Here is a 144,179-nt window from a genome sequence, read left to right as displayed (position 1 = left end):
TGCTCTGTGGGAAGCTGATGTCGCTTATGTTTACTCACTATTGAGTCCATTGTCCTGGGACATTTATGGGTTTCGGGCTGAAGGGACTCTGTTTTGCTCTGTCCGAGCTGTTTTTTGCCCGTTTGTTACCTAGTTGTGGACTTGATCAAGGTCTTAGCCCACTGCCCCGTTTACATGAGCTTTGGGTTTTGCCCTTTATATTGCTACCTTGCCTGCACAAGATACAAGATACAGGTTGTGATCTGACGCAATGTTAGCACCGATAGTTTTGCTGGGGTTATATGTTTGCCTTTATGTCGGTTATGTTACTGATTAATTCCTTTCCCCCACACCCCTCCTTAAACCCCCCAGTGGCCCCACAGGAGCCCCCCTCTGATAGATCCCGGCTGTCCGCCGCCTTGAAAAAGGATCTCCATCATGTCAGATGCTGGGTGGGACCACGTACTCCCTGTTCATGGGGAGACATTCGCTGTTACATGAATAGTGTCTATATCTTATCTGTTATGTCTTTTCTTTTTCCTTTGACCTTCCCTGTAATTTCCTTTCCCTCCTCCTTCTCCTTACTCCGTCCGTTGCTTCTCAGACTAGATGTCCTTAAGCTATGGGCCGACAGGCCGCCTCTGTTTTTACTATGGCCTCTATTGTAGTTGCCTCACTGAATGCCAAGGGTCTGAACGAGCCATGTAAGCGGTCTCAGGTGCTCTCATTGTTACAGAAAGATGAGGTTTCGATTGCATTTCTTCAAGAAACTCATTTCAAGATGGGAAAACTCCCGAAACTGTCCCCAAATGTATTTCCACAATGGTTTCACAGCCCATTTGCCTCGGCTTGCAGGGGTGTCAGCGTGGCCATCCACAAGCGCCTACCCTTTAGACACTCCGCTGTCCTTGCGTGTTGAGCTCGAATATTCGAATATCAAATTTTTTGGGCGAATATCGGCACTTCGCTAATTCGCGAATATTTAGAATATAGTGCTATAAATTTTATATTTTGAATATATTTTTTTTTTATTGTTATATTTTTTCTTTCCCACTTCCCTAAAGTTGTTCTTACCTGTCCTTTGGATTCCTGGCTTCCTGGCTGCTCCAGTCAGTGCCCGTTGCCGCTTCTGCCGACTTCCGTGCTCATGGAGCGTCTCCATCACCATGGGAACGTCTCCATATACTAGAATGTACTGTCGGATTTGAGAATTACGTTGAAATCGCAATTCGATTATTTCAAGTTAAAATAATCGAATTGCGATTTCAACTTAGCACTGCTATAGACCATATTTGTTAATTCCAGCCTAATATGGAATATAGCAGTGCTAAGCTGAAATCACAATTCGATTAATTCAAGTTATAATAATCGAATTGCGATTTCAACTTGGACCTGGTTTACTATGGTTGGCTTGGTAGAATTAGCGAATATGACGAATGTATTCGGCATATTCCACAAAACGACTATAACGAAGTATTCTACATCTTCGTTTTAGCTACCTATTCATCAACTTCGCTAATTCTAGCAATCATATAGGAAAGTTGACTATAGAGACAGCTAAGTTTAATTCGCTATGCGATTATATTACATTTTTTTTTTTTTTATAAATAGAATAATTATAATACCTGATAATTATTATAATTATTCTATTTATAAAAAAAAAGCAAAGTAATATAATCGCATAGCGAATTAAACTTAGCTGTCTCTATAGTCAACTTTCCTATATGATTGCTAGAATTTGCAAAGTTGATGAATAGGTAGCTAAAACGAAGATGTAGAATACTTCGTTATAGTCGTTTTGTGGAATTGTTACGCTGAGCGCTCCGGGTCCCCTGCTGGCCTCGGAGCGCTCACAGCGTATGCCCCCAGGCAGCACTCCAGTGTCTCGGCGTGTGCGTCCTCGCTCTCTAGGGCGCGCGTGCGCCGGGACTCTTAGATTCAAAGGGCCAGTGCACCAGTGATTGGTGCCTGGTCCAAAAGGGTTATTAAGGGTTAAGGTTTGTGAGAGGCAGTGCTGACTTAATTAGGCTGCACCTGTGCACTGCCCATTTATACCTTCTCCTCCCACAGCTTCCTGCCGGATCTTTGTGCCTTGTGCCTCAGAGAAAGCGTTCCACTGTGTTTGTTTGCCTTACCTGTTGCCGAACCCGTTGCTACCGTCTACTCGCCTTTGAACCTTTGCCGCCTGTCCTGACCTCTGCTACGTCCAACTACGCTCTTGCCTTCTCCCTGTGTACCACGCCTTATCAGCTGCCAGAGAGGTTGAGTTGTTACTAGGGGACACGACCTGGTAGTTACCGCCGCAGCAAATCCATCCCGCCTTGCGGCGGGCTCTGGTGAAGACCAGTAACTGCTTAGAACCGGTCCTTTAGTACAACCCGCGCCATCGCCTCTCTGGTCCAGAGGATCCACTACCTGTCCTGCCGGTACGTGACAGTAAGATCCGGCCATGGATCCCGCTGATGTTCCCCTGCCAAGCCTAGCGGACCTCACCACTATTGTGGCCCAGCAGGGTCAACAGCTGGCCCATCTGACCGCTATGTTGCAGCAGCTCCTGCCTTCTCAGCAACAGCCAGCTCCTCCATCTGCTCCTGCTGCGTCACCTCCGCCTGCAGTTGCCACCGGTTCCAGAATCCGTTTGTCCCTACCAGACAAATATGACGGAGATCCTAAGCAGTGCCGTGGGTTCTTGTCGCAGTGCTCTCTCCACCTCGAGCTTCTGTCCGACCAGTTTCCTTCTGAGCGAGCCAAGGTAGCCTTTATTCTCAGTTTGCTGTCCGGGAAGGCCCTGGCCTGGGCTACACCACTATGGGACCGCGCAGATCCTGCCACCGCTTCCGTCCAGAGCTTCTGCCTAGAGTTCCGGAATGTTTTTGAGGAGCCTGCCCGGGTTACCTCCGCAGAGACTGCCTTACTAAATTTGACCCAAGGAGGTTCTTCCGTGGGTGACTATGCCATTCAGTTCCGCACCCTGGCCTCTGAGCTGAACTGGAACAATGAAGCCCTTTGCGCCACCTTCAAGAAGGGACTTAATAGTGAAGTAAAGGACGTTCTGGCTGCACGTGAGCTTCCTTCCACTCTTAGTGACCTCATCTTGCTGGCCACTAGGATAGACAAACGTTTCGCCGAAAGACAAGAGGAACTCCTCCTTGAAAAGGAAAAAGCTCGTCCTAGACGCTTTACTCGTCTGGCTCCCGTTTTTCTGCGTCCACCTCAACCCGCTACTGGGCTTTCCGCCGTGGAAGCCATGCAGGTGGATCGGTCACGCCTGACTCCGCAAGAACGAAGCCGCCGCAGAAATGAGAACCTGTGTCTATACTGTGCCAGTACCGAGCACTTCCTTAGAGATTGTCCTCTCCGTCCACTGCGTTCGGGAAACGCTCGCACCTAGTAAACGTGGGAGAGGCGTTGCTAGGTGTGGATTCTTCCTCTCCACGTCTCATCATACCCGTGCAGTTGATCATCTCTTCCAAGTCCTCTTTCTCCGCAGCCGCCTTCTTGGATTCCGGTTCAGCTGGCAACTTCATTCACGCCTCCTTGGTTGACAAGAACCGTATTCCAGTAATCCGTTTACCCAAGCCGTTTTTCATCTCTACTGTGAACGGTGAGAGACTCTCTGCCACCGTGCAGTTCCGTACCCAGCCTCTGCAGATGGACATCGGAATATTTCATACCGAGACTATAGAGTTCTTTGTCCTTCCCTTCTGTTCCTCCGAACTCCTCCTGGGTCTGCCGTGGCTTCAACGTCATAGTCCTATCCTGAATTGGTCCACCGGTGAGATCCTGCATTGGGGTTCCTCCTGTTCGGACCGCTGTCTCAAGCCTGCTCTGGTCAAACAGAACCCGCAAGTTTCTCCGCCTTCTGGGCTGCCCAAGCCATACCATTCCTTCGCGGATGTCTTCTGCAAGAAACAAGCTGAGGTCCTTCCTCCTCACCGATCCTATGATTGCCCGATCGACCTGATACCCGGTTCTACTCCACCTCGGGGCAGAATTTATCCTCTCTCACCTCCTGAGACTCTTGCCATGTCCGACTATATAGGTGAGAACCTACAGAGAGGATTCATAAGAAAATCTTCTTCTCCTGCTGGGGCCGGTTTTTTCTTCGTGACAAAAAAAGACGGCTCCCTCCGCCCCTGCATTGACTACAGAGGTCTTAATAAAATTACCATCAAGAACCGTTACCCTCTGCCTCTAATCTCTGAGCTATTTGATCGTCTCCGAGGGGCTAAGATCTTCACTAAATTGGACCTTCGAGGGGCCTATAATCTGATCCGTATCCGTGAGGGAGACGAATGGAAGACCGCCTTTAACACAAGGGACGGCGATTTTGAGTATTTGGTGATGCCCTTCGGCCTCTGCAACGCACCTGCTGTCTTTCAGGAATTCGTTAATGATATTTTCAGGGACTTACTTTACACCTGCGTGGTCGTATACCTGGATGACATCCTGATCTTTTCCTCCAATTTGGATCAACACAGGGTCCATGTGCAACAAGTTCTTACTCGTCTTAGGAGAAATCGCCTGTACGCTAAACTTGAAAAATGTATTTTTGAACGGACCTCCCTGCCTTTCCTGGGATACATTATCTCAGCCCAAGGACTTCAAATGGACCCAGCCAAGCTCTCGGCGGTTCTGGATTGGCCACGCCCCTCTGGTCTCCGAGCCATACAAAGATTTCTGGGCTTTGCGAATTACTACAGGCAATTCATCCCTCACTATTCCACTCTGGTAGCTCCTATCGTGGCCCTCACAAGAAAAGGAGCTAACCCCAAATCCTGGCCTTCCCAAGCCGAGGAAGCCTTCCAGTCCCTGAAATGCGCCTTTGCCTCTGCACCCGTTCTCTCTAGACCAGATTCCACCAAGCCTTTCTCTCTTGAAGTGGATGCCTCCTCGGTGGGAGCCGGAGCTGTCCTCACCCAGAAGTCTTCCCGGGGCAAGACTTCTACTTGTGACTTCTTTTCTAAAACATTCTCTTCCGCAGAGAGAAATTACTCCATTGGGGACAGGGAACTGCTGGCTATTTAAATTGGCACTGGAGGAATGGAGACATTTACTCGAGGGCGCCACACATCCTGTGTACATCTTCACGGACCACAAGAACCTGGCTTATCTCCAGTCTGCTCAGAGATTAAATCCCCGTCAGGCTCGTTGGTCTCTGTTCTTCGCCCGCTTTAATTTTGAGATCCATTTCCGTCCGGCTTGTAAGAACATTAGGGCAGATGCTCTGTCTCGCTCCTCTGATGTGGTGGGCGACGAGTTAACACCTCGATATATTATCCCTCCAGAACGCCTTATAACAGTCGCTCCCATGGACCTGCGCCTTCTTCCTCCTGGCAAATCCTACGTACCTCCACGTCAGCGGCTGCGAATTCTCAAGTGGGGCCACGCCTCCCCTTTTGCCGGTCATCCAGGGGTGCAAAAGTCTCTCCAACTAATCTCCCAAAGGTACTGGTGGTCTTCTCTAGAGAAAGATGTCTCGGACTTCGTCCAGGCCTGTATGATTTGCGCCCGGGATAAATCGCCTCGCCAGAAACCAGCGGGTCTCCTCTTGCCTCTACCCGTTCCTGAAGTTCCCTGGTCTCACATCGCCATGGACTTTATTACAGATCTTCCCTCCTCCCATGGCAAGTCCGTTATTTGGGTCGTGGTGGATCGCTTCTCCAAGATGGCTCACTTTGTACCCCTGCCCGGTCTACCCTCTGCACCCATGTTGGCCAAACAATTTTTCTAACACATCTTCCGTCTCCATGGCCTTCCCAAACATATTGTCTCGGATCGTGGGGTACAATTCGTCTCCAAATTCTGGAGGGCTCTATGTGCTCAGCTCGGGATCAAATTGGACTTTTCTTCTTCGTACCATCCTCAGTCTAACGGCCAAGTAGAACGGGTGAACCAAAATTTGGGTGACTATCTGCGTCACTTTGTATCCTCACGCCATGACGACTGGGCTGATCTACTTCCCTGGGCGGAGTTCTCCTACAACTACAAACAATCCTCTGCCTCTAACAAGTCTCCTTTCTTTGTAGTTTTTGGCCATCATCCTCTTCCACCTCTGCCGCAGTCTCCCACTCCTTCTTCTGTACCTGCCGTTGACAGTCTTGTACAGGATTTTTCCTCCATCTGGCGAGAAACCCACGCTGCTCTCCTCAAGGCTTCCGCCCGTATGAAGGTTCAAGCTGACAAGAGACGCAGATCTCCTCCGGAATTTCGCCCGGGTGACAAGGTGTGGCTCTCCTCTAGGTACATCCGATTTAGGGTCCCAAGTTACAAGTTGGGCCCTCGTTTCTTGGGACCCTATAAAATCAAGAGTCGTATCAATCAAGTTTCTTATCAGCTCCATCTTCCTCCCTCCCTCCGAATCCATAACTCCTTCCATGTCTCCCTTCTTAAACCTGCTGTATTTAACCGTTTTTCTCCCAAGCTTGTTTCTCCCACCCCTGTCGCCGGTACCTCCGATATATTCTCTGTGAAGGAGATCTTGGCGACCAAGATCTCCCGGGGAAAAATACTTTTTTTGGTCGACTGGGAGGGCTGCGGTCCTGAGGAGAGGTCATGGGAGCCGGAGGAGAACATCCTGGACCGCAGTCTCATCCGCAAGTTCTTCGGTACCAAAAAGAGAGGGAGACCAAAGGGGGGGGGGGGGTACTGTTACGCTGAGCGCTCCGGGTCCCCTGCTGGCCTTGGAGCGCTCACAGCGTATGCCCCCAGGCAGCACTCCAGTGTCTCGGCGTGTGCGTCCTCGCTCTCTAGGGCGCGCGTGCGCCGGGACTCTTAGATTCAAAGGGCCAGTGCACCAGTGATTGGTGCCTGGTCCAAAAGGGTTATTAAGGGTTAAGGTTTGTGAGAGGCAGTGCTGACTTAATTAGGCTGCACCTGTGCACTGCCCATTTATACCTTCTCCTCCCACAGCTTCCTGCCGGATCTTTGTGCCTTGTGCCTCAGAGAAAGCGTTCCACTGTGTTTGTTTGCCTTGCCTGTTGCCGAACCCGTTGCTACCGTCTACTCGCCTTTGAACCTTTGCCGCCTGCCCTGACCTCTGCTACGTCCGACTACGCTCTTGCCTTCTCCCTGTGTACCACGCCTTATCAGCTGCCAGAGAGGTCGAGTTGTTACTAGGGGACACAACCTGGTAGTTACCGCCGCAGCAAATCCATCCCGCCTTGCAGCGGGCTCTGGTGAAGACCAGTAACTGCTTAGAACCGGTCCTTTAGTACAACCCGCGCTATCGCCTCTCTGGTCCAGAGGATCTACTACCTGTCCTGCCGGTACGTGACAGGAATATGACGAATACATTCGTCATATTCGCTAATTCTACCAAGCCAACCATAGTAAACCAGGTCCAAGTTGAAATCGCAATTCGATTATTATAACTTGAAGTAATCGAATTGCGATTTCAGCTTAGCACTGCTATATTCCATATTAGGCTGGAATTAACGAATATGGAATATAGCAGTGCTAAGTTGAAATCGAAAGTCGATTATTATAACTTGAATTAATCGCATTGCTATTTCAATAGGAGAGTAGCCTTTAAGTAAAAATCGCAATATGCGATTATTTAAATCGCATATTAATTGCGATAACTAGAATAATGACAAATATTCGATTTCGACGAATATATAACGAATATTCTATCGAATATTCGCGAATTTCGTCGAAATCGAATATGGCACCTGCTGCTCATCACCATTTGTAAAGGGGCACATCGCTGACACACCTGTTACCTTGGCTAACATATATGCCCCTAATAGGGGTCAGATCCCCTGGCTCGTTCGGACTCTTGAGCAACTAACAGCTTTTAGTGAGGGCATGCTTATATTAGAAGGTGACTTTAATGTGACCCTGGAGCCAGGCCTTGACTCGTCCTCCCAGAGATCCGAGTTATCCCAGAAACTTCTGCGCCGTCTGAAGACTGCGCTGAAGAAATTGCGGGTTATAGATGTATGGCGCACTATGCACCCTCTAGTCGGGATTATACGTTTTATTCCAATGCAAAAAAGTCCTTCCATAGGCTGGACTATATATTTCTATCCTCCCCCCATATTTCTCAGGTGGGAACATCACGCTCCAGTATTTCTCCGGGTGTCTATGACCGCTCTTCCTAAAAGGGAAAGAATATGGCGTCTTAATGACACCTTGATCTCTGATCCTGCTAATGTTACTAAAATCTCCCAGATTATGTCTGAATTCTTCTCTCTTAATGCGGCGGGGTGACCCCCCTCCCTCTCCTTCCATTCTGTGGGAAACTCATAAGGCTGTGGTTAGAGGAGAACTAATAGCCCTGGGATCGCATGTTAAAAGACTGCGCTCCAAGGCGGTAGATGACCTGTTGTCCCGCATAGCAAGTCTTGAGCTGACTCATAAGCAAACCCAGGCTCAGGCTGTGGCTGCTGAATTGGTGGAGGCCAGGACGGAACTGAAAAACCTGCTTAATGCCAAATCTCCAAGTTTAAAGCTTATGCCCATGGGAACAAAGGGAATAAACTGATGTCTGCCATGGCTAAGCAACGTCACATGGATTCATTTTTCCCTGCTATTTTGGATGCAAAAGGCAACAAGCACAAATCGACCCATGACATAGCAAAAGCTTTCAGCGCGTTTTATGCAGATCTTTATAATCTCCCCACCCCAGACCATCCTGGTTCGACCTCTATTGAGCAGGCCACAGATGAGTTCCTATCCACTCTGCAGCTCCCCTCCATTAGTCCCCTACAAGCTACTAAATAAACCCTCAAGAATTGCATATTCTGTGTTGACCAGAGAGAAGAGGTTTGGCGGCTTTAGTCTGCCCGACATGCGTTCCTACTATATGGCCTTTCAACTATTTTGAGGTCTATCCCTTCTCAATAGTGCTTATAGTGCTCCATATGTGCGTCTAGAGCGCTCTCTCCTTTCCACCAAAATGAAGAGGATTCTTTGGGGGCTGTCCCCCTGTTCTCCAGGTAGTTCCTCTTTATCACCCCTATGGAAGAGTCTGTTGGTTGAATGGGCCAAGCAATTTAAAGACAAAGTGCTTGCATTCCCCATACCAGGTACTCCACTCTCCTCCTTGCAGTTTTACATTCACCCGGAAGCTGAGAATCCTTTAGGCATCTGGCCTCTTTGGCTGAGATTCCTTTAAGTGAGATCTGGACCCCAGATGGGAACCTGGATTAGACCCCAGTCTTGAATGACCCCAAAATCAAAAAAGCCTCTTTCCTCCAGTGATTTGCCCTACAGAAGGAGATTAAATTGATCAAACTGCCACCCCCAACCACCTCTAGCCCTCCCTTTTGGTTGGATAAGAGGCTATCAGACACCCGTAAGATCCCCAAACCGCTGTCTAGCATATACAAAGAATTACTCTCAGCCTCCCCTCCTAAGCTACACTTCCTCAATTCGTGGGAAAGGGAACTGCCCATCCGCCTTTCAGACCTGGAAAGGGCTTTCGTCCAAACTCTCACGGCTTTAGCCGCTGTATTAGGATACAAGAGAACTCGTATAATCTGCTTACAAGATGGTACAAATTCTCTGAGTTTTTGCATGGGCTTAATGCAGACTTTCCAAGTGAGTGCTGGAGGTGTAAAAAGGATACAGGCTCCCTGTCACACATTTGGTGGCACTGTGAAAAGATCAAAGCCTTCTGGTCGAGCATAGAAGCACTGATAAATGAGGTGTGTGCTACGCAGGTTAAGCTAGATCCCAAACTGATCCTGCTTTAGTGCCCTAATGACTCTCTGTCTCCCTGTAGATCTGATCTTCCCACTATGCTTATCACGGCGGCAAGACTGCTGATTCCACTGCTTTGGAAGGATTCTGAACCTCCTACTGTTTCGATGTGGAGAGACAAGGTGGATCAGATCTATAGATTTGAAGAGCTGGCCCATTGGGAATCTTATACACGTTCCCGCTTTCTGAAAATCTGGTCGCCTTGGAAGAAATATAGAAGGTTTCCTTGACGGAGTTGTAAAACTCTTCACACCTCCCCCCCTGTCCCCTCCCTACCCCTCTTTTCCTCTCCTTTGTTTTATACTGTTATTGTTTGTCAAATTTGGGGCTCCATCTTATATTCCATGTGTTGCACTGACATGCAATAGTTGTCACGTTGTCACGGAAGGTGTACAGGAAACAAGAAAACACAAAAAGAATATACGACTGACTGGATCCAAAACTAAGGAACAAATAGGGAGAGCCCTGCATCAGACCTGGCTCTCTCCCTTACTGCTCAGCCTATGCGAAAATCCCAATGGTAGATGATCGCATATCCTCGTACCTCGACTGTATAACACCTGAACACCCTATAATAGTGAGGGGACACGACCACCGGCTCCCTACACTAGATACGGAGGGAGTCAGGGTCACCTGGAATCCAGCAAACAGAAAAACACAAATGAATCAACAAAACTTATCTTGTACTAGACTCAGAAGTAGGATCAGCATGCACACACTCCAGGAAGTAATATAAACTGCAAACTGATGCACTATGGGGAGGGATTTAAAGGGATGCAATCAGTGCAACTACATGACAGCTGAGAGAGGCTAACGAGATGAGAAAATGAAAGCAAAACAAAGGAACCTCAAGGAGGAGGTTCTGAAACGCATCTGTCAGAGCTTCTCAGATGTCTGGTGATGACACACGTAAATAGAAGGTTTGCAATAATGCCTTTCCATCAAAGCTACGATGGTATGTGAATGTAAGATGTACTTTATTCTTAAAATAAAAAGAAATTTGGTTAAGAATATAACTACTATAATACTGCCTCCTATGTGCATGAATATAACTACAATAACACTGCCTCCTATGTACAAGAATATAACTACTATAATACTGCTCCTATGTACAATAATATAACTACTATAATACTGCTCCTATGTACAAGAATATAACTACTATAATACTGCCTCCTATGTACATGAATATAACTACAATAATACTGCTCCTATGTACAAGAATATAACTACTATAATACTGCTCCTATGTACAATAATATAACTACTATAATACTGCTTCCTATGTACAAGAATATAACTACTATAATACTGCTCCTATGTACAAGAATATACAGTCATGTGAAAAAATTAGGACACCCTTTGAAAGCATGTGGTTTTTTGTAACATTTTTAATAAAAGGTTATTTCATCTCCGTTTCAACAATACAGAGAGATTAAAGTAATCCGACTAAACAAAGAAAACTGAAGAAAAGTCTTTTCAAGAACTTCTGTAAATGTCATTCTACAAAAATGCCTATTCTAACTGAGGAAAAAGATAGGACACCCTTGCCCCTAATAGCGAGTGTTACCTCCTTTGGCTGAAATAACTGCAGTGAGACGGTTCTTGTAGCCATCTACCAGTCTTCGACATCGGTCTGAGGAAATTTTACCCCACTCCTCAATGCAGAACTTTTTCAGCTGTGAGATGTTTGAGGGGTTTCTTGCACGTACAGCCCTTTTCAAGTCACCCCACAGCATCTCAATGGGATTCAAATCTGGACTTTGACTTGGCCATTCCAGGACTCTCCATTTCTTCTTTTTCAGCCAATCTTTGGTTGATTTACTAGTATGTTTTGGGTCATTGTCATGTTGCATGGTCCAGTTCCGCTTCAGCTTTAATTTTCTAACTGATGGTCTCACATGTTCTTCAAGCACCTTCTGATACACAGTAGAATTCATCGTGGATTCTATGATGGTGAGCTGACCAGGTCCTGCTGCAGCAAAGCAGCCCCAAACCATGACACTTCCACCTCCATGCTTCACAGTTGGTATGAGGTTCTTTTCTTGGAATGCTGTGTTTGGTTTACGCCAAACATGTCCTCTGCTGTTGTGTCCAAATAATTCAATTTTGGACTCATCTGTCCAAAGAACATTATTCCAGAAGTCCTGGTCTTTGTCAACTTTATCTCTGGCAAATGTCAGTCTGGCCTCGATGTTTCTCTTGGAAAGCAAAGGTTTCCTCCTTGCACACCTCCCATGCAAGTTAAACTTGTACAGTCTCTTTCTGATTGTAGAGGCATGTACTTCTACATCAACAGTAGCCAGAGCCTGCTGTAGTTCTCGAGATGACACTTTAGGGTTTTTGGAGACCTCTTTTAGCATCTTGCGGTCTGCTCTTGGGGTGAACTTGCTGGGGCGACCAGTCCTGGGCATGTTGGCAGTTGTTTTGAAAGCCCTCCACTTGTAGACTATCTTCCGGACAGTGGAATGGCTGATTTCAAAATCTTTTGAGATCTTTTTAAATCCCTTCCCAGACTCATAGGCTGCTACAATCTTTTTTCTGAAGTCCTCTGACAGCTCTTTTGCTCTCACCATGGTGCTCACTCTCACTTCAACAGTCAGGAGCACACCAAACTAAATGTCTGAGGTTTAAATAGGGCAAGCCTCATTCAACATGCAGAGTAACGATCTACTAATTATGTGCACCTGGTGTGATATACCTGTGTGAGATCTGAGCCAATTTAAGAGGGAATACATGTGAGGGTGTCCTATCTTTTTCCTCAGTTAGAATAGGCATTTTTGTAGAATGACATTTACAGAAGATCTTGAAAAGACTTTTCTTCAGTTTTCTTTGTTTAGTTGGATTACTTTAATCTCTCTGTATTGTTGAAACGGAGATGAAATAACCTTTTATTAAAAATGTTACAAAAAACCACATGCTTTCAAAGGGTGTCCTAATTTTTTCACATGACTGTAACTACTATAATACTGCTCCTATGTACAAGAATATCACTACTATAATACTGCCTCCTATGTACAAGAATATAACTAATATAACACTGCTCCTATGTACAAGAATATAACTACTATAATACTGCTCCTATGTACAAGAATATAACTACTATAATACTGCTCCTATGTACAAGAATATAGCTACTATAATACTGCTCCTATGTACAATAATATAACTACTATAATACTCCTCCTATGTACAAGAATATAACTACTATAATACTGCCTCCTATGTACAAGAATATAACTACTATAATACTGCCTCCTATGTACAAGAATATAACTACTATAATACTGCCTCCTATGTACAAGAATATAACTACTATAATACTGCTCCTATGTACAAGAATATAACTACTATAATACTGCTCTTATTTACATGAATATAACTACTATAACACTTCTCCTATGTACAAGAATATAACTACTATAATACTGCTCCTATGTACAGGAATATAACTACTATAATACTGCTCCTATGTACAAGAATATAACTACTATAATACTGCTCCTATGTACAAGAATATAGCTACTATAATACTGCTCCTATGTACAATAATATAACTACTATAATACTGCTCCTATGTACATGAATATAACTACTATAATACTGCTCTTATTTACATGAATATAACTACTATAATACTGCTCCTATGTACAGGAATATAACTACTATAATACTGCTCCTATGTACAAGAATATAACTACTATAATACTGCCTCCTATGTACAATAATATAACTACTATAATACTGCTCCTAGGTACAAGAATATAACTACTATAATACTGCTCTTATGTACAAGAATATAACTACTATAATACTGCTCCTATGTACAAGAATATAACTACTATAATACTGCCTTCTATGTACAAGAATATAACTACTATAATACTGCTCCTATGTACAAGAATATAACTACTGTAATACTGCTCCTAGGTACAAGAATATAACTACTATAATACTGCCTCCTAGCTGTGAGGACGTGTGTAGGTGGTTCTCCTCATGTCTGGAGCTAGCCCAGGGAAGGGCCTCCCTGGGCGGGGAACTTCCCCAAGCAAGGCCCAGGCTTCCAGGCCTCCACTGGGAGGAAACTCCCAGGCTTTCTCTAGTATGGATACAAGTCCAAAAGTGAATCCTGTGACAAGGAATGGCCAGAATGGAGGAAACACCAGTGCATTAAGTGCAAGTAAGGAAGATGGAGTAACAGTTGTGGTTCCAGAAGGAAAGAAGGATTCAGCAGCAGTGAGTACAGCTAAGAATGGTGCAAAGAAGCAGACCTCCAGCCCAGGCATGCAGCGTCCAGTGCAGTATAGTGATCCCCAAAAGGTATCTTCTGTGAGAAGTGGCAATCCAAACCTGCAGGCTGCACAGGAGGTGAGACAGGGCGCAGCACATGCGTCAGGTGTGCAGCTCACCCCTCCAGCACACAGGCAGCGGAGGACATCTCTGGAGAGGCTGACATTACAGCAGAACCTGCAGCAGTGTGAGGTGGTGACCATGGCACGCTTAGGCCGCACCAGATCTCAGTCTGGAGGTGGCAGCAGCAAAAATGCTGAAAGATCTGTGGCTGTGGCACAAGAGAGGTCTGCAGAGAAATCTGATGGAGGCTCCAGGTCTGCTGAGTTCAAACAGCCTGAGAAGCTGCCCAAGACTGGACACCAAACGAGAGAGACCCGTGCACCTGAGCTGCAGCTAGCAGAGGAGATCCCTGCCCTGGTGAGGAACATGGAGGAGCTGAAGGGACACAAACAAATGCTGCAAATGGAGATTGACTGCGTGTACAAGCTCAAGACTGCAAATCCAAATTGTGCAGCTGTGTATGACCGTAAGCTACACTCACTCAGCTTGGAACTTGGTGACCTGGTAAAGCATATGGACATTGTACTGGACAGGATGGGACCACTTGCTGAGTCCTATAGGAACCAGGAGCATTTTGCCAGCCAAGGCCTGAACCTTGAATCTGGATTTTCTGATGTGGAACTGGATTCCAGTGTTACCCCTGAGGAGGCCCAGCAAGCGACAAGACCTGTGCTGCAAGCCGCAAAGTTTTCTTTTCAAAAAGGAGAGATTTATAAACAGGACAGTTTGCAACAGCGGCCACAAGGATCTGCAGCTATTCCTGAGGAGACACATGGACCTCAGACACCAGCACTACAAGTCCCAGGAGGCACAGTGCAGCAGGACAATGGACATCTACCCGTACATCCAGGTGATGGGGTGGCAGAGCAGATCTCTACTGCTGGGGCAGAGGCTGGGGGTGATAGTGGACATGTACCTGAGGGGTCAGTGTCTGGGGGGAATGTACAGTCTGTATGGGAGATATCTGATGATGGCATAGAGGTGGACGAGCTGGAGGAATCTCCACAGAGTAATGAGGGCGATTTTCCACCTTTACCCTCGAGCACAGAAGGTGTGAGTAACCCCCCTAGTGCAGACACCCCCCCCCCCCCAATAAGTCAGGGCCCTGAACCCCGCCAGGTCCCCCCCAGTAATGCCTGGAGCCGTGGTGCTCCATCTTTGTCCTCCAGCGCTCACTATACAGGTCAGTCCTTTAAAAGGAGAAATGTAGTGAGGTTTAAACATCGAGGCGCCAAAGAAGACCTCCCAGATCGGAGGCTTGTGGTCCGAGAACTCCTGTGTCGCCAGATGGGGTTTGTGCCAGCGGACATCTTGGCAGTCATTAATCTACCAGATAGACAAGGCTATGACGTCAGCTTTAAGGTCATGTCTAATCTGGATAGATTTTGGGCTAATTTCCCTAGGTTCAGAGACACTGACGATTGGAGTAAATTTATTTTTATTCCAATATCCAAGCCAGATACCGTCACGGTTAATATCCTGTTCTGGAATGAAGGCGTCCCTCCACAGGACATTGTTGTGTGGCTCAGGAGACACTGTGACATGGTCTCTGATCTCACCAAGAACCGAGATGATGATGGTATCTGGACTGGAGGGTGGAAGGTTTTGGTGAAGCTGCGCCAGCATAATAATGTCACGTGGCATCTACCAAACTCCTTCTTCATTGGGAGAGAGAAAGGCGTCTGCTTCTACCCAGGTCAGCCTAGGAAGTGTTTTAAATGTGGCAGAGCCGGTCATGTCACGAGTGTGTGCACTGTGGTCAAGTGCAATCTGTGCAGTGAGGTCGGCCACATCAGTGCAAATTGTCAGAACATCAGATGTAATCTATGTGGTGCGATGGGTCACCCTCACAGAGATTGTCCGGACGCATGGCACAATATCTGTAAGGAGCTTCCTGATGAGGAATTATTATAGGTAGATGCTGTAGAGGAGGAGGCCTTAATGTCAGGGTCAATTCTGACCAGACAAGAAGTCCAGCAGGGATCAGGTACTGCAGCTCCAGAACATGAGGTCCCAGATACTGCACAGGGGAGTATGGAGGTTGTCCCTGAGGGCCAGCAGCAGTCAGAGGTAGCCTCTTCTTCATCGCCAGCAGTATTTGAGGAAAGTAAGAGCAACAAGAGGAGGAAAAAAGACAAGTCCTCCCGTAAGCCTGAGGGTGAGTACAGCATGGCCGAGAGTGTCAGGAAGAAAGTCCATAAGGGGTCAGAGGTTATGGCCATATCCAACAGGTATGAAGTACTGTCAGAATCTGAGGGAGATTATGAGAGAGAACTGAAGAAAATAGATGATGAATGTGAAGGGGACACTGAGGATCCTCCGACCAAAAGGAAACCCTATGCTGTAGAGTCCCAGGTAGAATCAGACATGGAGACAGGTGGTAAGCAGGGTGACTCTGACCTAAGATGATGGGTATTACCTCGCTGCTCTTCCTTTTATGTTGTGTAATAATGGCCGGGTTCTCTTTAAAAGTGCTTTCCAGCAATGTAAACAGCATTAAAGTAAGAAAGACAAGGCACATAGTGTATGACCACCTGGGATCTATCGATGCAGATGTCATCTTCCTACAGGAGACGCGTCTGACCACATCAGGACTTCTGCGTGAGGCTGATAGGGAATGGAGGTCTGGTCCTTCTTTCTGGTCGCTGGCTGTGGAGCCTTATGCCGGGGTTGCTATATTGTTTTCCACCAATGATGTGACTGTACATAGACTGACAGAAGTTATTATGGGTCGGTGTCTGGTCCTGGAGGTCACAATCCATGGTAGACGACTCCGGCTCATTAATATCTATGGCCCACAGTCAGTGGCGGAAAGGGTCCAGTTATTTAATGAGGTTAAGCCGTATCTTTTTACCTCTGTCCCAGTGGTGTTGGCTGGAGATTTCAATGTCACTAGGACATCGGGTGACAGATCCTCTGGCCGAGCAGTGACCAGGGACTCCAAGGTCCTAAATAGCATGATCCAGCAGGCAGGCCTCAGCGATGTGTTCACACAGGGTGGTAGGAAGCCAAAATTTACATACTCCTGTGCTGACAGAAGTAGTCGCATCGATATGGCTTTTGTAAACCCTACAGAAGTGGTTAGTGGGATGTGTGAGAAAATTGTCCCTTTCTCTGATCACTTGGCCTTGTCATTCTGTTTGGGATCCATGAAGCGTCCAGATGTTGGTAGAGGGCTATGGAGACTTAACTCCAGTCTCCTGGAGGATCCTTATGCCCAGGATTGTGTCCACTTTCTTTTTCAGACACAACTAGAGAGAGTGGACTTTTATGATAGCATGGCTGACTGGTGGGAGGACGTCAAGGAGGAGATCAGATCCCTCTTGAGGAGACTGTCATTTAAGAAAGGGAAGAGTAAGTACAGCCAGTATCTCAAGCTGCGGAAAGAATTGGAGTCACTGTATTCGGCAGATGGGGGGGACCAGCAAAAGATAAACCGACTGAAATCTGAGATAAGGCAGTATCAGTACAGCAGGTACACCTCCCTGGTTCTGGAACGAGATTATGGTTCCTTAGGGTCACCTGATCCCTTTGAGAACTGCCGGGAGCGTGTAGTAAACAAGGTGGTCACAGGTCTCACTGACTCCCAGGGTGTTTTGCAGGAATCTCGGGAGGGTATCCTGGGGGTGGTGAGATCTTACTATACTGACTTATTTCAGAAGAAGGTTTTGGATAAAGAGAAGATGACACAATTCTTGGAGGCAACTCCAGGCCCTGATACTAATGATTTGGACTTTTCTCCTTTAACAGCAGAATTAACGAATTAACGGTGGAGGAGGTTAAAGTGGCCATTGATAAATTACATCTAAAGAAGGCACCAGGTCCCGACGGTATTACCGCAGAATTCTATAAGAAATTCAGAGACCACTTGGCTCCAATCCTCGTGGACGTGTATAAAAATTGTCTAGAAAATCACCTGATGCCTCCGTCCATGAGGGTGTCATCGCTGATTCTGCTTTCTAAAGGAAAGGAGCTTAGCGACATCAAGAACTGGAGGCCGATTGCCCTCTTGAATGTCGACAGGAAAATTCTGGCAAAAATCCTTTTCTCTAGATTAGTCTGTTTGTCCCGGGCACTGTTGGCAGGCTGTCAGTTCGTCACAGTAAAAGGGCGGAACATCTCTGGAGCAGTCATCTCGATAAGGGAGATGTTTGAGAGATGTAAAGCTCTGAGGTGTGGGAGATATGTTGTTGGTCTTGACCAGGCTAAAGCCATTCGACAGAGTAGACCACGAGTATCTATGGGCCACTTTGTCAAAGTACGGTATTCCAGGACAATTTATTGATTGGCTGAAAACCTTATATAGAGAGGCAGAGAGCTTTCCTCTGGTCAATGGTTGGCAGGGTGGCACGTTCAGGGTTGAGGCAGGGGTGAGACAGGGTTGCCTGTTGAGTCCACTGCTGTATGTGTTTGCCTTAGACCCGTTCCTGAGGTCGCTGCAGGAGTGTGATTTTCGGGGGGTACCGGTCCCCCACTGCTTGCCTCTGACTGTTGTTGCCTACGCGGATGATGTGACTGTGGTGGTATCTGAGCCTCGTGAGGTGCAGCTGTTGTCGGCAGCCATCAGAAGCTACTCGGAGGCCTCAGGGTCTCTGGTCAACCTTGAGAAGAGTCAAGCTTTCTGGACACTGGATTCTGATCCAGACTTTGATCTGCCACAATTTGCGAAGGCCTCCACCTATATTAAGATCTTAGGGGTTAAATTTGGGAGGGACGATAACGCCAGGATAAATTGGGAGGAGAAATTGGAAGCCGGAAATGCAAAGGTTCAGCGATGGAAGAACTGGAGGCTGACCTATAGAGAAAGGGTTAAAATGCTGAAGACTTACCTGGTCCCTGTCTTCTTGTATATCTCTGTCGTTTTTCCTTTGCCAGAATCTTTCTCGGCTAGGCTCTTTAGCCTGTTCTTCCAGCTTCTTTGGGGGAACAGGTTAAACCCAGTAAAAAGAGGGATCACCTACCTGCAGAGGAGAGAGGGTGGGCTGGATATGTTAAATCCAAGGGTGTTCTTTGACTCCTTGTTCCTAAAAGTCAATTTTGGTGACCTGGACTCAGAGAACAGCTCCCTGTGGGTGAACAGTGTCAGGGACTGGATATTGCCTTTTGCAGAGTCTTGGGTGCGAGGCGGCAGTCTCAAGAGGGGTCGGTTGACTCGTGGCTTCCTCCCCCAGTACCTGAACTATGGTCTCCGATGCTTGAGAAACTGGCGGATTGATAAAGGGTGCATTGAGAGTAAGACCAGGAAAGAGCTGTACCTGACCATATGTAGGACTTTCTTTTATATACAGCCCGCATTAAAAGACTGTACAACAGTAACCTTAAAAGAAAGTCTGAGGTTTCTTAATGGAGTCAGGCTCCCTGCAAATTTTTTTGACATAGCCTGGCTGTCCTTGCAGGGAAAGCTTTATGTTAAGGGCAATCTAAAACATCTGAGTGTCTCAGAGCGTAAGTGTCCCTTAGGATGTCAACAGGAGGAGACAATGGCACATTTTATATCTGAGTGCGAGGAGGGGCAGAAAATATGGCAGGAGGTATCCTCTAGGTTAAAGATCCCTAGACTGCGGCGTCTTACATACCCAGACATCATCTATGGGGTACCAGCCAGTATACCTGACATTGACCGGGGGACCATGTACCTGATTATTACAGTCATTAAATACTACCACTGGCATACTAGAACGAAAGTGTCCGTACATAGCGAGCAGTTCCATCACAGGCAAGCGGTGACCCTGATCCTGTCAGAGCTGAGGTGGATGAAGAGCTTAGAATGTAGGAAAAAGGAGAGAAACAGGATGTTATGGAGGAATGTACATATGGTGGATGTGGACTGATCTTCATAATGGAATTGTGTTTATTACTGATTTATTTACTTTATTTTCCTTTAACAGCAATGGACTATTGTTAAGTTAAAGGTATCATCATTATTATTATTTATACTGTTGGATATGTATGATTTCTGGTAAATGACCATTGTTTCTGTTCATTTAGATTGAATGTATTGTTATGTTTGTTTATACTAATAAAAATTGCCTCCTATGTACAAGAATATAACTACTATAATACTGCCTCCTATGTACAAGAATATAACTACTATAATACTGCCTCCTATGTACAAGAATATAACTACTATAATACTGCCTCCTATGTACAAGAATATAACTACTATTATACTGCTCCTATGTACAAGAATATAACTACTATAATACTGCCTCCTATGTACAAGAATATAACTACTATAATACTGCTCCTGTGTACAAGAATATAACTACTATAATACTGCTCCTATGTACAGGAATAGAACTACTATAATACTGCTTCTATGTACAAGAATATAACTACTATAATACTGCTCTTATGTACAAGAATATAACTACTATAATAGTGCTCCTGTGTACAAGAATATAACTACTATAATACTGCTCCTATGTACAAGAATATAACTACTATAATACTGCCTCCTATGTACAAGAATATAACTACTATAATACTGCTCTTATGTACATGAATGAAGGGTCCATTTACACGTCCGTATGAATGGGTCCACCTCCGTTCCGCAATTTTGTGGAATGGGTGTGGACCCATTCATCTCCATTCTGCAGCCGGAAAAAAGATAGAGCATGTCCTAGTCTTGTCCACAGGCACGGACAAGAATAGGCATTTCTATCACAGGGCCGGCCATGTGTGGTGCGCAAAATGCAGAACGCACATTGTTTTGCGGACGTGTGAATGGATCCTAATGCCGTGCGCTCGTGCAAGATGAACATTGTCGAGAACAGAGGATTATGATCACACACGGAACGTGATTTCAGGACTGCACTCGCTTATGTGAAACAGCCCTTAACTGAGAGCTGGCTCAGCTATTTTCGGAAGTCCCATAGCAGTGAATGGAGAGGATGTCATGTACAGGTCACTGTGTAGGTTTATAGAGAGCCCTCGATGCTGCACTTCCACCCTGACTTTCTGCACTCCATAATTTGTTACTCATCTTCCACCCCAAAAAACTGTATGTAGAAGCAGGGCTGCCTGCCTGACAGGGAGTTGTTACTATTTGTATTCAGCACTTAAGCATTTCTCTATACTACTACACCCAGCAAAGCACTGGATAGTTACGGTGTTGCAATGGTGCCGTGCCACTCAGTTGCAACCCTTGCAGGCTGAATTTGATATTGCACCTGTCCTTAGAGTTACTGTATTTGTCACTTTCCCCAAAAATTGGGAGAAAAATGTCAGTGCATCTTATAAAACAAATACTAATGAGCACAGTATGCTGCTAGCAGGGACTTTAATCACCACTCCCTGGTCTTCTCCAGGCCTGTCATGACTGTGTACATTGTAGGACATTGTGCGCACAATAACAAGATGCTGCACGCAGTCAGGTCACAGTGCAGCACAGGCTCGGAGAAGACCCGGGAGCGTGACTGCAGGAGAGATCACCAGACCTGAAGAGTAGCAGCAAAGTAAGAGAGGTAACTTATTTTATCTCTGATGGGGTCTAATCTGTTGTTTGATATAGAGGTCTGATCTGAGGTCTGACATGGGAGTCTAAACTAAGGTTTGATATGGGGGTCTGATCTGAGGATCTGATAAGGGGGTCTGAGGGTCTGACATGGGGATCTGTCTGAGGTCTGATATGGGTGTCCCATCTGAGGTCTGATACGGGGGTCCCATCTGAGGATCTGATATGGTGGTCTGATCTGATGATCTGATATGTGGGTCTGATCTGTCTGATATGGGGGTCTGATCTGAGGTCTGATATGGGGGTCTGATCAGATGTCTGATATGGGGGTCTAAACTGCTGTATGATATGTTTTTTAAAAACTAAGTGCATATTATCATCAGGAGTGTCATAAAGTGAAAAATATGGTATACACTGTATGGAGGCGGACACATATACAGTGTGTTCGGAAAGTCTTCAGACCTTTTCACTTTTTTAATATTTTGTTATATTGCAGGCTTGTATTAAAATAATAAATATGTCATTTTCCCTATAATTCTGCGCTCAATACCTCAAAATGAGAAAACAGAATGTTAGAAATCCTGATAAGGGGGGCACTGTACGGATTGCAAAAAAATAAAAAAGACAGACAGGATGACGTGATAATGTACTGAGGTGCTGCGTCACCCCGCTACACTGTGTTCTGTCCTGCCCACATGACGGAGCTGCTACTGAGCGACGGGAGTGCAACATACCAGCTGAACATATTGATGGTCGGTGGAAGTGCTGTGCCTTGAGAGCTTGATGTCAGGTCGGTGTATCATGGGTATGCGGTGTTCAGGGCTTCCGTTGGTTCCCCCTGGCTTCTCCTGATTTCTGTTCTCCGCTCCCTGGTGACTCCACTCCCTGGTGACTCCTGATTTTGTCGCCTTCTGTTCTCCGCTCTCCGCTCCCTGGTGGTTCCTGAATGAAGGTTTGAAGTGGTTTCTACGTGTGTCTCCTCGGCTCCCTATTGCTTTCACAGTTGACCCACCCCTTCTTCAATTTCTCCATTTACTTCCCGATCTCCACATGTTCTTGTCTTGCAGTTCCTGATTTTTGTGCTCTCCTTGATCCTGTCACTGGACTTATGTTTCCTTAGCTGTGGATGAACTGTGGTGGTCTCTCTGTGCAGTACGCAGCCCTGCAGGGTATTGTGAGGGTGAGGTCACGGTTACTTAGGCAAACGAGGGTTGCTCTGGGTTACTCACAGTTTCTTGAAAGACCCTGGGCAGGCGTACAGCTGTGATGGAGAGGCTGGCACAGGAGACTTCTTGGGCACTCTCAGTGTATAGGGACCAGGCCTGATGGTAGATGAGGTGCCCTCAGTGTTGCAGGTGTTTAATGTGCCAGGGGCAAGAACCCTTTAAGATTTGTGACGCCAGTGCCAGTAACAGTGGCACACCGATTTATTATAGGAATAATTGAGGAACACGATGTTGTGGTGAATCAAAACTTCCTTTTACTGGAAACTGTCAACTTTTTACAGTCTTTTGTTAAAGTTCCATAAGGCAATATCAATTATAAGCAGGCTTTATAAATGGCAGGCACAATGTTCTTGCAAGATACTCAGAGGGTTAAAACACTTACAGATCAGGTTGCACTTTTCCTCAGAATCCTGTCTGTCTTTATCCCAAGGCCCGTATGCCCTAATGCTGGCTTTATCCTTGGTTGGGGAAACTTCCTCAGGTATATATATCCTTGCTTTCAGTAAAATCCTTCTGCCCTTCAGCCCTCAGGTTGGCTGGAAACACTTCTGCTCTGCTCTGGTTATGGGAACTTCAGGTTTTCTCAGGAGGCAACTTCTTCTCCTGGTGGAAACTAGAAACCTGGGCTGTCTAGCTGCATGTCAGGAGGTGGCCCTCAGCTCCTCTCTGGCTAAAGTGCACACTCTCTTCTGTCTCTACACAGACTCCTGACTACACAGCTCCTTCCCTGCACAGGACCTGACTATATATATTAGGGGTTCCCTATCTCCCTCTACTGTTTAGGAGGAGGAACTACACCCTAACAGGCCTGATACACAGATACACAGGGAAAGTACACATAAATAACATAGCAATATACATTAAAATGGACTGTAAAATACAATGCCACTGTTCCACAGGAGGTGGAGAACAACATGGCCCGATTGACCCTTGTGTAGTGCCCACATTTACCTAGTGGGACACTACATCTGCATAGCATAAGAAGATGAGGTGAGATTTGACCATATCGGGTCGATCTTTTTTTTTTTTTCTATCTGTCTTTTAATATCAGATGGAAGAGTAAAATATAATTAAAGACAAGGGGAGAAACCCCCTATGAAATAAAATAAGATAAAGAAGGAGAGAGGAGAGAAGAGGGAAAGGAGGGGGGGGGGAAATGAATAAATAGGAAGAGAGACAAGAAAAGGAAAAAAAAATGGGGCCAAAGCAAAATAGGCGATCAGGGGACCACTCGTCCTTAAAAATGGGGCAGAAGCCACTGGATTCGGCAATAATTGATCAGTTTCTAAAATACCCAAATGGATCTACAAGAACAGGGCAAAAAGGGATACAGGATTCCAATGTTAAAAAAAATGTGTAGTATTGGATGACTTCTCCCAGGATGAGGGGGCGGAGAGGGAAGAAGTAAATGCTTTGTTTAGTGCTGAACCTTCTCCACTAAAAGAAATATTGGCTGCGGTTAAACCGAATGGAGAACTGATACAAGATATCTCAATGCAGCTTGGTGCAATCCAGTCGGATGTGGGCCTGATAAGGGACGATGTCACAAAAATACAGGACAGAGTTACAACTATAGAGAAGTTGGTTGGGATTTTGGAGAGCGAAGCTAAAATATTTACCATATTTTTCACCTTATAAGACGCACCTGCCCATAAGTTGCACCTAGGTTTTTGAGTAGGAAAATAAGAAAAAATATATTTTTAACCAAAAGGTGTGCTTTTGGTGGGTTTTGAACTAATGGTGGAGATATACTTTCACTTTTGGAGTTAGCATGAGGAGAGAATATACACAATGTATCTTGGTTTAGATATTTTCAGTTACGTTCAGCACTTTCTAGTGTAAAGGAAAAGTGGTTGTTTGAAATAGACACATCTACACCTCTGAATGATTTGATGGGAAATTGTGGGCAGAAGGTTAAGATTGCTCAACTTTATAAGTGATTAGTTAAAGCACTATTTAATAATACATGCTCCCCTGGGCAAAGGGCTTGGGGTGCGGAGTGGTTAATGACTCAAATGGATGATTGGGAAAATATATTAGCAAATTTAAGATTAATGTCACATAACTTTAATCACGTTATGGTGCAATTTAATATTTTACATAGAATATATGTTATGCCAGTATGGCTTAAGATATGTGGTTTAAGAAATACTTCTAATTGTCCACGATGTGATTCACAGGGGGCTGAACACTTACAGATCTTTTGGTCCTGTAAAGAATTTAAAAAATATTGGGGGGCAATTGATTGCTATTTTCAATTCTTGAGTAATAAAGCTAACACATGTATGGTAGAATGTTGGATGTTTGGTGATCTCTCTAAAGTAAAGTGTGACAAGTATAAAAGGACTTTCTTGATTACAATAATGTTTGTGGCAGGACTTTTGATTGCACAAGCATGGTTTTTCCGAGATACTCCAAGTATAAATTCATGGTTAAATTGGCTAAATTTGGTTACACAGATCAAAGGATATGAAAAGATTCTCTATAAGCAAAGAAATGTTGAGGAGAAATGCAATAGGATATAGGGGAATTGGAATATATACGTTTTCTTGCTCTCACCCCCTTTATTTATCCCCTTGTTCCGGATTTTGGGATAGGAAACGCATCGCAAGGACTTAGTTGAAGCCCATTTGGCAGTGATTCCAGCCTCCAGTCTTCATGGGGATAATGCCAAAACGTTTGCACACCTGGATTTGAGGACATTCTGCCATTCTTCTCTGCAGATCCTCTCAAGCTCTTTCAGGTTGGATGGGGTCAGTGGACATGTGGTAATTTTCAGGTCTCTGCAGAGATGTTCTATTGGGTTCAATTGAAGGCTCTGTCTGGGCCACTCTAGGACATTCACAGAGTTACCCCTAAGCCACTCCTGTGTTGTCTTGGCTGTGTGCTTAGGGTCATTGTGTAACACCCCAAAGTGGTGTTACCACTCCTGAACCCTGCTACTGTCTCTATTGGGCTAACACCAATGCCATCTATGTATTTTGTCCAGGTCCTCCACACTGTGCATTCCTAATCTGTTTGCAACTGTTATGTTCATGAAATGTGCCTGGTTCAACAGCAGGTGACAGCAAATATGGCAGAGAAGGGAACTTACCATTTCATTGTAACCCCCCTCTGTAGGGGAGTGGGATTGTCCTACTTCCTGCAGGAAGGGTGGGGCAGAAGTTCTAGTCAGTCTAGCTTACCCCCTGCTAAGAGAAAGGTGTGCAGGGGCACGTCTCTGCTGGAGGTGCCCACGCCAGCCAGAGCACCTTAAGCTCTGCTAGCCATAGAGGCCAGAGCTTGAAGCCTCAGGAGCCTTGAGGAAAATTACCTGGCATAACCTAGAGTCAGACTACAAAGTGAAGTGCAGCATACAGAAAAAGCTGAGTTATACAGCCAGCCTGTCAGTACAGCAGAGTCAGATAGAAACAGATATAGCAGAGTGGAGTTTGCCTGCCAGTTTCATACTAAAGCCTTCTGGAACCAAGACAAAGCCTGTGAACCGTTTCGGAGAAAGTTTATGCAAAGTAAAGCTGCCATTGAATTTAATCTCAAGGTCGGAACTCCAGTTATGCTTTCATCCCTCAATTACTCCCCCTAATTATTGCTTTGGAACCTAAGCCTGTGGTCCAGCCACATCCAGGTAGGAGCACCGTGACACACATAAAGAGACAGTTTAGGCCGCACTATACCACTCGGCAATTCCTACACCTGGGATGTAATATAGAGGGCCCTAGGGGGAGGCTCCCGTAACAATTGTCTTGTTGGACAGTAAACCTTTGGTCCAGAGCACACTAGATCAGGTTTTCATTAAGTATATCTCTGTACTGTGCTCCATTCAGCTTTCCAAAACCCTGACCAGTGTCCTTGCAGCTAAAAAAACATCCCCACACCATGATGGAATTTTGGAGCTAAGCCATAGTGACTATTGGGTTCTTGGTTACAGCTCTTGGGGCAGTTCTAGGAAGACTCCTGGTTGTTCCAAACTTCTTCTGTTTAAGAATTTCAGTGCAGCAGAATTTTTTTGTCCCCTTCTCCAGATCTGTGCCTCCACACAATCCTGTTTCTGAGCTCTATGGGCAGTTCTTTTCTCCTCATGGCTTGGTTTTTGCTCTGATACGCATTGTCAACTGTGAGAGCTTATATAGACAGGGCTGCATCTTTCCAAATCATGTCCAAGACTCCAACTAGAGTGTAGAAACATTTCAAAGTTGATCAAGAGAAATGGAAGTGTTATTGAAAAATGTCCGAATACTTATATTCATGTGAAATTTTAGTTTTACCTCTTTTTTGCAAACCGTTCTAAAACTCTGGTTTCACTTTTAGTGCAGATTGATAGTGGGTAATTTTTATTTTATTTTAGCACAAGGCTACAACATAACAAAATGTGGAAAAAGTGAAAGTTATGAAGACTTTCCAAATGAATTGTAGAACAGGGTCCCCGTGTAAGAAAGGTATATAGGCTCCATGCTCGTACCCTGCTATGTCCGTCTATAGAGATAAGACAATTGCTCAAAATTAGATTTCGTTTCAATTCGGCCGAATCAGTTGTCTGTTTCGACATAGGGCTTAATCAATTCAACAAAAATCAACCATTGGCCAGAAAATGTATGTATGACGTCCTGAATTCTCCTAGGAGATAGTCTTTCTCCTTTTTATTTCTCTTTTTTTTAATTAATTTTTTATTCATTTTTTTTCTCTCTCTTTCTCTCTAAAACCCCAAATCACAAAAACTTTGGATTTGGTTGGAACTTTTACTAAATTCAGGTTGAATTTGATTTGTTTTAAATTGATTTGCTCATCTCTATTCAACTACCAATCCAAAAATAACTGTTAGCTATGGAATTTAATTAGCTCTGGACAAGAAAGAAAGGAACAGGCTCACCTTTTCAAGACCGCTCTGTTCCAGTTCCGAGGTTCCCATGTCTGAGTCTTCCACTCCACATTGGCCAGAGTGGTGTTCTCAGACACCACACGATTGCAGAGGTTCAGCAGTCACGTGCCCTTCGCGGAAATTTCAAAGCTGAGGCCAGCACGTGACTACTTCTGGTTGACCAGAGGACAGAAGGAATAGGATTATAGCGCTGGAACAGAGTGGCTTTGAAAAGTTGAGGCTGTTTCTTTCTTGTCCACAATTTCCTGGCATCAGCTTGTTTTTTGGGGGATCTGACAACCCTTTAAACAAAGAGAATTTTCATGAGTTGAGTTCAATGATAAATTCAGCTTTGCTACATCTGTGCAGAGGTTTTATATTATACTTTATAATTCAGATAACGTGCTGTTGATGTAATTATCTGATCAAAACCAAGCGTCTGACATCATACATACCTCGAATAGAAATAAAGAATTTTGCATCCAAAACCTTACTTAGAATCTAGGAAGGTTACACACAGTGTTACCCGCTGCATGGGAACCAGGAAGAATTATTTAGCTCCAGTCCCCACCCTTCATACATTATGCAGCATTATGCAAAGGAAAGCTTTCTCTGTCACCTGCCTGAACGTGTAGAAAGAAATTACACGGTGTTAGTTGGAGTACAAAACTTATCTGTTTGTTGTATGTAATTTATTGCATACAGTCTGGCAAATTACTGGAGAACTCAATTAACCCCTTGCTTTCTCACTTTTAAAGTTTAATGCATCCTAAAACAGAAGTCTGGATGTGTATTATGGAGCACCCCCTATAACAGCAAGCTGGATGTGTAGTCTGGAGCGCCCCCTATAACAGCAGTCTGGATGTGTAGTCTGGAGCGCCCCCTATAACAGCAGTCTGGATGTGTAATCTGGAGCGCCCCCTATAACAGCATTCTGGTTGTGTAGTCTGGAGCACCCCCTATAACAGCAGTTTGGATGTGTAGTCTGGAGCGCCCCCTATAATAGCAGTCTGGATGTGTATTCTGGAGCACCCCCTATAACAGAAGTCTGGTTGTGTAGACTGGAGCACCCCCTATAACAGAAGTCTGGTTGTGTAGACTGGAGCGTCCCCTATAACAGCAGTCTGGATGTGTAGTCTGGAGCGCCCCCTATAACAGCATTCTGGTTGTGTAGTCTGGAGTGCCCCCTATAACAGCAGTCTGGATGTGTAGTCTGGAGCGCCCCCTATAACAGCAGTCTGGATGTGTAGTCTGGAGTGCCCCCTATAACAGCAGTCTGGATGTGTAGTCTGGAGCGTCCCCTATAACAGCAGTCTGGATGTGTAGTCTGGAGCGTCCCATATAACAGCAGTCTGGATGTGTAGACTGGAGCTCCCCCTATAACAGAAGTCTGGATGTGTAGTCTGGAGCACCCCCTATAACAGCAGTCTGGATGTGTGGTCTGGAGCGCCCCCTATAACAGCAGTCTAGATGTGTAGTCGGGAGCGCCCCCTATAACAGTAGTCTGGATGTGTAGTCTGGAGCGCCCCCTATAACAGCAGTCTGGATGTGTAGTCTGGAGCGCCCCCTATAACAGCAGTCTGGATTTGTAGTCTGGAGCGCCCTCTATAACAGCAGTCTGGATGTGTAGTCTGGAGCGCCCCCTATAACAGCAGTCTGGATGTGTTGTCTGGAGCGCCCCCTATAACAGCTGTCTGGATGTGTAGTCTGGAGCGCCCCCTATAACAGCAGTCTGGCTGTGTAGTCTGGAGCACCCCCTATAACAGCAGTCTGAATGTGTAGTCTGGAGCGCTCACTATAACAGCAGTCTGGATGTGTAGTCTGGAGCGCCCCCTATAACAGCAGTCTGGCTGTGTAGTCTGGAGCGCCCCCTATAACAGTAGTATGGGTGTGTAGTCTGGAGCGCCCCCTATAACAGCAGTCTGGATGTGTAGTCTGGAGCGCCCCCTATAACAGTAGTCTGGATGTGTAGTCTGGAGCGCCCTCTATAACAGCAGTCTGGATGTGTAGTCTGGAGCGCCCCCTATAACAGCAGTCTGGATGTGTTGTCTGGAGCGCCCCCCTATAACAGCAGTCTGGGGGTGTAATCTGGAGCGCTCCCTATAACAGCAGTCTGGATGTGTAGTCTGGAGCGCCCCCTATAGCAATAGTCTGAATGTGTAGTCTGGAGCGCCCCCTATAACAGCAGTCTGGATGTGTAGTCTGGAGCGCCCCCTATAGCAACAGTCTGGATGTGTAGTCTGGAGCACCCCCTATAGCAGCAGTCTGGCTGTGTAGCCTGGAGCACCCCCTATAGCAGCAGTCTGGCTGTGTAGTCTGGAGCGACATCTATGACAGCAGTCTGGATGTGTAGTCTGGAGCGCCCCCTATGACAGCAGTCTGGCTGTGTAGTCTGGAGCGCCCCCTATGACAGCAGTCTGGCTGTGTAGTCTGGAGCGCCCCCTATGACAGCAGTCTGGATGTGTAGTCTGGAGCGCCCCCTATAACAGCAGTCTGGCTGTGTAGTCTGGAGCGCCCCCTATGACAGCAGTCTGGATGTGTAGTCTACTACCCGTAGCTCCATATTTTAGATTTAAAGTGACCCAGCACTTTAATAAGATGCTTCGATATTTACATAATTGCGTAATGGAAGAAGTAGTTTGACAGACATCTGTATGCCGACATCCGCCCTCTCAGTTGAGTACAGGCTTGTTCACTGGAACTGGTGCACACTATGTTCCAATAGTCATAAGAACTAGAGAAACTAGTTACAGTGATTTATTTTCTGCTCAAGACTCGTATTTCTTGCCCCGGGCATAGAGAATCCATGACTGGAGTCTACAAAACATTGCTTCACTTACGTAATGACGATGATTTTATAGTGATGAAGCAAAATATCAGGACACACGCAAAGTGCGGTATCTATAGATTTATTGGTCAGTGTTGTACTGGAGACTCTTGGGCTATATTGAAATATTTTAGGACAATGCCTGTCCATAGAGCACATGGACATCATAAAAGAACGACCCTTGTTCAACCATTCTTATTAGCTAGGGTGTAGCGATGAGACCTCCGACGAGGCACTGTTACAGCAGCAACTGTGAGCCGCTGCTGTCTTGCTTACCCTGCCCATTGGCCAGGACCTGCCTCCAGATTCCTTCTTTCTGGCTGGTCCAGCCCCAGGGTCTGCTCTGCTCCTCCACCCTGGCTGCGACCTGCCTGCCAACAAGTCCTCAGCTCCTCTGACCATAGGGAGCGAGTGCGGCCTCCTGCTCTTAAAGGACAAGCCCGTGCACCTGTATCTTCACCAGCCAAAAACTGGCAACCCAGGGGAAGTTGCCTGAGCAATAGGTTCCTTAGCTTACTAGTTCCTGCAAGGGTATGCTGTACTCATTTGTCTGTCATGCACTGATCTCTGCTTGTTTACTGGACTGTGACCATCCGCTGCCTGGCCTGACTTGTGCTTGACCTTCATGCTGACCCTTCACTTAGTTCGTACTCCGACTGCCCAGCTCTTAGCCTGTCTTAGCCAGTGCCCCGCACCAGTGTCTCTGACCCGGAGGAAAATCTGTCTCTAAGGCCTCATGCACACGACCGTTGTTCTGGTCCGCAAAACTGCGGCTCGGGTGCGGACTAATTCACTTTAATGGGGCCACAAAAGATGCGGACAGCAAAAAAAAAAAAATCACAACTGAGCTTCTAATTCTGGAATGTTCTCACATCCCTCACTATATAAAAGAGCAAAACATCAGAAATTAATTACCGGTATATCAAAACAAAATAATAATAATAATAATAATAATAAGAAAAAATAAATAAATCAGGGTCTTTGTATCAAACTGCCTACGTCACCTAGTATAATACTTAATATGGCCTGTCCCATCAAGATAAGGAGATATCGTCTGGGTCAGTGTTTCCCAACCTGTGTGCCTCCAGCTGTTGCAAAACTACAACTCAAGTTGTAGTTTTGCAACAGCTGGAGGCACACTGGTTGGGAAACACTGATCTAGGTAGTGCCTTCCTGAAGACTTCTGTCATGTGGCTCTGGAGGACTAGGCCATCTACTGTACTGTATCGTTGCCCACTGACTTCAGTACACTTCTCAACTTTGCGAATAATCTCAATTGTCTCTTAAAATATCTTATTGTTTTGTGTACACAGCTCCTATATAGAACTATGTATCTCCATGACTGCAGACTACAAACAAACCCTGTGCGTAGTCTGATGCTGCAGTCCTATATTAAGCTCCATTCACACGTCCGTAGAATGGGTCCGCATCCGTTCCGCGACCCATTCATTCTCTATGGGGCAGGAATGGATGCGGACAGCACACAGTGTGCTTTCCGCATCCGCATTTCCGAAACGCGCCCGGAAAAAATAGAACATGTCCTATTCTTGTCCACAATTGCGGACAAGAATAGGCAGTTCTATGGGGGTGCTGGCCAGGTGTATTGAGGATTTACAATTTGCGGATCCGCAATACACTACGGACGTGTGAATGGACCCTTACTCTCATACACCTGTTCCTTTTTCTACCATCTGAAGGCTACCCAGAAGAGGGGTTCCAGGGGACACATGAATCTGTAGCATGTCCCACCCTCCCCCTGGATGTTTTGCTCTAATATTATAATAGAGGTGAAGTGACCCGAACTTTGCCTTGTGTGTAGGTGGCTAAAATAAACAGTAGATGAGTATATTGCAAAATGTACAAGTTACGATTGAATACCACAGGCTGTTCTGTTCACAAAAATGTCCAAACTTTTTACTACGCAATATCGCTTACAAAAGAAGATCTGTATAGTTTATCAATGCAAGTTTGTATATCAGTATGAATTAATGCAATATAAGAGGCCTAAGGCCGAAACAGGAATTTCCTGCTACAGTGTATTTCACTGTAATACTTGGAGCTACATTGCCAAAAGTGCAAATTCATGATGGGTTATTGGTTACTCCCTCAGGGCCTACCATAACCTCCCCTTTTTTCCCCCCAACCAAGTACCATCCCAATAAGACACCACACACTTCTGCTTGGATTAAATCGGCCACAGCAGCCGTTTATTAATAAAATAAATACATCCATAAATAATAATAATAATAACATTACAATTAACAATAACCCCTGACGAGGGAGATCGTAGAAGCCCCAAAATGCTACCATCCACCATAAGGCCTCGTTCACACTTCAGTGTTTAGTCAGTGATTTCCATCAGTGATTTGTGAGCCAAAACCAGATGCGGCTCTAAACACAGAACAGGAGCAGATCTTTCCCTTCTACCTCATGTCTGTGGAGGCTCCACTTCTGGTTTTGGCTCACAAATCACTGATGGAAATCACTGACCAAACACTGAAGTGTGAATGAGGCCTAAGCCAACCTGGCAACTCCATCTTGCCTCCAGCCGTAAGCACCAGCTCGAAGACACCAGATGATGGATGCCTTCTCCAATTAACCAAGTACCTAAACTATGAGAGTCCAGCCCCACCATTGAGGCCCTCCCATTTCCACTACCGTTATAAACCACCAGCTTCTATGATCTCCCACAGCCAACAATGCACAGCTTGAACCCAACACACTCCCTCAAGCCTGCGCGTTCCTCCACTAACGCAAAGCACGTTCGATTCCATCCTGCAAGCCCAAAGCCCACAGATCAATGCCCACTGCATTCAGGTGAACACCATCCGCCCTCCAAAAACCACCACTCCCCGCTTCCAAGTCCGTATGCCGAACCGCCACCACACCATTACGTGCCACAAACCTCTCAATAGCTCTATTCACCTTCACCCTAGCTTTGTTGACCCTCTCAACTGAACGCGCCTCCCTCCACTTCTTCCTGGCCACAATGTCGGACCAGACCGTCACCATACCTGGAAACAAAGACCACAGCCTCAACAGATCAAACTTAATATCCTTAATAAGTTCCCTACACGGCCTAACCCCCAAATCATTACCCCCGACATGCAACACCAACACATCGGGGGCACGATCCAGCCTCACAAAATGATGCACCTCCCTCAATACACTGCCCCACAACATGCCCCTACACCCTAACCAACGCAGCACCGCCTCGTCCCTGCTAAAACCAAGCTGACGCCCCTCCGGCCGCACATCCGCACGCAGCGCTCCCCAGAAAACAAAGGAGTGCCCCAGAATCCACTCCAACACCGCACCTGCAACACAAACAAAAGAAAATTAATGCCAACAACTCAACTCACCAACCTCCCAACCGCACGTAAGACTTAAAACGAGAAGACTCCCATCTCCCAATCTTCTTAATCACCTCCTCGCTCAAACCCAATCTCGCCGCCTCCGTAGCCGCCCCAATCCTAAAGGAATGACCCGTAAAAAGCTTAGAGTCCATTCCCAACGCCTCCAAACACCTCTTAAACACTGCCACGAACTGAAAACGCGACAGAAACGAACCATCCTCATGCCTCAACAGGAGCCCCCTGGCCCCAAAACTCTCCCCCTCCCGGTACTGTCGCAAGCAACGCACCGGGCACAACCCGCACCCCAGAATCTCAAACAACGACACACTGCACCCCCTACCTTCCCTATCCGTTTTCGACACCCGAATCCGCACCACCACCCGGTCACCATACAAATCCACATCCCCCCAACACAAACTCCCCTCCCTAGAAACACTAGGACACACCAACTCACCTAGCCTAAAAGCCCCGAAAAATGCCAACGAGAAAGCCAATCCAAACAATCGCACCTCACTCTCGGACCGACAAACCAGACCAAGCCGCTCCCCCAACCGTAACAACAAAGCAAAGGAAACCGGGCTTCTCCGATCTGCAACACGCTTCCCCCTCTTACACCCCTTCAACACCTGCCGAACCAAAAAGGTCTTGGTACAATCGGGTAAGCCCCTAAGCTTGAAACCAAACGCCAACCCCGCCATGACCCGATTCACCTGCGCCACCGACCTCCCCCTCTCCGCCAAATTCCCCACAAACAACACCAACGGAACCTCACCCTCGTCAACCCCCACCCCCAACTCAGCACACCACCGCTCCCACTCACTCTACGCCTTACCGTACGCCACCCAGGTGCCAGCACTCCGGACACACCAACCCGACTGCCTCCGCGGCGAGCTGCCGAAAACGCTCCCACTGCAAACGAGAAAGAGAGTCAGCAACACCGTTCTCAACCCCTGGCACATGCACCGCCACAATCCAAGCATTAATCTCCAAGCAACACAACACCAAATGCTGCAACAATTTTACCACCGGGGGGGAAGAGGCCGTCAAACCATTAATCGCCTGTACCACCCCGAGGTTGTCGCAGTGAAACCGAACCTTCCTATCGCGGAACCTATCCCTCCAGAGCACCACTGCCAAGACAATCGGAAACAATTCAAGCAATCGGAAACAATCCTTTTGAGCAGGACCAGCGGCCTGCTGTCCGTCACCTTGCAAAGGCCTGTGCACCACACCACCATCCTGGTGCACAGCCTCGTGTCCCCTGCCGCCACTGCCGCCTCTCCCACACCGAGCAGCTCTCCCCCCCCCCCCGCCTGGAGAGGTGAGCCTGCAGTACCAGTTCCAGCCACCGCGCTGCAAGCTGCTGGAGACGGAGCACTTGCCGCCCAACCTCCCACTGGGCCCCGCCGACCGCATGGATTCCTCCAACGCCGGGAGGACCTGGAGGGAGTCTGTACAACAGCCCCCCGGCGCGGAGGGTCCCCGGAGGGGCTCCTGACCCGGCGCCGGACCCGGGGGGTATCCTCAGGGCTCAGTCGCGCCGGCGGCCGGACCCGCCGCGACCGTGTGGCGCCCGGCGGCGAGCTCACAGCACCCGCCGCCCCCCCTCTCAGCAGACCGGCTACCTGACCCTGTAGCCATTCCGGACCTCGGACGACCGCCTCCGCCCGCAGCTGCTGCAACTTATCTTCTATGGCCGACATGGTAAGCCGCAGCACCCCGACCTCCAGATTTTTCCTTCCAAAAAATGGCGCCGGCTAACTGCCGGTCACCCCTATTTAACCCCCTAAACTCCACCCCACTATTCACCCTAACTCCTCCTCCCCCCCACGGTTAACTAATTCCCACCCGGCCCTTCCTACCAAAACCCATCATGGCGCCCTCCCCTTACCTTCGTCCAGGTCCGGCCTCTCTGTCTCTTTACCTGGTGGTTATCCTATGCGCTTCCATATGTAATTTGTGGTGCATTTCATGATATGCGTTGTGAAAGTCTGGACAAAGTTAGTTTAAAGGTGCCTCTTTGCCCTCCATTGTAGTGTCAGCCACAGTTCACCGAAAACCAGCCTGTGGGGTTTAGGGGAACAGCCCAGAGACAGAGGCAGTGTAACAGAATCAGCCTGTAACAGTGCACCTATATCAGAACCTCTCACCAAAGCACTTAGTAACACTCAACTGAGCACCTATAACACAACCAGCCTGCAATAGTGCAACTAAAATAGAGCCAGCCTGCAACAGCGGAACTATACCAGAGAGATCCTGCAACAGTGCACCTATACCAGAGCCAGCCTGCAACAGTGCACCTATACCAGAGAGATCCTGCAACAGTGCACCTATACCTGAGCCAGCCTACAAGAGTGCACCTATGACACAACCAGCCTGCAACAGTGCAACTAAAATCGAACCAGCCGGCAACAGTGCACCTATACCAGAGCCAGCCTACAACAGTGCACCTATACCAGAGTGATCCTGCAACAGTGCACCTATACCAGAGCCAACCTACAACAGTGCACCTATAACACAACCAGCCTGCAACAGTGCAACTAAAATAGAGCCAGCCAGCAACAGTGCCCCTATACCAGAGCAGCCTAAAACAGTGCACCTATACCAGAGCCAACCTGCAACAGCGCACCTATGACACAACCAGCCTGCAACAGTGCAACTAAAATCGAACCAGCCGGCAACAGTGCACCTATACCAGAGCCAGCCTACAAGAGTGCACCTATGACACAACCAGCCTGCAACAGTGCAACTAAAATCGAACCAGCCGGCAACAGTGCACCTATACCAGAGCCAGCCTACAACAGTGCACCTATACCAGAGTGATCCTGCAACAGTGCACCTATACCAGAGCCAACCTACAACAGTGCACCTATAACACAACCAGCCTGCAACAGTGCAACTAAAATAGAGCCAGCCAGCAAGAGTGCCCCTATACCAGAGCAGCCTAAAACAGTGCACCTATACCAGAGCCAGCCTACAACAGTGCACCTATACCAGAGCCAGCCTACAACAGTGCACCTATACCAGTGACAGCCTACAACAGTGCCCCTATAACAGAGCCAACCTGCAACAGTGCACCTATACCAGAGACAGCCTACAACAGTGCACATATAACAGAGCCAGCCTGCAACAGTACACCTATAACAGAGCCTCTAACCAATGCATTTAGAAACAATCAACAGAGCACCTATAACAAACCCAATAAACAGTTCACCTATAGCAAACCCATTAAGCCTCATTCACACATCAGTGTCTTGGTCAGTGATTTCCATCAGTGATTGTGAGCCAAAACCAGGATTGGAGCATCAACAGACATTAGGTAATGGAAAGATCTGCACCTGTTCTGCTTTTAGAGCCACACCTGGTTTTGGCTCACAATCATTTACCAAAACACCGAAGTGTGAATGAGAGCTTAAACAGTGCACCTATAACAAATTCAGCATGTATCAGTGCACCAGTAACACAGCCGGACTTCAACAGTGCACCTACTACCCAACCAGCCTGCTACAGTGCTCCTCTAACAGAGCCAGCCTAGGACGGTGCACCTACAACAGAGCCAGCCTGTGACAATGCACTGTGGGGATTTGCTCTGGTAGACAGGTTAGCGGACGCAGTATAGAGGCAATCACAAAGTCTTTAACTTAAACAGTTCAGTGTTTATTCACACATAAGTCTTGGTGTTTGTTCACACCATGCAATGTCCATGGAACAAAATCTTCACCTGGTTAGCAGTTTTCTACCCACAGTCCTCAGCAGGCTTTAGGGGCCTGTTTCCCAGCATGCAGCTCTCAGCCCTTTAGCACGGCACAAATTCACAGGTCCCAAAACACAGAGACTACCCAGCTTCTCTGTCAGATGGAGGATAAACCACACACAGATGAGACTGCTGGCTGGATTTTATATAGGCCAAAAAAGACCCGGCCTGGAGCGTGGGGAGAAGCCACCCACCCAGCACTTTGGCTACTCCCAGTAAGAGCCGGCCCGGATCGGCTTTACAGCCATACTAACAAAAAACAGTATCAGTCAGCACTAGCTGCCGTTGACACTTAAAGCTACCGGCTCTTACCTCACCGAGGCCAGGAATCTCAGTAACACATGCCTTCCTACAGCACCTATAACAGAGCCAGCCTATGACAATGCAAGTATAACAGAGCCAACATACAACAGTGAAAGTATAAAAGAGCCAGCCTGCAACAGTGCACCTATAACAGAATCAACCTGCAACAGTGCACCTATACCAGACCCAGACTGTAACAGTGCCCCTACAACAGAGCCAGACTTCAACAGTGCACCTATAATAACAGCCCTCACACCTGGGGCTATCTACCAATGTTTTATTATTTATTGTTATGTCATTTTATGTATTTTCATGTATGGGCTATATGTTCCCGCGGAGACAGTATGGTCGGCAGTGGTTGGCAGGAACAGCGCTGGCCACCTTGTTCCTCTCCTCTTGGTAGGAGCGGGATTGTCCTGCTTCCTACAAGGAGGAGGAGTTACATTTCAGAGAGCAAAGGGTGAGGAAGCACATGCCAGGGCTCCTACTCCTAGGATCCGTATCCAATTCTCCTAGGAGAAACTTATTCCAGATAGATCTTCAGAATCAAGAACACAGCTTCCAGAAAGCACCAGAGTGCCATGACAGCAGAGTCATCAGTGAAAATGCAGCTTTACAGACACTGCCATAGGTGAGGGACTACAACTCAGACACCCATCACCTAGCTAACATCAAGCCTGTCTCACAGTGGATGCCTATATCTACAAGAGCCATTACATTTCCATCCAACCAGCTACCATACCTCTGAATCTGGTGCCAGAAACTGCACTTTGTTTTTAAATACTGCCATGCCCCAGGGAGCATTGGTCTGAGGGAGTACACCGTGCTAAAACATCTCATCAGTGCCACTGCCACTCCCATCTGCACTGGCTCCTCAGGGGCTTGCTGCACCTGCAACAGTGCCCCTATAACAGAGTCAGCCTGGAACAGAGCAGCTGTAACAGAGACATCTAGCAAAGGTGCAGTTATACCAGAAACAGTCTGACCTCTGGGTCCCCCACTGATCCCAAGAATAGGGATCTTTGGTTCCAATCCTGATCGAGCAGCAGGCCGAGCATACTCCCTGCCGATCCATTCATTCTCTATGTATCAGCTAGAAAAAAAACTGTGGATAGAGGATACCTTTCATAATTGCCACAACACCTTTAATATAAAAAAAAAGTCCTATTTAGTTCCAAAGGTCATTTTCTTAAGCAAAAATGATAATATTTTGCAACTCAAAAAGGAAATAAACTGGCTGTGTGTGAATGTGCAATGACTAAACAGGGAGGGAAATAACACTGTGACTTGTGTGTTTTGAGACTGAATCAAAATAGCTCATGTCATTTCTGCAGGACAGAGTCACAATGTTTTTGGAAAATGTTCATGAGGCATAGCTTGTCAGACCAATGGAGCATTGGAAACCGAAACACTAATTAAATGCATCACAGACATCATCTGTCAGAAAACAAACAAACAAACAAAAAAAACGGATCCTGTATTTAAAGCATCCATTATGCACATTTGGCATCTGTTTTAGCCATTACCATCTAAGATCCATTATTGTAGACAGAAAAAAAGGTACTGCGCTCAGGATCCGTTTTTCCCCCCTTTATTTTTCCGTTTCTCTGACGGATCAGAAGAATGGAAAAATAAATAGTGATGTGAACTCGGGCTTATATGTCAATTCTAAGTCTGAAATGCCCCCCCTCCCTATTTTTAGGACCTGTTTGAGTTGCGCACACCCCTCTGATGTGGCTTCATTGGGTGATCACGCATGCACAATATTTCTCACACATGCTCCTTGCTGTTCCTTGTTGCTTCTACGGGTACTTTCACACTAGCGTTAAAGTTTTCCGGTATTGAGTTTCATCATAGGGGCTCAATAACAGGGAAAAAAACGCTTCACAAGTGACCAGGAGTAGCTTTCCGAGTGCCTGGACACAAATGGACAGTTGATGTACAGAATTGTCTTTATCACTAACTAAACCTTCCGGGTAGTAGTGAAAACCAAAAACCTTTCTAGAAGAGTTTCCTGCCAAATAATGAAGCAGATGTGTTTGCCTGCCGTGAGGGGAACGCCCTTAAAGGATAACTCCTAAATAAATAGTTAATAGCATCTTTAGTGCCAGAAAGGGTGAACTTAGGATTACCACCAGAATCCTTGCCTGTAAAGTATCAGCATTAGAAGAATGCCTCCATTGACAACTGCCATTGCCCGATAATAGGATTACCAGTGAACGTATTATTATTTGTGCTATACAAAAAGCTTTCCATTGATGAACTGTACCAACTGTCCAGAGACTATTGATTCTTCAGTAAATGTTCAACTGGTTTATAACAAACGACTCCTCATTTTTACTACTACTACTGTCAACATTTGCACCTAACGGTTTTGACTAGGATTGAGCGAACACAAACTTTAAAGTTCGGGTTCATAACCAACTGTAAAGTTAGGGTTCGTACCGAACTTGTCACGAACCAGGGGCCCAGTCCCAAAAGCAACTTACACCCATTACCATCAAGGTAACCTCAACTTCCATCTGGGCTGGTGTTCCCTGTAACCGAGAGTGCCCCGGAGGATTTCGTGCTGTCTTCCCATCCACTGTTCACCAGCCCAAGGAGGCACCTGCTAACCATGAGTACATGAACTATTGCACCCATCGGACCACCGTGAGCCTCAGGTGTTTTCCCCTGTGGTTTGGTAGCGTTACTCAATAACTTCCAGTTGCAAGGGTAATCGGTGCCAGGAGATGCCATCAGGTCTGGTACCCTGTTGACTTCTACCTGTTCATGATCTCAGCCTTGTCCTTGACTACTCTTCTCTCTTTCTGTTCTTTGGATTGTCTAGTAGCTACTGTGTGACTGCTGGTTCTGACCCTTGGCTCCATTCTTGACTGTGCTCATGTCTCATACCCTGGACTATCACACCCTGACTGCTCTTCTGGTGACCACTCTTTGCTCCAATACAGACTGCATCAGCATTACCTCCTTCAGTCCTAGGCTATTATGGGGACCGTGACAGGGAGATCTTCCTGCAGCAAAGTCCACACTTCCTTGTGGAGGTTAAAGAAGACAATCAGGGGGTCCCTTAGACTCTACACCCCAGTCTACCATTGCCAAATGGATCGCAGCTTAGAGAATCCACTTCTCTAGTACACAACCGTTATATCGTCCACCACCATTGTCCACTCCTTCCTAACGTTTTTATAAATTATACATACTCCAAATTTCGCTGCAACCCTGTGCTATGATTGGTTGTGCTATGTGAAGTAAAGGCAAAACATTCAGTTTTGTAATCTATATGTTGCTCCCTACTTAATGGCACCCTAGCCAGGCACCTTCTCTGCCTACCTCTTATTGGCATTCCATGTGGTAGTCTACCATGCCTGCATGACATCATACCATGGAAGTATTTTTTCTGCCATATGTCAGTGAAATATAGAATTTTTGTTGTGTTGGATTCCCTTTGGATCAGTATGAATTCAGAGGCATATGGAGGTCCAATTTTGGCCCACAGACTTCTGGCATCCACCTCAGAGCTTGTAGGAGCCATGAATGGAGTGAGTGTAACACCTGTGTATTTTATACAATACATATCAAAAACCTAAAAACTGAATCCAGAATACATGTAATGATGTCTTGTAGACTAGGGAGTTACTACTGGCAAGACTATTGGTTGTAATGTCTCCAAGGGCCCCTGGAGATTTGGTGTAGACCTGACATGAAGGGGAAAGTTTCAAAACAGACATTTCCACCAGAAGAGAAAAGATAAAACTGTCACAAGACAAAAAAATAAATAAAAAATTACAACCAAGACTTAGGATGGTCATATGCATTGGCCACAAGTTGACCTAGTGGTAAGATCACCCAACTATCTAATGTGGCTAATAATCTATGGGCAGGGACATAACTATATGTAGGGTAGAAGATGCACCTTGGAGGACACATAGACCATATACTGTAAATATATACTTTACCAGTATTATAAATAACATGTGGTAGGTGGTGGGCTCAATGGTGCAACTGGACTCAAGAGCCTCAAGATCTAACTTTGCATTCTCGAGACTTGCATAACAACAGATGTTGAGGGAAAGAAGGATTGAGCATGTTGGAGTCCCCTTTAGCAGCAGCTTGTACTCCTCTCCCAATAACCAACCAGGCAGTAGTTGGGAGAGATAGCATTCGGCAGAACAATAGTTTGGACAAAAGCTGTATCATGGACCGTATATACAGCCAGCTTTAGCTTGACCTAGTTATGCCAGTTACAAATAGGTACGATTCATCTCAATGACATTTTCAATCACTGTGTTGCAATGTAGTAAACTGCAGCTTCCTAGATACTTTTTCTTGGTGGGTGTTAATTGCCCCATTGTCTTAACATAATGAATAAACCTGTGTTGTAATTCTGATGATGACATATATCATCCGCTTACTACTCATCAAGACGTAATTACGTAATTAGGATGCTTTAACGGGGTGGTGTGAGATAAGAAAAAACATTCATCTTTTTTTCACTAACATTTGTTACTCCTGCCCATTGGCCATGTCTGGTATTGCAGCTCAGATCTATTTGCTTGAATGGAGGTAAACCACAATATCAGAAAAATCCACATGGACATGATGGGAAAAAGTAGACCACTTTTTACATCCTGAAAATCTCCTTTAATTAAAGAGAACAGCTGTGAATACTTAAATGTTTTTTTCCCCCGGGTATAAAGATTTATAAGCAAGTGCCCACAGCCTGACTACTGAAACAGAAGATTCATACTTACCTGCTCCATGCAACTCCTGTCCTCTGCACTGCCCCCACTGTCTCCATCTCCTGGTCCCTGCCAGTCATATGTGACCATGCCCATGCACCATCGGGTATAAACAGTGCAGGGACTGAAAGATGGAGACGGTGGAGGCAATATGGAGAACCTAGTGGCATGGAGCAGCTAAGTATTAATCTTTTGTTTCAGCAGGCAGGCTGTGGGCACTTACTTAAAGAGGACCTGTCCCCTCTCCTGACACGCCTGTTTTAATAGCTCCATGCATTCCCCATGTAATAACAGTTCTGGAACATCTATTCTTATGGCTCTATGTTGGGCCATTAGTTTATTATATCCACTAGAAATTATGAATGAATTGCTAGCAGTCTGCAGTAAGGGTACAGAGGGGAGGTAACCAGTTGGGGGGGGGGTACCTGCACAGACTGAAAATGGCAGCACTGATTGGATAGAGTGAGACTGTGCAGATACACCCCCCTAACTGGTTACCTCCCCTCTGTACCCTTACTGCAGACTGCTATCAATTCCTTCATAACTTCTAATAGAAATAATAAAGGAATGGCACAACATAGAGCCATGAGAATAGATGTTCCAGAATTGTTATTACATGGGGAATGCATGAAGCTATTAAAACAGGCGTCAGGAGAGGGGACAGGGCCTCTTTAAAAAGTATTATAGCCAGAAAATCCCTTTAAAGGTGTTTTCTCAATCGGATCAGCCAATCGCCTCTGGTCTACGTCTTCTGAAACGCTCAGCAAAGAGCAGTGGTCATTGGTGGATAGATGAAGTATTACATGTCAGTTATTTAAATGTATGGCCTGCCCTGTAATACATGACGAGATAGGTCTAACCAAGCGGGAGCCAGTCTTTGTTTTGCTCTAGTCAAGCCACTCTTGCATTGGGACCATTTGGGGAAGTGAACATGTCTGTAGACTTTAATGGGTCCACCTTTTAGTGTCATTTTTTCAAATATTCTGGCAGAATGTGTTAGCATAACTTTTTTTTGTAATTGTATTGAAAAGCATAGTTGACTATACAAAGGAACCAGCAAAAATGCCTATGTGATGTACATTTTTAAAGACTCAGTCAGGCATGACATATACAACTGTACTGCATACAAGGTAGAATGCAAATCACTTTGTTTTCTCCTCTCTGGATATAGAAGGAGGTGCATATGGACATAGAAAACAATTCAAAAGCTTGAGCTAGCATAGCTCAAGGCTCAGATGCAAACATGGTCCCCAAGGGTCCAGCATAACCTAACCACATTTAGAGTCCATCACTTGGGATGACCAGCATTTAACCAAATAGACTTTATTTATGGTATGTCTTGTGTGTACAATAATAAAAACAAAGATTACGATGGGCAATTAAAAGTGGATGTGCGCATGGTTTGAATAGGTGGACTGTGGACCTCAGAATCGTCTCCTCTGATGGCCCTTAGAAACCCGAGGTGTTGTTGACTATGACTTGGACAGGACCTACTAGGAAGTTCACATGATTAGTGATGGGTTTGATGTGTACTACATAGCAAGCCAACTAACCATAATTAAATAGGTTCTGAAGCTATCATTACTATTTTTAGGTAATGAACCCTTAAGATGCATTTACAGTAAAGCAGAAAGTCATGAGAGGACACTGATTTTATCAGCAACTCTTCACCTTGAATGATGTTCCTCTGTGAGTCATTCAGATTATCTTAACCAAATAATTTCCAGATGAATGAAGATGTTCATGTAAAAAGATCTAAAAGTTTTATGACTTATGACTTATTGTAAAGTTATATAAGTTTGAAAATGTCAAAGGGCAATCAAGTCCAATGTAAGACACTCTCCTGTTCTGCGATCCACTGGGGCCCCCAGGGGTCCTCGTGGGGCTCGGCCTGCGGGGGACCCCGTTGGAGTAGCGGGATAGGTCACACTTGTGCCTGGGGAGTCTTCAGTTCCGACTCCTTTGCGGGCAGACGCGGCAGTGCGTCCGCATGGTTGCCGGAGGGGAAGACCGCCGGGGTCTCGGAGGCAGATTGACTGGACTGGTGGCGGCACGCAGCAGCCAGTCCTGTCTCCGGTATCACCTACGGGTTCCGTTCCGGCGTCCGTGTCGACACGATTGTGTATTCATGCTGGGCTGCTCAAGCGTCTGTGTGCACGCTCGAGGGGAGGTTCGCAAAAGGGTACGCGGCCGAACGTATGTGCATCTTATTAGCTACGGGGAAAATACCTGTACGTAAATTCTAGTAGATTAGAGGGCAGGCATGGGTTAAATGACTACGGACCAGCCTAGGCCGCACAAGTGTCAGGAATTAGGATCATTATACAGTATGACCTATGAGGAATAGACACATGGCACTTTGTGATTGGCTAGCAGGTACTTAAAAGGTGATCTCCATGGCTGGTCGGTGCCCACTGTTGTTTTGACATCCCGGGTGTATGTTGCGGTTCATATTCTCCCAGACTTACCTGTGCATGACCTCTGACTTCCTTTGATTTATCTCTAGAGACTGCCTCTGGATACCTCATCTTTGCTGAACAGTTTGTCTCATGGATGTGGAAAGACACTGGGTTTTGCAGATGCTCACCCGTCTATTGTCATGTAAGGTGCTCTAAGTCTAACTGGCTCACCCAGCCAGTGGGAAATTGCATAAAGATAGGTGTGGTAGATAGACTGGCACACTAGATCTGGAGGCAAGTAGAGAGCAGACAGGGTGGGTATGTTATACATAAATTTATTGCCTTTTAAAATATAGTATATAAAAATCTGTAGGGTAGCAGAAAAAATAAATATAAACAGAAAAAAGAGAACAAAGGAAAAAAATAAAAAAATTAATTACTTGTGGTAGTACAATATTTGACATCTGCCTTCCTAGGGCTTAAAGTATGAAAGTCTCAGTTCATCAGTGGTGCAATTGCCCTTAGGTGGCCCCTTGGTTGGTTAACAGTCAATATAGCCTGTGAATATACGGATGTTAGGTTGTGAGTTGATCCGTAATATGATTAATAGTTGACTGAATAGGCAGGGATAGTCCACTGGGTGGTTATAGCAGTGTATTTCTTATATATCCACAGGTATATGGCCTTACATAGAATGGCTATTTATGGTAGAAAAAACTGTCTCGTGTAGGACCTTGGATCGGACCCTGGAAATCCTGACGTCTCATCCCTAGGTACCACGTTACACGGACTAATACTGCGCATGGCCTGGTCACTGGCTGTCCCCTTGGTGTTTCCCTGCACAGGTTATTATTCGGGTTGGTTACCTGTATACGCTTACTTGTTTGGACTGTACTGCCGTTTATTTAATAAATCCACTATTGTATAACCTCTGTCTGGTAGCTTGGGGTTCTGCACCATTACATCCAATCTGCAGAAGACCATGATACCTATTCTCTCCAGAACCGAAGACATGACCTGATTGGGATAAATATATTGCGTTGTAATGTAGGACAGTTGAGGTCAAATTAGTAGGACACATTTGTTTTGCTTTAGATAATGAAAATCTTTTAGGACGCTTCATGTTCTTGCAAATTAAACTGGAAAAAGACCTCCACTATAACAGGCTTTAGCCTGCCCCATATGTACTCCTAGAAAATAAACTTGTGATATGTTTAGACCGATAAAAACTGATTCAATGGGTTGTAAACCCAATTTCAAATACCCTATTAAGAAACAGTGAGTTGATTGGGGGTGGACAGCAAAATGACTGCATAGAGCATCTCTGGAGGACCAATGTGTATGACATTGATTTTAGAAATCACCGTGTAATACTTAATTTCTCCTCTAGAGGTGCTGTAGGTGCTGAACAAGAAGTGAATGTCTAAAACAGACCAGACCTTTAAAGTATCAGGATATAGGTCATCAATATCATAATGCTGAGGTCCGACACCTGGCACCCCACCTATTAGCTGTTTTGGGCAGCCGCTAGTGTCAGAGACTATACAGTGGCCAGAACAAGAACCAGATCATTCTGTCCACTGTATAGTGTAGTATAGAGTGTAGTACGCTGGTGCTGGAAACTATACAGTGATCAGTCTGGCTCCGTCCACTCTACGGCTTTGAGTCCGAAACAGCTTAATGGCCGGGGTGCTAGGTTTCAGACCTGCACCAATCTGATAGTGATGACCTATTTGAGTCCAGGAAAGCCCCTTAAACATGCCCCCTTTTAGTACGTTGAAGTAAAAACTGGACCAAAATTCAGACGATATTTATTTACATTTTTAACCCCATTATGTCAGAGCAGGGACAGACGAGGACAGTGAATCCCTGAACTAAACTCATCCTACTAGCCACTTGCAGTATAAGCCCTAAAAGGCAGAACCGCAACTGGACAACGGTCCCTACTCTATATAGGTGCAGAGACGAACAACAACACACAGACAAACACAAAGTTCAAGTCGTCAGAAATGGGTCAGAACCAGACGGGCTACAAAACCAAGAGACAAGCTGGCGTCAGGAGACAAGCCGGGGTCAGAAGCTAAGAATATCAATCAGTAAACCGGAAACAGGGAACCAGTAACAACGTTAGTGAGCCAAAAGACTATCACTGGCAATAGTTCCATTACAAAAGGGGATTTAAATAGAGGACCAGAACCTTATTGGACCAGTGACCTGACTCTCCATAGGTCAACCACCAAACAAAAAATGTAATAGGACAGATAGGCAGTGTGCAGAATGACAGCCTATCTTGCCCAGGGCATGCGCTCTGCGGGGAGAAAGCAGAGCACTGCAACTAGTAACTAAGGACGTGGCCGTGTCACTAGGAGGGCGTGGCTCAGCGGCGTGTCTCTCCTGGCGTGACCATGTCGAAGCTGAGGATCGTGCCACTGGAGCCCAGCCAGGCAAGTTTATTACACGTTATTTGCCTTTCTTATTTATAAGACAAAATTGAAGGATAAATGTGTAAAATAAATTCTAGAATAAAAAGGCGTGTAAAAGGTGTATGATAGAGCGAGGCCTCAGCAATGGAGTTTTCCATTTGGCTCTTTAACAAACAAAAGTGCAACATTACCGGCGGTAAGCCATGTTTCACCCACAGGGTTTGGCAATATTTTAAGTAGTGTTTATTTTATTTAATTTTTTTCCCTTATATTTGTTTGCCCTCTATTAACAGTTTCTTAAATGTCTATTTGCAGGGTTTTAGGTTTTTGGGTTTTAATGGCATTCATGTTGACAGCTGTGTTTTATGGAGATGTCTAATTTTTTTTTTCAGGTGTTAGGCCCCTTTCACACGAGCGAGTTTTCCTCTCGGGTGCGAAACGTGACGTGAACACAAAGCACCCGCCCTGAATCCACGCGCTTGAAAAACGCATCAAAAGTGATTGCACCCGTGCGGGAAAAAACAGAAACACTGAACGCAATCGTAGATAAAACTGACTGAACTTGCTTGCGAAATGATGGGAGTTTCCCTGAACGCACCCTGCCACAATCCGTATCGTTCATGTGAAAAAGGCCTTATTCTCCACTGGCTTCACTATAGAACTAAAAAAATGTCCCAAAAAAACCCACTTTGGCCTCCTGCACACGACTGTATGGCTATTTCAGTGTTTTGGAGTCCGTCTTTTACGGATCCGTTGTTCAGTTTTTTTGTTTCCATTGTGTTTCCGTTTCAGTTCCGTTTTTCCGTATGGCATATACAGTATACAGCAATTACATAGAAGAAATTGGGCTGGGCATAAAATCTTCAATAGATGATGCCGCAAAAACGGAACGGATACGGAAGACATACGGAGTACATTCCGTATGTGTTAGATTTTTTTTTTGCGGACCCATTGACTTGAATGAAGCCACGGAACGTGATTTGTGTTCAATGATAGGACATGTTCTCTCTTTCAACGGAACGGAAAAACGGAAATATGGAAATGGAATGGATACGGAGTACATCCCTTTTTTTTTTTTGCGGAACCATTGAAATGAATGGTTCCGTATACGGACCTTATGCGGAGCGGAAAAAAAACGGCCCGTAAACTGGAAAAAAAAAAGTTGGTGTGCAGGAGGCCTTATACAAAATGACGTAATAGCAAACAAAGGACTCTATGGCAGTGGGTTCACACATAGATTTCTTTTAGTGATTTTTTTGGTGCTCTTTTTTGTTTTTGCTGGCTTTTTTTTGCCCCTGTGTTTTTTGCTGTAAAAAATGTCAGCTCCAGATGTCAGGGGAAATATAAAACACAAGACACGCAGAGGTTTTTGTACATAGATATTCTCCCTATGAAGTATAGCTTCATATACACAGCGCTAAGGAGCACACCTTGTACACTTCTATTAAAGTCCTATTACGGCTCTGTACAAGATAGAGCTATAATACGGTCATGTTCATAAGCTCTTGGGTTGTAAGCAGGATCAACCCTAATAAACTAGGCCTACCTGGTACTATTGATACTGCTGATTACAATCAGTGCACTGAAGTCCTCGTTTGCATAAGCCATGGAAGTCTTTTTTTCTTGGGAACACCAAGACCGATCTTCACAAGACAGGTATCATTTTAATCGGCAGGATCAGCCCGACCAGGCAGTATACATGGTTTAATAGTGTTGATCCTGAAGATAGGTCTTCTTTAAAGTTCTCATGTGAAAGCTGTAGCCACACCGCTGTTTCTATCATTTCCTATGGAATTCTATGGACTATCACATAATCTCCTCTCCAACCATCAGAGATAGCTTACATGTGTGAATAATGCCTCATGTACAAGGGTATGAGACTATGAGGCTATTCGGTGTCTCTGTATCCCAACGCCTATAGATATATTCCGGCAGACTTGTTGTACAATTTCTGTGACTTTCTGAATGAGACTAAATCTGTTTGCATGTAAAGGGTATAGCATGCCCCGCTGCTGCTACTTGCATTGTAATAGGGTTGCACCAGCTTCTTATATTACAAGGCCCTGATGCCTTTAGGGGGTCTCTGCATTCATTTGTACACTGCCCGGTTTCAGAATCACCATGATCACTCCTGAATTCACCTCATCTGCGCATGCGCCAAGGAGAGGTATAGATCGGGCCCCGTCCACTACAGAAGTGTTATCCCACCCGTACCTCACAGCGGAAACCTGGTAAAGGATGTGATGTCGACGTAAGTTGCATTTTCAAAAGAGGAGCGGGGTGACGCTAGGGAGGCTCGTCGCCATCGGGGTCTGCTATTGGCTGATTCCCCCCCCCCCTTTCAAATCGTCGGCGGATGTTTTGACTGGAAGATGCAGTGGCGGTCATGCGGGCATCAGGAGTGACGCAGGTGCCAGGGAGGGGGGTAAGTATGACCAGTAGTGATGGTCTTGCGGGTCGCCCGGAAGTCGGTTCGAGGCAAACTTTGCGAGTTCGCGATCCGCCGAACATGCGAACATATGGTGATTTCCGCGTGTGCCATATTCTTTTGCATTGTGCCGAACTTTGACCCATGACACATCCATCAGGTGGGACAGGACAGACAATTGAGTCGTTTCAGCACATGGACATACCCCCTACCTTACAACAGAACTCGATCTGGCAGCCATTTTACATTATGTGTTTTGCCAGTGTAGGGAGAGGTTGCATTTTGGAGCAGGGACTGACTGTTAGGAACTTAGGGACATCAAGCGCTAGCTAATAGGGCCACAAAAGTCATTTTAAAGACTGGTAACATTGCGCTATCGATAGGTGTGATACACAGAGGGGTGTGATATACTTATAATATACTTTCTGACATGGAAAGTATATTATAGTGCATTTGTATGCTTCCAGAAAATACTGATTGAGGGCTGCGATCTATCAGCTTCCACAAAATAGTGATAGAGGTTTTCCATATACCTGCGTCCACACAATTACTGCTTGAGGGTGATATATCAGCTTCAAATAACAACTGATTGAGGCCTGCCATATACCTGCTTCCACAAATACTGCTCTTCTCTAGGGACTTTGGCAAAGGGTCATTTTGAAAATGACAGGCAGAGGAAGAGGCTGGCCGTTCCGCAGGGGTGGTAGGGGTTGGGCAGGTGCATCAGGCCGGAGCCTAAGTAGGAAGTTGGAGAAGGTGCGCGCGATTATGTCAAAGGAGGCACCAGAGTTGGTTGAGTGGCTCACTCAGCCTTCCGCTCCTGCACCCTCCTCATCCTCTGTATCTGCACCCTCCTTACTCTCTGCTGTGTGCACCCCCAAAGACACCACCACCAACACCACCATAGCCCCTCCACTCAAGTCAGAGGAATTATTTTCCCATCCATTCCCAGACCTTACCGATGCGCAGCCATTCTTGGCATCAGATGAGGAAGAGGAGGTAGCAACAGTCGCCACCCAGTGGTCTGACGACAGCACCCAGATCAGCCCAAGGAGGGTGGTCCCCCTGTTATTATTAGAGATCTCTGCCTACTCCGAGATCTCTAATGTCAGTGGTGGTGAAGGTGACGATGATGACGTGTTGCTGGATGTCACGTGGGTGCCAACAAGAGAGGAAGAGGAGGGGAGTTCTGAGGGAGAGATGGAGCAGCAGATAGGGAGGAGAAGGAGGAGAAGCAGGCAGAACTCACAGTGCACAGGAGGCAAAAAGCAGACTGCTAATGTATCTGGAGCAAGCCATCCACCATTCGCTCCCAGGACGCCAGCACATAGCTCCACAGTGTGGACTTTTTTTTACGTGTCAGCTGCTGACAATAGTGTTGCCATCTGCAGCCTGAGCTTAAAAAAATGATGACGCCGGATAATCCTCTTGCCCAATGGCTGACCGTTGGCTTGTCGGAACTGCTAGCCCGCCAACTATTGCCATATAAATTGGTGGACTTGGAGGCCTTTAGAAAATTTGTGGCCATTGGCACACCGCAATGGAAGGGTCGCGGAAGGAAACTATATGGCCACGTTCAGTGGCAAGTTAATACAGTATATCTCAGACTTTTATTGCCCACTGGGTGAACCTTCTGACGACCATCAAGCATGTAACCCGTGGCACCTGTGTGGATTTGGTGTTACTGCCATGGATTGCATGCAGGCCGACCTCTTCTTCTTCTCCTCCTCCTACTCCATCCTCTGTCTCCTCCTCGGCTCTTCCGCTGCACCTCCCAAGCTCCCCAGAACATATTCGACGTGCCAGGTGAGATGTTGCCATGCTGTGCTGTGACTGTTGTGCCTGGAAGCCAAGAGCCACACCGGTCCTGCACTCCTTTCAGCTTTCCGGTCACAGGCCAATAAGTGGCTAACCCCGCTCAATTTGACAGTTGGTAAAGTGGTGTGCGACAACAGTGCCAATCTGCTGAGCGCTCTGAAACAGGGCAAAATGGCAAGTCCTGAACTTAGTCGTGCAGCGATTCATTGCCAAATACCCTGGGGTCCAGGACGTCTTGCGGCAGGCCCAACCCGCTGAAACTCCACCATATATATGCGTGATAGGCTGCTCCAGCAGAAACGCGCCGTTAACGACTACCTGTACGAACTCTGCGGCAGGACAGGTATTGGGGAGCTTAGTTTCTTTTCACCGCACCAGTGGCTACTCATGTGCGACGCATGCATTTGTTGAGATCACCAAACTGGTCAGTAGCAGCCAGGGTGCCATCAGTGACATCGTACCTTACGCCTTCTTTCTGGAGCATGCATTGTGTTGTGTCATTGATCAAGCTGTCGAACAGGAGCGGGAAGATGAGGAAGTCGCAATGCTGAATGAATTCCCAGGGGGGGCTACTCCATCTGAGACAAGTCAGCAGGAGTCTGAAGAGGAGTCAGAGGAGGATGGTGGCTGGGGGGAGGAGGAGGAGCAAGAAGAACAGTCTTTAAACTTTCCGGGGATCCCTGGTGTTGTCCGTGGCTGGGGGGAGGAGACTGAGGACGACATTCTCCTGGGTGATGAGCAGGAGCCAGCTTCCAATTAAGTGCAAATGGGGGCCTTCATGCTCCAGTCTTTGAAGAGGGACCCCCGTATAAAAAGCATAAAGTTTAAGGACCTGTACTGGGTGGCAATGTACTTAGACCCCCGATACAAACACAAAATGCCGGACATGTTACCAGCATCTCAGAGGGCTGTCAGAATGCAGCATTTCCAGGCCTTGCTACGAGAGATGCTTAATTCTGCTGTTTCGGGCACTGGCAGAGGAATTTCTACTCACAGAGAAACAGGTGCGGGTACCAATCCTACCGCTCCTGCAAAAAGAAGGAGGTTTGAAGATGTGTTGGTCACTTTGGATATGAGATCATTCTTGCAGCCAACCCAAAGACAGCTGCCCTCCATATCAAGCCTCAGGGAATGCCTAGACCGTCAGGTGTCCGACTACATCGGGTTAACGGCCGATGTGGATGCTCTGGGAAGCAATGAACCCCTTGACTACTGGGTGTGCAGGCTTGACCTGTGGCCAGAGCTGGCACAATTTGCCATGGAACTCTTGGCTTGGCCTTCATCGAGTGTCCTGTCCAAAAGGACGTTCCCAGAGCAGCAGGGGGGATCGTAACCGTGTGGACTACCTCACATTTTTAAAAATGAATGAGGCATGGATCTTGGAGGAATTCAACACCTGTGATGACACCTGTGATGACCACGTGTAATTGAATTTCCTCATGCCAGCCCACATATATCCGCCACCACCCAGAACAAAGAATGGTCCTTGCCTTATGTATATACATAAAAGGCCTTTTCTGTCAGGTGAATGCCTAATTTTTGGGGCTTGTACTGACCGATAGGTACATATTTCTCCTGTGACCACCTCCAGCCACAGAATTCTAAGTTCTTTGCTGTCAGGAGTATGCCTATTGCATAATTTTTGGGGCCTGTACTGGCCAACAGTTAAATATTTATAGTGTGAACGCCTAATGTTCCTCCACCCACAGAATCTAAAGTTCATTGCTGTCAGGTGAATGCTTATTACCTAATTTTTGGGGCCTCTCCTGTCCGACAGTAATTTTTTTTTATCTCTAGCCACATAATCACACCCTTGTCTCACTCCTCTGCCTCTCATTATGGTGGCATATGAACCCATTCACCATAAGGACCTTCTAATGTCACAGGGTCATGTGACTGTGCCCCCCACCCTGTACCCCTCACCCAGTACTGTGCCTCCCACACCCTGCATTGTGCCCTCTTACCACACCCTGTGCAGTGCCCCTAGTTGTTCCCTGTACTGTGCCCTCTTATACCCTTTTATCCAGTCACCGTATGGCGGTGTTATCCGGTCAATGTATGGTGGTGGTATCCAATAACTGGATTGCAATAACTGTATCCCTTTCCCTGCCCACGCCATCCTTTTGTAGACCTTACATGAGCGTGAAAAATATGCAGATTGCGGTGTTAAGGACCTTTACGCCACATCTGTGTTAGAAATACGCCTAATATAGACGTATTTCTATATAATGAATGACCACCTAATTGTATTATTATTCAGGGTAGGGCTAATAACTTTATTTTATATAGATTCTAGTGTATTATACTGTGCCCTGTATTTCCCAGTAGAAAATGATCCTTGGGAAACACAGTCCTCATCCCTGACCACCAGGACCAGGTAGCGCTCTGTCAGTACATGGCGGCCTCCCCTCTCCGCCGCGCTGCTCCGATGTGTACTGGTGCTTATTCTGACACTAGGGCTAGGATCACATCCTATTTTTGCCATCCATTTAATGCATACCAAAAATGTATGTGTTAACAGATGCCTCCGACTGATGCCGTACAGTGGCGTCCGTTCACCATACAGTTCACATTTTTGAGAATTTCCCTTTAAGACGCATAAAAATGTCTCTTGATTAAAATACATATTTTTTGTGGGAATTTTTGCCAATGACCCCCCTCTGGTATGTCACTGTCCATCTTGTGGGACTATTTGTGTACTTCTAGTAAGTGTTTGGTGGCTGCAAATATGAGCTGAAGGATTTTCAGGTTCGCCTGCCATTAAAGTGAATGGGGCCCGACGCAAACACGCAGTTCGCGAACATTTGATCGTGAACGCGCGTTCGCGAATCATCCCGGCCGATGTTCGTATTTTGGGCTGCATTATAGGGGTTGGATAACCCCCTTTAACTTTGATGAACAGCACAATCGTCAACTTGACAGCAACTTTACTCTTTACGCCTCCTTGTCTTTGCACTGTTCATTACATGAGTTAGGAGAGTAACTCCAGAAGATGGTCCCACGGCAGCAGCTCACTAGTGCAGTCATCTGTAGACACGATCCCCAACGCACATTCTTTAACAGTCTGGGACTCCAAGCGGTCAATCAGAAGAAGTCAACAGCACAGGAAAACAATGATGGGGCATCTGTTCCAACACTTGTTCCAAAAGTTCCTCTATAGAAGACATAATGGAGATCCAGGCAGCACTCCAAGTGAATGACTATTTACACATGCAACATTTTAGCTCATGCTTCAACCTTTCTGAAGATTAAAAGATCCTCAAACATGTACCTGTCACTTCAGGTGACTCCAGAATGAGCCATAATCTGTGTGTGCATAAGGGATAACACAATATCTGGCCATTATATGGCACATTCTGCATTTCTTCTCTGAAGACGCCATCTCGATTTTCAGTTTTCCCTGAGCTGGTGGTTGGAGATGAGCTACTATGATGTCTCCCATCCACAGCACACCTTGAAGCAGTGGCGTGCTAGGGTGTTTCGCACACAGGCTCGAGTCCTTTCTCTGGAACCCTTACACACACTTTAAAACATTGTGCCCCCTCACATTTGTTATGCATACTTTTTTCTCTCTCACAGTAGTTATGCCCTCATTGCGCCCCTTCACAATGATTATGCCCAAATTATGCCCCCTCACTGTAGTTATGCACGGACAGAAACCCCATGGTGGCACTCTGTAGAGCTTCCGTGGGGTTCCGTGCCTCCACTCGGCACTGACCTTCCAGATTGTGGACCTAAGGGTCCATTCACATGTCCGCAATTTAGTTCCACATTTTTTGCCGAACGGAATTGCGGACCCATTCATTTCCCCCGCACTTCCGGGTCCGTAATTCCGTTCCCGAAAAAAATAGAACATGTCCTATTCTTGTCCGCAATTGCGGACAAGAATAGGCATATTCTACTAGTGCCGGCAATGTGCGGTCCGCAAAATGAAGAACGCACATTGCCGCTGTGCATGTTTTGCGGATCACACGTTGCGGACGTGTGAATGGAGTAAAATAGTCACAAGTCCCTTTTTTTAACCGGTCGAGTGACAATATTTGTTGCAGCCAGAAGCTGACGTAGTTTTTACGCCAGACGCACGGACTGCCACAGATGCGCCTAATTTACCACAAGGTGCACACCACATAATAAATTAGACGGCAGCGCAGAGTGGGAAACTAAGGGTTGTTTCACACAAGCGAGTCCAATGCGGGAATCACCATGGTAACGAGCAGTGCATAATGTGATGGAAAAATGAATCCAGCCAGCAAAGGAAGCAAAATGGACAATCACAGTACATTAGCAAGTGCCTTGTGTTCACTTTCTCTACATCAGGGGTAGGCAACCTCCAGCTGTTGTGAAACTACAACCCCCAGCATGCATACTTGCTCTGCTCTTCTAAGAACTCTCATAGAAAGGAATGTAGCATGCTGGGAATTGTAGTTTCACAACAGCTGGAGTGCCGCAGGTTGCTGATCCCTGCTCTACATGATAAATTCCATCTGCTGCAGTGAGACGACCCCTTTAAGGCCTCTTGCACACGAACGTTGCGTACCCGTGGCCGTATTGCGGGTCTGCAATACACGGGCGCCGACCCGTGTGCACTCCGCATGGCGGATGCGGACCCATTCACTTAAATGGGTCTGCAATCATTGACATGCGGAACGGAATCACGGATCGGAACCCCACGGAGTGCTTCCGTGGTGTTTATGTCCGTGCCTGCGCACCGCAAAAAAAATAAATCAATTTTTCTGCGGTGCATACGGATCACGGACCCATTCAAATTGAATGGCTCTCGATCCGTCCCGGCCACCGCACGGACGTTTCCCGTGCATTGGGGACCGCAAATTGCAGTCCCTAATGCACGGAACGGATGCACAACGGCCGTCTGCATGAGGCTTAATTCTTTCCCCTTTTCCGATTCACTTCTGATTTTAGCTTCCAAAATTGCACGCAGAAACCTGACCGCGTGGCGGTGAGATCCCTGTATGTGTACAATGTATATAGCGATATTTTTACATATAACAACCTCCAAGAAATGCATCAGGGCAGACGTGACTGAGGCCACAGGTCTGCCTGGATTTCGCCTGCACCCCTCCCTTGCTTCTTTTCCTGCTTCCTACTTATTCCTGCAGTGAAGCAACAATGCAAATAAGGGACGGCTCCTGCCCAATGTGTCAGCTTATAAAGCACACAGCAGCCGGGAACCTGTCAGTCTGCTACCATGGGGAGGCTGATGCTGCTGCTGTGCGCTGCTCTCCTGAGCCTCGTCACCGGGGCGAGATCTGACCCGTAAGTCCGGCTACCTGTCGCATATTTCTCTTCATTGCTGCATTATGCACTAGGGAATGCTTCACTCATTGCTCTGGCTCAGGTTCCTAGCTGAGATCCATGTGCAGGGAATCTGCCCTGTAGGTGTGGATTAGGGTGCACTCCGATGCTGCGGCTTTTATTGCAGAAACTTCTGCTACTAAAAATCAGTTCTATTCATTTGAATCCATGTGCTTGCCGGCCCTTTCAAAGGAATGGAACTAACTTTCAGGTGCGGATTTTTCTTCAACAAAATCCAGTGTGAGTGCATTTTTTTTTTATTTTTTATTTTTTTGCAAGGACAAACCTCAGCGCAAAGGCTCATGCACATGACCATATGTATTTTGTGGCCCAAAAAAAATTAATAAATGGGCGACCTCCATATTTCATCCATGTGTTGTTTTTATTTTTTTTTGCAGATCCATTGTAACAATGCCTGTCCTTGCCCACAAAAAGGACAAGAATAGGACATGTTCTATTTTTTGGCGGAACAGTCATGGGGACGTACGGAAACGGAATGCACATAGAGTTATTTCTGTGTTTTTTGCGGACCCATTGAAGTGACTGGTTCCGCATGCAGACCTGTAGAAAAAATGGAAACGGAGAGGGTATACGGTCGTGTGCATGAGCCCTAATACAGTACCAGAAAAGTGTGTGAGATTAGAAAAATCTAATGTACAATTAGCTTTTTTTCTTCCGTGCAGAAATTGACCTGCCGCGCAGCTTTCGAAAATGTCAATTGTCGTGTGTTTTTTTTGTTTTGTTTGTGCAGATTTCAGCCTTTTCAGTGGAAGGGTGAGATCTGCAGAAAACCCCCATTACATGCACACCCAAAAAAATAACACATAAAAACTGCCCAAACTGCAATAGATAGCATGGATCTATGCCTGTTTTTGGCGCAGCCACCCTTATAGAGTTGTATTGCTTTTAATGTAGAGTTGCACAAACTTCTCTTGACCATCTGGTTGGATTTTAGCGCTGATGCAATGAAATCTTGGCCCCATTTGTGGTGCACGTTTTAGAGCGTATTGAAGACTCCTGACCGTAACATCTCTGCTGAGGAATTTGCTGCAGGGACTCTTTGGGATGTAGATGAGTTAAGTTCTCCCCCAGGTTGTGATGCTCCACCATGCTGCTCCTGCTGAATGCACACGTCAGGGCTCTGCATGGTATTGCATCAAGACCGACTATCAAGTAAAAATAATAATCCACGGCGTCTAGTGAGGAGAATGGCTGCAGATGCAACGGCGTGGCCAAATTCAGCTGCAAAATGTTGATTCAAAATAAGCCAACCAGTAGGCGGTGTAAGGCTGGGTCCGCGCGACACATAGGGCACAACATTTTTTATAATGGTAGTCTATGGTGTCGCACTGCGACATGCAGCTGCGATGCGACAGTCGGCGAAAAATTTATTTGGGATGTTTTTTTGGCGACTGTCGTGTCGCAGCATGTGCGACACCATAGACTATCCTTATACAAATTTTTGTGTGCCAAAATGTCGTCGTGTAGCCCTAGCCTAAAGTTGGACAAAGATGTCTAGCCATGCAAGAGACTTGGGGCTCATGCACACGAACATATGTGGAACCATTCATTTCAATGGGGCCGCAAAAAAACGAAATGGCTCCGTGTGCATTCTGTATCCATGTGTCCACAAGTCCGTTCCGCAAGAACATTTCCGATTCTTGACAAGGACGGGTATTGTTACAATGGACCCGCAAAAAATACTGATGTAGCACGGATGTTATTGCGGACCACAAAATGCATACGGTCGTGTACGTGAGCCCTTTAGCCTACAGCCATGGTCTGACTCCAAGGCCCCAGCTTACTGGGTTTGTCCAATTAGGAAAACCTATCCACGCATTTGAGATGGTTCTGGTTGGCCTGGGTCCGACAGCTGTGTCCCCACACCATGGAGGGGGCCCGTGCTCCCCCATTTTGAATCGAGCAGATGTCAAGCATGCAGACTGCTGCTCCATTCAGCGATATAGGGCTGTCGGCCATGGCTGAGCAGAAGTGCTTGTCTATCTCTAGCCGCCACATAGAGTTGAATGGAGTGACGGACACATGCATGTCTACTGCTACATTCAAATGGGAGCATGGGCCCCTTTTCTCTTGATTGGTAGGGGCCCCAGCTGTTCCTCTGTCCTGTGGTAAGGGGACACACTTGGGGTCATTTAGTAACGCGACCGCGCCATGACAATAGTTTGTCACACGTACATTTTTGTGCCATGTTCAGCACACAGGAGTGTCTAGGGTGGGACGGGCAGGGATCCAGGCCGAGACTTGAGCCCTGACATACTTGCCAATATTTACACCTAGATTGGTTTAGTTTTTCCGCCTGAAGGTGCATCTAATTTACGATGAGGTCCACACCTCGTTGTTAATTAGTAGCCTCTTCCGCCAGCAAAGCAAACGCAAGAAGGGAGTAATTGACACCCACGGTCTTAGGGCTCATGCACATGAACGCGTGCGGCCTGTGTCTGTATTGCGGCCTGCAAACAGTGGGTCCACAATATATGGGCAACGGCCGTGTGCGCTCCGTATCAAGATGTGGACCCATTCACTTTAATGAGTCCGGAATCTGCAAGATCTAGAGCGGTGCGGGTGCACTGAGCGGAAGCCCACTGTAGCACTATGGAACTTTTTTTTGCGGTGGCAACTGAATCTTGCCGATCACGGACCCATTCAAGGGAATGGGTCTGCTCCGCAAACGGTGGGCACAGTCGGTGCCTGTGCATTGTGGTCCGCAGCACGGGTCGTATACGTTCATGAGCATGAGCCCTTAACGGGACGACTCCTTTCATTTACGTTCAGAGTAAAATCGCTGGCTCATGCACGCGACTGTTGTCGTCCGATGCCCGTATTGCAGCCTACCAACAGCAGGTCCGTAATATATACGGGCACTGGCTGTATGTGCACCGCATCACGGATGTGGAACTATTCACTTGAATGGGTCCGCAATCCGGAAAGTGCGGTGCCGCAAGGAACCCCATGGAAGCTCCACGGAGTGGTATTGCGGGTTTTCTGTTCGTGCCTTCGCACGGCATGCACTACATTTTTGAGCTGCGGACCGTCTGATGTGGATCGCGGACTCTATTTAAGTGAATGGGTCCTGCTTCCACATATTGCAGCCCTGTGGTCGTTGACCTTTCGTGTGCATGAACCCTTATTGCACCACATGGACGGCTTCAATGTTTCCCTAAGGCCACTTGCGCTGCGAGTCTGGAACGTGGAACTCGCTCGTGTAAGGGTGTGTAGCAACTGCCGTCCTGAACTCTGGCGCACTGCCGGGTTGGCACAGCATTATATTGATCTATGATGCTATGTAACCCTTACATTCATTAATGTATTGGCTAACGCTGACGGTATTATGTCAGTGTTATCTCATACATTCCAGAACTCTAAGGCCCCTTGCAGACGAGCGTGTGTGGATTAGGTCCGGATGCGTTGCGAATGCGTTCAGTGAAAAATGCGCGATTTCCCAAACAAAGTCATTCAGTTTTGCCTGTGATCGTGTTCAGTTTAGTTTTTATCGCTCTGTTGCACGCACGTGATAAAAAACTGTATGTATACAAACAAAATCTCTTAGCAACCATCCGTGAAAAACTCATTGCATCCGCACTGGCTTTCGCGCATCTCCATTCACTTCTATGGGGCCAACGTTGCGTGAAAAAGATAGAAAATGTCCTATTATTGTCCGCATTACAGACAAGGTTAGTACCGTTCTATCAGGGGCCAGCTGTTCCGTTCCGAAAAAAAACAATGCACACGAACGTCATCCGTATTTTTGGCGGACCGCTAAATATTGAAAAAGCCATACGGTCGTGTGCAAGAGGCCTAAGACAGGTCAAATTAGTATGCGCATGAAAATGTGGCCCAAGTGAGCTGAAGTTAGGCGCAATTTTCCATGAAAGTGGGCAAAATGTGGCACAACTTGCCACTGAAAACAGACAGAAAAGTACACCAGCCCCAAAGCAGACAGTTTACGACTAAACCAGGCGGAAAATAAGGCGCATCTACATAAAAAGGTCTGAAAATTGGCACAAGTTTCTGAAAACTTCTGAATTAGTCTTTAAACTGAAAATGGATGCAAAAGTCTCAAACAGGTTCAAAAACAGTTGTTAAAGGAGAATAAAAAATAAGATGGTTATAAGCGGAATTTTTACTCATAAAAACAGGACGTTTATTAAATGTGCTCCAAGCTCTTCTTAGTCCGATTTTACGATTTCAACTACCAAGGTACAGCTGCTGCCCAGAGGAGCACATTGCAGTATGCAGCTTGGTTCGCGCCTGTGGTCTGCAGCTGTTACTTATAGGGGTTATCCTATAGAAATTTAATGGGATCGCCGCGGCAGTTGCAAGAAATCCAGCCATGTTGGATTTAAAGCGACTGCCGTGGCGATCCCATTCATTTCTATGGGATCACCGGTCCTGGCCGCAACAGGTGTCACGCGACCGGTGTAGCTCTTGCCTTAGACTCGGCGTGTTGCTATTAGTCTGACCCCTGGTGGTTGTTTTTCAGTATGACAGGTTCATATTCACTTAGACTGGTCTCATTTATTTGCGTGTGAATAAAGTTGCATCAAAGTGGCAAAAAGTCACATTTCTCCAGGAAAGTTAAACTTAAAAAAAAAAAAAAAAAAACTCACACTCCACCACTCGGGGTAGAAACTAGACTGTTCAGGCGGACCCACATAAGTAGATTGAAAAAAAAATAAAAAAAGTTGCAAAAGTTTGAAAACTTCGAATTAGTCTAAAAATCAAAATAGTCGAAGGCGCAAAAGCCTCCAAAACAGGCGCAATTTAAATTGTAAAGGCGACTAAAAAAATAACTGTCTAAGGCCTAGTTCACACGAACATTTTATTTTATTTTTTGCGAGTTTTACTGGCCATTGTTTTTGTGTTCCGTATACAGAACCATTCATTTCAATGGTTCCGCAAAAAAAACGGAATGTGTTCCGTATGCATTCTTTTTCCGTATTTCCGTTTTTCTGTTCCGTTGAAAGATAGAGATTGTCCTATATTTGGCTGTAAATCACGGGTCGTGGCTCCATTCAAGTCAATGGGTCCGCAAAAAAAAAACGGAACACATACGGAAATGCATCTGTATGTCTTCCGTTCCGTTTTTTTCAGAATCATCTATTGAAAATGTTATGCCCAGCCCAATTTTTTCTATGTAATTACTGTATATGCCATACGGAAGAACGGAAAGGCAACGGAACTTAAAAACGGAACAACGGATCCGTGAAAAACGGACCGCAAAAAACAATAAGCCATACGGTCGTGTAAACTCAGCCTAAAACAGACACTATAGTAAACGTGCCCCACTTCGCTTCATTTTTTCTGTGCAGAAATTGACCTCATGTGCAGCAAATGGCGGTCTGCAATGCTCGGGCAATGCTCGGGCATGCATCCATGGATCTTTTGCGGACACATGGACAGCAAAAAATCACGGAAATGTGGACGAGGCCTAATTGCAATTAATTTTGCTCTAGGGCAGGGATGGGCAAACTGCATCTCTCCATCTGTTGTAAAACTACAAATCCCATCATGCCCTGCTGTAGTCTGATAGCTGTAGGTGGACTGCACATAATGGGAGTTGTAGTTTTACAACAGTGGCATTACATGCGCAGACACCTACAGCCAACACTTTTCTTTTTCAACATTGTTACAAAAAAAATTTATTTTATTTTTATAAACAAAATAAAGCTTAGAAAATTCTGAAAAGTAAAATATGCGTGCGTGGGCAGATTTGACATTCCGTGTTATGTCTGGGACCTTTGTCACACAGCCTGGGCACTTCTACTGCTCTACACCTGGGATCTGGGTTGTTAACCTTCTCTAAGCCCCTGCGAAAACATTGGGCCATGACCTTCCTGCTATCAGAACAGGGGACTTATCCACCCCAGACATGGGGCCCCAGCCTTATCTCACATCTCTGCTTCTTCTTTACAAGCAAATATTTGTTCTGTGTGGCAGTGGAGAGTTCGTGTGGAGTGCGCTGTCATTTTAATGCTCTCACTCCGGTGCCATCTGCTTTCCACGCGGTTCTTCGAAAGTTATCTCCTGGGTCTGGTTCACATGCAGTAGTGGGTGAATTCTGCAGAAGTGAAGTACACCAAATCTGCAGCGTATTGTATGGAGCATGCTGGTGCTCTAAAACATCACAACTGGGAAGTGACCCTACAAAAAGTCACTGCAGAACCTCTTGATGCAATATCACAGCTGCACACTATATTAATGACTATTTGGAGGTTGCGTGTAGTCCCCATAGGAATACAATAGACGCCTTACTGCGTGGTGAACGATCACATTAGTAATTGGTGTACTTTTCGTTGTTGTGAAATTCTGGCCTAAAGACCCTCCTATGTGTAAGAGAAAACCAGCTGACCCCACCAACTACGGCAGCAACGGTCAAGGTGGCCACCTGACTTTCCCTTAAAGAGGTTCTCCAGGAATAAAAAATAAAATATTGACAAATACCTTTCATTACTTAGAGTGGCTTGTTTTGTCTAGGGAGCAATCATTACGAGAAATAAAATGGCCACCGTACTATCAGTACACACAAAACCTGTCCTAATCACACAGGATTCTTTGGAATTACGGACGTGCCTAGATATTTGGGGCACAATAAAAAAGCACACAATGGGGTAGTAGGTTCTAAATGGTGTTTATAATATAAAAAACGTGCAATGTAGGCACAACCCTATTGAAAGCTTGTTATACAAGATCTTGTTGTCTGGTGTGCTGCCGCAGGTCGTAGCTCCTTTGGCGAGGGATGTCCAGTCACTGCAAAAGGTGCTTTAAGCAAAAGACAAAGTTCCTCATTTGGTGCTCAAAAACCCGGTCTGGACAGTCTCTTAAATGTAGAAAGGTCTTCTTTATGCGCATTTCAATGAAATAAGACCTTTCTACATTCAAGATTGTCTATACCGGGTTTGAGTGCCGGATCAGGAACTTTGTCTCTAATCACACAGGAGGACAAGTTACTTCACCACAATGAGACATAGTGCTGCCTCATCCTCCCCTCTGCTCTGCTTGTCAGGAATCATGATCCTGAATACTGGTGAATCTCTGTGGGAATGGAGATGATGAGACATGTGAGGAGGGTAAGGTGTGGCTAATAAGCAGTCTGTATGCAGTCTCCATTACCGCAGTCTGTCCATCCTCTCTGTACTTCATGTCTCCATGAACTAAATTCCCCAGATCTTCATCTGAAGATCTTATCAGCTGTATTTAGGATCATAATCCATGACAAGTAGAGAGGAGGAGGATGAGGAGGCAGCTCTTTACCTCAGTGTTGTAAAGTAACTTGTCCTCATGTGTGATCAGGAAAGGTTTTGTGTGGTCTAATGGGATAGCGGCCATTTTGTTTCCCCTAATAATTGCTCCCCAGACAAAACAAGCCATTATACATAATGAAAGGTTCTTGAGAATATATTTATAATAAAGTAATATTTAAGTATTTTTATTTTCTTAATTCCCGGAGAACCCCTTTAAGAGATAAAGGGCGTCACCTACAAAGGCCAGCTTCTTACTCTGGTCTTTTACTCTTCTTTTGTGCTGGCTTTGTTGGCGTAAGATGCGCCTTATTGATGATGAGGTGGGCGCCTCTTTTATAAAAATAGGTGCTCCTTCGGCGGTCTGTGCGCCTGGGGGAAATACTAGACTAGCCACTAGTTGGAGTAGTTTTTCACCATCATTTATGCCTGGTGTAAATGTTGATAAATTTTTCAGGGCCCAGCTCACCCTTGCCACACTCCTAAGCATCGTACATGGCTCAAAAATGCTCACGCAACAAAATATTGTTGCAGGGGCATGCAAAAATTGGGTTGTGTAACATTTTTACACCAATAACTGGTGTAAAAATGTTTGAAATTGAATGATCCTTCCTTTGCAATGTCCGATGATTGAGTTTGTTCTTGGTGAAGATCAGACAGATTGGCTTTTTTTTTTTTTTTTGACTGGTGCACCATCCACACCAGAAAAGCCATACAGTAGCCAAAGAGAAGTAAAAGATCAGCATGAAAATCTGGTCTTTGTAAACTACCTCCTCCCCCTCTTCTATCTCTTAAGGCATAGTCGTGTGGTCACCATACTCCTTAGAGAAGACTACCCCTACATAATGCTCGGTTTTAGTTTACTGTTGGCCTTGCTGTCCTTTTATATACCCTCTAGGAGACTGTGGGCGCTGGCCAATGCCAGTTAGCACTCCCTAAACAAGCCCTGAACCGCTTACTTCTATTTGGATCATATGGAACATATTTCTTGAACAGCCCTAGAATACCACCTCCTCAAATTTCAGCCTTGTCACGACCTGGTAATCTGTGCATGTAATACCAAGAATATTAGTTGCCTTAGCAAGATTAGTGTAACCGGCCCCAGCCCAGTGCTGCGCTCACTCCCTTCTCCGCCCAATGTTCCTGCTCTACAGGTCTATCCTCCTGTGAATAACAGGGTGATGAATTCCAGCGTCAGCTCATATGATAATTCCTGGTCTGTGCTTAGGAGAGCATCAAAACACTAATCAGTACTAGCGGTATCGACAGAGCCAAGTCCCACCCGATCCTGGGCAGAGTACCTGGCTTAGCATTTTATTGCACAGCATTGACTAATTGGCAGAGATGGTGTAATTATTTGATGTTGTAATTTATTCCTTTCACCATAAACTGTATAGGCTGTTTGGGTTCAATTAGGGAGTATTTTATGCAGAGCTGTTCCCCTACTTCCTTTATACTGAAATATGGCTGCTTTTTTCAAGATCAGTGCCACTCTTACCCATGGGCTGTATTTGGTACAGCAGATTTAAAAGAATGAGGCTGATCTGCAACAATAATTACATCCTGCGGAGATGAGCGACTTACACTCTCTTCACATATCAATGCTTTGAAGGGGTTTTCCAGGACTTGGTCTCTTTTTAACTAAGGCTCCGACACCTAGCATTTGCTAACTACAGAAAGAATCGCTCTCCTGCCCTCTGCAGCTCCCGTCCATCACCCTGGCTTTGTTTATTGATCTTCCAGTCTGTTTACTACCTCCTAACAGTGTACCAAGCACAGTGCCCGTCATTGTATAGTGACTGTACCTTGTATTGCAGCCATGATCTGCACCTAGGCCATGTCGCCGATGTACAGTAACATCAATGGCCTAGGTGGAGGCCGTGGCCTCTTCACACAGCTAAGTGACAGGGAGTTCCGGAGTTGTGATGGTTGGAGAACTGTAGCAGACATGACATGCCCCTGAGCCATGATGGGGAGAGAGTAGTGCAGCAGAAAGGACAAGCCCATTAAGCTATAATCGGGAGATAGCTGCAGCAGAAAAGACTCTCCACCCCCCCCCCCCATAAGCTGCTAGTTAGAAATAAATGTAGTACAGCAACTTGAGCAATTACTGGGCGATCCTTGCAATCATGTGTGGTGCAGGGATGGTTTTTAGGGCTCTTTCACACCTGCGTTCTTTGCTTCCGGCATAGAGTTCCGTCGTCGGGGCTCTATGCCGGAAGAATTCTGATCAGGATTATCCTAATGCATTCTGAATGGAGTGAAATCCGTTCAGGATGCATCAGGATGTCTTCAGTTCCGGACCAGAACGTTTTTTTGGCCGGAGAAAATACCGCAGCATGCTGCGCTTTTTGCTCCGGCCAAAAATCCTGAAGACTTGCCTCAAGGCCGGATCCGGAATGAATGCCCATTGAAAGGCATTGATCCGGATCCGGCCTTAAGCTAAATGTCGTTTCGGCGCATTGCCGGATGCGACGTTTAGCTTTTTCTCAATGGTTACCATGGCTGCCGGGACGCTAAAGTCCTGGCAGCCATGGTAAAGTGTAGTGGGGAGCGGGGGAGCAGTATACTTACCGTCCGTGCGGCTCCCGGGGCGCTCCAGAGTGACGTCAGGGCGCCCCAAGCGCATGGATCACGTGATCGCATGGACACGTCATCCATGCGCATGGGGCGCTCTGACGTCACTCTGGAGCGCCCCGGGAGCTGCACGGACGGTAAGTATACCGCTCCCCGCTCCTACTATGGCAACCAGGACTTTAATAGCGTCCTGGCTGCCATAGTAACACTGAACGCATTTTGAAGACGGATCCGTCTTCAAATGCTTTCAGTATACACTTGCGTTTTTCCGACTCCGGTGTGTAATTCCGGCAAGTGGAGTACACGCCGGATCCGGACAACGTAAGTGTGAAAGAGGCCTTAGCTTTGTTAGGCGATTTTCATGTAATATATGATGTTTGACTTTCACTTTTTACATAAATCATGGGATTAAAGAATCCCTTCACATATCTGTTGTAGGGTGCAGAGGATTATTGTCATTTATGATCTAGGCAATAAGGGTGACGAACCAGCTTTATCCCTGATTGGATACAATTTCCAGAATTGCCTGTCCTTTCATGATCTACGCCTGGGGGATTCTTTGGTGTATGGCTGAGAATGGGTTCTGTCTCACAGCCACCACATTGTTAGGATCTTTTTGTTGCTTGGGTAGTAGCGGAATGAATGTTGAATGTCTTCACAAGGGAAATTAAGAAAAAAAATACTTAATGTATCAATTGTATTTCTTTTAGAAATTATGTCCTCAGCACACCTGTACAGCTGGTCAGTGGCGATGCAGCAAAAGTCTGTATACACATTGTGGGGATAACTGAACCCCTAGCCGTCTCTGTAGTATTGGAACACGATGGAAGAAACACCAGCATCGTTGAAGAAGATGTTACAGAATCTAAATATTTCCAGTGTGGTGAATTTAAGGTACGTTTTTGACTTCACTCCCATCTTCCTATTCATGGGCTTAGTGGAGATTAGATTGACAAATTCTTCCATATTCGGTTTGGTTGACAAATTCATATCAGAATGGATTCTACCTGAATCAAAACTGCTCCAATTGGCCAGAAGGTCTGTATGTGTATGTCTCGTTTGTCCGAATTGAAACGCTAGATTCAGATGCAGCTTAATATATCTATTTTTACAAATTTTTGGTTGAATTTGTTCAGATGCAATTCTCTCATCTCTACATCTTGGTCTTATTCAGCTGAATGGTAGAGCACCTCAGAGCCAATCAGTGCCACAGATAAGTGTGAAGCTGTTTCTATAAACAAATGCTTCCATGACGCGCTTTAATCATTGTGCTATTACTCGGTATATAGATGATGTTTTTATTACAATATTTAGAGTATGGCTTTGGGTTAGAAATAACTACAGTATTAATCTGCTAAATAAACGTGGTTGTTAACTTAGTTTATACGCGTGATTGAGAACCATGTGTAAGCCTATTGTATCTGGATTAGGAGTGCAGTTGCCACATCTCCGTACCTGGTCTCGAATTAGAGGTACATTACCTAGAGAAATAAAACCAATTGCTTAAATCCACATTTTATCCTCCTTCCCTCAGGTTCCTTCTGTCTCTAAAGCTGTTCCTGTGACAATCACCTTTTCAGCAATTGGGTCAAGTACAGAACTAAGAGAACGTAAAACAGTGGTGATTAACTCTGCTTCTAACAACTGTATGTATCAGATGGACAAGCCCGAATACAAGCCTGGCCAGAAAGGTGAGCAGCACTGGTGGATATGTGAAATGGGCCTTCTGTTTGCTTCTGAAATGTCTGTCTACCAATGTGCTGCATTATTAGGAGGCATCATGTTTTATTGAAGGACACTCATTTCAAAATGCGTAATGGGGGAATTTAGTTTACATAGGTAGCTCTAAATTAGAAATCTAAGATTATACTGCCCCCCCACCTTGGTGTAGTGCCGCATAGACCACCACACAACCCAGTGATTTTATTCTTGGAGACCTTCTTGAAAATTATCTCTATGTAGTGGTAAGTGTGCTTGTAGATTTTTAGTTTAATTGTTTTCTTTATTTGCAGCTTGGAATCATTAGATGTAAAAAATTAGCTTTACAGACCATGAAATGTGTGATGTTTCTTTTTGAAAGACTATAAACCTAACCCTGGCTTCCTTCTGTTGCAGTATTATTCCGTTTGCTCTGTCTTAATTCCCAACTGAAGCCAGTCAATGAGAAGGTGAGTGACTGTCTGCTACAAGACACCATACAGGGAGCCTGTATGGCTAACATGTTCTACCATCAGGGACTAACTGGGAACTGAAAGTGGCCCAGAAAAAAAAGTGACCCTATTGTGTAGTGGGGCCCAAACTGACAGAAGGCAGGGTCAACACAAGTAGGATATGCCATATTCCAGGACATTATACCGCCCCAGTAGAGCCAAATACCACAGTACATTACAAAATACTGCCCCAACAGCACAAAAAAACCTCCTCAAAATCTTTTGTTGCTGGCACCAGCTGCCATGTTTTGTGTCCTCCTACTCCAGTTGCCTCAGGATGGCAATACAGTTAAATCCAGGAGGGGACATCGGATCATTAGTTACCATGGCTGGTGTCCCCCCTGGGCATCGACCCACCAGGAAATTTCCCTGTAGGGTCTGTGGCCAGTCCGTCCTTGTCTACCATACAGCCTTCATCAGGTGCCAAAAATACATGGCTATATGCGTAGCATTGGATAAACCATGGCATTTTTAAAAAATTTTTCTGGCTAATTTTGGTCAAGAAGACCCTGCACCCCCAATATTACCAGCCTTGTGTGCATGCGAGAGGCAGCAGAGCAGGAATTCTGAGGTTAAATTTCAACCAATAACTACAGAACTGGAAGTGATCTCAGGGAAGTGTTATTTTTGACAAGATGAAGCCATTTTTGTTACTTTCTATGATGTTAAAAGCTATGTACACCTTTTTTTATTATTGCATTGTACTTATTTTGGGCTGCAAAGACTTTTTTTTTTTTTTTTTTTTTTCACTTGGTATTGATTATTTATTTATTTTTGTAGCTGGCTCTGTATTATTGCTGTTTCCCATCAAGCAGCTCAGCTGATGGCTTTTAAGGACCCGGTTCTTGAAATATGTTGCTCACTGAGGACAGCTCCTTTCTGATATTTTTGGCATACAGGTATTCTAATGATATGCCATAAAGGGGAATACCCCTTTTTTAACAGCTCTGGTAGCTCGATTTTACTAATTTTGGAAATGAAGGAGGCTGTGAAAATGTAAAATGATTAACAGTGTCTGAGACATAACCTTAGTCAGAAAAATTGTTTTTTAACACATTGGTTGGGTCAAATGGGCCACTGCACACTAAACTGTATTTTTGTGCTGTAACTAATACATTTTCTTTTGTTTTACCTCCAGTTCACAGCTGTCTACTTGCAGGTAAGCAATACTGTGCTGGACCTTTTTAGTCTGGGCTACTGCTCGATAACTCCAGGTCGCAGTGCAAATTGTTGAGTAACTCTGGTATATCATAGGAAGGCGGTGAGGTGCTCCTAAAGATTGAAATGGCTGTAGATTGATCTAAGTGGCTTCAGCAAAGCTCTTTCTTCATGCTTGCAAGTGCCTGTAGATTTCTTACAAAGTTCTTCACCTTTCCTCTTCCCTAATTGGGCTACATATCCATATGTATTTGGGAGTTACGTTCAATATGATTGAAAACTGTGCCCTAAATGTTTGTGTAGTAGACAGTGGAATGTCTTCCGAACGCTATACCTTCATGGTTGTGGTAAATTATACATTGGCCAACATATTCTACCTCTGGGTAATGATGGCAAAAAGTCTACACCAGACAGAATGCTTTAATGTGACGTGGCTCCAATTTCTGCAAGCTAATCTTATGAGGTCACATTCAGCAATATGACGATAAACCTTGCATTGACATATTGCACTCTTTTAGCCCATGAAACCTTTACTGAAGCAATTCGTAGCTTGTCAAAGTTTGATGCCCTATCTCCATATTTAAACACCCATGTTAAGAAAAGCTGTCAAGCTGGTGTCGGTCCAATCTTTATTTTACTGTATGGTGAGCTCTTCTTGAAGCACTTACCACCGATGTTCAATGAGTCTGCATTTATTACAGGATGCTTCAAACACCAAGATTTTCCAGTGGCTTCTTCCAGAGTTAAATCATGGCGTGATTTCCTTGGAATTCCAGCTGACCTCTGGTGCTTCTCTTGGTACCTATGAATTAATAGCTGAAAGAGAATCTGGGTATCCTATAAGCAATTGGTTCACAGTGAAAGAATATGGTAATTTATGCTTTTTATAATCTTTACTGTATGTATTGGACAATGGCCTTTATATAACAGAATAAAGAAACCAATCCTTGATGGAGTAGTCTATAGTATCCGAGTGCAATTTGGGTTTTCTGTAGTAATTTAAGAGGATGGCCTAATTGTTTAGTCAAAAATTTATAAAGTATAGGGGAAAGTTCCATTAAGTCATAAATAGTGTCATTGGCCACAGGACTGACCTCATCTACCAGGACCTATGTGCAGCTGTTAAATCTCCACCCTCTATAGCTATGCCCCTGAAAGTGGCCTTCTCCCCTGACTTCCTCAAACATGAACACTAGACCAATTGTGTTTTTAGTGGGGTTTTTTTTTTTTTTACCTCTCAATGGTAACACGTTTTCAGCATGGGGGAGGGGGGTTCACCTGTACAAACATTGGCCTTCTGGTTAGCTGGTTTGGCCAACTTTACAAATACGACCAGCTTTACTTTAACTTAAAATGGTTGTCTTACTTCAGCAAGTCCATTTATTATGTAGAGGAAGTTGATACAAGGCACTTCCTAATGTATTCTGATTGTCCATATTGCCTACTTTGCTAGTTTGATTAATTTTTTCCATCACATTATACATTGCTCGTTTCCAGGGGTTCCAACCACTCTATAAAATCCAGCAGTGATGGCCGTGCTTGCACATTATAGGAACCAGACTCTCTGTTGGCCAGGACTGCAGGGGAGCGCATAGGCCAGAGCTTTCCTCTAGTGTGCAAGCACGGCCACCGCTACTGCATTACAGGATGGTCGTAACCCCAGTGTATAATGTGATGGAAAAACGAATCAAGCCAGCAATATGGGCAATCGCGATACATTAAGTGCCTTATATTAACTTTGTCTACATGATAAATGTAATTTGCTGATGTGACGCAACCCCTTTTAAGAGCTTCCTAAGTATTTTTGTAGGATGGAGGATAGTTTTTGTTGCCCATTTGGGGTGAAGGTCTAGATCAGGCATCCTCAAACTGCTGCCCTCCAGCTGTTGCAAAACTACAACTCTCGGCATGCCCGAACAGCCTACAGCAGGGCATTGTGGGAGTTGTAGTTTTACAACAGCTGGAGGGCCGTAGTTTGAGGATGCCTGGTCTAGATGGTAAATGGAGTGAAGCTGTAACAGGGAGCATGGTATAATAATGAGGGTGTGTGAGACTGGTAAAGTCATAGGAATAGTACAAGGCCGAGTAACTAAAAGTATGGCTGTCAACCATGCTAACACCAGGGAACATAGTCTTAAACGGAGATGTTTCAAACCCCTTGTTTGCTCATGAACAGTTTACTGTTCTTTATGCCTTCCAATCCAAGTGACTTTGATTAATTTTTCAGTAATTCCAAGATTCAAGGTAGAAATAGAGGCTCCACAAACTATAGCTGTGACTGCTGAGTCCATAACCTACAACGTTTCTGGAATGTAAGTGAAGCTCCTTCTAGTGTGTTCACTTTTTCTTAAAGTTGTATTTGATAAATGTTACTTTTGTGCCTTTTCTTTAGCTACTCCTTTGGCGAGCCTGTGCCTGGCTCTGTCACTGTTCGGTTTTGTAAGCGGCCACAGTTCTATGGCAGACAACTGAATTGCGTCAAAGATAAAGGTGACTCCTGTGTTGATACAGTAGGAGAGGTGAGTAATATGCAGAATAAAATAATAAAATAAAACAAAAAGTCCATTCTGTTTGAGGATTTTCTCATCAGACAACCCTTCTACCCCTGTCAAAAGCTGCAGGAACATTCAATAGAAGGTGTACGCAGACAGCTATGATCTCGTCAATTGCGTTCTACAATCTTGCTTGCCTTAGCAGCAGCTGCCTGGCACTAGTTGCTAAAGTTCAATTTTCTGTCCAATAAGTCTCGAGCCATGTTCGCCTAGGTCAGTGATGTCACGTCTATTAGTCACATAACCTAGGGGTAGCTCCGTTCCATTCATGTGAGTGGAGCTAAGCTACAATACCAAGAACAGCCACTGGAGAGCGCTGTGCTTGGTAAGCTCATCTGTAGGGGTGAAAAACCTATATATAGCCCTAACAAGATTGCGGGCTTACCCCTAATTAGAATATATATAACCGATTGAAGGAGTAAGGTAAGTAAATATAATTTGATTTAGAAAAAATATATACTACAATAGTACAAAAATACTCAATTTTATTAAGAAAATCACAAAAGACACATGATCAGCACTGGTCACAAATAAGACAATACATACAGGTTACAATACATGTTAAAAACCAAGTGAACCGATGGTGGGCTGCCAATACATATATCTAAGGTAAAGTGCGAGTGCATAATTATACCCAAAAGGTCATAAGTAGTGGTCATGTAGTATCCAAAAGCTGTAGCTATTAGACATCACAAATATCCACATGTATATATGTGTCAAAATTAGCCACAAACCGGTGTAAATGTATACACCAAAGTTATCAAAATTAGGGCAATACCAAAAATCACAATTGTATTTGACACATGATGGAAACTATTGTATATACTGACCAATTGATTCAATTGTATCGTGCAGCAATACCACCGGTCCACTCCACTTTGGGGAGTGGACCGGTGGTATTGCTGCACGATACAATTGAATCAATTGGTCAGTATATACAATAGTTTCCATCATGTGTCAAATACAATTGTGATTTTTGGTATTGCCCTAATTTTGATAACTTTGGTGTATACATTTACACCGGTTTGTGGCTAATTTTGACACATATATACATGTGGATATTTGTGATGTCTAATAGCTACAGCTTTTGGATACTACATGACCACTACTTATGACCTTTTGGGTATAATTATGCACTCGCACTTTACCTTAGATATATGTATTGGCAGCCCACCATCGGTTCACTTGGTTTTTAACATGTATTGTAACCTGTATGTATTGTCTTATTTGTGACCAGTGCTGATCATGTGTCTTTTGTGATTTTCTTAATAAAATTGAGTATTTTTGTACTATTGTAGTATATATTTTTTCTAAATCAAATTATATTTACTTACCTTACTCCTTCAATCGGTTATATATCATCTGTAGGGGTGCCAGGAGTTGGACTTCCACCTATTAGGTATTGATGACCTATCATAAGGATGGGTCATCAATATTAAACACCTAGAAAACCCTTTTAAACATTATATTTACATGTTCCCTCTCCCTACAGCTTAGCGCAGATGGAACCTACAGTGGCGTATTTGACCTTCACTCAGCCTTTGCAGGGTCTCCAAGAGAACGGTCCATGACCCTGGAAATTACAGTGACTGAAGCAGACACTGGTAACTAGCTAACGTACCTCCCAGTTATGTTTTAGACATGCTATATTCTATGAACGAGTGTTAAGGGTATTCTCTGTGACCTGTGCATAGGTCATTGTGCAGGGAGGGGAAGAAGGTAAACTGCGAACATCCCATACTGTGGATGGTAAAGAAAGATCGCTGCAATCCAGTGATATATTGCAAATAAAGATATAATTTATTTTCTTTTTACAAAGACATCGAAAGGGTTTCTGATCCAGACATACAGGTCCTTCTAAAAAAATTAGCATATTGTGATAAAGTTCATTATTTTCTGTAATGTACTGATAAACATTAGACTTTCATATATTTAAGATTCATTACACACAACTGAAGTAGTTCAAGCCTTTTATTGTTTTAATATTGATGATTTAGGCATACAGCTCATGAAAACCCAAAATTCCTATCTAAAAAAAATTAGCATATCATGTAAAGGTTCTCTAAACGAGCTATTAACCTAATCATCTGAATCAACTAATTAACTCTAAACACCTGCAAAAGATTCCTGAGGCTTTTAAAAACTCCCAGCCTGGTTCATTACTCCAAACCGCAATCATGGGTAAGACTGCCGACCTGACTGCTGTCCAGAAGGCCATCATTGACACCCTCAAGCAAGAGGGTAAGACACAGAAAGAAATTTCTGAAGGAATAGGCTGTTCCCAGAGTGCTGTATCAAGGCACCTCAGTGGGAAGTCTGTGCGAAGGAAAAAGTGTGGCAGAAAACGCTGCACAACGAGAAGAGGTGACCGGACCCTGAGGAAGATTGTGGAGAAGGACTGATTCCAGACCTTGGGGGACCTGCGGAAGCAGTGGACTGAGTCTGGAGTAGAAACATCCAGAGCCACCGTGTACAGGCGTGTGCAGGAAATGGGCTACAGGTGCCGCATTCCCCAGGTCAAGCCACTTTTGAACCAGAAACAGCGGCAGAAGCGCCTGACCTGGGCTACAGAGAAGCAGCACTGGACTGTTGCTCAGTGGTCCAAAGTACTTTTTTCGTATGAAAGCAAATTTTGCATGTCATTCGGAAATCAAGGTGCCAGAGTCTGGAGGAAGACTGGGGAGAGGGAAATGCCAAAATGCCTGAAGTCCAGTGTCAAGTCCCCACAGTCAGTGATGGTCTGGGTGCCATGTCAGCTGCTGGTGTTGGTCCACTGTGTTTTATCAAGGGCAGGGTCAATGCAGCCGCTATCAGGAGATTTTGGAGCACTTCATGCTTCCATCTGCTGAAAATCTTTATGGAGATGAAGATGTCATTTTTCAGCACGACCTGGCACCTGCTCACAGTGCCAACACCACTGGTAAATGGTTTACTGACCATGGTATTACTGGGCTCAATTGGCCTGCCAACTTTCCTGACCTGAACCCCATAGAGAATTAGAGAATCTGTGGGATATTGGGAAGAGAAAGTTGAGAGACGCAAGACCCAACACTCTGGATGAGCTTAAGGCCGCTATCGAAGCCTCCTGGGCCTCCATAACACCTCAGCAGTGCCACAGGCTGATTGCCTCCATGCCACGCCGCATTGAAGCCGTCATTTCTGCAGAAGGATTCCCGACCAAGTATTGAGGGCATAACTGAACATAATTATTTGAAGGTTGACTTTTTTTTGTTTTAAAAACACTTTTCTTTTATTGGTCGGATGAAATATGCTAATTTTTTAGATAGGAAATTTGGGTTTTCATGAGCTGTATGCCAAAATCATCAATATTAAAACAATAAAAGGCTTGAACTACTTCAGTTGTGTGTAATGAATCTGAAATATATGAAAGTCTAATGTTTATCAGTACATTACAGAAAATAATGAACTTTATCACAATATGCTAATTTTTTTAGAAGGACCTGTATTTATAATTGATATTCCACGATAAATTACCGAATGTTTCGGTCCGAGTGGACCTTCTGTAGCAGTGTGATCTATAGGTAAGTATAATACAAATGGTAAGTCCTAAATCGCATGATGAGAATGGACGTCGGGGTAAATTCATGGGGTATAAAGGATTCTACTAAAGAGCCTAAACAACAACAAAAAATCTAACAAAAAACCAATAGAGGGTATCACTCTAGAGACATACAAATGACAATATACGGAGGCATCTGGGAAATAAGACTTAAACATATTAGACTAATCGGGAATAGATCCTAGTAGAGAGTGTCTACCATGACTGACGGGCTGTGAAGGAAGGAGAAAAGACTGAGGGGGATAAAAGATAGAAAAAGGAAAAAACAAGCAGAGGAAAGAGAGAATGAAGAAGAAAGTTAGAACAAGGGAAAGAAGAGAAGGGACGGAGCTAGAAAGCTTGTAGACACTCTGTGCTAGGACCTATATACATACACTTGCATCACTCTTCTATTCCTGATTAATGATTAGGCCAATATGTTTAAAGGGGTTGTCTCCCTTCAGCAAATATCATTCATCACGTAGAGAAAGTTAATACAAGCCACTTACTAATGTATTGTGATTTGTCCATATTGCCTCCTTTGGTGACTGAATTCATTTTTCCATCACATTATACATTGTTCATTTCCATGGTTACGACCACCCTGCAATCCATCAGCGGTGGTCGTGCTTGCATAGGAAAAATCACTGGCCTATGTGCGCTCCCACAGTCTCGGCCACCAAATAGGCAGATGCTTTTTTTTTTTTTTTTTTTCTGTAGTGTGCAAGCACGACCACTGCTGATGGATTGCAGGGTGGTCATAACCATGGAAACGAGCAGTGCATAATGTGATGGAAAAATGAATCCAGCCAACAAAGAGGACAATATGGACAATCACAGTACATTAGAGACGACCCCTTTTAAGTCTTATTTCCCATATGCCTTTTGTATATTCTAATTTGCATGTCTCTAGATTGATACCCTTTTGGGTTTTATTTTTGTTTATTCTCTTTAGTAGAATTCTTTATACCACATTAATTTACCTTGACGGCCATTCTGATCATGCGGGTTATGACTTGCCATTTATATTAAACTTGACTATAGATTACACCGCTGAAGAAGGTCCACTCGGACCGAAACATTCGGTGATTTATTGTGGAATATCAATTATAAATATGTCTGGATCAGAAAGCCTTTTAATGTCTTTGTAAAGGAAAATACATTAGATCTTTCTTTACTTGATGCATTGACCACCGGGTCATTTCGGTAGTGATTGACTAGTGCAGACCCCAACTTCGTTTATGCCTACTGTACAGAGGTGTTATCTGTCATTGTAATTCTGATTGTGATAATGAGACGACTGCTGAGAAGTGATGTCTACCGAACAGACAGTGTCAGCTTATTGAGGATCTATGTATTTATTTATTTCATAGTGACATTGGAAATTTTTGAAAATCTTTAGTATTTATATTGCACCAATATATTCCACGGCACTGTACCAACTGTCATCACTCACATTGGTCTACACCGGGGCTCATAATCCAAATTAACCCATTAATATGTGTTTTTTGGAGTCTGGGAGGAAATGTGCGCAAATATGGGGAGAGTATACCATTGTGATTGTCTCTGGTTTCAAAGGTTTTTATTTATTTAGTTTTTCTTTAATTTTTAGGTATTCAAGCCACCGAGACTCGGTACATTTGGGCTACGAGCCAACCAGCTACAGTCAATTTTGATTATGAATCCTTGAACCAGTATTATAAGAGAGGAATAGATTACATTGTTCCGGTGAGTATTTCAAATTTTGGTAACAAAGATGTATCTGACTTCAAGATTGCTGTCAGAACTTTTTTTTTTTTTTTTGGTGTAGGGGCAGTAATACTAGCCATTTTTTGTAATTAGGCTGAATCCTTTGAGCACTGCTTTGTAACACCCCCTGGGATCTGCACACTCCCTCCTTCCCTTGATTGACAGGACTAGACATGCTGAGAGCAGAGCTGTGTCTTAACATCTACATATCATATACTCTATGTACTATAGCTTTACCACACTGAGATCTTCTCAGAATGCTAATCTATGTATCTATTGCTACATACATGCATACATACATTATAAAGACCCCAGTAATATGTGTTAGCTTCTAAGCATAGAAAAAACATGCATCTCCAAGTGATAATGTTAGTTTGGTGATAAGTTGTTTGAGAGACCTTTTTTTTTATATAAACTTTTTGTTCTCCCCCCCCCCCCCTCATTTAAGCCACAATAAAAAGCTATACTACAGGGTGGGCCATTTATATGGATAGACATTAATAAAATGGGAATGGTTGGTGATATTAACTTCCTGTTTGTGGCACATTAGTATTTTGAAGTCGGCCATTTTGAATCCAACTTTTGTTTTTTCAATAGGAAGAGGGTCATGTGACACATCAAACTTATTGGGAATTTCACAAGAAAAACAATGGTGTGCTTGGTTTTAACGTAACTGTATTCTTTCATGAGTTATTTACAAGTTTCTGACCACTTATAAAATGTGTTCAATGTGCTGCCCATTGTGTTGGATTGTCAATGCAACCCTCTTCTCCCACTCTTCACACACTGATAGCAACACCGCAGGAGAAATACTAGCACAGGCTCCAGTATCCGTCGTTTCAGGTGCTGCACAGCATATGCTGTGAAGATACGAGATGTGCAGCACCTGAAACGACGGATACTGGAAGCCAGTAGTGTATGTAATGGGTAGATGCCAGGACACAGCTCTGCCCTCAGCATGTCTTGTCCTGTCAATCAAGGGGAGGGGGAGTGTGCAGAGGACAGAGGGTGCTACAAAGCAGTGCTCAAAGGATTGAGCCCGACCTCCTGGTGCTTAAATTTCTTATTTGCATATGACTAACACAGATATCTCCACAGCTATTTAACATACAGACAAAAGATGATGGTGACAGAGCCTCTTTAATTGCTGAAATTGTACATTTCTGTTACACTGACTGCTGCTGGCTCTCTCTATCCTATCGGCAGCAGTCAGTGTGGAGCGTGTCTCTACAGTTAGGTAAACAAGAGACCGGGAGCGTCGCTAAGGCACAAAATGGGCCATTTTAGAGCTATATTTCTAATAGAAATGTACAATTTCAGTAATTAAAGTAAATTACAAAAATGGTCTATCACTTCCTCTATATATAAAAAAAATATCTAAAAAATTGTACCACATAATCCTTGCTTATAAAGACTCACTTTTTTTTTTTTTTTTTTTTCTTTGTGGGTTGTAGTAACCTTATTTTTGTAGTAAAGTGGCCACTTTGCTGCCCTGGTATTCATTTATACAGACTGACTATTTTTTTAATGCTGTGTTCTATAGGATGCCGTATTATTAAAAAGCTATTCTACCCTTAGAAGCAATAGCTGATGGGCCTTTCCATGCTATACATGGGTGATTAATTGGACTTTTTCATAAACAGTGACTATAACCTCATTTATTTGATCATCTAGGGACTACTAACAGATGAGAGTAATAAACCAATTCCTAATCAAGAAATCGAGGTGCAGATTAACAATGATGAACCTCAGAAGGCAATAACTGATGAAGAAGGCCGGTTTGAATATGCAATAGACACCTCTAATATGGTTGACGTCAACTTTACTGCCAGGGTGAGTATACTAACAAATTGTAACCTAATTACACAGCCAATACAATGAAGCAGGGACTTTTTGCTTTTGCATAATTCCATGTTGGACACATCCAGTAGACATGTCCCCAGCGTTTTTCAGAATGTGTTTTTATAGTCTGCAGACTTTTCAAGTTTGATAATGATGGGGCCTATAAAAGGGTGGACATCTGTAGACCATCTTTATGGAATACTGTGTTTGCTTTGAGGAATGGAGGTTGGCGTATGGCCACCCAGTCAGGTGTCTGAATGCAGATTTGGATCCCAAAACCAGAAGAGAATTTTAAAAAATAGAAGTCGCATCTGACCTTTTTTATAATTTCCTTTTATGATCCACTCCTAATCTTTGGCTTCCAAAACTGCATGCAGAAAACTGACTGTGGCTGCAGAGAAGAGAAGAACATCTCAGAATTTGTTTCAAATGAGATTTATCTCAAATTGTCCATTTGATTTGGGTTCAAATGAAGTCTACTAAAAAGTGCTGTGATTGCCTGGAAAGGTCTCTTGCCCTCTCCCTCTTTTTGCCGCTATCTTTACGGTTTGTCACGCCTCCTGAATCGATATGCATAACTTTGGTAGTTCGGTAGAATCAGACTTTTTGAGAATTCGACTTACAGTTCCAAGTTCTTGAATCAACTTGTTCATCTCTAGTGGAGGTTAGATATGTTTTTGAAGGTGGAAGATGTGGACGGATAGTAAAGATATAGCACACAAGCATCTAGTACAATAATTGGATATGTATGAGCCTACTAAGGATGTTAACTTTAAAAACAAACTTTTTTTTTTCCCCATAATCTTTTGATTTTTCTACCTCTTCACAGATAAGTTACACAAACCCTGATCAGTGCTATTTTTCTCAATGGTCGGAAAGAGACTACCCCACTGCCGAACACATGGTTTACCGTTTCTACTCCTATTCTGGAAGCTTCATACAAGCAAAACGACCTAAAGGAGAACTGAGCTGTGGACAGAGCCACAGTATTGATATTGCATACATCATAAGCCCAGAAGGAACTGGTCCTGAAGTGAATACGGCCACTTTCAATTATCTGGTGAGTGTGGTCTAGAAACTTTAGTAGGTCAAGAGTATAGATGATCTCTAGCTGGTTCAAGGAGTTACTGGGCTCGTCTATAGTTTAGAGCCATTTGCTAGGTGAAGGCCTGTGTCAAAGTAATTGTACTGTTGCATGCATAGCGGGACCATGTGAATGCTGGGTATCTGCAACTTGGTACTACTGAACTACAGGCACTCCATGTGCTTCTATAGTGAGCCATGTTATAGAGCTTGGAATGTCTCCTGGAAATATTACCCTGTAATATGGCGTCTGATAGGAAATAACCCCTTTACGATCCCCTAATCTTATAATTCTGTATGATGGTCCCTTCTTACGCACTTTTTTTCATGGCTTTAAAAGAAAGCCTAAGAAAGAAAAACCTTACTGTATCCGCTTCTTTGTAGCCTTTTCTTGAGCCATTTTTGGCCAGATAACCTTTCCTGACTGAAATTATATTTTTTTTCTCATATTTTTCACTCCCTACCTTCCCAGAACTATAAAATATATATATATATATATATATATATATATATATATATATATATATTTTGTTCACATCACTATTATGAGGGCTTGTTTTTTTGCAGGCCAAGTTGTACTTCCTAAAGGCACCATTTAATATTGCATACAGTATAGTGGGAAGCTAAAAAAAGGACGGAGCAAAACAGAATCCCACAGTTTTGCATTCCATCCTAAAATTCTGTTATGTTCCGTTATAGCTCTGTTATAATGGAACCTATAACGGAATTCAATAACGCCAATGGATTTACACGACCCTATTTTCAGGCAGATTATTGGGAACGACCGTTCCTGTGAATGATTGTTTCCGACAACATGCCCATCTAAATGTAACACCGACCACCCGATGAATGAGGGGAATGCTCGTTTGTTGGGTGATCCTGTCATTCATGCAGGCGCCATCAATCATCGTTCCTGGGCAGCAGATCATGAGGTCTAAACAGTGATTAGACATGAGGTCTAATCTGCTGCTCAGAAGCAATGATTCTGTGTGAGGACGAAGGATCGCAATAGCGACTGCTCATTCTCATACTGTGAATTTCTGCATGTAAATATGGCGGTCTCCTTTTACTTTTCTTATCGACAGTCGGTTGGTCGTTCATTGAAGGAGACCGGCTGTAACATGGGGACGTGTAAACCCGCCTTTACAAAGTGAGAGGTGCCATACTTATGGAATGTGACTAGAACAAATGTCCCTATAGTCTGTTTATTCTGACACCACAATTTGTTTTTTTTTTTTATTTCTAGGTGTTGTCAAGGTCAGCCATTGTCCAGAGCGGTCAGAAAGATGTTGATTTAAGCAGCTGTAAGTTTGTGCATTGGCCACAAGTATTGTGTTCCCTTTGGGAAAACTTAGCAGCAAGAGTCTGAATTCACTGCAGTGCCCCCAGAGGAAAAATTGAGCATTACAGTGTTCATTCAAATCAAACTTTTTGTTTTAGTTTTATGTGAAACTGGTCCTCCAGAGCAACTGATGAGGATCCTGAACAGGGGTCCCTACCTCAATTAAAGGGGTGTGCCAAGGTTTTTAAACTTATCCCTTATCCACAAGATGGGGGAGAAGCATACAACCAAGTGGTCCGATTTCTGAGACGTCCACCCAGTGAAGTCCATTCCCCTGTTTATGCTTACGCACTGCCACTTAATTGATTTTCTATGGAAGTTATGAAAATGGCAAATTACAGCCACTTGGCTATCTCTGGTAGTCCCATAGAAAATGAATTTAAAACATGCCAGCACGACCTACCGCCACATTCATCTGAGGGAATGGGACCTCCGTTCTTGGAGCCCAAGTTCCCTTTCTGAATTAAGTTGAAGTGCACCTGTTGGTCCTCCGCTCCATTAATTTGTATGGGACTGACAGAGCTCTGTATACATCAGCTCTACAGAAGTGAACGAAGTGGTGGACTGACTGATTCGTTTTTTATCACCTATCGTGTGTGTGCTTTAAAATATGTTATTGTGTTAACTGAGCCTAAAGCAGACCTAAACCAAAGCCCCTTTTGGATTTATTAATATAGATTTGTGATCTTGCAGAAGCAAATCCTGAGGCTGTGCTACTGTGATTGTGTTAAAGGGGTGCTCCAGGAACTATAAAAATACTTAAATGGTACTTTATTATAAATATATTCCCAAATACCTTGCATTAGTAATAATGAATAGTTTTGTCTAGGGAGCAATGAGAAGGAGAAATAAAATGGCCGCTTTCCTTTTTAGTACAGACAAACTGTCCTAATCACACAGCAGGACAAGTTACTTCAGAACTCTGAGCTAAAGAGCTGCCTCATCCTCCTCTCTCCTTGGGAGGTGGGGATGTGGCTAATGAGCAGCAGCACTTGTCTGCAGTCTCCATTACCGCAGCCCCACATTACCACAGTCTGTCCTGTTAGTCCTCTATTTACTTCATGTCTTTCTCTTGAAATCTATTCCCACAGAGATTCAGCAGAAGATCTTATCAGCTGTACTCAGGACAATAATTCCTGACAAGCGGAGAGGAGAATGAGGCAGTTCTTTGGCTCAGTGTTGTGAAGTAACTTGTCCTTCTGTGTGATTAGGACAGGTTTTGTGTGTAATTGTAGGACGGCGACCATTTTAGTTCCTCTAGTGATTGCTCCCCAGACAAAACGAGTCATTCTAACTAATGGAAGGTATTTTGGAATATATTTATAATAAAGTACTGTTTAAGTAGTTTCATTTTCTTAATTCCTGGAGAACCCCTTTTTTAATGACCTGCCCCTTCTGATTTCAGTTTCAGACTCTATGCAGATGCTGTAAATCGCCATTGACATCAATGTTTCCACACCTATGGCCACTATTCATACTGCTGTATTTGAGTTGGTTTCATACAAGTTCTGACAAAAATCATAGTAAGGGAATGTTCTCACAGCAGATTGTTTCTATGGAAATTTCCCTGCAGAAGACCCTCAGGTTTCTGATGAGCTTTTACTTTGGGACAGAACAGTCCACTGCTTCAGGGCCATTCGATGGGGCTAATCTGTCGTGGACACCTGTACAGTGTCCAGGGCCGGCTCCAGGTTCATGTGGGCCCTTGGGCGATAAATCCCAGTGGGCCCCCATGAGGCATTTTTTTACATTGACCTGTCCCCCTGTGGCTCCCACATGGTATAATGACCCCCAGTGGCCCCTATACAGTATAATGACTACTAGTGGCCCTTCACACAGTATAATGAACCCCCAATTCCCCCCCCCCACTATATTATGACCACCTGTGGCCCTGCATTCAGAATAATGACCCCCAGTAGCCCCCACACTGGGGGAATACTGTATGGAGGGGGCTCTGGGGGTCATTATACTAACAGTATAATGACCCCACAGTGACCCTCCATTCAGAATAATGACCCCCAATCGCCCCCACACTGGGGGTTATACTATATGGAGGGGGCACGAGGGGTTATTATATTTAATGGAGGCTCTGGTGGTCATTATGCTAAATGGAGGGTCAATGGGGATCATTATACTAAATGGGGGGCACTGGGAGTCATTATACTGTGTAAGGGGCCCTCAGTGTGATGAATGACCCCCCAGTGGCCCCCTCACATACCTATCATTGCAGGGGAGCTGGCGGTCCTGTCCATCACTAACCGCAGCTCCCTGCGCTCCTTCTCTCCGGCGGCCGCTGCAGCAGTGAGCCAGGCCTGGAGGAGAGAAGGAGATGTGCAGTGATGTAACTAGTACTGACTGGGCCCCACAGCAAATTTTAGTATGCCCCCCTCCCCCATGTGTGTTCACATGACGTTTTTCCTATCGGTTTGATGTATACAAATGTGCAGCACTCCACGTTTTTGTAGAGTCAAGTAAAAAATGCAGACGTTAACGTATGTGTTTGTTTTTTTTTCTACCATGGAACTGTATGGTGAACGGACGCCACTGTACGGCATCAGTCTGAGGATTGTATGGTGAACGGACGCCACTGTACGGCATCAGTCTGAGGCATCTGTTAATGCATATATTTTTGGTATACATTAAATGGATGGCACAAATGGGATGTGAACCCAGCCCTAGTGTTGTCAGAATAAGCCCCTGGTCCTGGTGGTCAGGGGTGAGGACTGTGTTTCCCAAGGATCATTTTCTACTGGGAAATACAGGGCACAGTATAATACACTAGAATCTATATAAAATAAAGATATTAGCCCTACCCTGAATAATAATACAATTAGGGGGTCATTTATTATATACAAATACGTCTATGTTAGGCTACTTTCACACTTGCGTTCGGGGCTCCGCTTGTGAGCTCCATTTGAAGGCTCTCACAAGCGGCCCCAAACGGATCCGTCCAGCCCTAATGCATTCTGAGTGGACGCGGATCCGCTCAGAATGCATCAGTCTGGCAGCGTTTGTCCTCCGCTCCGCTCAGCAGGCGGACACCTGAACGCCTGCTGAATGGGGACGGATCCGTTTGAAGTTGACACAATATGGTGCAATTTTCAAACTGATCCGTCCCCCATTGACTTTCAATGTAAAGTCTTAACGGATCAGTTTGCATTATCATGCAAACGCGTCCGTTCTGAACGGATGTAAGCGTTTGCATTACAGGTGCGGATCCGTCTGTGCAGACACCAGACGGATCCGCACCTAAACGCAGGTGTGAAAGTAGCCTTAGGCGTATTTCTGACACGGATTGTGGCACAAAGGTCCTTAGCACCGCAATCTATCTTTTCCCGCTCATGCCAGGTCTTAAAAAGGATGGCGTGGGCATGGAAGGGGATACAGTTATGGCCATGCAGTTATTGGATACCACCGCCATATAGTGATACCACCGCCATACAATGATAAAACCACCATACAATGACCGGATAAAAGGGTATAAGAGGGCACAGTACAGGGAATGACTAGGGGCACTGCACAGGGTGTGGTAAGAGGGCACAATGCAGGGTATAAGTGGGCGCAGTACGGGGTGGGGGGCACAGTCACATGACCCTGTGACGTTAGAAGGTCCTTATGGTGAATGCTGTTCAGATGCCACCATAATGAGAGGCAGAGGAGTGAGACAGGGGCCCTGGATGGACAGGAGGGGTGGACACAGCAAGTAGGTGGAAGGGGCTCTGAGGGGGATTCATACAAGAAGTAAACTGCTTAATGAAACAGTAACACAACTAAATAGAATGAAGCAGCAGCAGATCGGAGAGTCCCCCCCCCCCCCCCCCCCCCGGGGATGCCAGGTTATGACGCCGGCCCTGGCAGTGTCTATTTGGAAACGTCATGGATTCCCCATGGGGTTTTTGGCCTGGTATTCTCATCACAAACTGTGCAGAGGGAACTCTGTGTGGGTGAGGCGACACATGTCCATCCAGTTTAGACTTACCAGCTGTGTTGATTCAGAGAGAAGCCAAAAGCTATTTTGATGTAGAAGCTTATTTTCCTCATCCTAGGGATAAAAAAAAAAAATCCTGATAGAAAAAAATTCCTTCCTGGAGAAATGTAATCAATCTCTTAATAGTGACAGCTCTATAGCAGGAGTACTAACACCTCATTGTCTCTTTGCAGCAAGGAATGGTTCTTTCTCCTTGGACCTCCCAGTGTCTGCTGACATGGCCCCACGTGCTGATTTGGTTATATACAGTCTTTTGGGGAACGAAATGATTGCTGATACAGTCAGTCTCAACATTGAGAAGTGCTTCAGAAATCAGGTATATGGACTCGCATAACTCTATAGTGCCTGCCTTCTAGAATGTATAGCAAGGAGGTGAAGTAGATTGTCTTTGTTCATATTGTTTCAGAATACAGTTTTCTAACCAAACTGTTCATGTATGTTCCACAATCTGATGTCTCTATGTAGAGCTTTGTCTAGTAGATTGATGGCCATGACACCAATAAGAAATCGTTAATGGGGCCACCTCTCCAATTCTCTTATGCTCTTTATTGTACTGTTTACCTCTCATGTGGTAGAGGAACCTTTTGGGTGTCATCAGGTACCAGGATTGTTCTTCATTGCTCTGTTCATATATACATATATCATTTTAGGTTTCTATGACTTTCTCAGAGGAAAAGGTAGCTCCAGGTTCCACGGTTGATATACAGCTTTCAGCAGACCCAAATTCATACTGTGCACTGCGTGTGATTGATACCAGCCTCTTGATTATGTACCCCTATGAGCCATTCTCAGCAGACAGTGTAAGTAGTCAGAAAACGTTCATCTACTTTCAATTATGGGCTGGTCAGTGTGCAAAAATGTGTCTTGGTTTATGGTTGGCACTGTTGGGGATTAGTGGTGTGAGGCAGAACACATTTTAAGACCACATCTAACTTGACCACTCCATTCCAGATCTACAACTCTGTCATATTTAATCCCTATGGTTACCGTGTGGCTGATTTTGACGTAGAAGACCCAGCCCCCCCCTGTGAGGACCCAGACAAATTGGTCTTCTACAATGGAAGATACTATGTACCTGTGAGCAGCACAACAGAAGGTGACACCTATAATATTCTAAAGGTAAGTAGGTTTCTGCCGCTTGAGGAGCAAATGGCTCAGACTAGGTTTACCTCTTGTTTACAAGATTGTCTATTTAGATCAAAAGAGGTTTCAGTTTTGGCCCCAGGGACACATTCTCCCTTGTGATGCTGGAAAGAAAAAAAATAATACAATGTATGAAAATAATATCTCAAACATGATGTAAATCTAGCCTTCAGTATGGAGGGTAAAGTAAACTCCAAATGTTGTATTGTGATTTTATGAAAGCTGCACCACAAGTATAGATAAAAATAAATAAATTGTAAAACCTTTTTTTTTCTCTGCAAAGAAATTATTACTTATAGGGCATTTTTCCTTTTTTTTTTCAGGCAGTTGGGATGGCTTTTAGAACAAGTGTCAGGGCAAGAAAACCTGAAGTCTGTGATAAGAATCCACCAGGTAATGTCCTTCCAGGTGAGTTGCCTGGTTTTATATCTTTTTTTGTTTACTTCTGTGAAAATATTCCAAAATTTTCATAAACTAATTCTAAACTTTCCATCTTGTCATAGCCAGAGGTTTTGGTGCTGATCCTCGTTTCAAAACTGTCAGTCTAGAATCCAGTGCTGTCTCTGCACCACAGGAAACTGTTCGAACAAACTTTTCTGAAACCTTCTCATGGGTTATGTTAACTCTTGAGTAAGTATCTTCCTTTTAACTACATGTCAATCTAATAACCTTTTTCAAGAATGTGTTCCCGTGGGATCCAAGTGCCTCCTCTTTGCCACTAACTGTAATTCTACGGATTCTATTTATTGTTAGAAATTGCAACGTCATTTGGTCGCTCACTATAGCGTGCAATTGTGGTTGAAGTCGCTAGTGCAGTCTGCTGTGATACCCACTCAATTAATGAAGATGAGGCCTCCACTCCATGACAGTGATGTGGTGCCAGATGAAGGCTCAGCAGTCAGATTAATCCAATATGCAAATCAAAGGCACTAAAAGAGTATGCTCTTCAGTTTCAAATTTTATTTATATGTATAATGTACTCAGATGCAGTCAAGGTTAATAAGATTTGGAACTGAAGAGCATACATTATGAAGAGTTGTTTTGCAGGTTGGATTAAAGTTTTTTTCCGAGACTTTGATATTGATGACCTATTCTCTAGATAATTCAACAATATTGGGTCGATAGGGATCCAACACCCAGCATGATGCCAATCCTGTGTTCATAGCAGTCACTGGAAACTATTCACTATTAGTGTTGATCACGAATATTCGAATTGCGAATTTTTGTTGAAATATAGGTACTTTGAAAATTCGTGAATATTTAGAATATAGTGATATATTCGTAATTTAAAATATTTGAGATTTTTTTTTATTGCAAATTTTCATAATGCAAATTTTTTATAATGCTATATTTTTGTCACATTTTTTAAATTGCCGAGTATAAAAACATGATTCCTCCCTGCTTCTTTCTTGTGGGCCAATGACTCATTGGCCCACAAGCAAGAAGCAAGGAGGAATCATTCATGAGTCACTTTAAATGGTAAAAATTATGAATATTCTAAAAAAAAAACTAATATATATATATATATATATATATATATATATATATATATATATATAGCACTATATTATTTTTTTCGAATATTAGTAATATTCTAAAACAAGAATATATAGCTAATATTCGAAAAAATGAATATAGAGCAATTAAGCTAATATAGTGCTATAATCTTTGTCTAATAGTTGTAATTTTTTTTCTCATCTGAAGTTCGGATTGGAAACATTTTTAAACTATATTGAAAAAAAAGATTATAGCACTATATTAGCTAAATTGCTTTTACATTAGTTTTTTTCGAATATTCGCTGTATTGCTATATATTCTTGTTTTAGAATATTACGAATATTTGAAAAAACTAATATATTCGATTTATAGTGCTATGACTCATTGGTCCACAAGCAAGAAGCAGGGAGGAATCATGTTTTTGCTCGGCAATTGAAACCTTTTCAATAAAAATTCCACATCATTACCTTGTTTCCCCCCCCCCCCCCCCCCCCGAGTAAAAAAAATCGTTGAATATAACGGATATTCGAATTCGCGAATATTCGCTGAATATTCTACAAAATATTTGCGAAATATTGCGAATTTGATTATGACCTCTGCCGCTCATCACTATTCACTATATCCATTTATGGGACTGGAAGCAGAAGGCTCTATCCAGTATGTAGTGGCCATGCCAGCAGGGCTCTTCACTTCAGCTCCCATTTCAAGTGCTTCTGGCTTAATCTACTTTTACCCTAAGTTCACACCTGAGCGTTTTACAGCGCGTTTGAACGCGCTGTAAAACGCTCAACACATGGAAAGCAATACTTCCCTATGGGAATGGTTCTCACCTGGGTGTTTTACAGCGCGTACGATCGCGCTGTAAAACGCCCGACGCTCAAACAAGTACTTGAGCTTCTTTGGGGCGTTTTGACGCGCGTTTGTGGCCATAGGACACTGCAGTCAATGACACAAACTACATACTATTACAAAAAACGCGTGTTTGACGCGCGTTTGGGAAATGCTCATGTGTGAAAGCAGGGTTATAGTTTTCAGTGGCTGCCATTAACAACTCATTGGTGGGGTTGCCTTTACAGGAGTCTGCTGTGTATGGAGAATACTATGGAAACTGAACATGTATGTAATTACTCTAACTTCAGATGAAAAATAACAAAAAAATAGTTGTCTACCTCCTTATGGTTTTCCACCTGATTCCATTGCCTGGATACAAGGATCGGAGTAAAAAAAAAAATTGTCTTTGTAAACGAACCACAGAGTATTCACCTCCCCTGGCACTTTTCTAGCTCTCTTGCCTGGTCCCGTGCCAGTATCTGTATATTCAGAATTCTCTGTCCTTTTTGTTTAGTACTGAAGGCCGGGCCACTCTGTCAGAGACTATTCCAGACAGCATCACAAAATGGCAAGGAACTGCTTTCTGTACCTCTGAAGAAACGGGCTTTGGTATGACCAGAAATCCAGCTACTATCACAACATTCCTTACATTCTCCATGGAGCTCTCTTTGCCATATTCTCTTCTCCGAGATGAAACCTTGACCGTGACAGGAGTTGTACGCAATTACATGGAACAGAGCATCAAGGTGAACAAACTATTTCAGTTATAATAGTATTGGTAGCACGGTCTTCTGACCACATGGTGGTTCCTTGTGCCAGTTACTACATATAGTTCCTTTGCTGCCACTTTAGGTCCAGGCTACTCTGGAGAACTCCAATGCATTTACCGCTGTACTGAAGGACGGTCAGCAAGATGTCTGTGTAGCTGCCAATGGTAGGACCGCCTATATCTGGGAACTACAACCAAACTTTGTTGGTAAGAGCGGCGATGACCATGTATTTGTGCCGACCTAAACTTGGGAATTCCTTAAGTTCATACTTATGATTATTTGAATGTGTCCCTTCCACAGGTGAGATCAGTATTACTGCATCTGCTCAGACCAGTCATATTGGCGCGTGTGATGGACCAAATGATGCTTCACAGTCTCCCCGCAAGGACACAGTTGTGAACACTGTTATTGTGGAGGTGAGCCCTGAGTGTAATTTGATATTCATTATTTTTATTCTATTTCTTTTTTCTTTTTTCGGGATTTGTCATGGATTTCACCCATTGATATGAATTAAGATGCACACATAGCAGTCATTTTTCCAGTGGGCTGGTTTTAGGTGGTCACAAACTAGGCATCTGCCTTCAAGGCAGTAACCCATAGACTGGACCTCCCCGGAAAAAACAGAATTTTACCTATTTAACCTTTTATAAAAATTCTGTGAAAATGTCTAATGATGGAGAGAAAAACTGTCATTTTGTTGGAAACGGGAGGGGGGAGACTGCATGTAAATATTGCTCTCCAAACAATGAAAGGGCAAGGTCAGCCATTCACACTTAAAAAATGGATTAGGTCAACGGCTATTTCTTCTGAACGAATATCCACAGATTGGAATAGGCTGCTGAGAACGGTTTGGGTATGTTAAAGTCAAACTGCCCAATACTTCTTTCCTCTGAAATCTGCTGTTTGGAGAGAGTTGAGGCACTAGATGGTCGTGACTAGTATATTTGGCTGGATCGCCAAATTTTCGGAAAAACAATCAGTTTGATCCGAATTTATTCGTGGCGAGTCATGTAAAAAAAAAAGTCTATTTCCTGGCTGCTAAGAGCCTGTACAGTGCTGTAGAACACTGTGCCTTGCAGTAGCACGCATAGGGATTACTGTGAGTATGACATGCAGATGACAGGCGTCGCTCTTAGAATCACTGCACACTTGAGTTGTTTTGGCCCCATAACTGCCCAAATAAGTGAAGTATGAACTCAGCCTCACAGGTCAATGTTAGTGCCAGGTATAAAGAACCGTGCAGAGGCCCAAGATCCTACTATAGTGTGAAAGAGCGCACTCCTTTTACACCGCCGTCAGCTGATACCACATAGATTTCTACAGAACCTGTTCTATTAAACGCTTATACAAGTAGAGCCCCCCCCCCCCCCCCGACAGAGTGGAGAGGGTGTCGGCAGTAAGTTTGTGTTGACGTCACTGATTATTTCGCCCTTCCTCTGATCTGTCAGAACAATAACCCCTGTCTGTGGAGCATCCGCCTTCACTCGGTCAGCTTTTCGTCAGTAATCCATCAATATTGCTAAAGCCCAAAAACAAACAGGAGTGGATCCAAAACGGAGATGACACGTGAATGGAATATTTGCATGTCTTCTGTGTTTTGTATCCATTCCTGCTTTTGGCTACCAAATCGTAAGCCAATTCTGATGGCTGATGCATCAGGCATTGGTGGGTCAAAATCCTGTCTGATCCACCCCTGATTCATCTTGACAAAGGGCAGTCTTTTCACATAACTATAGCACCCACCGCACTAAACACCCGCTCTGATGCCACACTATTGGCAGGACAGCTTTTCCAGGGCAAACTCTGCCAGTTGTGGCCACAAATCCAATTTGGATGCGCAGTAGTCCAGCGGATATTTAATGTGGGATGGCAGGATGCTGTCCAAGTATGCCACCAGGTTTTGCTCCCGGTCTAGCTGCTGCTGCTAGTGAGTAGTTTGTTCACTAGGGGGGGTGAAGAAAGCTTCTCATCAGCGACTCTAGACTCGCGTTTCTGCTAATGGAGCTATAACTGCTCCTACCCCCACCCTGCCACAGCAGCCATGGCAGAGGAACGTGAGCACCGAGGGCCCCCCGGTCAGACCTGTGAGAGGATGGACGATGGCACAGATGGGCAACAGCCAACGTACTACATAGGATGTCTCTAGAGTAGTTCAGTTTGTCCTCCCTCTCAGTGGGTGTGAAAAAGGACCCCATTTTGGACCAGTAGTGAGGGTCCAACAAGGTGGAGAGCCAGAAGTCTTCTCTCTGTCGAATGCTGACAATTCAGCTGTCACTACGCAAGCAAGTGAGCATGCATTGGGCCATTTGAGCAAGTGACTTGGAGGGACTCTCTGCCTCCATCTCCACTGCATACTGCCACAGTGTGTCTGGGTCCTCTGCCTCGTCTCCCTCATCGCCCTGTAGCTCCTCTGGCTGTTCCTGCTCATCCTCCCCTGTCACCTGTGTAGAAAAACACATTGCTTGTGCTCCAATGTCCTCCTCCTCTTCCAGTTCCGCCACAGAGATCATGTGGATGTGAGATCTAGGCGCCACGTCTACAGTCCTCTGACCAGCCAAATTTACCAGCATCTGTTCCAGGACATGAAGCAGTGGAATGATGTTGTTCATACTGCAGTCCTGGTGACTGACAAATAACATGGCCTCCTCAAAGGGCCGGAGAAGACGTTGGGAGTCATGCATGAGTTGCCACTGGCTGACAACAAAGTTACACAGGGGAGTACTGCGGTCCGCATGGATCATCAATAAATCGTTTATGGCCTTTCTCTGGTCGTACAGTTGGTCCAACATATGGAGGGTGGAATTCCAACGGGTGGAAACGTCACATATCGCCTATGTTGGAGATGCCGCTTAAGAAGGGTGTTCTTTGTGGTGTACGAGTGGCTGAAGTACATGCAAAGTTTCCTGGCCATTTTTAGGATGTCTTGCAGATGAGGGAAGACTTCAGGAACCGCTTGACAGCCAGATTGAACACATGTGCCATGCAGGGTGCATGGCTCAGCCTTCCTTGACGCAGCGCCGACACCATGTTCTTCCCATTGTTGGCCACTATGGTTATGATTTTGAGTTGTCACGGAGAAAGCCAGGATTTGGTTTCTTGATGAATCACACCGAGCAGTTTCCCTCCTGTGTGATTCCGTTTGCCCAGGCAAACTAGGCGCAGAACAGCGTGACATGCCGTGTCCTGCACATGAAATAAAAACACCCGATAAGTCTGTAATTTTCTCACTTTACCACGCAATGGCCAATAAGCCCTTTTTTCCACTATTACATGCCAAAAAAGCGCTATAGAACATATGACTGCACCGCTGAATGGCAAATAGGCCCTTATTTTTTTCCACTTATACATGCCACAAAAGGCTTTAGAACATATAATTGCACCGCTGAACTGCAAAAATACATATTTTTTTGCCACTAAGGCCTCTTTCACACGGGCGTCATTTTTTTTTGCCCGAATAAGAGCCGGGTGCGTTGCGGGAAAATGCGCTATTTATTTTTCTGCGCAAGTGCAAAACATTGTCATGCGTTGCACTCGCGTGAGAAAAATCGCGCATGTTTGGTACCCAAACCCGAACTTCTTCATAGAAGTTCGGGCTTGGGATTGATGTTCTGAAGATTGTATTTTCCCTTATAACATGGTTATAAGGGAAAATAATAGCATTCTGAATACAGAATGCATAGTAAACCAGCGCTAGAGGGGTTAAAAAAAATTAATAAATAATTTAACTCACCTTAGTCCACTTGCTCGCGAAGCCCGGCATCTCCTTGTGTCTCCGCTGCTGATGAACAGGACCTGGGGTGAGCTGCTCCATTAAATATCGGTTAAGGACCTTCGATGACGTCACTCCGGTCATCACATGGTCTTTTACCATGGTGAATCACCATGGTAAAAGATCATGTGACGTACCATGTGATGACCGGAGTGACGTCATCAAAGGTCCTTAACCGATATTTAATGGAGCAGCTCACCCCAGGTCCTGTTCATCAGCAGCGGAGACACAAGGAGATGCCAGCTTCGCGAGCAAGTGGACTAAGGTGAGTTAAACTTTTTTTTTTTTTTTTAACCCCTCTAGAGCTGTTTTACTATGCATTCTGTATTCAGAATGCTATTTTCCCTTATAACCATGTTATAAGGGAAAATAATAATGATCGGGTCTCCATCCCGATGGTCTCCTAGTAGGGATGAGCGAACCCGAACTGTATAGTTCGGGTTCGTACCGAATTTTGGGGTGTCCGTGACACGGACCCGAACCCGGACATTTTCGTAAAAGTCCGGGTTCGGGTTCGGTGTTCGTCGCTTTCTTCGCGCTTTTGTGACGCTTTCTTGGCGCTTTTTGAAAGGCTGCAAAGCAGCCAATCAACAAGCGTCATACTACTTGCCCCAAGAGGCCATCACAGCCATGCCTACTATTGGCATGGCTGTGATTGGCCAGAGCACCATGTGACCCAGCCTCTATTTAAGCTGGAGTCACATAGCGCCGCCCGTCACTCTGCTCTGATTAGCGTAGGGAGAGGTTGCGGCTGCGACAGTAGGGCGAGATTAGGCAGATTAACTCCTCCAAAGGACTTGATTAACTGATCGATCTGCAGCTGTGGATCATTGAGCTGCTGATCCTCAATTGCTCACTGTTTTTAGGCTGCACAGACCGTTTGTCAGTCTCATTTTTCTGGGGTGATCGGCGGCCATTTTGTGTCTTGTGGTGCGCCAGCACAAGCTGCGACCAAGTGCATTTAACCCTCAATGGTGTGGTTGTTTTTTGGCTAAAGCCTACATCAGGGTGAAGCTGTGACACCAAGTGCATTTAACCAGCAATAGTCTGTTCATTTTTTGGCCATATACAAAATCAGGGGCAAGCTGCGCCTGTCACCAAGTGCATTTAACCCTCAATGGTGTGGTTGTTTTTTGGCTAAAGCCTACATCAGGGTGAAGCTGTCACACCAAGTGCATTTAACCAGCAATAGTCTGTTCATTTTTTGGCCATATACAAAATCAGGGGCAAGCTGCGCCTGTCACCAAGTGCATTTAACCCTCAATGGTGTGGTTGTTTTTTGGCTAAAGCCTACATCAGGGTGAAGCTGTCACACCAAGTGCATTTAACCAGCAATAGTCTGTTCATTTTTTGGCCATATACAAAATCAGGGGCAAGCTGCGCCTGTCACCAAGTGCATTTAACCCTCAATGGTGTGGTTGTTTTTTGGCTAAAGCCTACATCAGGGTGAAGCTGTCACACCAAGTGCATTTAACCAGCAATAGTCTGTTCATTTTTTGGCCATATCCCAGTCTAATTCTGTCACTAAATCCATACCGGTCACCCAGCGCCTAAATACTAGGCCTCAAATTTATATCCAGCTAAATCTGTCCCTAGTGCTGTAGCTGGGCGAGTTATTTAGTGTCCGTTCAAGCACATTTCTTGTTCTGGGTTGAAATACAATTCCCAATTTAGCAATTTCATAATTTAGTGGTTCCTGCTATATCAGAGCTCTTTGAAATCTATCCCAAAAAGGGTATATAATATTGAAGGTGCACATAGGGTCATTCAGAGTAACTTCACACACACCCGCTACTGTGTATTTCCAAGTCTAATTCTGTCACTAAATCCATACCGGTGACCCAGCGCCTAAATACTAGGCCTCAAATTTAATTCCCTCTAAATCTCTCGTTACCCACCGCTGTACTGTTGTTGCTGGGCAAGATATTTAGTGTCCGTCAAAGCACATTTTTTGTTCTGGGTTGAAGTACAATTCCCAATTTAGCAATTTCATAATTTAGTGGTTTCTGCTATATCAGAGCTATTTGAAATCTATCCCAAAAAGGGTATATAATATTGAAGGTGCACATAGGGTCATTCAGAATAACTTCACACACACCCGCTACTGTGTATTTCCAAGTCTAATTCTGTCACTAAACCCATACCTGTCACCCAGCGCCTAAATACTAGGCCTCAAATTTAAATCCCTCTAAATCTCTCGTTACCGTTGTCCTGTTGTAGCTGGGAAAGTTATTTAGTGCCCGTCAAAGCACATTTTTTGTTCTGGGTTGAAGTACAATTCCCAATTTAGCAATTTCATAATTTAGTGGTTCCTGCTATATCAGAGCTATTTGAAATCTATCCCAAAAAGGGTATATAATATTGAAGGTGCACATAGGGTCATTCAGAATAACTTCACACACACCCGCTACTGTGTATTTCCAAGTCTAATTCTGTCACTAAATCCATACCGGTGACCCAGCGCCTAAATACTAGGCCTCAAATTTAATTCCCTCTAAATCTCTCGTTACCCACCGCTGTACTGTTGTTGCTGGGCAAGATATTTAGTGTCCGTCAAAGCACATTTTTTGTTCTGGGTTGAAGTACAATTCCCAATTTAGCAATTTCATAATTTAGTGGTTTCTGCTATATCAGAGCTATTTGAAATCTATCCCTAAAAGGGTATATAATATTGAAGGTGCACATAGGGTCATTCAGAATAACTTCACACACACCCGCTACTGTGTATTTCCAAGTCTAATTCTGTCACTAAACCCATACCTGTCACCCAGCGCCTAAATACTAGGCCTCAAATTTATATCCAGCTAAATCTGTCCCTAGTGCTGTAGCTGGGCGAGTTATTTAGTGTCCGTTCAAGCACATTTCTTGTTCTGGGTTGAAATACAATTCCCAATTTAGCAATTTCATAATTTAGTGGTTCCTGCTATATCAGAGCTCTTTGAAATCTATCCCAAAAAGGGTATATAATATTGAAGGTGCACATAGGGTCATTCAGAGTAACTTCACACACACCCGCTACTGTGTATTTCCAAGTCTAATTCTGTCACTAAATCCATACCGGTGACCCAGCGCCTAAATACTAGGCCTCAAATTTAATTCCCTCTAAATCTCTCGTTACCCACCGCTGTACTGTTGTTGCTGGGCAAGATATTTAGTGTCCGTCAAAGCACATTTTTTGTTCTGGGTTGAAGTACAATTCCCAATTTAGCAATTTCATAATTTAGTGGTTTCTGCTATATCAGAGCTATTTGAAATCTATCCCAAAAAGGGTATATAATATTGAAGGTGCACATAGGGTCATTCAGAATAACTTCACACACACCCGCTACTGTGTATTTCCAAGTCTAATTCTGTCACTAAACCCATACCTGTCACCCAGCGCCTAAATACTAGGCCTCAAATTTAAATCCCTCTAAATCTCTCGTTACCGTTGTCCTGTTGTAGCTGGGAAAGTTATTTAGTGCCCGTCAAAGCACATTTTTTGTTCTGGGTTGAAGTACAATTCCCAATTTAGCAATTTCATAATTTAGTGGTTCCTGCTATATCAGAGCTATTTGAAATCTATCCCAAAAAGGGTATATAATATTGAAGGTGCACATAGGGTCATTCAGAATAACTTCACACACACCCGCTACTGTGTATTTCCAAGTCTAATTCTGTCACTAAACCCATACCTGTCACCCAGCGCCTAAATACTAGGCCTCAAATTTAAATCCCTCTAAATCTCTCGTTACCGTTGTCCTGTTGTAGCTGGGAAAGTTATTTAGTGCCCGTCAAAGCACATTTTTTGTTCTGGGTTGAAGTACAATTCCCAATTTAGCAATTTCATAATTTAGTGGTTCCTGCTATATCAGAGCTATTTGAAATCTATCCCAAAAAGGGTATATAATATTGAAGGTGCACATAGGGTCATTCAGAATAACTTCACACACACCCGCTACTGTGTATTTCCAAGTCTAATTCTGTCACTAAATCCATACCGGTGACCCAGCGCCTAAATACTAGGCCTCAAATTTAATTCCCTCTAAATCTCTCGTTACCCACCGGTGTACTGTTGTTGCTGGGCAAGATATTTAGTGTCCGTCAAAGCACATTTTTTGTTCTGGGTTGAAGTACAATTCCCAATTTAGCAATTTCATAATTTAGTGGTTTCTGCTATATCAGAGCTATTTGAAATCTATCCCTAAAAGGGTATATAATATTGAAGGTGCACATAGGGTCATTCAGAATAACTTCACACACACCCGCTACTGTGTATTTCCAAGTCTAATTCTGTCACTAAACCCATACCTGTCACCCAGCGCCTAAATACTAGGCCTCAAATTTAAATCCCTCTAAATCTCTCGTTACCGTTGTCCTGTTGTAGCTGGGAAAGTTATTTAGTGCCCGTCAAAGCACATTTTTTGTTCTGGGTTGAAGTACAATTCCCAATTTAGCAATTTCATAATTTAGTGGTTCCTGCTATATCAGAGCTATTTGAAATCTATCCCAAAAAGGGTATATAATATTGAAGGTGCACATTGGGTCATTCAGAATAACTTCACACACACGCTTCTGTGCATTTCCAAGTCTAATTCTGTCACTAAATCCATACCGGTGACCCAGCGCCTAAATACTAGGCCTCAAATTTAATTCCCTCTAAATCTCTCGTTACCCACCGCTGTACTGTTGTTGCTGGGCAAGATATTTAGTGTCCGTCAAAGCACATTTTTTGTTCTGGGTTGAAGTACAATTCCCAATTTAGCAATTTCATAATTTAGTGGTTTCTGCTATATCAGAGCTATTTGAAATCTATCCCTAAAAGGGTATATAATATTGAAGGTGCACATAGGGTCATTCAGAATAACTTCACACACACCCGCTACTGTGTATTTCCAAGTCTAATTCTGTCACTAAACCCATACCTGTCACCCAGCGCCTAAATACTAGGCCTCAAATTTAAATCCCTCTAAATCTCTCGTTACCGTTGTCCTGTTGTAGCTGGGAAAGTTATTTAGTGCCCGTCAAAGCACATTTTTTGTTCTGGGTTGAAGTACAATTCCCAATTTAGCAATTTCATAATTTAGTGGTTCCTGCTATATCAGAGCTATTTGAAATCTATCCCAAAAAGGGTATATAATATTGAAGGTGCACATTGGGTCATTCAGAATAACTTCACACACACGCTTCTGTGCATTTCCAAGTCTAATTCTGTCACTAAATCCATACCGGTGACCCAGCGCCTAAATACTAGGCCTCAAATTTAATTCCCTCTAAATCTCTCGTTACCCACCGCTGTACTGTTGTTGCTGGGCAAGATATTTAGTGTCCGTCAAAGCACATTTTTTGTTCTGGGTTGAAGTACAATTCCCAATTTAGCAATTTCATAATTTAGTGGTTTCTGCTATATCAGAGCTATTTGAAATCTATCCCTAAAAGGGTATATAATATTGAAGGTGCACATAGGGTCATTCAGAATAACTTCACACACACCCGCTACTGTGTATTTCCAAGTCTAATTCTGTCACTAAATCCATACCGGTGACCCAGCGCCTAAATACTAGGCCTCAAATTTAATTCCCTCTAAATCTCTCGTTACCCACCGTTGTACTGTTGTTGCTGGGCAAGATATTTAGTGTCCGTCAAAGCACATTTTTTGTTCTGGGTTGAAGTACAATTCCCAATTTAGCAATTTCATAATTTAGTGGTTTCTGCTATATCAGAGCTATTTGAAATCTATCCCTAAAAGGGTATATAATATTCAAGGTGCACATTGGGTCATTCAGAATAACTTCACACACACACGCTTCTGTGCATTTCCAAGTCTAATTCTGTCACTAAATCCATACCGGTCACCCAGCGCCTAAATACTAGGCCTCAAATTTATATCCCGCTGAATTTGAATACAATACATTGGGCCAAATAATATATTTGTTGTTGTGGTGAACCATAACAATGAGAAAAACATCTAGTAAGGGACGCGGACGTGGACATGGTCGTGGTGGTGTTAGTGGACCCTCTGGTGCTGGGAGAGGACGTGGCCGTTCTGCCACATCCACACGTCCTAGTGTACCAACTACCTCAGGTCCCAGTAGCCGCCAGAATTTACAGCGATATATGGTGGGGCCCAATGCCGTTCTAAGGATGGTAAGGCCTGAGCAGGTACAGGCATTAGTCAATTGGGTGGCCGACAGTGGATCCAGCACGTTCACATTATCTCCCACCCAGTCTTCTGCAGAAAGCGCACAGATGGCGCCTGAAAACCAACCCCATCAGTCTGTCACATCACCCCCATGCATACCAGGGAAACTGTCTCAGCCTCAAGTTATGCAGCAGTCTCTTATGCTGTTTGAAGACTCCGCTGGCAGGGTTTCCCAAGGGCATCCACCTAGCCCTTCCCCAGCGGTGAAAGACATAGAATGCACTGACGCACAACCACTTATGTTTCCTGATGATGAGGACATGGGAATACCACCTCAGCATGTCTCTGATGATGACGAAACACAGGTGCCAACTGCTGCGTCTTTCTGCAGTGTGCAGACTGAACAGGAGGTCAGGGATCAAGACTGGGTGGAAGACGATGCAGGGGACGATGAGGTCCTAGACCCCACATGGAATGAAGGTCGTGCCACTGACTTTCACAGTTCGGAGGAAGAGGCAGTGGTGAGACCGAGCCAACAGCGTAGCAAAAGAGGGAGCAGTGGGCAAAAGCAGAACACCCGCCGCCAAGAGACTCCGCCTGCTACTGACCGCCGCCATCTGGGACCGAGCACCCCAAAGGCAGCTTCAAGGAGTTCCCTGGCATGGCACTTCTTCAAACAATGTGCTGACGACAAGACCCGAGTGGTTTGCACGCTGTGCCATCAGAGCCTGAAGCGAGGCATTAACGTTCTGAACCTGAGCACAACCTGCATGACCAGGCACCTGCATGCAAAGCATGAACTGCAGTGGAGTAAACACCTTAAAACCAAGGAAGTCACTCAGGCTCCCCCTGCTACCTCTTCTGCTGCTGCCGCCTCGGCCTATTCTGCTGCTGCCGCCTCGGCCTCTTCCTCCGCCTCTGGAGGAACGTTGGCACCTGCCGCCCAGCAAACAGGGGATGTACCACCAACACCACCACCACCACCTCCGTCACCAAGCGTCTCAACCATGTCACACGCCAGCGTTCAGCTCTCCATCTCACAAACATTTGATAGAAAGCGTAAATTCCCACCTAGCCACCCTCGATCCCTGGCCCTGAATGCCAGCATTTCTAAACTACTGGCCTATGAAATGCTGTCATTTAGGCTGGTGGACACAGACAGCTTCAAACAGCTCATGTCGCTTGCTGTCCCACAGTATGTTGTTCCCAGCCGGCACTACTTCTCCAAGAGAGCCGTGCCTTCCCTGCACAACCAAGTATCCGATAAAATCAAGTGTGCACTGCGCAACGCCATCTGTAGCAAGGTCCACCTAACCACAGATACGTGGACCAGTAAGCACGGCCAGGGACGCTATATCTCCCTAACTGCACACTGGGTAAATGTAGTGGCAGCTGGGCCCCAGGCGGAGAGCTGTTTGGCGCACGTCCTTCCGCCGCCAAGGATCGCAGGGCAACATTCTTTGCCTCCTGTTGCCACCTCCTCCTTCTCGGCTTCCTCCTCCTCTTCTTCCACCTGCTCATCCAGTCAGCCACACACCTTCACCACCAACTTCAGCACAGCCCGGGGTAAACGTCAGCAGGCCATTCTGAAACTCATATGTTTGGGGGACAGGCCCCACACCGCACAGGAGTTGTGGCGGGGTATAGAACAACAGACCGACGAGTGGTTGCTGCCGGTGAGCCTCAAGCCCGGCCTGGTGGTGTGTGATAATGGGCGAAATCTCGTTGCAGCTCTGGGACTAGCCAATTTGACGCACATCCCTTGCTTGGCGCATGTGCTGAATTTGGTGGTGCAGAAGTTCATTCACAACTACCCCGACATGTCAGAGCTGCTGCATAAAGTGCGGGCCGTCTGTTCGCGCTTCCGGCGTTCACATCCTGCTGCTGCTCGCCTGTCTGCGCTACAGCGTAACTTCGGCCTTCCCGCTCACCGCCTCATATGCGACGTGCCCACCAGGTGGAACTCCACCTTGCACATGCTGGACAGACTGTGCGAGCAGCAGCAGGCCATAGTGGAGTTTCAGCTGCAGCACGCACGGGTCAGTCGCACTACAGAACAGCACCACTTCACCACCAATGACTGGGCCTCCATGCGAGACCTGTGTGCCCTGTTGCGCTGTTTCGAGTACTCCACCAACATGGCCAGTGGCGATGACACCGTTATCAGCGTTACAATACCACTTCTATGTCTCCTTGAGAAAACACTTAGGGCGATGATGGAAGAGGAGGTGGCCCAGGAGGAGGAGGAGGAGGAGGAGGAAGAGGGGTCATTTTTAGCACTTTCAGGCCAGTCTCTTCGAAGTGACTCAGAGGGAGGTTTTTGGCAACAGCAGAGGCCAGGTACAAATGTGGCCAGCCAGGGCCCACTACTGGAGGACGAGGAGGACGAGGATGAGGAGGAGGTGGAGGAGGATGAGGATGAAGCATGGTCACAGCGGGGTGGCACCCAACGCAGCTCGGGTCCATCACTGGTGCGTGGCTGGGGGGAAAGGCAGGACGATGACGATACGCCTCCCACAGAGGACAGCTTGTCCTTATCCCTGGGCAGCCTGGCACACATGAGCGACTACATGCTGCAGTGCCTGCGCAACGACAGCAGAGTTGCCCACATTTTAACCTGTGCGGACTACTGGGTTGCCACCCTGCTGGATCCACGCTACAAAGACAATGTGCCCACCTTACTTCCTGCACTGGAGCGTGATAGGAAGATGCGCGAGTACAAGCGCACGTTGGTAGACACGCTACTGAGAGCATTCCCAAATGTCACAGGGGAACAAGTGGAAGCCCAAGGCCAAGGCAGAGGAGGAGCAAGAGGTCGCCAAGGCAGCTGTGTCACGGCCAGCTCCTCTGAGGGCAGGGTTAGCATGGCAGAGATGTGGAAAACTTTTGTCAACACGCCACAGCTAACTGCACCACCACCTGATACGCAACGTGTTAGCAGGAGGCAACATTTCACTAACATGGTGGAACAGTACGTGTGCACACCCCTCCACGTACTGACTGATGGTTCGGCCCCATTCAACTTCTGGGTCTCTAAATTGTCCACGTGGCCAGAGCTAGCCTTTTATGCCTTGGAGGTGCTGGCCTGCCCGGCAGCCAGCGTTTTGTCTGAACGTGTATTCAGCACGGCAGGGGGCGTCATTACAGACAAACGCAGCCGCCTGTCTACAGCCAATGTGGACAAGCTGACGTTCATAAAAATGAACCAGGCATGGATCCCACAGGACCTGTCCGTCCCTTGTCCAGATTAGACATTAACTACCTCCCCATAACCATATATTATTGGACTCCAGGGCACTTCCTCATTCAATCCTATTTTTATTTTCATTTTACCATTATATTGCGAGGCTACCCAAAGTTGAATGAACCTCTCCTCTGCCTGTGTGCTAGGCCTAAATATATGCCAATGGACTGTTGCAGTGGTGGGTGACGTGAAGCCTCATTCTCTGCTATGACATGCAGACTGATTCTCTGCTGACATGAAGCCAGATCCTCTGTTACGGGAGCTCTCTCCTCTGCCTGGGTGCTGGGCCTAAATTTATGACAATTGACTGTTGCAGTGGTGGGTGACGTGAAGCCTGATTCTCTGCTATGATATGAAGACTGATTCTCTGCTGACATGAAGCCAGATTGTCTGTTACGGGACCTTTCTCCTCTGCCTGGGTTCTGGGCCTAAATTTATGAAAATTGACTGTTGCAGTGGTGGGTGACGTGAAGCCTGATTCTCTGCTATGATATGAAGACTGATTCTCTGCTGACATGAAGCCAGATTGTCTGTTACGGGACCTTTCTCCTCTGCCTGGGTTCTGGGCCTAAATTTATGAAAATTGACTCTTACAGTGGTGGGTGACGTGAAGCCTGATTCTCTGCTATGATATGAAGACTGATTCTCTGCTGACATGAAGCCAGATTCTCTGTTACGGGACCTCTCTCCTCTGCCTGGGTGCTGGGCCTAAATTTATGACAATGGACTGTTGCAGTGGTGGCTGACGTGAAGCCTGATTCTCTGCTATGACATGCAGACTGATTCTCTGCTGTCATGAAGCCAGATTGTCTGTTACGGGACCTCTCTGCTCTGCCTGTGTGCTAGGCCTAAATATATGCCAATGGACTGTTGCAGTGGTGGCTGACGTGAAGCCTCATTCTCTGCTATGACATGCAGACTGATTCTCTGCTGTCATGAAGCCAGATTGTCTGTTACGGGACCTCTCTGCTCTGCCTGTGTGCTAGGCCTAAATATATGCCAATGGACTGTTGCAGTGGTGGGTGACGTGAAGCCTCATTCTCTGCTATGACATGCAGACTGATTCTCTGCTGACATGAAGCCAGATTGTCTGTTACGGGACCTCTCTGCTCTGCCTGTGTGCTAGGCCTAAATATATGCCAATGGACTGTTGCAGTGGTGGGTGACGTGAAGCCTCATTCTCTGCTATGACATGCAGACTGATTCTCTGCTGACATGAAGCCAGATTGTCTGTTACGGGACCTCTCTGCTCTGCCTGTGTGCTAGGCCTAAATATATGCCAATGGACTGTTGCAGTGGTGGGTGACGTGAAGCCTCATTCTCTGCTATGACATGCAGACTGATTCTCTGCTGACATGAAGCCAGATTGTCTGTTACGGGACCTCTCTGCTCTGCCTGTGTGCTAGGCCTAAATATATGCCAATGGACTGTTGCAGTGGTGGGTGACGTGAAGCCTCATTCTCTGCTATGACATGCAGACTGATTCTCTGCTGACATGAAGCCAGATTGTCTGTTACGGGACCTCTCTGCTCTGCCTGTGTGCTAGGCCTAAATATATGCCAATGGACTGTTGCAGTGGTGGGTGACGTGAAGCCTCATTCTCTGCTATGACATGCAGACTGATTCTCTGCTGACATGAAGCCAGATCCTCTGTTACGGGAGCTCTCTCCTCTGCCTGGGTGCTGGGCCTAAATTTATGACAATTGACTGTTGCAGTGGTGGGTGACGTGAAGCCTGATTCTCTGCTATGATATGAAGACTGATTCTCTGCTGACATGAAGCCAGATTGTCTGTTACGGGACCTTTCTCCTCTGCCTGGGTTCTGGGCCTAAATTTATGAAAATTGACTCTTACAGTGGTGGGTGACGTGAAGCCTGATTCTCTGCTATGATATGAAGACTGATTCTCTGCTGACATGAAGCCAGATTCTCTGTTACGGGACCTCTCTCCTCTGCCTGGGTGCTGGGTAGTGTTGAGCGCGAATATTCGAAAAGCAAATTTTTTTCGCGAATATCGCAACTTCGCGATTTCGCGAATATTTCGAATATAGTGCTATATATTCGTAAAAACGAATATTCGTTTTTTGTTTCCCCCCCCCCCCCCCACAAAATTACAGTACACATATAATTGATTGTTTCCCAAAGGTCCAACAGCTCAGATCTTACTCACATTGCCTAGAAAGTGATTGAGGCGCGAATCTTCGTAAGGCGATTTTATTAGCGCACATGCGAATATCGGCACGTCCCAGAACAGAGGCAAAGGGCTTTGCATTCATACATTAGTGAATTGAGTTGCGAATCTTCGTAAGGCGATTTTATTAGCGCACATGCGAATATCTACACTTGTCCCAGAACAGAGGCAAAGGGCTTTGCATTCATACATTAGTGATTGAATTGAGCTGCGAATCTTCGTAAGGCGATTTTATTAACGCAAATGCAAATATCTACACTTGTCCCCAGAACAGAGAGGCAAAGGCCTGTGCATTCATATAGTATAGCACCATATTCGCGAATACGTAGAACTTCGTAAAATTCGATTTACGAATATTCGTATTTTTTATTTTACTTTCCACCTTACAGATTACATTGATCTGTACTCTGTCAACTACTGTCATCACCCCCCACTGTATCTCGATTGATTCCCAAAAGTCTCACATTCCCTAGAAAGTGATTGAGGTGCGAATCTTCGTAAGGCGATTTTATTAGCGCACATGCGAATATCTACACTTGTCCCAGAACAGAGGCAAAGGGCATTGCATTCATACATTAGTGATTGAATTGAGTTGCGAATCTTCGTAAGGCGATTTCATTAGCGCACATGTGAATTTTGCATAGCATATGTATTATGCGATAATTCGAATTATCGCATATGCGAAATAATAACGAATTTGAATAATCGCGAATATTTTACGAATATTCTTTCGAATATTCACAAAATTTCGCGAATTCGAATATGGGACATGCCGCTCAACACTAGTGCTGGGCCTAAATTTATGACAATGGACTGTTGCAGTGGTGGGTGACGTGAAGCCTGATTCTCTGCTATGACATGCAGACTGATTCTCTGCTGACATGAAGCCAGATTGTCTGTTACGGGACCTCTCTCCTCTGCCTGGGTGCTGGGCCTAAATATATGCCAATGGACTGTTGCAGTGGTGGCTGACGTGAAGCCTCATTCTCTGCTATGACATGCAGACTAATTCTCTGCTGACATGAAGACAGATTCTCTGTTACGGGACCTCTCTCCTCTGCCTGGGTGCCGGGGCCTAAATATCTGAGAATGGACTGTTCCAGTGGTGGCTGACGTGAAGCCTCATTCTCTGCTATGACATGCAGACTAATTCTCTGCTGACATGAAGACAGATTCTCTGTTACGGGACCTCCCTCCTCTGCCTGGGTGCTGGGCCTAAATATATGCCAATGGACTGTTGCAGTGGTGGCTGACGTGAAGCCTCATTCTCTGCTATGACATGCAGACTAATTCTCTGCTGACATGAAGACAGATTCTCTGTTACGGGACCTCCCTCCTCTGCCTGGGTGCTGGGCCTAAATATATGCCAATGGACTGTTGCAGTGGTGGCTGACGTGAAGCCTCATTCTCTGCTATGACATGCAGACTGATTCTCTGCTGACATGAAGCCAGATTCTCTGTTACGGGACCTCTCTCCTCTGCCTGTGTGTGTGCTGGGCCTAAATATATGCCAATGGACTGTTGCAGTGGTGGCTGACGTGAAGCCTCATTCTCTGCTATGACATGCAGACTGATTCTCTGCTGACATGAAGCCAGATTCTCTGTTACGGGACCTCTCTCCTCTGCCTGTGTGTGTGCTGGGCCTAAATATATGCCAATGGACTGTTGCAGTGGTGGCTGACGTGAAGCCTCATTCTCTGCTATGACATGCAGACTAATTCTCTGCTGACATGAAGACAGATTCTCTGTTACGGGACCTCCCTCCTCTGCCTGGGTGCTGGGCCTAAATATATGCCAATGGACTGTTGCAGTGGTGGCTGACGTGAAGCCTCATTCTCTGCTATGACATGCAGACTGATTCTCTGCTGACATGAAGCCAGATTCTCTGTTACGGGACCTCTCTCCTCTGCCTGTGTGTGTGCTGGGCCTAAATATATGCCAATGGACTGTTGCAGTGGTGGCTGACGTGAAGCCTCATTCTCTGCTATGACATGCAGACTGATTCTCTGCTGACATGAAGCCAGATTCTCTGTTACGGGACCTCTCTCCTCTGCCTGTGTGTGTGCTGGGCCTAAATATATGCCAATGGACTGTTGCAGTGGTGGCTGACGTGAAGCCTCATTCTCTGCTATGACATGCAGACTAATTCTCTGCTGACATGAAGACAGATTCTCTGTTACGGGACCTCCCTCCTCTGCCTGGGTGCTGGGCCTAAATATATGCCAATGGACTGTTGCAGTGGTGGCTGACGTGAAGCCTCATTCTCTGCTATGACATGCAGACTAATTCTCTGCTGACATGAAGACAGATTCTCTGTTACGGGACCTCTCTCCTCTGCCTGGGTGCCGGGGCCTAAATATCTGAGAATGGACTGTTCCAGTGGTGGGTGACGGGAAGCCAGATTCTCTGCTATGGAACCTCTCTCCAATTGATTTTGGTTAATTTTTATTTATTTAATTTTTATTTTAATTCATTTCCCTATCCACATTTGTTTGCAGGGGATTTACCTACATGTTGCTGCCTTTTGCAGCCCTCTAGCTCTTTCCTGGGCTGTTTTACAGCCTTTTTAGTGCCGAAAAGTTCGGGTCCCCATTGACTTCAATGGGGTTCGGGTTCGGGACGAAGTTCGGATCGGGTTCGGATCCCGAACCCGAACATTTCCGGGATGTTCGGCCGAACTTCTCGAACCCGAACATCCAGGTGTTCGCTCAACTCTATCTCCTAGCAACCATGCGTGCAAATCGCACGGCATCCGTACTTGCTTGCGGATGCCATCCGATTTTCACGCACCCCATTCACTTCTATGGGGCCTGCGTCACGTCAAAATCGGAAAATATAGAGCATGCTGCGATTTCAACTGAACGCACAAGTGATGCGTTAAAAACATCGCTCATGTGCACAGCCCCATAGAAATGAATGGGTCAGGATTTAGTGCGGGTGCCATACGTTCGCCTCACGGATCGCACCCGCACGGAAAAGTCGCCCGTGTGAAAGGGGCCTAATACAAGCCAAAAAGGGCTGTAATTTTCTCAATTCACCACAACGGCTAATAAGCACTATTTTTCCACTAATGCAACCAAAAAAAGTGCTTTAGGACATATAACTGCACCGCATTAGGGCAAATAAGATGTAGAAATATTTCCTTGTAATAAAGCCTGTTACTGGCAGTATCAAACAGCACTTGCATCCCAATAATAAGAACTGTTTGTTGGAATTACAGAGCTGTATAATGGCAATTTGAATCCCCAGTCAGTGCAGCAAGGTGTAATAGGATTGCTCCTATTACCCAGGCTGTAACCTCCCCTACTAAACCCTGTTCTGCTTCAATACTGTGGAATTATTCCTCCCTATCCTTTCCCTGAACTTCTAGACAGAAAAATAAGTTTTAAAGTCTTTCCTAGCACTGTCCCACTTTCGACTGCTGACGTCTCTGCCTGCACGAAGTACAGTGCAAAATGGCAGAATCCAAGATGGGTGAGGCTATCTATAGGGCTGTGACACCAGATGTTGGGTACCTTTTTACCCTGCTTTCACACCTGAGCGTTTCCCAAACGCGCGTCAAACGCGCGTTTGTGACGCGCGGTTTTTGTAATAGTAAACGCGCGTTTGACGCGCGTTTGTGTCATTGACTGCAGTGTCCTATGGCCACAAACGCGCGTCAAAATGCCCCAAAGAAGCTCAAGTACTTGTTTGAGCGTCGGGCGTTTTACAGCGCGATCGTATGCGCTGTAAAACGCCCAGGTGAGAACCATTCCCATAGGGAAGCATTGCTTTTCATGTGTTTGAACGCGCTGTAAAATGCTCAGGTGTGAACTTGGGGTCAAGGCTAGTCTAGGATCTATGGCTCTAGATCTTTGTGTGTGCTTGCATCACTGGGCGGCTGCTGTTTTGTTCTCCTACCCACAAAAAATGGCAAACAACTGCAAAATTTCCATCTTTGTTTTTCAGCCTAATGGAATCCGTCAGGAACGGACTTCAAGTAATCTAGTCTTCGTGGAAAGTAAGTAATTACCCCAACATCACTTTTTATCAAACTCCTCACTTTACTATTAAATGTCTTTTTCAAAATTCTGCTCCCTTTCATCTAAGACTCTTGCTCCTTTTATCTTTTTCCTTTTAATGATTCCAATTTAACCTTTTTTAAAGACACAAACATTCAGCTGCCAATCAGTATAACTCCTCCAGAGGATACAGTGCCAGGCTCCATCACTGCTTACATCACTGCCATTGGTGAGTATTTCTGGACACCTGCTATTGCACAATGATAGAAATGCGCCTCTAGTGTTCTTGCCCCTGTGGGTGAATGTTTAGAAAATAAATGTCCATAGAAATCACAAGACTTCTATACGTTTTCTTATTAATTCACAAATTCCGAGAATCTGAGCTTTCTGTAGGTGAAGTATAATGTGTTTGTCATAAGGCTTATTGCTACTAAACATGGTTAGTACTTCAGCTCTTAACTCAAATTTCTTATCGCAATGAGTTATCTTGAGACAAAAGCCATTGAAAAACAATTGAAGGTGTTTGCTTAGATTAGATAACACAACTCAGAAAACAGGAGTGTTAACTCTACTCCATCCGTAGTTCTGAAACTTCAATGACTCCTCAATGTTACCTCCCCAGGTGATATCTTTGGACTCTCGGTACAACACCTTGAGAATCAACTCCTGCAACCCTATGGTTCTGGTGAACAAAATATTGCTCGCATGGCTGTTATTCCAGATGTAATAGACTATTTGAATTCCACTGGACAACTAAAGGAGGAAACATTCCAAAAGGCAAAGAGTTTAATGTTAGAAGGTGAGTGGTGGAGCCTGTTAATTCGCCGTACATCTGTGGTCTTGCAGAAGAATAGCTCTTCATAGAAAACTTTTATTGTAATCTTCTTGTGTTTTTTTGCTTTTCAGGATATTATCGTCAACTCTCCTACACTTCTGGTGGAGCTTATCTAACATTTCCAAACTCCAGAGAACAAGTTAACTCTTTGTAAGTAAAGTTATTGCTGTAAAATTGAGAGCCACTTAAGTAACGTATAGCTAGGATATGCGCAATTATAGAACTTTTTTGGCCCCCTATAGGACTGAACTGGCTTTTCTGTTGCTTGCTAGGGCTACATCGCGACATGTGTTGCGCAACAAAAACAGTGCAACTACATTGCAACATTGGTGTCGCACCAAAGTCGCCCAACCTATTTTGCAATGATAGTGAAGGGTGTCGCACTGACAGTCACACAAAAATCCAACTTGGATGAATCTTTTTCAACTGTTGTGTCGCATTCGCAGTATGTCGCAGTGAGACACCATTGACTACCGTTATAAAAATTTACGCATTACTTTTGTGCAACAAATGTCACCATGTAGCCCTTGCCTTAAGGCTACTGCCCATGGTTTCAGCAGTCCTTCTGGTCCCTGTTCGTTCCTGTGAATATTTAGAGGTATTCCTACTTTAGAACATTTATGGTATAGTCACAAGATTGGCCATAAATGTCTGGATGTGGGTTCCACCTCTGGCAGATGCAGGTAGAGAATAAATGGAATAGTTGCATGCATGTTTGGCAATCCCTGAACGAGTCTATGGGAGTTGCAGAAACTACAGAGGTGCTCAAGCATAGCTGGTGTGAGCAATAGGGCATAACAAAGATTGTCTGCTCTGATTTATCAAATGGGAGGATGTTCAGTATTTCTGAATTCATGTCAAATACTTCTTTTTATGAGTGAAGGGTTATTCCAACCCCACCCCAATGCTTTTTATTTGCTATGAATTGCCACCTGACCATTGAAGTGGCTGTCCTATTGTGATAACTTGTACCTACAAGGTTGGGTATAAGTGTCTGGGTGGGGGCATTCAACTATCGGGAATAGAGGCCTGTGTTTCTCAGCTGCAAAGGAGCAGTGATGCGCGTGTTTTGCTACTCAATTCAACGCAATAGAACTGACAGAGATCGCAGAGTACAAAGTCTCGGCTGTATCTGGCAGTGCCATACATTTGAATTTGGTGGACCATTCAGGGGATGAGTTGTTGTATCGGGACAACCCTTTCTAAGGATCTAACAGTACTTTGCAATTGTCCGAAAGATTGGTGTTGCTACGTATGGGGGTTGTAACATCTCTGGTCCACGTGGACAAAACAACTCAGCACAAGAACTGTGCCTCGGGATGGAGTATGTATTATTTTTTTTTTGTCTGGACATTGCCCTAAGGCCGTGTGGATTCACTAGGAGGTAATTGATTTGGCAGAGGACTAAACCAGAGAGTGGAGTGTAGGAGACTGTGTGTTCTTCACAACAACTCTCACAAGTAGTTATGGACTCCCTCGAAGAAAATCCCCCATGTCTCTACATAAGTAGTCTATTAGCAGCTGACCTAGATGGGAGACACTGGCTCATAGTACCAAAGCAGTAGGGAAGACATCTTAGCCTGATGTGACAAGGCCAGGGCAGGTAGGTTAAGTCACAATGCTAGACTAGCAGAGGTGAGGATCAGCCGCAGACAAGCAGATGTGGTCAATAAATGAGCTGTTGATGCCAAATGTAAATGGAATAAGATTTCTTTGAGAGCACGCCATAGCGGTAACCGTTTGTCTGCAAGTACACAGCCATGACCTCGTCTTCCACTCCATAACAATATTTTTTTTCATTGATGTTCACGATTTTGACTTTGTGCACTGAGATTAGGTTTGGTAAAGGGCATTTACAAGTGTCTGCCGGATCTCCCCCTTACCAACTGCAGCTCCCAAAGACTGATCTAACTGTATCCTAATGATTTATTATGCAGCCCCTTCATATCTGATTGAGGGTCTCTTGTAGTAAACTGTGAGCTCAGTACAAGAGATTTGCAATATAAAATGACTACATCATAAAATACTATGATACAGTCCATTCCGGAGAGATGTGGTCAGTCCTGGAGATCTGGCAGGCACATGGACCGTGTTTCTATGGCCAATTGGTTGTGTGCATGAGCCATAATGGAGAGACTGTCATTAAAGAGAGATTCAAGTAGGTAAAAGGTATCCCTTGCTAATCATGAGAACGGCCTGTTGAAATGACCGGAGAAGCCAGACACCCATGCGTGTGGCCACTCCATTCATTTCTATGGGAGTTCTGGATATAGCCGAGCGCTCTACTCGGCTATCTCTCTAACTTTTAATAGAAATAAATGGAGAAGTTGTGCACATGTGCGACCCGCTGCTCCGGTCATATCAGGGGAGCAGCAGGGGATACACAGACCCCTTTCTTGTGATTGATCGGAATCCCAGAGGCAGAATAATTATCTGATAGTTATCCTCTATTCTGATAGTTATCCCCTATTCTGACCACAATACCCCTTTAAGCGCAGAACGCACTAATCTTTCAAATGACTTGACTAACTAAATGTGGTGTTCCATCTGCAGCGTGACGGCCGCCACCTTTAGGACATTTGAAAAATGCAAGCAATATATATACATTGATGAGGACCGACAACAGCAAACCTTGATCTGGTTGGAAAACTCCCAAAGACTGAAAAATGGCTGCTTTAAAGCCCAGGGAACTCTATTCACAATACCGGTGAGAAATGACTTAAGTCAATAAAACATACTGACTTAAAGGCTACTGTATGTACACCTTTGGGGGAATTATTTTTATTATTGCATTGTACTTATTTTGAGCTAAAAATCATATATATATATATATATATATATATATATATATATATATATATATATATATATATATATATATATATATATATATAATTTTCCCTTTTATATGGAGCCCTTTTTCTGTACAGGGCTGAGATGCTCTAATAGCAGGATCTGACTCTTGAGTCAGCTTTGTTGTGTAGACTGAAACTGGTGGAGTTCCAGATAAAATGGAATGGCAATGCTATACATATAGATGTGTAGATGGCTCCTCTACAACTCCTCCATCTCTGGGGGAAGCACAGTTAACCATTATTTTCTGGAAAGTTTAATAAAGAACATTTTGCTTAATTCCCATTCATTGCAGCTGTCATAACGCCCCAAACACCTTGCTGTTCAGTCCATATGATTGATACATGAGGAATGTATGTGTCCCATATGGCTGCCACCAGGGAAGTAGAAGTTTTAAAATTAACACAAATGCCTGCAACATTTATACATTTTATTTATTTTATTTATTTTTTTTCTTCAACTTTTCTCTTCTTAACACTTCTGTCTCATTAATTAAAATGACTTGAAATACACAAGGCATTTATTCTGAAATAACACATTTTAATCTGTATCTATCATTTATCTGAACATAGAAAATTGTATGTATTTTAAACAGGATACGGACACGGACCGTGATGTCTACTTTACGTCTTTTATGGCCATTGCACTTATGGAATCTAAATCTAATTATAGTTTGGGGGTAAGTAACATGTCTGACCTGAATTAATTTGGACTCTATAGTGTGATTAGGCATGTATATACTAAGTGTGATATTTGCTTGTATTGCAAAATAGTCTTCAGAATACTGAAGGGGAAGAAAAAAAAAACCTTGAAATAGTTAAAACTGCTGGGGGGGCAGCGATTGGGAAATAACAAACAGTAATTTGTATCTGTGGTTTTGTTGGTTTTGCTGATGTGGTAGTGTTATTATTCAGTATAGTAGAGTTTCATTCTTATATAGAGTTGAGCGAACACCTGGATGTTCGGGTTCGAGAAGTTCGGCCGAACATCCCGGAAATGTTCGGGTTCGGGATCCGAACCCGATCCGAACTTCGTCCCGAACCCGAACCCCATTGAAGTCAATGGGGACCCGAACTTTTCGGCACTAAAACGGCTGTAAAACAGCCCAGGAAAGGGCTAGAGGGCTGCAAAAGGCAGCAACATGTAGGTAAATCCCCTGCAAACAAATGTGGATAGGGAAATTAATTAAAATAAAAATTAAATAAATAAAAATTAACCAAAATCAATTGGAGAGAGGTTCCATAGCAGAGAATCTGGCTTCCCGTCACCCACCACTGGAACAGTCCATTCTCAGATATTTAGGCCCCGGCACCCAGGCAGAGGAGAGAGGTCCCGTAACAGACAATCTGGCTTCATGTCAGCAGAGAATCAGTCTTCATGTCATAGCAGAGAATCAGGCTTCACGTCACCCACCACTGTAAAGTCCATTTTCATAAATTTAGGCCCAGCACCCAGGCAGAGGAGAGAGGTCCCGTAACAGACAATCTGGCTTCATGTCAGCAGAGAATCAGTCTTCATATCATAGCAGAGAATCTGGCTTCCCGTTACCCACCACTGGAACAGTCCATTCTCAGATATTTAGGCCCCGGCACCCAGGCAGAGGAGAGAGGTCCCGTAACAGACAATCTGGCTTCATGTCAGCAGAGAATCAGTCTTCATATCATAGCAGAGAATCAGGCTTCACGTCAGCCACCACTGCAACAGTCCATTGTCATAAATTCAGGCCCAGCACCCAGGCAGAGGAGAGAGGTCCCGTAACAGACAATCTGGCTTCATGTCAGCAGAGAATCAGTCTGCATGTCATAGCAGAGAATGAGGCTTCACGTCACCCACCACTGCAACAGTCCATTTTCATAAATTTAGGCCCAGCACCCAGGCAGAGGAGAGAGGTCCCGTAACAGAGGATCTGGCTTCATGTCACCAGAGAATCAGTCTGCATGTCATAGCAGAGAATCAGGCTTCACGTCACCCACCACTGCAACAGTCCATTTTCATAAATTTAGGCCCAGCACCCAGGCAGAGGAGAGAGGTCCCGTAACAGAGGATCTGGCTTCATGTCACCAGAGAATCAGTCTGCATGTCATAGCAGAGAATCAGGCTTCACGTCAGCCACCACTGCAACAATCCATTGGCATATATTTAGGCCTAGCACACAGGCAGAGGAGAGAGGTCCCGTAACAGACAATCTGGCTTCATGTCAGCAGAGAATCAGTCTTCATATCATAGCAGAGAATCAGGCTTCACGTCAGCCACCAATGCAACAGTCCATTGTCAGATATTTAGGCCCAGCACCCAGGCAGAGGAGAGAGGTCCCGTAACAGAGGATCTGGCTTCATGTCAGCAGAGAATCAGTCTTCATGTCATAGCAGAGAATCAGGCTTCACGTCACCCACCACTGTAAGAGTCCATTTTCATAAATTTAGGCCCAGCACCCAGGCAGAGGAGAGAGGTCCCGTAACAGACGATCTGGCTTCATGTCAGCAGAGAATCAGTCTGCATGTCATAGCAGAGAATGAGGCTTCACGTCACCCACCACTGCAACAGTCCATTTTCATAAATTTAGGCCCAGCACCCAGGCAGAGGAGAGAGGTCCCGTAACAGAGGATCTGGCTTCATGTCAGCAGAGAATCAGTCTGCATGTCATAGCAGAGAATCAGGCTTCACGTCACCCACCACTGCAACAGTCCATTGTCATAAATTCAGGCCCAGCACCCAGGCAGAGGAGAGAGGTCCCGTAACAGACAATCTGGCTTCATGTCACCAGAGAATCAGTCTGCATGTCATAGCAGAGAATGAGGCTTCACGTCAGCCACCACTGCAACAATCCATTGGCATATATTTAGGCCTAGCACACAGGCAGAGGAGAGGTTCATTCAACTTTGGGTAGCCTTGCAATATAATGGTAAAATGAAAATAAAAATAGGATTGAATGAGGAAGTGCCCTGGAGTCCAATAATATATGGTTATGGGGAGGTAGTTAATGTCTAATCTGGACAAGGGACGGACAGGTCCTGTGGGATCCATGCCTGGTTCATTTTTATGAACGTCAGCTTGTCCACATTGGCTGTAGACAGGCGGCTGCGTTTGTCTGTAATGACGCCCCCTGCCGTGCTGAATACACGTTCAGACAAAACGCTGGCTGCCGGGCAGGCCAGCACCTCCAAGGCATAAAAGGCTAGCTCTGGCCACGTGGACAATTTAGAGACCCAGAAGTTGAATGGGGCCGAACCATCAGTCAGTACGTGGAGGGGTGTGCACACGTACTGTTCCACCATGTTAGTGAAATGTTGCCTCCTGCTAACACGTTGCGTATCAGGTGGTGGTGCAGTTAGCTGTGGCGTGTTGACAAAAGTTTTCCACATCTCTGCCATGCTAACCCTGCCCTCAGAGGAGCTGGCCGTGACACAGCTGCCTTGGCGACCTCTTGCTCCTCCTCTGCCTTGGCCTTGGGCTTCCACTTGTTCCCCTGTGACATTTGGGAATGCTCTCAGTAGCGCGTCTACCAACGTGCGCTTGTACTCGCGCATCTTCCTATCACGCTCCAGTGCAGGAAGTAAGGTGGGCACATTGTCTTTGTAGCGTGGATCCAGCAGGGTGGCAACCCAGTAGTCCGCACAGGTTAAAATGTGGGCAACTCTGCTGTCGTTGCGCAGGCACTGCAGCATGTAGTCGCTCATGTGTGCCAGGCTGCCCAGGGGTAAGGACAAGCTGTCCTCTGTGGGAGGCGTATCGTCATCGTCCTGCCTTTCCCCCCAGCCACGCACCAGTGATGGACCCGAGCTGCGTTGGGTGCCACCCCGCTGTGACCATGCTTCATCCTCATCCTCCTCCACCTCCTCCTCATCCTCGTCCTCCTCGTCCTCCAGTAGTGGGCCCTGGCTGGCCACATTTGTACCTGGCCTCTGCTGTTGCCAAAAACCTCCCTCTGAGTCACTTCGAAGAGACTGGCCTGAAAGTGCTAAAAATGACCCCTCTTCCTCCTCCTCCTCCTCCTCCTCCTGGGCCACCTCCTCTTCCATCATCGCCCTAAGTGTTTTCTCAAGGAGACATAGAAGTGGTATTGTAACGCTGATAACGGTGTCATCGCCACTGGCCATGTTGGTGGAGTACTCGAAACAGCGCAACAGGGCACACAGGTCTCGCATGGAGGCCCAGTCATTGGTGGTGAAGTGGTGCTGTTCTGTAGTGCGACTGACCCGTGCGTGCTGCAGCTGAAACTCCACTATGGCCTGCTGCTGCTCGCACAGTCTGTCCAGCATGTGCAAGGTGGAGTTCCACCTGGTGGGCACGTCGCATATGAGGCGGTGAGCGGGAAGGCCGAAGTTACGCTGTAGCGCAGACAGGCGAGCAGCGGCAGGATGTGAACGCCGGAAGCGCGAACAGACGGCCCGCACTTTATGCAGCAGCTCTGACATGTCGGGGTAGTTGTGAATGAACTTCTGCACCACCAAATTCAGCACATGCGCCAAGCAAGGGATGTGCGTCAAATTGGCTAGTCCCAGAGCTGCAACGAGATTTCGCCCATTATCACACACCACCAGGCCGGGCTTGAGGCTCACCGGCAGCAACCACTCGTCGGTCTGTTGTTCAATACCCCGCCACAACTCCTGTGCGGTGTGGGGCCTGTCCCCCAAACATATGAGTTTCAGAATGGCCTGCTGACGTTTACCCCGGGCTGTGCTGAAGTTGGTGGTGAAGGTGTGTGGCTGACTGGATGAGCAGGTGGAAGAAGAGGAGGAGGAAGCCGAGAAGGAGGAGGTGGCAACAGGAGGCAAAGAATGTTGCCCTGCGATCCTTGGCGGCGGAAGGACGTGCGCCAAACAGCTCTCCGCCTGGGGCCCAGCTGCCACTACATTTACCCAGTGTGCAGTTAGGGAGATATAGCGTCCCTGGCCGTGCTTACTGGTCCACGTATCTGTGGTTAGGTGGACCTTGCTACAGATGGCGTTGCGCAGTGCACACTTGATTTTATCGGATACTTGGTTGTGCAGGGAAGGCACGGCTCTCTTGGAGAAGTAGTGCCGGCTGGGAACAACATACTGTGGGACAGCAAGCGACATGAGCTGTTTGAAGCTGTCTGTGTCCACCAGCCTAAATGACAGCATTTCATAGGCCAGTAGTTTAGAAATGCTGGCATTCAGGGCCAGGGATCGAGGGTGGCTAGGTGGGAATTTACGCTTTCTATCAAATGTTTGTGAGATGGAGAGCTGAACGCTGGCGTGTGACATGGTTGAGACGCTTGGTGACGGAGGTGGTGGTGGTGGTGTTGGTGGTACATCCCCTGTTTGCTGGGCGGCAGGTGCCAACGTTCCTCCAGAGGCGGAGGAAGAGGCCGAGGCGGCAGCAGCAGAATAGGCCGAGGCGGCAGCAGCAGAAGAGGTAGCAGGGGGAGCCTGAGTGACTTCCTTGGTTTTAAGGTGTTTACTCCACTGCAGTTCATGCTTTGCATGCAGGTGCCTGGTCATGCAGGTTGTGCTCAGGTTCAGAACGTTAATGCCTCGCTTCAGGCTCTGATGGCACAGCGTGCAAACCACTCGGGTCTTGTCGTCAGCACATTGTTTGAAGAAGTGCCATGCCAGGGAACTCCTTGAAGCTGCCTTTGGGGTGCTCGGTCCCAGATGGCGGCGGTCAGTAGCAGGCGGAGTCTCTTGGCGGCGGGTGTTCTGCTTTTGCCCACTGCTCCCTCTTTTGCTACGCTGTTGGCTCGGTCTCACCACTGCCTCTTCCTCCGAACTGTGAAAGTCAGTGGCACGACCTTCATTCCATGTGGGGTCTAGGACCTCATCGTCCCCTGCATCGTCTTCCACCCAGTCTTGATCCCTGACCTCCTGTTCAGTCTGCACACTGCAGAAAGACGCAGCAGTTGGCACCTGTGTTTCGTCATCATCAGAGACATGCTGAGGTGGTATTCCCATGTCCTCATCATCAGGAAACATAAGTGGTTGTGCGTCAGTGCATTCTATGTCTTTCACCGCTGGGGAAGGGCTAGGTGGATGCCCTTGGGAAACCCTGCCAGCGGAGTCTTCAAACAGCATAAGAGACTGCTGCATAACTTGAGGCTGAGACAGTTTCCCTGGTATGCATGGGGGTGATGTGACAGACTGATGGGGTTGGTTTTCAGGCGCCATCTGTGCGCTTTCTGCAGAAGACTGGGTGGGAGATAATGTGAACGTGCTGGATCCACTGTCGGCCACCCAATTGACTAATGCCTGTACCTGCTCAGGCCTTACCATCCTTAGAACGGCATTGGGCCCCACCATATATCGCTGTAAATTCTGGCGGCTACTGGGACCTGAGGTAGTTGGTACACTAGGACGTGTGGATGTGGCAGAACGGCCACGTCCTCTCCCAGCACCAGAGGGTCCACTAACACCACCACGACCATGTCCACGTCCGCGTCCCTTACTAGATGTTTTTCTCATTGTTATGGTTCACCACAACAACAAATATATTATTTGGCCCAATGTATTGTATTCAAATTCAGCGGGATATAAATTTGAGGCCTAGTATTTAGGCGCTGGGTGACCGGTATGGATTTAGTGACAGAATTAGACTTGGAAATGCACAGAAGCGTGTGTGTGAAGTTATTCTGAATGACCCTATGTGCACCTTGAATATTATATACCCTTTTAGGGATAGATTTCAAATAGCTCTGATATAGCAGAAACCACTAAATTATGAAATTGCTAAATTGGGAATTGTATTTCAACCCAGAACAAAAAATGTGCTTTGACGGACACTAAATAACTTTCCCAGCACAACAGTACAGCGGTAACGAGAGATTTAGCAGGGATATAAATTTGAGGCCTAGTATTTAGGCGCTGGGTGACAGGTATGGGTTTAGTGACAGAATTAGACTTGGAAATACACAGTAGCGGGTGTGTGTGAAGTTATTCTGAATGACCCAATGTGCACCTTGAATATTATATACCCTTTTAGGGATAGATTTCAAATAGCTCTGATATAGCAGAAACCACTAAATTATGAAATTGCTAAATTGGGAATTGTATTTCAACCCAGAACAAAAAATGTGCTTTGACGGACACTAAATAACTTCCCAGCTACAACAGGACAGCGGTAACGAGAGATTTAGCAGGATATAAATTTGAGGCCTAGTATTTAGGCGCTGGGTGACAGGTATGGGTTTAGTGACAGAATTAGACTTGGAAATACACAGTAGCGGGTGTGTGTGAAGTTATTCTGAATGACCCAATGTGCACCTTGAATATTATATACCCTTTTAGGGATAGATTTCAAATAGCTCTGATATAGCAGAAACCACTAAATTATGAAATTGCTAAATTGGGAATTGTATTTCAACCCAGAACAAAAAATGTGCTTTGACGGACACTAAATAACTTTCCCAGCTACAACAGGACAGCGGTAACGAGAGATTTAGCAGGATATAAATTTGAGGCCTAGTATTTAGGCGCTGGGTGACAGGTATGGGTTTAGTGACAGAATTAGACTTGGAAATACACAGTAGCGGGTGTGTGTGAAGTTATTCTGAATGACCCAATGTGCACCTTGAATATTATATACCCTTTTAGGGATAGATTTCAAATAGCTCTGATATAGCAGAAACCACTAAATTATGAAATTGCTAAATTGGGAATTGTACTTCAACCCAGAACAAAAAATGTGCTTTGACGGACACTAAATAACTTTCCCAGCTACAACAGGACAGCGGTAACGAGAGATTTAGCGGGATATAAATTTGAGGCCTAGTATTTAGGCGCTGGGTGACCGGTATGGATTTAGTGACAGAATTAGACTGGGATATGGCCAAAAAATAACCACACTATTGCTGGTTAAATGCACTTGGTGACGGGCGCAGCTTGCCCCTGATGTAGTATATGGCCAAAAAATGAACAGACTATTGCTGGTTAAATGCACTTGGTGTCACAGCTTGACCAACCACACTACTGAGGGTTAAATGCACTTGGTGACGGGCGCAGCTTGCCCCTGATGTAGTATATGGCCAAAAAATAAACAGACTATTGCTGGTTAAATGCACTTGGTGTGACAGCTTCACCCTGATGTAGGCTTTAGCCAGAAAACAACCACACCATTGAGGGTTAAATGCACTTGGTGACAGGCGCAGCTTGCCCCTGATTTTGTATATGGCCAAAAAATGAACAGACTATTGCTGGTTAAATGCACTTGGTGTGACAGCTTCACCCTGATGTAGGCTTTAGCCAAAAAACAACCACACCATTGAGGGTTAAATGCACTTGGTGACAGGCGCAGCTTGCCCCTGATTTTGTATATGGCCAAAAAATGAACAGACTATTGCTGGTTAAATGCACTTGGTGTGACAGCTTCACCCTGATGTAGGCTTTAGCCAAAAAACAACCACACCATTGAGGGTTAAATGCACTTGGTGACAGGCGCAGCTTGCCCCTGATTTTGTATATGGCCAAAAAATGAACAGACTATTGCTGGTTAAATGCACTTGGTGTGACAGCTTCACCCTGATGTAGGCTTTAGCCAAAAAACAACCACACCATTGAGGGTTAAATGCACTTGGTCGCAGCTTGTGCTGGCGCACCACAAGACACAAAATGGCCGCCGATCACCCCAGAAAAATGTGACTGACAAACGGTCTGGGCAGCCTAAAAACAGTGAGCAATTGAGGATCAGCAGCTCAATGATCCACAGCTGCAGATCGATCAGTTAATCAAGTCCTTTGGAGGAGTTAATCTGCCTAATCTCGCCCTACTGTCGCAGCCGCAACCTCTCCCTACGCTAATCAGAGCAGAGTGACGGGCGGCGCTATGTGACTCCAGCTTAAATAGAGGCTGGGTCACATGGTGCTCTGGCCAATCACAGCCATGCCAATAGTAGGCATGGCTGTGATGGCCTCTTGGGGCAAGTAGTATGACGCTTGTTGATTGGCTGCTTTGCAGCCTTTCAAAAAGCGCCAAGAAAGCGTCACAAAAGCGCGAAGAAAGCGACGAACACCGAACCCGAACCCGGACTTTTACGAAAATGTCCGGGTTCGGGTCCGTGTCACGGACACCCCAAAATTCGGTACGAACCCGAACTATACAGTTCGAGTTCGCTCATCCCTATTCTTATATATAGAGTTTTCCAGGGAAAGGAGTAGGGGTGCTGCCACAAGTCGTGGCTGTGCTGCTCTTTGGAATGCGACAAAAAGCATCAAAAAACTAAATTGGGTTTTTGCAATTGCATACCTTCGGTTATTTAGCATTTTCCTCCAGCAAGGGAAAACGCACAGCAGACTTAGATTACATTAGGTCATCAGTATCTAATCAATGGGGGTCTGACACCATGCCTAGGCCATGTGGCGTCAGTCATCAGTAACGTGGCCTGGGAGTAGCTCAGCCCTATTGAAGTGAATGGGGCTAAGCTGTGATATCAAGCACAACCGCTATAGAATGTATGGCGCTGTGCTTGGTAAGCAGGGAGAAGGCCGTGGCGCAGGACTCGCAGGAGCACCGCTGCCTTCTCAAACAGCTGATCAGTGGGGTTTCTGGGTGTCGGACCCCCACTGATCTAATACTGATGACCTATCCAGAGAATAGTTCATCAGTAAAAAACTCTCCTTTAGGCTACATTCACACGGCCGTTGTTTTGGTCCGCATCCGAGACCCATACACTTCAATGGACCATCCGTTGCTCCTATTCTTGTCCGATTTGTGGACAAGAATAGGAATTTCTATAATGGGCGACCCGTTCTACAAATTGTGGAAGGCACACGGGCAGCATCCGTGTTTTGCGGATCGCAAAACATGACATGGTCGAGTGAATGTAGCCTTAAAGTAACTTTATTTTGTAATTAATGTAATTTAGTTTGGCTGTGCGTGATTTTACTTCCCCCCCCCCCCCCCCCCTTTGCTGGAAGAAAACGCAGGTTTGCTGTTGCAAAAACGTATACTTTTTTGGGGGGGCTTTTTATGCTGTATTTTGCCACATTCAAACAGCAGCACAGCCGTATTGTGTGGCAGCACACTTATGATCCTCCTTATACCCTCATCAGTATTGTTCATTCACGTGTACCTCTCAAGTGTTTATTGGTCGCGCGTCTTCACATTCATGCATAAAGCTCCAGTAGTGTTTGGTGCGGCTGCAGTCCGCTCAGTGGAGCTTGCGTTTACTATCGCTGTTCTCTGCCAGCGCTTAAAACAAACATTTACACGGCTGACGTGACTAGTATTCCAAAAAAATTCTTAACTGCTTATTCACTGGAAAAATGTGCCTTTTTACGACTGCCATGAAGAGGCCTTGTTCTACAGCACAGTGGTGTAAGTAATGCAGGAATATCTCCTGCCACCTGGCTTAGCTCCTGCTCTAACTGCCGGAATCGGTGGAAATTCCAATCCCTGTTCTTTAAAGGGGTATTCTCATGTGGATGTTTTATGGTGCGGGTCCCACCTCTGTTACCTGTTCCTCAGGACTGAGCCCTGCCATGACACAACACACCCCACATGCGTGGCTTCCTACGTATATAATGCTATGGGACTTCGTACAATGGCCGAGCTAATATGCGGCTATATTTTGGAAGTCTGATGGAAGTGAATGAAGAAAACCATGTAAACAAAGGTGTGACATCCATTCAAGGCAGGGCCCTTATTTGGAGGTGGACCCTCTACCTATTGCAATAAATGTTCAGATGAGAAAACCGGTCTAAAGTTGGCCATACACATTCTTTTGTCGGCAAAACCATCTGTCGAGGAATAGTCGGCAGCTCTGTTCTCAGAGGATGTCGGTGGAGACCAGGATCGGGTGAAATAAATAGTTTTTCCCGATCCTTTTGTTCTATGGGGAGATAAACAGTTGCCAGAATTGTCTGTCAGGAGCTTTCTCCTCTCTCCCGATAGAATACACACGCTCGACGTTGAGGGAGACGGCATAGATAGGCGTTGGCCGAACGATTGGCTGACAGCTATTGAATGTGTATGGCCAGATTAACTGTTTGAAAGTGACCATACCATGATCTGTGGGTATGCTGTACTTTGGGTCACTGGGTCCCCAATGGGATCTGATCAGGAACTGTGATGTCTTTGGGGGACCTGGAAAGGACCCCAAAGCAGAGTGTTGCCTTAATAGCCAGTGTCGTGTTGATACAGATCATAATGGAATGACATACAGGGAAAAAACTGAAACTTGAAAGACAATCTCACAATGAAAAAAAAAATGACAAATACCATTTAGTAAAACACCTTGAATTAAAACAAAAATCTAGATATATTGGGTATCGCGAAGAGTGAATTTAAGAGGTTATTTAACGTGCCCTTTGGACAACAGAATTTTTTTCAAAGTGGTGTAAAGTAGAACTGGCTGAGTTGCCCATAGCAACAAAGAAGATTAATCCTTTCATTTTTCAGTTGCTTTGGAAAATGAAAGGTGGAATCTGGTTGCTACGGGCAACTCAGCCAGTTCTACTTTACACCACTTTGATAAATCTCCTCCAATATCCGTACCACAGACAAAATGTATAAACTAATACATTAACCTATATTCAGCCTTGAATGGTGTGATAAATAAATACAATTTTGTTATAAAAGATCTCATGTAGTCACATCAGTGAAAAAATACAAAACATCTGGCTGAAATGCGGAGAGGCAAAAACAAGAAAAATTTGTGATGGTATTAGTTGCTCTTGCTTTCCAGAAAACCCTGTTGAACGGTGCCCTGGAGTGTCTGAAAAACGCATCTAAGAGCGAGCAGACTATCTCTACTAAAGCCATCATGCTCTACGCCTTGACGTTGGCTGATCTTCCAGAATATAGAGAACCCTTGCTTCAGAGTGTGATGAGACAGGCCAAAACTGAAGGTTTGACTTTCAAGTCCTGTAGATTGCTTACCAAAATCTCACATTGCAAAGATCAATGCCAAATTCAAACTTTATATAATTATTTTATTTTTTTTCTTTAATGCAGGTGGCACAATCCACTTTGAACGTGAGAACATGCCCACCATGAAAGCAGTTCCATTTTTCTTCCCGCAATATCCCTCACTTGAGAATGAGATCACATCTTATGTGTTGCTAAGCTATTCAGCTGGACCCATTAATCAAGAAACCCTTACCACAATGGGACAGATGGCCATTTGGCTTGTTCGCCAGCAAAACTCACTTGGTGGTTTCAGATGCACAAAGGTAACTAGAAAAGTTAACGACTAAAGAAACACTGCCACAGCTTTTCACTTTTATATCATTGTCAACTTTATTTTTTGCTTTGTTTGCAGGACACTTCTATAGGCCTCCAAGCTCTGGCTGCAGTTGGTAAACAGCTATATACTCCTAGCGCTCAGCAAACTGTGGCGGTCAAAAGGGGCAATGGTGAAGTGAGCACACTAGAGTTAAATCAAGACAACAGACTGGTGGCCAATAGAGTGCCCCTTCCAGAAGCTACAGGAGACTACAGCATTGAAGTCAGCGGGTCCGGCTGGTGCATGATTCAGGTTACCTTCAATACTAACTTTTCCAGCTCTTTGGCTTTATTGCAGTATAACAGCTGAAACAAGTAAAGAACTATAGGGGTAGCGGTCTCCTCTGTGCCCTGACGTCTCAAGACGCAAGTTTTGTAAATAGCACATGAGGGAAGCCTGTGACAAATTTTTCATTGGGACCTAGGAGCTCCAAACTATGCCTCCTCTTCCAGTGTGGCTGTTGAATTAAAGGGCTTCTGTCACCCCCCAAAAGGGTATATATATTTTTTTAGGCTAATTAAAATCCTTATACTGCAATTTTTCAATATATAGGGCTCTTACCCTTTTCTGTTGGCTAGTTTATTTAAAAACTGCACTTTTATAATATGTAAATTACCTCTCTACCAGCAAGTAGGGTGGTTGCTTGCTGGTAGCCGCCGCATCCTCCTTTAAAAAAAAAAAACGCCCCCTCCTCCTGCTGATTGACAGGGTCAGCGAGCGCTCTCCTCCTCCGGCTGGCCCTGTCTGCAATTCAAATCCCGCGTCTGCACCTCATTCGGCGCAGGCGCTCTGAGAGAAGGACGCTCGCTTCCTCAGCACTTCCTCAGTGCGCCTGCGCCGATGACGTCACCTCTAAACCCGAAAGAGAAGACGTCATTGGCGCAGGCGCACTGAGGAAGTGCTGAGGAAGCGAGCGTCCTTCTCTCAGAGCGCCTGCGCTGAATGAGGTGCAGGCGCGGGATTTGAATTGCAGAAGGAGGAGAGCGCTCGCTGGCCCTGTCAATCAACAGGAGGAGGGGGCGTTTTGTTGAAAGGAGGATGCGGTGGCTACCGGCAAGTAGGCGCCCTACTTGCTGGTAGAGAGGTAATTTACATATTATAAAAGTGCAGTTTTTAAAGAAACTAGACAACAGAAAAGGGTAAGAGCGCTATATATTGAAAAATCGCAGTATAAGGATTTTAATTAGCCTAAAAAAAATAAAAAATACTTTTGTGGGGGGTGACAGAAGCCCTTTAAATGGGCCAAATGGTTCATGAGGTCTTCTAGTGCTAGGTCCCTCAGTGATCAGCCCTGATTGCTGGGCAAACCTTGCAGAAGGTTTTTATTTACGATGCAATGGCCCATAGGAAAGAGAAAACATTACACAGTGCCCATGGACACGATGGGTCTTCCAGAATTAAGAACACGCTACCAGAGGATGGGAGTGGTGGTAGCTCTGACACGGATCACAGTGGCTATCCTCAAACCAATGTCCTTCTAGGTCCATGCAGTGATAGAACGGTGCATTCTTACTTCCCTCGAGGCACACCCTGATATTGCGGCTCCTTTGAGGTGGTAATTAGGGTGCACTTGGTGTTAGATGTTTTGGTGGAGTGCAATACCGGAATGTAGATGCAGGTGTAATGGCTGGCGTATGGTGGTCGCTTCAGTGACCTGGCCAGTTAGTGCAAATAGGTCTCTCTTTACTAAAGTACAGGAGCAGTAGTACATCAAACAGTATCAAGGAAACCTTTCCACCAGCAGTTCTTCCCAATGGCAATGTATGGATAGCAGCAATGATGAGAGTTGTGGTACTTCTTTCTGTCTCCTTAAAGTTTCTCTGCTGAACCTCAGGCAGTTTAAGTCTTTGGTATGGGTTCTGTAACTCCTAGGTACAGATTTAACCTACTGCTAGCCAAGGGTGCACTGGCAACATTCCCTCCCAGCAGCAATGTCTATATATAATGTCTCTCTCTGTGTCTCTAACTTGGGGGCAGACCTAGGTCTATATACTAAAAGTGCTCAGTCAGGGTTGTTAACCCTGACCCATCCATACAATACTATTCAGTAACAAAATAGCTCAATAAACAACATTTCAATTGACTAACTACATTAGAACAATTAATCTTTTGCAGATGCCCTGTTCTGGGGTACTGCATCTCCTTTATGGCTATGTAGGGGGGACCCCTTCTCCACTAACTCTCTAATACTTGTGGCGAAGGAGGCTTATGAGGGAAGTTTTAAAATAGCTTGCTGTGTAAAAAGATTTGTTTCATGTTTGCTAAAAGTTTTTAAATTAAATGGTGATTTATATTTTCTGTTTTCTTTTTTTTTTTAGACTACAGTTGGGTATAACATCCCAATACCCAAAGAAAATGCTGCTTTCTCATTGTCTCTATCCACCTCTTCAGATGGCTGTGTCAATGGAGTGGCTCGCAGCATAATTATTAAGGGCAGTGTCAGGTAAAATAAACGAATGGCTCTTGTTTGAATCCCCCCCCCCCCCCTCCAATATATTCTAAATCTAAGCAAACACCAATGAGGGGGTCTGATTTGGTTGTGTAAATCATTTGAACCCAAAAAAGCTCTGATTGCCTAAAAAGCTCTCTGATTTTTCTCAATCGAATCGCACAAAATTCAGGCACAACCAGAATAAAAATTTAAAAAATTACATTAAATTTCCAAATTTCTGAATCCATTCTCTCTCCTCTTTTAAAAATGAATTGTTCAGAGGTAAATTAACTTTTTGCTAGTTTAGCATGAACCTACAGAATACGAATGTGTGTTTTTTATTTTTATTTAAAAAAATATAATTTGCGAGTGTACGGGCCTTTTTTTTGTGTTCCGTATACGGAACCATTCATTTCAATGGTTCCGCAAAAAAAACCGGAATGTACTCTGTATGCATTCCATTTCCGTTTGTCCGTTCCATTGAAAGATAGAACATGTCCTATTATTGCCCGCAAATTAGGTTCCGTGGCTCCATTCAAGTCAATGGGTCCGCAAAAAAAAAGGAACACATGCGGAAATGTATCCGTTCCGTTTTTTTCGGAACCATTTATTGAAAATGTTATGCCCAGCCCAATTTTTTCTATGTAATTACTGTATACTGTACATGGCATACCGAAAAACGGAAAGGAAACGCAATGGAACTCAAACTGAACAACGGATCCATGAAAAACGGACCACAAAAACTATTAAATCCATACGTTCGTGTGAGCTAGGCCTTAGCCAAAGTCTAAAACGGAGCTGCTGAGCCTTATACTTAATCTGCACATTGGCTCACTTGTTAGACCTGCAATTTTTGCAATTTTGCAATTGAAACCAAGAAACCTCAAAAATTAAAAATAAATCACATTGAGGTTACAAGGGGTTACCCAGGAATTTGATACTGAAGGCCTATCCTTACGATGGGTCATCAATATCAAATTGGCAGGGGTCCAACTCCCAGCATTCCCACTGATTAGATGTTTGAAGCGGTTTCTGCACTCACTGGATCTCCGGTGGGCACTGAGGCCTCCTTACAGGTTACCAAGCACTACACCATAAATTGTATTTACTTGAATGGGACTGTGCTGCACTTAGGCCAGGTGACCAATTTACAGTGACATCACATGGCCTAGGGAGATGCCTAAGCTCTCATGGAGTGTCTCGTCCTCTTCGAAACAGCTGATTGAAGGGAGTTAGATCTCTGTGACCTGATATTGATGACCAGTCCTCAAGATAGGGTCATTAATATGATTTCCAGATAACACCTTTAACTGGGGAATGAACAGGAAACTCCTTTTTATTTGTCGATCCACTAATTTTTCCAGGCTCCTCCTCTGCCGACAATGATGGCATTTGGCAGCCCAAACCACTTTCTGCTATTCTTGGATCGGACAGCATTGCTCACATGAACAGTGCTGGCCAATCCAACAGAAGGGCTGGACAAATGGGAAGTTATTTGGGTTACTGGTACAATTTTCACCAGATGGCAAGATAGATGGCAAAGGAGGAGCCCGGGAATTATAGAGGATCTGCAACTAGAAGATGAAAATGAGGACACAATGTAATTGTTCTGTTTGCTCCCCAGTTAGGGTCCATTCAGACGTCCGTAGTGCATTGCAGAGCCTGCACCCCCATAGAACTGCCTATTCTTGTCCGCAATTGCGGACAAGAATAGGACATGTTCAACTTATTTTTTCCAGAGCCGCTGACCGGAAGATCGGGGGCGCGCTCCAGAAATGCAGATGCGGAGAGCACAAAGTGTGCTCTCCGCATCCATTCCGTCCCCATTGAGAATGAATGGGTCCACACCCGTTCCGCAATTTCCGGAACTGATGCAGGCCCATTATACGGACGTGTGAATGGAGCCTTAATGTGATTTTTATTTATTATTTGAAGATATATTAAACTATTTTCTGCCATTACTCATATCCCACATGAATCAGTGGAGGAAGAGATGTACTGTAAAAGGAATTCCATGCAACCTTTTTTTTTTTTTTCTTTCAGTTATAACGGACCCCGTAATGAATCTAACTTGGCCATTGTCAGCATCAGGCCGTATTCTGGTTACACTGTTGACTTTTCTTCACTTTATGAGGTTGGTGATGGTTCTTTTGCTTTTAGGTGAATTAAATAAAGTCCTACTTCTTAAAAGGATTGTCCAGCTCACAATAATTTTGTACATGTCTGAAAATAAGATGTACCACTAGCTAATATACTTGAGATAACAAAGGTGCCTCAATCTCCAAATATTGGTGCCTGTTGTGATCACTCAACTTCCCGCTTGCTGGAACCAGAGCTTCTATCTGGAGTTTGGGCACCTTTTTGTTAAAATAAAATACTTTCTATTAGAATTATATTTATTTTTATTTTTTAAATTTGGGGGTTATTTGTTTTGAACCTTTTTTCCAGGTTGGACAACCCCTTTTTATATAGGGACACTCCTCAAAGACCATTCTTTACCTAGACTGTATTTTTAATTCCATCTCTTTCTACCCCTCTAGAAGGTTAACATTGGGTGGGGCCCAAAGTCTATATTTTCTATTGAGTAATTTTTGTTCAGAACTCCCCTTCCCCCTACATTTTTATAGACTGCAAGCAGTAGAAAGTGTCTAGCAGGGATGCACAACTTTTTATTGAATGGTTTGGATTGCACATGCACACGAACAGTCACTTGAATGGGGTCCGCGATCCACATCTGACGGTCCGTACTGCATGCAATACTTTTTTTGCGGTGCAGAGGCACGGAGAGAAACCCCACAGAAGTACTTCGTAGTGCTTCCGTGGGGTTCCATGGCTCACTTCTGCACCAACCTTCCGGACCCGCTGTTTGCAATGGCCGTGTGCATGAACTCGAAGGCTGAGGCCTACTCCATAAATGTCCTATGCTTCAGAGATTCATTTCTAGGACCCACTTATCAGGCAAATGGAGTCCAACTGGCAGTACTGATTGGATAGTGTCAGACAGTGCAGGGACAACCCCCACTGGTAACGCCCTGATGGACCTTTGTTTCAAACTGCTTGTAATTCATTCATGACTAATAGAAGCATAATAAGTACATTCTAGTGTCATAAGAATAGATGCTACAGAATTATAATTTTTTTTTATCACATGGGAAAAATAAGTGGTTCCTAAAACAGACCTGTCAGGAGTGGTGGCAGGAGCCGTGTAGTTTATCTCGTAAAATGTGAACGGTTAATACTTGAGATGTTCACCAGTGCTTAGACATGTGCGTCCTCTGCAAGACTGGCCTCGGCGGTCTATTGTTTCAGTGTTCATATAAAAGATCTGTATTTTCAAATGACAAATTTACAATTTTTATATAATTTATTTAATTAACTTTTATTAATTCTTTTTACAGTTAAGGGAACAAAAGGTCATTCTAAAATCTGAACAGGGCCCAAAAGGAGAGGTCATCCTGTATTTTGAAACTGTAAGTGATCTGAGCATATTTTTTTTTTTTCTTCCAATAGAAAACTCTTTTAAGCTTTATGGCAGCAAGTGTGGGGGGGGGGGGGAAGGGGCTTCTGCTGCGGCCATTTGCTTTACAGTAAAGTACAACTGCCAAAACAGCAGAAAATCGATTCATCTCCTGAAACACATAGAAGATTCGTTAAAAGAAAGGGACGGTAAGGGGCCGTAGGCTGTGGAGCAGGGACCTGGCTCTCACATGAAAGCCGCGCTTCTGCTCTAACAGCCCGGACTGGCTGGAGTGCCGATCCGGGCTGTTTAACGCTTTACATGCCATGGGCAATGACGCCTGCTGCATGTAAAGCAGTGACAAAGGGAGCGGACTCCCTCTTTCTCACTCTGGCACCCCGCAAATGTGATCGCTGGGTGCCGATGTGTGCAAATGGTTGGCTGGAGCCTGGTATAGGCCCCAAGCCAGCGTTGAGTATTTTCCAGCAGGCTGTGCCTCTCATTAAAATGCAATGCATATAAGGATAGTGCATTTTATATTAAAAGCAATCAGAATGTTGTCTGTTAAAGTCCCCTTGTGGGACTATTAAGTGGTTAAAAAATAACACATTTTAGTCAATTACAAAAATTCCAGTAAAAAAAAAGCTTTTTTTCAAATCGAAAAAATGCTTTTCAATGAAAAATTGCAAAAAAAACTCCCCCGCATGTTTTTATATCATCATGTCTGTAACGCACCACTCTACATAAATATCATGTAAATTATCCCCTACAGTGAACGCCATAAAAGTTAAATAATGACAGACTTGTTAATTTATTGTTAGTTAATTTATTCTTAGTTGCCACCGAAAAAAATACGTAATAACAAGCGATCAAGACACATGATATACTCCAAAATAATACCAATGAAAACTACAATTCGTCCTGCAAAAATCAAGCCCTCACACAACTCCATAGAAATAAAAATAAAACGGTTATGGTCTTGTGAAGCGGCGATGCGAAAAGATTTTCTTCCTTTTAAAATATAAGGGGTTTTATTGCACAAAAGTAGTAAAACGTAAAGAAAATGTATTTGGAATCGCTAACTGTACTAGAGAATAAAGATATATTATGTTAATTTATATAAAAAAAATAAGCGCTGTAAAAATTCAGTGGCAGTATTGCTGTTTTTTCCCATCTCCCTCCCAGAAAGAGTTAATAAAAACTAATTGGAAAGTTGTGTACTCCAAAATGGCACCATTAAAACTACAACTTGTCCTGCAAAAAAAACAAGCCCTCCTACATCTATGTAGATGGAAAAATAAAAAAGTTATAGCTTTTGGAAGGCAACAATGAAAAAAGGAAGAAAAACACTTGGTCGGCAAGGCCCAAAACAGGCTGGTCACTATGGGGTTAAGACTAGTTGAAAATATTCAGTAAGAATATGCTGCCATCACTTCTTTCTGGTCTGGTTTGAACGCAGCATGGCTGACTTCAAAAAGTAGGGGTAATATTGAAATGCTTCTTCTGTTATAAAATCCAATACCTGTGGTGCCAAATTGGTTCACTCCACAGCACAATGTGAATAGGAGCGAATTGTAACTAATGAAGAATATTCTAATCGTGAACGTTGAGAATTTGCAAATATCTATAATATAGTGCTACAGCTTCATAATAGCAAATATTCAATTTTTTTTTTTTATCACTAGATAAACCTATAATCTTTTCTCACTTATTGTATATAGCTTCTCTTTATCCTTGTTGTTCTATATATCACTCATACCTTTTTTTTTCTTTTATAGTTATTATTTTACCCATCATTAATAGACTTGTATTAAGTATTGTCCTACCAATCATTAATAATTTATTTTTATAGATGCTATATTTTATTTTTAAAATAAATCATTACCTATAACCTACAATAGACAACATATAACAAACATTCATACAAAGGTTGTATGCCAAAAGCCAGGTATGTGCAAGCCAAACAACCTATCCATGAGACAGGTATAGTCATCATACCTTACAATGGCAGCCTTGTCTACTATAAGACATACAAAACCAGCTCTCTATCCAAAAGAAGAGATCCAGCGAGCCTCAAAGTTGCATGACCCGCGCACTTAACTCACTAGGGTGACAAAAAAAATTTTCTTTATTTTTTATTTTTTTTGGATGCCAGCTAACTCTTCTCTCACTGCTTAGGAGAGCTGCATAAAAAATTAAGTTTCTAAATGTCCTAACATTATATTCAATAACCTTTCTATGTTTTGTCATGTAAACTCATTTGTATAAATTTGGGCATGTGGGAAAGACATATAGTGTTTCAGCTAAAAGACGAGGCAGATTCTGGTAGTTTGCATGTCTTTCCCATATGCCCAAGTTTATGCAAATGAGTTTACATAACAAAACCGTATAGAAAGGTTATTGAATATAATGTTAGGACAATTAGAAAACTTATTTTTTTTTTTATACAGCCCTCCTAAGCAGTGAGAGATGAGTTAGCTGGCATCTAAAAAAAAAATAATTATAATTCAATTTTTGTCACCCTAATGTTGGTCCCCCAAGCCATCCAGCTTAAATCAAGCAACTTTGAGGCTCACTGTCATTTTCCTTTTGGATAGAGAGCTGGTCTATATATGTCTCATAGTGCACAAGGCTGCCATTGTAAGGTATGTTGACTGTACCAATCTCATGGATAGGTTGTTGGCTTGCAAATATCTGGATTTTAACTTGCATCTTTTGTGGGATTGTTTGTCTGTATGTTATAGGCAATGTAATTGCACGTGCAATATGCAAATATTACATTGCCGATGTTTTGCAATCCCAAATTCTCGAATTTGTGAATTTACGACGAATATTCAGCAAAAAATTTATGAAATACCTCGACTTCTTCGATTATTGCCTATGCAACTCATCACTAAATCGTTCAACATGTTTGTTTTTTCAGAACATCAATGATTTTGATCTTGACAATATATCCAGGTGAACTGAATTCTAAGTAATGACTAATCCCTATTATCTTTTAGATCACCGAAGATCCTATTGACTTTAGCTTAAGGTTTTTGATTGGCCAACGGGTTCTGAATGTGAAGACCAGTTCAGCGGTGGTGTACAGTTATTACCAACCAGGTAACTTTTCGTAGTGGAGATAAATGAGCTAATAAATAAATTAGAAAATGGGGCATCTCTGGTGTAGAGCTCTCAGGCTGTAAATACAGGCTTTTGAGAATGCACGTTATCAACATAAGTCAAAAGAAATGTAATGTCACATTGCACTTTCCCAAAACGTAAGGTTGATATTGGCATCTATCATTTTTTAGACCAATAACCTAATATTGGCTGCATAATAAGGTACATTTTTCTTTCTTCTTTCAGATGAGAATGGAGCCGCCTCCTATAGCCACCCCTGTGTTGGAGCTACAGTAGGTATGAGGACATTCTCTGGTTTATTAAAAGGTTTGTCATGTTGGGACAACTCCCCTTCCATAAGTCAGTAGTTTTCCTCATAATCATGATGCTCATCATGGAGTTGATACAGGTCAAGTGGGCACTGAAAGCTCTGGGGAATAGCTGGTATGTCCAGGGTATGATGCCAGCTAGAGACAAGTGAATTTCTTAAGTTTCACACAAAAATTTGCTTTGAGATGAATTACTTCATCACGTAGCTAATTTTTATTTGTAAGTAGTGGGTGCAATGACAGGGAGCTGTGATAGCGCCGCCAGTCATTGTACCCCTCGTATGTCGTGTTCATACATGATTGTGGCAACAGAGTGTAAGATAAAAATAAAATAAATAAATCAAACTTACTGCCTCCATTTGCTCAAGACGGGCCGGCCACCAACATCTTGCTTGAAGATCTCAGCCGAAATCCTGTGCGGCGTGAGATTACGTCATCATGCCGGCTGGCGTGGAGACATATGACAGATTTAATCTCGCGCAGCACTGGATTTCAGCCGAGATCTTCAAGCAAGATGGCGACTGGCGGCCCGTTGCGAGAAAATGGAGGCAGTAAGTTTGAATTGTTTTCTATACCATTTCAGGTTAAATCTATTTCGCTGACACTAAGCACGAGAAAATTCGGCTTCTAGGCGAATCGACTTTATCCTTCGTGGGATTCAATTTGCTCATTTCTAATTCCAGCACACCAGTCTCTTTAAAATCAGTTGAAATCCAACTGGTCATGAGTTTGAGGTAGAGAGGAAATGTATTTGTCTAGTCTACCATGCTCTTGCTGTAAAGCCATACAATACCTCAAAATAAGAAAAACAGGAATACTCTAGTATTGTTCGCATCATACACTTTGCAGGGTTTGTCCTCCAGTGGTCCCATCGTATGACACCGTGATGGACCAGCAGAAAACAACCCTATTTGGAGGTGACTTTAGGGCCATTCCTTTGCTGCTACAAGCTATTTCTTATGGAATGACTGTGTGCAAAGATTACAATGCAGTTAAATGTGGATGTGCACATGTTCTGCATAGATGGAAGGCGGTCCTTTTAAAATACATATTTTGTCAATTATGTGGTGATGTTATTTTTTTTATTGTAGGGTCTTCATGAGAAGATGACTTGCTCCAAAGAATGAAATAAAAGAGAACACTTTCTACTTGACTTCTAGCAACACAAGGCCACTTTCTGGAGAAGGATCAAATTTGTTTTATTTTTTCTTTCTCGTGGAGGATTTCGTAATATTTCGAGGACTGAACAATAGCTTGCATTCCTTCTGTTTTATGTCTTAAATGTTTTGGGAAACAATCAGTTTATTGTAGAGCAGTGGTCTTCAACCTGTTGCAAAACTGCAACTCTTAGTATGTCTTGACAGCCTTTGGCTGTTAAGATGCTGGGAATTGTCTTGTCGGGATGGAACCCATGGTTGTAGAGTGATAGATTCATACAAAAGCCATTAAGTCCTGCTCCTCTACAGATGTCATCATTTTAAGGGCAATATCCTTTCAAGTTGGAATTGAATTGCTGACATCTTTTAAGACCACTTATATCTGTATCCTGGGCATGGTGCTTCTCCTTCCAACTCGCAAATTATATAAATAAAAAGTCAGCATTAAAGAACCTGAATATGTGTACAATGGTTTAACTATAATATTGAGAATGCTGGCTTTGTGCCCAGTATGGACTCTACACAGTGTTTGATAGATGTGAATGTTCTCTGCGTGTGTGCCACTCTGACATCATAAGTGACAAAGTTCAAGTGGTCTATTAGTATTTAGGATTAGTGTTGATCAAGCACATTGGAAGTCAATGAGAGAACCCGAGCGTTAAACCGGGCACCCCCTGCTCTGAAAAGGGGAGGGTGTCTGGTTCATACGAAAAGGTCAGAAATAGATGGAAACGCCACCAAATGGTTCAGGAACACCATGGGGAGTATGTTTGGATGCATCTTGGACTCCCTGGATGCTGCTGGGAACGATGATGTCCGAGTAGTACCGCCACTTTTACAGACTGACACTAATGCACACAAAACTGAAGATTTTACAGGAAAAATTGTTAGGAAACATTATTTTCTGTATATTTTCTTGTATGTAAAGTGCAAGTGCTGCCAAAGAATATAGGGAAGAGGCACTCCGATACAACCTTTATATCCCAGAATGGAAATCTAATTTGATACAAGTTAGCAAGACCAATTTAGAGTCAGTTTAGGTTACCTTGCAGCTTGACAATCATAAGGTAACTCGTGTAGGTGTGATATATAGACCACCTGGCCAAGTCAAAGAATTAGATGATCTACTAGTTGAGGAAATAGCTCAAATGAAATTGAAAGGGGAAGTTATCATTATGGAAGACTTTAATCTTCCTGATGTAAACTGGAAAACCAAAATAGCTAGTTCTGCCAGGAGTACAGATATTCTAAATTCCCTACTGGGATTATCTCTACAGCAAGTGGTGGAGGAGCCAACCTGGAAGGAGGCCATTTTAGATTTAGTATTCACAAATGGGAATTTGGTATCTGATATTACTGTAGGGGAAAGCTTGGGATCAGTGTGGTTTACTATAAGTACAGTGAGTCACACCACACAAAAACAAAAGTTTTACCCTAAGTTCACACCTGAGCGTTTTACAGCGCGTTCCTACGCGCTGTAAAACGCGCAACACATGAAAACCAATGCTTCCCTATGGGGCTGGTTCACATTTTCGCGTTTTACAGCGCGTTTGAACGCGCTGTAAAACGCCCGACGCTCAAACAAGTACAGGAGCTTTTTTTGGCGCGTTTGACGCGCGTTTGGGCCATAGACTCTTTGGACAACACTGCTGTCAATCACCCAAACGCGCGTCAAACGCGCGTTTACTATTACAAAAAACGTGCATAAAAACGCGCGTTTGCGAAACGCTTAGGTGTGAAACCAGGGTTAGTGTGGTGTGTTAGCTGAAAAAACTAAAGTTTTTTAGATTTTAGAAAAACTGACTTTTCTAAAATTAGATTACTGGTATACGAGTCCCTATCAGATTGGAATAGTTTCAATGGAGTCCAGGAGAAATGGGACTACTTAAAATTGGCACTATTAAAGGCAACAGAAAATTGCATTAGGCTTGTCAGTAAAAACAAAAAAGGAAGGGACCACTGTGGTGCTCGGCAGAAGTGGGCAAAATCATTAAAGACAAAAATATAGCATTTAGTAATTATATAAAAAAAAAAAAAAAAAAAAATATATAAGATTATGTGGAGAAAGGCCAAACAAGTTATAAGAGCTTCTAAAGGACAGGCAGAAGAGAAATTGGCTCACTCAGTGAAAAAGGCGATAAAACATTCTTCAGATACATAAATGGAAACTAAAGCAAGGAATTAACAAATTAAAAACAAAAGAAGTAAGGTATATGGAAGAAGATAAAGAACTAGCTGACTGCCTCAATGAATACTTCTGTTCAGTTTTTACAAAGGAAAAAGAAGAAAAAGGACCTCAGTTAGGAAGGAAGACTAATGACTCTTTTGATGCATGTGTCTTTACAGAGGAAGAGGTTTTAAGTCAACTGTCTAAAATTAATACAAATAAGTCACAGGGGCCTGATGGGATACACCCAAAGCTATTAAAAGAGCTCAGCGGTGAACTAGCAAAACCATTAACAGATTTATTTAACCAATCACTGGTAACAGGAGTCGTCCCAGAAGATTGGAAATTAGCAAATATTGTGCCCATTCACAAGAAAGGTAGTAGGGAGGAATTGGGCAACTATAGGCCAGTAAACCTGACATCAATAGTGGGGAAATTAATGGAAACCATACTTAAGTAGAGGATTGTGGAACATCTAAAATCCCATGGATTAAAAGATGAAAAGCGGCATGGGTTTACTTCAGGGAGATCACGTCAAACTAATCTTATTTTTTATTTTTTTGATTGGGTGACTAAAATAATAGATGGCGGATGTGCAGTAGACATCACTTATCTAGACTTTAGTAAGGCTTTTGATACTGTCCCACATAGGCTAATCAATAAATTAGAGTCTTTGGGCTTGGACTCGCATATTGTTGAATGGATTAGGCAGTGGCTGAGGGACAGACAATAGAGGGTTGTAGTCAATGAAGTATATTCAGACCATGGTCTTGTTACCAGTGGGGTACCTCAGGGATCTGTTCTGGGACCCATATTGTTTAATATCTTTTTCAACGAAATTGCAGAAGGCCTCGATGGTAAGGTATCTTTTTGCTGATGACACAAAGATTTGTAACGGGGTTGATGTTCCTGGAGGGATACACCAAATGGAAAAGGATTTAGGAAAACTAGAGGACTGGTCAAAAATCTGGCAACTAAAATTTTATTTTGAGAAGTGCAAGATAATGCACCTGGGGCGTAAAAACCCAAGAGCAGAATATACAATCAGTGATACAGTCCTAACCTCAGTATCTGAGGAAAGGGATTTAGGGGTCATTATTTCAGAAGACTTAAAGGTAGGCAGACAATGTCATAGAGCAGCAGGAAATGCTAGCAGAATGCTTGGGTGTATAGGAGGCATTACCAGTAGAAAGAGGGAGGCGCTCATGCCGCTCTACAGAGCACTAGTGAGACCTCATTTGGAGTATTGTGCGCAGTACTGAAGACCATATCTCCAGAAGGATATTGATACTTTGGAGAGAGTTCAGAGAAGAGCTACTAAACTGGTACATGGATTGCAGGATAAAACTTACCAGGAAAGATTAAAGGACCTTAACATGTATAGCTTGGAAGAAAGACGAGACAGAGGGGATATGATAGAAACCTTTTAAATACATAAAGGGAATCAACAAGGTAAAAGAGGAGAGAATATTTAAAAGAAGAAAAACTGCTACAAGAGGACATACTTTTAAACCTTTGCTCCTCTAATTTAAAACTAATATCAGGAAGTATTACTTTACTGAGAGTAGTGGATGCATGGAATAGCCTTACTGCAGAGGTGGTAGCTGCAAATACAGTAAAGGATTTTAAGCCTGCATGGGATAGGCATAAGGTGATCCTTCATATAAGATAGTGCCAAGGGTTATTCAGTATATTGGGCAGACTAGATGGGCCAAATGGTTCTTATCTGCCGACACATTCTATGTTTCTATGTTTATGGGTCTAGGAGTCCCACTAAGTGAAAGGGCTTCCAAAAATTACAAGGAACCGGCACTACAATACACCCTTTATTACTCCTAAAGGAGGGCATAATACACCCTTGAAAAATTATGATTGATAGCCTGCTGATGACCCTAAAAAAAATTATGGGCGAGGGCATGCTGCTGAGCTGACCATTGAAAAAATTATGGGCAAGGGCCTGCTGGTGAGTTGACCCTCTAAAAGATTGTAGGTGAGGGCCTGCAGGTGACCTGATTGTAGACAAGTAGTGATAGACAAACATCGGCCGAGATGGTTCACGGCGGGCCCCATTCACTTTAATGGCAGGCGAACCTGAAAAACCTTCAGCTCATATTTGCAGCCACCAAATACTTAGTAGAAGTGCACAAATAGTCCCACAACATGGACAGTGACATACTAGAGGGGGATCAATGACAAAAATTCAAATTTTTCTGCGTCCTAAAAGAAATTCTCAGAAATGTGCCCTGCTAGAGCCTAGAAAATATTTTTATTTTAGGCCACGGGAGTACGGGACTTAAAAATTAGGTATTCACCTGACAAAAGAAATTCTGATTATGTGGCTTGAGGTACATTATGCGGTCAATGGATAAAAATTTTACTGTAAGCCACTGGACTACAGGCCAGCAGACATTTACCGGACCGAAAAGATCAAGTGATTATGTGGCCAGAGGTATATTACACAGTCAATGGATATCAATTTTACTGCAGGACATTTCAAATGCATATGTTTCAAAGAACTAAAAATATAAAATTGGATTAAAAACATGGCTAACCCTAATGATTGAAATTTGATAAAATGTGGTCGTCACAGGTGTTGAATTCCTCCGAAGGCTGCTATAATTATTCATTCAGCGTACAGAAAAGAACAAGTATGTGGCTGGAGGTAGATTACACGGTTATTGGATATCACTTTTACAGCAGGCCAGTGGACTACAGTCCCCAAAAATTATGCATTCAGCGTACAGAAAAGAACAAGTGATTATGTGGCTGGAGGTCTATTAGACGGTCAATGAATATCAATTTTACTGAAGGCCAGTACAAATACAGGTCAAATACGTATGTTTAAAAAAAAAACTAAAAATATAAAATTGGATTAAAGACATGGCTAAAAAAATCCCCCCTCTTGAAAAAAAAAACCCTAATGATATGTCAGAACTATTGAGTATGAATAAAGTCCATAATTATAAGGCCTATATAAGTGTATGGACATGAGCCTAAGGGACAACCATTTTGTCTTATTTTAAGGCAGAGTGAATTCAGGATTTTTTTTTTTTTTACTCTGAAATTGCTAACCTAAGGTTTACGATATATACCAAAGTGTTTACCTAAGTCTGTTTTGTGAGAAGGAGATGTCCCAAAGTCTAATGAAATGTGATGGCCTAGATAAGACAATGTATTTGAATTTTGATGATTTTAGTGAATAGAAAGACTCTAATCTTTCTTTGTGGTTTTTATATTAATCAATATAGGAGTAGATTGATTTTATATTATCAATTTTAATAGGTGTGCTGAATATATAGTGTATATATATATATATAAGAGTATAGTCCTCATAGATATATTCAATTGTAAGATTAGAAATGAGGTATAAACTCCTCTGTCATGTTTAGAATCTGTCTCAGTGGAACACACAAATTAATTATTTCTTTCCTGGAATGGAAAAATGTGGACACAGGTGATCATGAACAAACCCTGTCTCATCCAAGAACAATGAATTGAGAGCCATATTTATCTTGATTTAATCAAGTCTGGTCAAAAGACTTAAGGATACACAAGTTAGTTGACCAAGTATAAAACTCATTGTCTCTTTAAGATCTTCTCAAGGTTTGTCTGAAACCTTAGATTACATTTTAGTGCTATTATATGAATAAGAGAAATAAATGAATGCTTCGATTTTTTTTTTTTTTATGGAATACTAGTGCCATCTAGTGTTAGGGTAACAAAGATCTAGGGTATATTTTTCCCTAGAGGAAGGTTCTATTAATTATAAAGTGAGGTCACTAGTTAATGATAAAACTTGGCCAAGCCCTTTCTAAGATAGGATAAAAAGATGGTATGGGCTGACAGAAGGGATCTGACTCTCTCTCTGAACATCATCTTGACCATCTTGCCAGTCATTGGAGGCAGCCATCTTAGAACCGTTGAAACTGATTTCTGCTAGCTGACATTTTGGTATAGTATAACCTTACCTATATTTTATAGGATAATTAATTAATATAATACATATCTATAGATATATTCAATTAACCATACTTTGTGTATAGTATCTGTTTTGGAGTAAGATTGGGATGTACCTGCAGCATCATCCTGAAAATTAATCCAATACAGGGAGATTAAAAATATACTAGTGAAAACACGGTATTATCTCCAAGGAACTGAATTCAGTTCTAGACCAGTATGGTTGATAATATATATATATTTATATAGATAAAAAATAAACCAGATTTTGGTTTAATCGGACATTTGTCGGCTGAGAGAAATCAAGTATTAAATTGACTTTTAATATAAGTGAGGGGTATTATTATAAGAAGGCATAATTGTGTATATATAGATATATGTTCTCAATTATTTTTGTCTTACCACTATTTTGCATATCATTGATTGAATTTTATTACCGCCAATTTTGTTATATATATATTATTTTGCACTATAAATTGTATTAATAAATTACATATATATTTTGTCTGTAACTGGGTTTTGTCTTCAATTCAACGCAGATCACGAGCTTGTTTTAGCTTGATATTTATGATAATAAGTTAGAATCTCCTTTATTACCGATTTTAATTTATTCACATAAATCATATAGACTGTCAATCGGAGACAGCATAAATATTCCGACAGATAATAGTTGAAACATGTGGTCGTCACAGGAGTTGAATTCCTCCGAGGTCCAAAACATTAGGCATTCAACGGACAGAAAAAGCCTTTTATGCCGCTGTATTTACCGAAGACAGGGACCATTATTTGTTCTGAATGGTGGCGGATATTTGTGGGCTGTCATGAAGAAATTCAATTAAACGTGGTCGACTCGTCACATGTGTTGAATTCCATGCAGCATTCATTTTTAGAAATGTGAGGCAGTCCACACTGTCGTGAGCTAGGCGAGTGCAATGATCGGTCACGATCCCCTCGTGCTGCTCTTAATGTCCTTTTTAGACAGGACACTGAAAGAGTGGCAAGCCAAGAGTTCCATGGCAAATTGTGTTAGCTCTGGCCACAGGTCAAGCCTGCACACCCAGTAGTCCAGAGGTTCCTCGCTTCTCACAGCGTCCACATCAGCTGTTACCCGATGTAATCGGACACCTGTCGGTCTAGGAGTTCCCTGAGGCTGCATCCGGGGGGCGGCTCTCGATGGGTTGGCTGCAAGAATGATCTCATATCCAAAGTGACCAACACATCTTCAAACCGCCCTCTTCTTGCATGCGCTGTTGGATTGGTACCTGCAACTGTTTCTCTGAGTGGAAATTCCTCTGCCAGCGCCTGCAAAAGCAGAATGCAGCATTTCTCGAAGCAAGTCCTGGAAGTGCTGCATTCTGACAGCCCTCTGTGATTCTGGTAACATGTCCGCCATTTTGTGTTTGTACCGGCGGTCTAAGTACGTTGCCACCGAGTAGTGGTCCTTGCCCTTTATGCTTTTTATACGGGGGTCCCTCTTCAAGCACTGGAGCATGAAGGCCCCCATTTGTACTAAACTGGAAGCAGTAGAGTGGCCTGGCTCCTGCAGGATAATGTCGTCCTCGGTCATCTCCCGCCAGCCACAGACAACACCAGGGATCCCAGAAAAGTTTAAAGCATGCTCTTCTTGCTCCTCCTCCGCTCCTGCACCATCCTCCTCTGACTCCTCTTCAGACTCCTGTTGACTTGTCTCAGATGGAGTAGCCCCCCTTGGGAATTCATCCAGCATTGCAACTTCCTCATCTTCCTGCTCCTCGACGGCTTGATCAATGACACAACGCAATGCATGCTCCAGAAAGAAGGCGTAAGGTACAATGTCACAGATGGCACCCTGGCTGTGACTGACCAGTTTGGTGATCTCATCAAATGGCCGCATGCGTCGCTCATGA

General features: G+C 44.5%; 1 protein-coding gene across 3 annotated transcripts; it reads left to right on the top strand.

Annotated features, from left to right (window-relative positions):
* Nucleotides 1–56,762: 56,762 nt before the first annotated feature.
* Nucleotides 56,763–136,627, top strand: LOC122939837 (ovostatin-like). Of its 3 annotated transcripts, none has more exons than XM_044296022.1 (36): nt 56,763–56,901; nt 67,487–67,670; nt 68,311–68,467; nt 68,892–68,944; nt 70,125–70,145; nt 70,846–71,014; nt 72,372–72,456; nt 72,537–72,663; nt 74,189–74,300; nt 77,868–77,983; nt 79,679–79,837; nt 80,676–80,906; nt 82,176–82,233; nt 86,433–86,575; nt 86,910–87,059; nt 87,211–87,378; nt 87,726–87,795; nt 87,906–88,032; nt 90,245–90,476; nt 90,583–90,706; nt 90,801–90,916; nt 109,773–109,824; nt 109,971–110,054; nt 110,448–110,624; nt 110,732–110,810; nt 113,214–113,367; nt 114,109–114,192; nt 125,151–125,313; nt 125,420–125,637; nt 125,727–125,942; nt 128,009–128,133; nt 130,165–130,255; nt 131,520–131,591; nt 134,581–134,683; nt 134,930–134,976; nt 136,104–136,627. In XM_044296022.1, exons 1-36 carry the CDS (start codon nt 56,834–56,836, stop codon nt 136,137–136,139), a joined length of 4,371 nt encoding a protein of 1,456 aa, XP_044151957.1. In that variant the 5' UTR covers nt 56,763–56,833; the 3' UTR covers nt 136,140–136,627. The 3 variants fall into 3 exon arrangements, with proteins under 3 accessions (XP_044151957.1, XP_044151956.1, XP_044151958.1); XM_044296021.1 differs by having other exon boundaries at nt 87,726–87,810; XM_044296023.1 differs by having other exon boundaries at nt 87,726–87,810; nt 134,930–134,980.
* The last annotated feature ends 7,552 nt before the right edge of the window (nt 136,628–144,179 follow it).

This window comes from Bufo gargarizans, chromosome 6, assembly GCF_014858855.1.
Source record: "Bufo gargarizans isolate SCDJY-AF-19 chromosome 6, ASM1485885v1, whole genome shotgun sequence".
Classification (NCBI taxonomy): domain Eukaryota; kingdom Metazoa; phylum Chordata; class Amphibia; order Anura; family Bufonidae; genus Bufo; species Bufo gargarizans.
The sequence above is the reverse complement of the archived record's forward strand: the minus strand, read 5'-3'. Positions and strand labels throughout refer to the sequence as shown.

Coding starts and splice junctions, on each gene's coding strand:
- LOC122939837 (XM_044296021.1), top strand. CDS start 56,834: ATGGGGAGGCTGATGCTGCTGCTGTGCGCTGCTCTCCTGAGCCTCGTC. Junction 68,468..68,891: donor ATACAAGCCTGGCCAGAAAG/GTGAGCAGCACT, acceptor CTTCTGTTGCAG/TATTATTCCGTTTGCTCTGT. Junction 70,146..70,845: donor TCACAGCTGTCTACTTGCAG/GTAAGCAATACT, acceptor CATTTATTACAG/GATGCTTCAAACACCAAGAT.